Below are 131,999 nucleotides of genomic sequence, written 5' to 3'. Positions count from 1 at the left end.
AGATCATCCAGACCCTTCTTTTCTGAAGCTTTGGCACGGATGACAGTTTATTGCCCTCATTATAGGTCAGGCGGGGAGACCCTGATTCTAAGAGGAGAACCAGTCAATGCAGCCCAGAGGCCCCATGTTAAGCCCTGGGGAGGGGCCGGCAGCCAGCTTGGGACAATCCACAAAGCAGAGGGGTGGTGGGCGAGCAGAGGGCCGAGTGCTCCTGCCTGGTGTCCAGTGCCCAGCTCAGAGGGGCAGGTGGGTGCTCCAGCCTCTAGGAAGGGGCCATCACTTCCCTTTCGGGCCCAGCTGAGGCCCAAAGCGGGGACAAGAAGGAGGCCTTTGTCTCCTCTGCTGAACAGCACGGAGGCAGCTTTCATGAGGCCAGGCTGGTGCAGGCAGAGGGGGCACAGAGGAGGACCGCTGGGGGGGGGCGTGTCTGAGCCTGTGCCTTCCCACCCGCAGATGCGCTGCTGTGGCGTCACTGACTACACAGACTGGTACCCAGTGCTGGGGGAGAACACGGTGCCCGACCGCTGCTGCATGGAGAACTCCCAGGGCTGCGGGCGCAACACCACCACCCTCCTGTGGACAACGGTGAGGCCGGAAGCTGCTTCCCCAGGTCCCCCTCCCAGAAGCCTGCGTGGGGGACACCTGCAGGGGAGGGTCGCCTGGGACAGGAAGGAATTGGGATGAGGGATGCACAGGACTGAAGCCAAAAGGTGGCCAGGGGGAGGGCTGGACCCGCAGTTGGGAGTGTCAGAGGGTGGGGTCCGCAGCTGTGCAGTGGGGCCCTGTAAGTGGATCGCTGGGTGGACTGGGGAGGGCGGGGCTTGCTCAAAAGTCAGAGCAGCTGAGGGTTAGAGAGGGGCAGGAGGAAAGAGCAAGGACAAGGGACGGAAGGGGATGTGAATCGGGGGGTGGGCGGGAAGGGCACTCACAGTCCTGTGGGTGCCTTAACCTGTGGTCCTTGCTCCCTAGGGCTGCTATGAAAAGGTGAAGACGTGGTTTGATGACAATAAGCACGTGCTTGGCACGGTGGGGATGTGCATCCTTATCATGCAGGTAAGAGGGCTGTTCGGCGCCTCGCAGCTCCCTGGCTGCACCTGAGCCAGAGGCAGAAACAAAGCACATGTGCACATGCACTAAATAGCTGACCTCGGAGCCTGAAGCCCGTGTGCTGTCCTGCTCTGCTCTGTCCCGAGGCCTTCTGTCCCAATGCCTGTCCCAACCCAGTAGGGCACTGCTTCCTGGGCATCCGTTCCGAGCCTGGGCCCAGCTTCGCACGGATCCATGTGGGTTTGCTACTTCACAGGGACACTTACCCTGGGAATGACTGAACCCAGGTCCTCAGGTAACTGTGAGCATAGGCTCACACTCTGTGGGTGTCCATCTGGCCTCGGCACCTGGTAGATATAGATGAGCCGGGCAGGTTGCTTAGCGTCTGTGCCTTAATTTCCACGTCAGTGTAATGAGCATGATCATCATGCCACTTCTTAGCATTAAGTGAGCCCCATCCATGTAACAGGGCATAGAGCAGTACCAGGCAGCGAGGATGTGCTCAGTAGGTGTTAGCTGTTCCTAGTGAGCATTCAGTGGGCAGCCGCACTTTGCAAGCCCTAGCATAGACGGTAGAGGGGGACCAGGAGGAGGTCCCTGCCTACCTTCCTAAAGATGAGGCCAGCATTGCTGGTGGGGAGCAAGAGTCCCCTGACCTTTCTGGGGATGAGCATTTCCCGACCCCCTCCTTGGTCCATTTATGTATGGCTCCAACCTGGGGTGAGCAGGGGTCTTCAGTGCCTGATTCCCCCTGGAGCACTTGAACTTGACTGGCTGATCCACAGGAAGATGGCTGGCATCCTGCATCTTTCTTGCCCTAATCTCTTGGGTCTGGGGGACGGGGGGGGGTCTGATTGTGTCTCACTCATTCAAGAGCTTTCAAGCTCAGCAGACAAGCCCGCAGTCACTTGTGCAGAGCTCTGACCTGAGCTGTGCACACAGGGGCAAGATGCTATTCAGTACTGAGAAAGGGCCACCTCTTGGCTGACTGTGCTCAGGCCCAAACTAGAGCGTCACCAGCCAGCATCTCCTCCAGTTACACCCAAACCCTGAGTCCTGTAGAGCCAAGAGAGTCATTCAGTGTCTCCTGGCCCTTGCTTTGTGCCGTGTGCCCACAGCACACTACCTGTGGTGACCGTGAGGCCCCAGGCTGGCTTCCTCCTGCGCTGCTCTGGGCCACCACCCCCTTCAGGATTCAGGAGTTGAGGGAACACAGAGGAGCGTTAATGTCGTAAGCACATCAGTGGTGAACATCATGTCCTGTGTTTCAGCACCAAATGGAGGGGCACGGCTTGGGTTTCTAACGTTCCTGTCGCCTTCCCACCGCCACCTCAGTTGCCTGGTAGCTACCACTTCGGGCCGGGTCCTTCGTGCTTTCGGTCCTCACAACAAAGCCCTGAAATAGGCAGACTCGTGAGCCTCAGAGAGGTTTATGATTTTCTGTACAAACAGCTCCGAGGGGCTGAGCTCATCTGTGTGTGACCTTCTCTGCCGCCATTGTCTCCCACCTGCCAGCAGTTTTCCAGCACACAAATGGGTGTCTCCGCTTGCCCTGGGGCTTCCAGTCAAGGCCCTCCCCCCATGTCTTTCAGATCCTGGGCATGGCCTTCTCCATGACCCTCTTCCAGCACATCCACCGGACTGGTAAAAAGTACGACGCCTGAGTGGGCTGGCCGGGAGCACCCGGCCCCCATGCCGACACTGTGCCAGGGAAGAAGATTTGAGCTTTGTGTTGCCTGCCCGCGCTCCCCAGACTGCTGACCCCTGCACCCGACCGCCAGCCCACCCCGCCTCAGCCGCTTCGGTGGGTGGAGGGCCGGGGAGGAGGCGGCATGGAGGACGAGCACAGAGACCCTGGGTGCTGGGGGCGCCTGGGTTCCTGCATCTGTGTATTTGCCAAAGAAGACAGGGGGGCCCAGGCTCATCGTCCGGAAACCCCCCAGCACTGATGCATTTCTGCCCCTGCCCTTCCTCTCCCTGACACTATGTCCCCACGTGGGTGGGGCGCAGAGTGCTCCCTCCCGGTGGAGAGACTGCCCACGGAGCCGCAGGTGTCCACAGCCCCCCGTGGGAGAGCTGGCGGGGGCAGGGGTCTGATTGCCTCTGGGCAAGGCCCCCCAGGAGCATCTTGCCCAGGCTTTTTATACCTTACAGTGTAACTTTTTTTATTTTATTTTACTCTGATTATGATTATTCAGGAATATTATCTTTCAGATAAGTTTAGGGTTAGCTTTCTGATTTATAACTTTTTACCACGTTGATTTCTGTAATGGTTTGATTTTTTTTTTTTCTGAGGGTGGGGGACAGGTGGGAAGAGAGGATGTCTGTCAGGTTTCAATCAGGACAAACCACTGTGCAGCGCTCAGGAGTCTCCGGGGAGATGCGCCAGGCCTGTGCTCAGGACGCATTGAGTGGGAGGCTGTGGGGGCCTGGCGTCGGTGTGCAGGAGCCTGGAGGAAGCGTGTGCAGCGGAAAGGCACAGAGCACCGTGGAGAGGGGCCCCCTGCCCAGAGCTGGCTCCAGCGGCCGAAGAGGTTGGGGGGCCATGGGGGGCCAGTGAAGTGCTTTGCCAGGAACGTGGCCAGGGCTATTGTGGGTCCTTATACTTCACCGCTGAGCAGTCGGTCTTTTTCCCCATCCGTCCATCCGTCCTTCCTCCTGCCCTCTGCTGGCACCGGAGGCGGCTCCCCCTTCTACCCCATGCGGGCGTGTTCCCGCCACAGGTTTTGCAAACCCCAGTTACTTTCACAGACATTCCTGCTAGAAACTCTCGGACAAATACCTCTTTAGTTCAGATGCTGCTCACTTTCTCACATTGCTTCTGGAAGGGGAAGCATTCCTTACGTTTTGCTGCTCAGACAGTGGTGGAGGTCCCGTGACCATCAGGAGAGGAAGGTGGAGCTGGTGCCCGTGATCATTCCAGCCGCGTTCACTGGGCTGCACATTCCCTGCTGAGAGGGAGGGGAAGATGGCCGGGGCGTCCCAGGACCTTCATCCCCTTCCTCAGGGTTCATGGGTGGTGGGGTGGTGGCAGGTGTGTCCTCCGTGGCCCTGAGGAGAAGACGGGGAGCTCAGACTGGATCTTGCTAACCAGCCCCAGGAAGAAACAGCCGAGTCATGGTGTAGTAGCTGAACAGGAGGGGTGGCGTATCTGCAGCAGGGGGCCCTCAGGACTTAAGCTGGTCTGAGTGAGTGTTTTTGCGGTTAAAAAACTAAAGCCACGAATTCATGGGACTGAGCTTACAAAGGCTTTCCACTGGCCGGCTAGGATCTGGTGCACTTCTCAGACCTGGCCTCACGTGGGGCAGCTGCCTTTTTCCTGCACCGTTTGGCTCGGTACCTTGATTTCCCACCAGGCCCATGTCTCCCCTCCAGCCTCCACTTTTCTCCAAAAGCTGAGACCTGGCCACCCAGCCAGCACCTCCTACGCCCGCCTAAGTAAAATACTGGTGGGACTTTTGTAGGAGTATGGGACTTTTGGTGTCAGGATTCATGATTTGCGGCGGTGAGGAGTGGGGAGTAGGGTGGTCTCAGTGAGTCAGGCAGAGTAAAGGCCACGCCCCTATGACAGAAGCAGAGATGCCCGTGGCAAAGCTGGGAAGGTGGGTCCTTGTGTGGACAAAGGGGCCAGCCCGTGCTTGAGCAAAACTGCCTTCCTGGGTTCTCTGGTGCCATCTTCCCGGTGGGGGGCTTCAGCTGCGTCTCTGGGGACTCCCAGCTGCAGAGCACAGAGCAGTCATGCTACCGCGTCACTGTGGAGAGACGCTCAGCCAATGTGCTGGAGTCACACAGTGGGACTGGGTGTGTAACGACCTTGGGGGGGTGGAGGAGGCTTGTTCATGCCTATCAATGCAATTTCAGTTTTCAGATCAGCAAAAACCCAACACTTTGCGGGGAGGTGCAGCCTCCCTGGCAGTCTGATGTTTCTGGAGCTTCAGGGGTGTCCCGGCCCTGGGCCCCCCACCGCAGTCCCCCTATCCCCACCAGCGCCCTCTCACCTGTCTATCCATGGAGACTTGTCTGCAGCCCCTCAGACCGCCTTCCTGCCTCACCCTGTGCTTGGCCGCTTAGGCATTCACTCAAGTCTCCCCTGGGGAAGGCACGAGGGATGGGGGTGCTCTTCCAGACTCCCCTGCCTTTCCTGCAGGGTGGATCCCACACATGGAAGGTCATGCCACCCGGTGTCTGTGGCAGCCCAGTGTCTTCTCCATTTCTGCCAGCTGTGATCCCACTGGGGCAGCACTAACTGGATGAGCTCCCTCACGTGCGGCTTCCCTCAGCACAATCGGAGTCCCTTTGGTCAGGTCCGATGCAGTTTCCAGATGGGACTTAGAAGGTCAGGTTCTGTAGACAGCTTCAAGGGGGCACCGCTGAGACCTGGCCTTTCTCTGCAGCCATCTTGCAGAGGTGGTGGGCAAGCAGGGACTGACAACCACCCTTGGGGGGCTGCAGGAGGTGTTGGGGGATGCCACCCAGGCCCGCACTGGAGCACTGTTGCCCCCTCCCCCCCAACCAGCATGGGCCAGCATCTTGGCCTCGCTCTCTAGAAAGGTTGCTGCCCCACCCAGACCCTCATGCAGATGTTCTGGTTTGACTTAGACCCAGGTGGCTGTTGCTCCTTTGCTTTGGTGGCCAAAAAGCAGTCCAAGGTGGATGGAAATGGCTGTTCCCTCCTCTGCGGCCCCCTGCCCACCCACACCGGTGGAGGTGCTAACTAGCAGGGACCTGGCGTAGGACAGGAGCTGGGGGCCAGGTGCCTGAGTCCCCCCTTTGTCCCTCTGCCCTTCCACGCCCAGCCTCTTTTGGTCCCGGTCTCCACTCTCGCTCCTCTGCTCCTCTGCACCTCAGCGAGGCAGGGGTCCCGGCGGGTCCCGGCCTCGCTGCCCTGAACGGGCACCTGAGGACTGGAGCCAGGGACTCATGGGCACACCCCGCCCACCCCCGGGAGCGCAGGAGAGCAGGATAGCACGCTTGTTGGTTTTAAATGCACTTTTCTGCTTGTGATGCGTATCTGTGCGTTTCCTTCATCCTGGTCCTGGCTTTATCGAACACCATGTTTTTAGCATGTTTTTAAATAAAAACTGATAATGTGTCAAAAGCACAAACAGGTTGTCTTTTCATGGTTTGTGTTCACTCAGCCATGACTTCTTGTGGCGGTTGTGTGAGGGATGCAGGACAGATCAGGCATTTGTCCCCGCACACCCCCGCGGCTAGGACTTCATCTCTCCTCCTCTGGCCCAGGTCCCAGGTCTGCCGCATGGACGGGCACAGTCCCCTCTGGAGGTCCCTTTGCCCAGTGACTGGATGCAGGCCTGGTCGGGGGCTAGTCCAGAGGCCAAGCACGCAGGTCCCAAGTGGGCAGTCTTGTGGGAAGGTCTAGAGTGTGTTGGAGGAGGGGCAGGGAGTAAGTCATTCATGGCTTCCTGTAGGGGCGGGGCTTAGGTACAGTCTCTCCCAGATTTCCGGATGTTCTTGAGGTTCATTTGGGCCTGATATCTCTTCCAGGAGTGAGGGGACCTCGCAACATGGCTTGGGCCAGCCTTTGCTCTCAGGGTGGCTCTGAGACAGCCTTAAAGAGGGCACAGGAACACCAAGTCAGGATGAGAGGTCAGGGGGAAGAGAGGGGGCACTTACCACTACGTGAGCCCACGACACTGGCCCCCTGGCCATAGTGGTCTCCCAGTGTCTGAGGCTGGGGCTCTGGTTTGTGGAGTTCGGCTCCCGGTGTCTGTGGCTGCCATAGTCGTGGTGATAAGTTGCTGGTGAGGAACACAGAGGTCATCCTTGTCTGGAACCATGTCTATGTGGACGTTACTGCAGGTGTTCTGGGCTGGGATGGGGATGAAAGGTGAATGTGCCACGGGGGCCCAGAGCAGGAGGGGACATCTCCTTCCTCCTCAAGGCAGTGGCCAGGTTGGCTGGGGGTTGCCCCAGAACATCAAGCATTAGGACCCCATCCTGCAGCTGCTGTGTCCCAAAGCCCCCAGAGGTTTGCTGAGGATTGACTCTCCATCAAAGGTCCAGAATGCAGTCCCTTAAGGAGATTTATTAGAAGGGACCCTGAGGCCGTGGAGTCAGGGGTTAGTCATGAACTAGGGGCGGTGATCCTCCAACATCCTGTGAGGACCAACCAAGTCAGAGGTGTGTGGGTGTAAGGCATTTCTTCTATGCTGGTGGTGGTTTTGGCTCCTGCCTTCCAGCCTGTGGACACCCACGGGGAAGCTGGCCAGGTCCCTGTGCTGTCTGCTTCTGGGGGGCAGAGTGAAGTCTACTGGATCACAAGACAATGGGGTGTGCTGACCGCTCAGCACTGGGCTCCAGTCAAATGAACTTAAGCCATGGAAGGCAGACTGCCCTGACTGGGCAGGAGAGGAGGCGTTCTTATCGGGACAGGGCTGGGCATTGTTTCTCCCGGCATCTAATGACTAGGCTACAGCCTACTGGGATGGGTGCTAGGCTCCTCAACCCATGAGAGGGGGTGAATGAGATGACCCTGGGGGCCCTGTGTGCTGTGGTGGGAGAGCTGCCTCTCCATCTGCACTCAGCAAACACACGAGGAAGATGGCTTGGTAGCAGCAGCACAGCCAGCTTGGTACCTACATAAGAGCTCCTTCAAATTGGCCATGACCAGGGCTTCCAGAGACAAGATGTTCATCCACCCAAAGACTTAGTAGGTACTAACTTGTATAAGCACTTAGAGCATATAGTGAAGGACCCAGACCAGCTCCTGTGCTTACAGAGACACAAGTCCGATGGGGACCACAGAAGAGCAAACAGGATTGCAACTTGGTGCCATGATTGTGTTATTCACGGGGGCGGGGGTGTGTGTGTGTGATGGGGGGCGATGTTACTGCTGAGAGTTAAAGACAGGAGTTAACCTGGCAGGGATTGGGAGGTAAGCCCCGGTGATGTCACTGGAGCCGGCGCACAGAGCAAGCGCAAAGGGGGTGTCTGGAGAAAGCAGCAGCCACTAGATCACAAGGTACTAAGCCAGGTTAGAGCTTGAACTTGAAGCCAAGAGCAGTGGGAGCCCGCTGACAGGCTTGAAGCCATGTGTGGCTGCTCCGATCTGCCTATGGGAAGGATCATATGGAGAGTGTAAGGTGGGACAGGGTGGGATGCAGGGGCATCAAGGAGGGGCTGCATCAGTGACTTAAGTGAGAGATGAGTGAGCTTGCAGGGAAGTGTAGTGGGAGAGAGAAAAACACTAGATCTGAGAGACACCCAGGGAAATGGAAAGACTTGGTGATTAACTAGATTTACTAGTTTTACTGGGGTGGGGGATAAAGGGAGGGGTGCGTTCTTGTCACTCATCCAACATGACGTTCCTTGCCCTGAACGGGTAGATGACTAATTGCACCAAATGGAGGGTGAGTGTATTTTCCAGGTTCAGTGTGCGTGTGCAGGCAGACAACCGGTGTGATATAATTAAGTCTCTCCTTTTGTTTGCATTCAGCTTCACAGCTTGCAAAATGCTTTCCACATACATTATCTGGCTTCCTCCAGACCTCAACTATTTTATCGGCTGTCATGATGCTTCAACTTTCAGTGTTAGAGATGTGCCATGTCTGGATGAATTGCATTGGTTTGGGAGCTGGAGGGTCTGAATTAAATACTCATTCTGCATGTGATACCCCTGTGGCTCACCCTGGGTAGTCACTGAACGGGCCTCGCCTTCAGCATCCGCAAGATGAGGACAATATCGATTTTACAGATTTGCTGCAGGGATGAAATAAAACCATGCATGTAAAGACCTCCAGCTTGTTCCTAGAGCAGGGTAAATGCTTAGCAAGAAATTGGTCAAATCTGGGTTCTCAGGAATCCCCCAACTAGAGGTGGAACCCCAAGGAAGCACATCCTCCTGGTTGAAAGCTAGGGGCACAGGAGAGTAATCTGGAAAGGGGAGTCCGTATTCAGGGGGTGGCAGTTAGCCGTGGGACAGAGATGTCTGGGAGCTCGGTGGCAGGCTTCCCCCATGCCTCTGTTTCATGCCGGTAGCAGCACTCAGTGCTCCACAGAAACAAGAGGGAAGTCAGATTAAATGAATGTCGTTTTGGACACAAAAATATTGGCATTGCAATGGTCCCTTCTAACGCATTCAGCAAAGATGAGGAAGCTATTGATTTAGCCATCTCGTTTTTGCTGAGTTTAATGACAGCTGTGGAGATGGACTATTGTGTCTCCCTAAGCTAACAAAAAGCATAACAACACTCCACAGGGCATGCTTGGAAGCCGCCTCTCTGAAGCTGCCTGCTGGAATTGCCCCTTTGTGGCCCTATGGACTGCCAGGCGGCTGAGAGCCAGCTGGGGCAGCCTCCTGGTGTCCCCTTATTCAGAGGAGAGCGGGGAGCCGGCAGAGCCGGGCCACACTGTGGTCTGTGGCTAGGTCTGCTGGGTTGAGCCTGTTGGTCAGAGAATTTCCTTCCGGTGGCTGCAGAGTTGTGAGATCTAGCCTTAGCCCAGCATTCAGAATAGGGTTGATTCAGCATGCAGACAAGGCAAGCCCATGTTCTGTCATTTAACGGCACTGGGAAGCTCCTTGCCCTTGCCCTGACCTGTCCCCACTGAATTCCTGTGACCCTGACATAGTCTCAATATGTTTCTTCTCCCTGGAAAGGGACACCAGTTCCTGAAAAGGCTCCGCCTTATTTACAGCTTGGCAACTGAGAGACATGTTGAATTTGATCTCCTCCCCAGGTTGGAGTTCTCGAACCTCCAATTAGAGCTGCATGAGCCACCTTCCATATTTTCAAAGGCTGGTGGAAATTGCCCATGACCTCTTCAAAAGTGCCCAGGCTGACGGGAACTTGCAGCCCTGTTGGCTGTGGGCAGCCTGCGCATGTCCTCAGTGCAGTGATGCTCTTTGCACCTTGCCAATGGGAAGGGCTGGACTGAAGCTTTGCTCACTGCCCTCTTCACCCCTGGCCTGGTCCCAAGGATCCCGCTGGGTCCCTCGCTGCAGCCTCTCCTTTGTACCCAGTCCTCGCTCAACAGGGTTTCATCCCAGGACAAAAGTCGGGGGAAAAGGGAAGTAGGAGCTTCTCACATACTTGTTTTTAAGAAGAAGGTAAGTGGAATGATACAGGCTTTTGGAGCCTGTGTTTCCTCCACCCCCACCACCAGCCTCTCTATTCTCAGCTGGGAAGATGGAGCAGGAAGTCGGGTCCCAGCTCCAAGCAGCCCACCTGGTGGCAACACGACAGCCGGGCACTGGGGCTGACACAGGGCAGTGGCAGCCGACAGGCCAGCTGGCAGCCACCGAGGACAGCTTCACACAGCAGCTTGGTGCTGCCCACTTCCCTGAGGCCCCTACTGGCCACCAGAGCCATATATTTTTTAAAAAAATTTAATGTTTATTTATTTTGGGAGAGAGAGTGAGCAGGAGAGGGGCAGAGAGAGAGAAAGAATCCCAAGCAGGATCCGTGCTGTCAATGTAGAGCCCGATGAGGGCCTTGAACCCACCAACATGAGATCATGACCTGAGCCAAAACCAAGAGTTGGATGCTTAACCGACTGAGCCATCTAGGTCCCCGCCTCCAGAGCCATTTTGGACAGCAGTGCCGCTCACCCACGGTGCTCCTGTGTGCAGCAGGGAGGAGCCCAGAGCGGGCGCTCATCCCTCCCAGGCCCATTTGTGTGCTTGTGTACATGTGTACACATGTTGACACTCATAATGATGGTGGAGGTGAGGTGTCTGGGTCCAACAAGATAGGAGACCTTGGATGGGCCCAAATGGTGCATTTCCCAACATCCAAGCCTTCAGAGGGCTGCTACTGTGATTGTTGGGTGAGTGATCTTGCCAAAGGGGCGAAGGAGACACACGAGGAGCTGGCCAGGGCTGCAGACTCCGTATCTTAGATAGCAAGTGAGCAGGCCCCTTCTAGGTTCTCTTCAGGTAAGGGGCTCACTTCCAGTGTGCCTCCCCAGCCCACCCCACTTTCGCCATCTTGGCATCCCCAGAGTCCAGCTTTCCCAGGTACTGTCCAGGCTCACTCCCTTACCCACCTCAAGCTCTCTAGACAGAATAGTGAATGAAATCGAATGAGTAAATGCATCCATTCAGCTCCACGCTGGGCAACCTGATGACTTCAGCTCCTTCAATGATAAGACTGAAGTCTTTCTGCATTTGGATGAAAACGTATCCCACTCTGGATTTGCAGATGGACAGATGAGCGAGATGGTCTGGGGGTCTGGGTAGCCGTAGGGGAGTGTGTCTTAGCTTCCAACACTCAACTGGGAGCCTGAGGGCCAGCCGGTGGGGGGGGCACTCGCCCCTGACTTCTCACCACCCCCCCGTGTCTGCAGCAGCCAGCACGGGGTGACGCCCGCAGCAAGATCACTGACGGAGCCTGCCGTGCATCGTGCGGAGTGGTGCAGGGATACTGGCTGACGAAGGGCGGAATTTAAGAGGAATACGATTCAAGCTCCCTTGTTTGAGCCTGGCTCTCACTTGCAGCCAGGAACCAGTGGCACACGTGCAGGCGAGGTCAGTTCAAACAGAGGAAAGGTGGGAGCTGATAAAAGAAGTGTCATCCATGGGTTTCCTTACAGGGCCCCTCCTTCCTCCCCTTCTCCCCATGACTAATGTCTGCTTCCACATGTTGACACACATCTGGTGAGCTACCTGGGATTTCCCTGCAGAGGAGGAAAAAAGCAACAGAAGGTAGTACTAGATACAATTCCTTTATTATCACGCCGCCCAGCGTGTGAGGCCAGGCTGGCGCTGAGGCCAGTGAAGGAGAAGGCATGTTTACAACCAGAGCAATTTCTCTATACGTGGAGGTTAGGGCACCTTCTCGGTTTCTAGAATACTGTGACGACCCATACCCACGGGCCGGCTGGTTCCAGAAGCCCATTTGGCCTCGCTAATACTGGGCTGCCCGGAATGCCCAGGGGCACTTGCCCAGGGTGGCTCACGGGCATAAGCAGGAGAGGAAGGGGGTGCATGGGAGGCTGGAGAACAGAGTACAGACAGGGCAGGGCACAGTGCTAAACTAGAAAGTGGGGCAGCCGAGAATGGAGCTGAACTCTCCCAAGGCACACAGAGTGGTGGGAAAACAGGGCTGGGAGCCTGATCTGTTCCCTTCTGGAAAGAGGACCCGGTCACCTAGCCTCCCGGCCAAGATAGCGGCCCCACACAGAGGGCACGTTCCTGGCCAGCTGGCCAGCACAAGGGGCTTCGGGACCCTGGGGGCATGTGGCACACACAGGAAGGTGGCAGAGTGTCTGTCCTCTGTGGCGTGGTCTAGAGCAGTGGTTCTCAAAGGGTGGTTCCAGGACCGGCAGCACCAACAGCACCTGGGAGCTTGTTACACCGCGGGTCCTCGACCTCGCCCCTGCAGATGTGGAGCTCAGCGGGTGAACGTCGGCAGTCTGTTGGAAAGCCCTCCAGAGGACCGGATGCACCCTCAAGTTTGAGAACGTCTGGTTCAGACACATCACCAGCATCCTCAGCAATGTGAGCACCTCACGGCAGGGACATAAAATACGGGTTCTGTCCTTTGCTAGTCAACCGCCTTCCCCTTCTCCCCTTCTCTCCCCAGCCCCAAAGTGGCCAGAAGTAGCAAACATTTCCAAGGCAGAAAGGGGGCGGTGGGTGGTGATGACAGTGTTTCAATTCACCTCCTCCACCTCCAAACCCGGGCATGGACCAGAATGACAGATCCCAAGACCCAAACTGGCTGTGGGGCATGAGTCCTGGGGGCTCATCACTCTCATCCCTCACCCCTCCTAGTGCTGCTCTGGTCTCTCCAGGTCTCAGTGCCCAGGGAGAGCGGCCTGATGAGATTCTAGGTGCCCCCTCCCCAAGAGAGGGACCACACTGCGCCAGCCCAGAGCCCCGCATCGGCCACACATGGGAGGGAAAGGTAGCAGGAGGGGGTTAACCTCACCACCTGGGGCACCTCCTCCCTGCCCAGGGCAGCTCTGAGTGCATGAACCTTGGCCTCCCAGCACAGGGCAGGAAGAGGCGTGTCCCGTGCCCGCGCCAGCTCTCCATGCCCCCATGTGTGATCGCGTGGGCACCAAATTCCCCACCCTGTTTGTGGATTCTGATTGCACAGGTCTGGTCTGCCCTCACCTGGTGTTGGCATTGGCAACCTAGGTGACAGGCTGGCCACTCCCCTGAGCGATGGTCCTGCCTGCTGCCTGAGCCACTCCACTGGGAGGGCCTGGCCGTCAGTCTGAAGGCAGCCACACTTCTCTGCAGATTGCAAATGTGCAGGGCGCGCCGGGCCGGGGACAGATAGACTGTGCCATCCAGTCTGGGAGGGGGCTCCCGCTGCGGCTGTTAGTGTCCCCGAGGGATGTGATGTTCCTGCATGGCAGCCTGATGGCTTGCTGCAGGGATGGGGAACCGTGGGATGCTGAGAGACGGGGCTCCCAGCCTGGACCGCCCTCCCCCCTTCCACCCGGTGGGGGTGGCACGTTGACAGCCATTGCTGATTGGCCAATCTCTTAACTTCTCCCAGCCTTAATTTCGTCATCTGCAGCATGGGGAGACTAGTACCTTTCTGCTGGGATCCCTGGGAGAGAAAGCACTTATGTGACTAACACTAAGCAAACAGTAGGCCTTCAGTAACCACGAGGCCCTGGATGCTCCCCACCGTGGAGAGGCTGGAGGGGCCCGTGGGGTGGGGGAAAGCTGGCTGGAGAGGTAGGGAGAAGATACGGGTGGTCACAAACATTTTAAACAAGCCTTCATCTCCTCGCCAAACGCTGACTTTCATTCCTGCCTCCCACAACACAGGCCATCCGGAGAGTGGGGGACATGCCGTCCCCTGGGGCGTCCACCCCAGTGCGCTGTGGAGGGACGGCCGAGGCTGTGGGGGCTTGGGCTGTGCACATCCCAGCATCTGCCATGTCCCGACCTCTGCAAAACACTGGCTTCTTCTCTGGGTCCCAGTGTGCAGGGACCTTTTGCTCACACAGGACTGATGACAGCTTTCAAGTCACGGCCTTCTCTCTCTCTCTCTCCAAGCAGTGTTTCAGAAGGAGCCGTCCTGGGCACAGATCTGCATCCTCTCAGGTGGGGTGGGCATATCTCACTGGGCACGGCATCCTTGGCTCTGGACTCCAGCCTTTTGTGTGCCCTGAGCGGGAGCCTGCCGTATCCTGGGCCTCAGGAAGTTCCCTCTAACCCTCTCCCCTCCCAGGCTGTGAGCGCGAACAAGCAGGTCACCATTCCCTGCGGGTCCCTCCGCAGCTTGGTCCATCCACTCTCCAGCTGCCATCTGGGTGGGCTGGTGCCCAGCGTGGAATCACTCGCCCTCAGCCAGGACGGCCTAACCCACCTCGGGGTGGGGGGCGGGGGTGGACAAGGTGTGCAAGCAATCCCGCCCACCCGCTGTCCCCGTCTCCACAAGCCCAGCTGGCCTCAATAGAGTACAGGGACTCCACCAGGGGCTGACCTGTCCCACAGGACACAGCACCGCCCCGGGCATGGCCGCCTGCCCAGGAGGAATGCTCTCAGCCCTCATGTGGTGACACCTGGCAGCCTGATGTCCGGCCCAGCACACAGCTTGTGAGTCCGTCATTCTTGAGTCCCAGGAAGCTGGAAGGCAGCAAAGCTAGTCACAGCGCTCTTTCCTCCAGCCTTGGTGCGTCTGGGATTGCTGGGGAGCTGGTCTCCTGCTACTGAATTGGTATTGGCAACCCCAGGGCCCTGAGGGCAGAGGAGAGAAGCCCCAGGAGGATCCCCGGAGTAGGGAAGGCAGTCTGCCCCGGGAAGCTGGCCGTCCCTCTGCTCGTGTGGGGACTCCCTGCTCTGAGTATGCACGGTTTCCATCCAGTTGAGGGCTGGGTTTGGGGACAGCAGTGAGCTGTGTATGGGAGGGAGAACCCCTTCACCCAGTTCACCCCAGGTCACCAAGAGCTGTGCTCCTCAGACTGGGGCCTACAATGAGTTGGGAGGCAAGGTGTGACATTTCTTGGCCTTGATCTTAGCAACAAGGGGCCACTCCCTCATGGCGGGATGTAAGAGGGTCCCCAGCCCGGGAAGCATGGCAGCCGGAAGGTGGGAAGCCAGGTGTGGGGTTCTCTCACTATGTTACTCACTTGTAAGAGCTATTTGAAGGGGGGAGGATCTCCATGGCTGTCTTACAAGTTGACACCTGTTCTTTGGAAAACTGCCAGCATTTATATTCTGCATTTCCTAGGATTTTTTTTGTTCTGTTCTCCCTTAGTATTTAAGAAAGTTCTTCCTGAAAATTCCCTGCCTGATTCAGAGACACCAAGAGAGAACCAAAAGAAGCCACTATATTCACTCTGGGAAGCAAGAGTGAGGGCTCCTGGAGGCAGCATGGTGGTGGCCATATGTGGCCGGGGATTCTGGGCCCAGGAAGAATGGGGTTCTGGGCACAGCATCCCTCTACTCAGAGCCATACTTTCTCAGTGGCTTCAACTCCGCAGGGTCTGATTTGGCCTACTCAGGAAGTATTTTTACTCCCACCAACATGAAGAGCTGGAGATCATTTTAAAAATCTGGCATTCCTGAGACTCAGGCCCTAGAGGGGAGACCTCTGAGGGTCATTTACTGCAGCCTGGGCCTCAAGGCCATGGTTTCCTGGGGAACCTCTCCCAGGGAAGGTTTCTAGGGTGGGCACGGGGTCCGGGTGCAACACGTGCTGGTGTGGTTACCTTACCTGGCTTTCTCTCTGCCCTGGCTTCCCTACCAGCCTGCTGCTGCCCCACACTAGCTCCGGGGCCTTACCTCAGATCTCCTCCTGCCGGGCCCTGTGGGAAGGAGCTGGGCCAGCAGGCACTCCCAGGTGAGGTGGTGTGGGGGAAGACAAATCAAAGAGCTGGATCTTCTAGAGACAGAGCCAACCCTGACTGTCCCCTCCTCACCCCCGTAAACACTTCCCCATGGGCAGAGAAAAACACAGCAAGCAAAGACAAGAGGATGGGTGCTCAGCACCAGTGGGGAGATCACGTGCCCAGTGCAGCCATCCCGGGGGGTAGGGGGCTGGAGCTTTAAGACCTTCATTCTTGGTTCCGGAGCTAGGAGAGAGCCGAGGGCCTGTCTCCCTCCTGTCGTCCATGGGATCCCCAGGCCTGGTGAGGGGTGCTAGCTGTCGTTTCCAGGCAGGATGGGTGCCCCCTGCCTGGGTGGGAACCACAGGAGCCATGGTCTTGGGCACTTGGTGGATCCGAAGGGGCTGGGCACAGAGTAGGGGGAGTTTCTGGGAGTTTCTACGCAAGGTGGTGCTGACTCTGCAGGCCTGCAAGATGGGATTTTGGCACCTGTCCTTGTGAGGGGCAGTCGGAGGGGGACGCAGTCGGCCATCAGTAAAAATGCAGCTGGAGCCTCCGGTGCAAGCAACAGGTGAGCACCATCCCGCAGATCTGCCAGGGGGAGAGAGCAGAGGGGCAAAGAGAAATCAGGACCCCACCAAGCTGCTCTCCCCACAGTGCCTGGAGCAGGCTACTCACTCATGGGCACTCACAAAGGGAGCTGGATAAAGGGCAGATTCCAACTCAGGAGGTCTGGGGCGGGACCCGAGATTCTGTACTTCCAACCAGCAATGCACAGTGGTTCTAGCTCTCCAAAGATGGCCCGATTTCCTCAGATCCTGAGGCGAAGTAGTTACACTCCCTCATTGCTGCCTGTCTGCATCTCACTGCTCTGACTCCAGAGTAAAACCAAGGTTCATAGTCGATTCACTGGCTGATGTACAGAAGCCATTGGGGAAACTAAGGCTCTGAAAGGAACACCCAGAGCTGTCCCCAACTCATCCTGTAAGTCAGCTTGGAGTGCGGCATTAGACCCAGTCCCTAGGAGCCTAAGAGCCTGTGTCACATCCATGAGCTGACCAAGAACTCGGAGCAGGGCAGTATTGCGAAATCGCTGTCCCCCTAGGGCACCTCACTTTTCCAATCTCTAAATTGCAGGATGAGATGTGGATGTTAGACCCAGGAGGCCCAGGACTGCAATCCTGCCATGGTCATGACGCCATTGGATCCCGACTCCCCAGCCACAGAGGGGGTGCTGCCAGGGCAGCCCCATAAATGTCCTGTGGCACCTGGGCGAAGGCGGATTTCCCCAAACACAGGGAACAATGCGCCATTGTTCCCAAACTTCTCCAATAGCTGCCATTGACCTGATCTTGCCAGAGCCCATCTGGATGCACCCGGAGCTCTGGCCAGTGGGAGGAGGTCAGGCTGATGAAGATGCCCATGGGGCTAGCAGGCATTTAGTTTCTCTGCAAGGCTAGCTGGCTTGAGGTGGCAGAGGACAAGCCCTTCTTCTCCCCGCTTCCTCCCTCCTTCCACCCCTGCGTGGGAGGACGGCGGAACCCTGTGACTGCAGCTTTCAGACTTGGTACCGAGAGCAGTGCCAATCTACTTCCTGACTCAGTGCCACAAGCCAAAGGCCGCTTGAGAGGTTATCTTGTCTCCCACTGGCTCTGAGCAGGTGCCATCACAGCCTTTCCAGCCACGTGTCATGCAGCATGCCCTCTTCCCCATCCCTACGTCATGGTTTGATGGCTAACATGTGGGGCTATCTTGATCTCTCTGATTCTTGCTGGGGGACAGGCGGGGAGGCCAGATAGGAAGAGTTGGGCCAGCACAGACTTGCGGCCACATCTACAGTGGACAGTTCGTGCTGGGGAATTGGGAGAAGGGAGCTTCCCCAAACTACACTTTTGTATGTGTATTCCCACCAGGTGCCTCCCAGGGAAGGCATGGTGCATGTACCAAGGCACACCGCACACACACCCCCACCCTGACACACACAGAGGGGCCAAAGATGTGCTCGCTTTGGCAGCACACATACTTAAACAGGGGGGGGGGGCAAGGATGCACTCATCAGCATGTCTGCACAGGTATGCACACACATGCACACACACGTGCACACAAAGCTCCTTGATTCATGCAGGGGAGCAGTGAATGCTATCAGATCCCTGAGTGAGCACCAGCATCTCCTTCCTGATGGAGGACATGGAGGACTCAGCAACCACTGCTTTGTGTGGCCAGCACAGGCGGAGCAGAGCAAACACGTGGCAATGAGTGCAGGAGCAGGAGATGGCAGAGGATGCGTGGGGACGGCTGCGGGGCCCAGCCTGCCTGGCTCCTGGCTGCGTCGTGCACAGCGCCCTCTTCTGGCAGCCTGCCTAGGTACAGCATTTGCCACGTAGGGGGCTGTTTATAACGGAGGTGGCATGCTTTCAGCTGCTTTTGAGGTTTTGGGGCCAGCACCCTATTGTCATCAAGAGCATCAAGGAAGGGCTACGAAGCTGATCCAATGTGATCTTTCAGTTTCCCTTTTAATGACCTGCAGATCCCAATATCGGCTGTCTTGGGAGTTTTCTGGGCTCTGCAATGTTTCCTATAGGATGGGAATGTTGGGATAGGAGTGGGGTAGCTTCTATTGAGGCTGTGTGATCCTGGGCACAGATATAGCCTTCTCTGAGCCTCAAATGTCTCTCTAGTAATAGGAAAACCTCTAGTCTGTTCACTGCTTGGTAGCCTTCCCTGGAGAGAGTCTTTAAAAACCAGGATGACAGGACCAACATCATGGTTGCCAGCCCCTCCTGCACCCAGAGCCTTTGAGAAGCCAGCTCATAGCTCCCCAGAGCCCTCAGGATAAAGCCCGCCCTCCAGTGCAGCAGGCCAGGGCTCTGCAGATTCAGTTCTCTCACCCTGTCACTCTTTCCCTCTTGCTTCTTCCCGTCAAACTCCTTTAAGATTTAATTATATGTCACTTCCTCCAGGAAGCCTTCCATGACTGCCCATGACAGGTTAGGGCCTCCTATACGCTCCCCCAACCCAGGTCTCACACTTGCACAGTGCCTCTGATGGCATGTGATCTGTGTGCCTCCAGCCTCGAGTGAAAGCCTCCTGGGAGAAGGGACCACATCCTGCCCAGCAGTGTGGCCCCAGCACTGGCCATGACACCTGGCAAATAGCAGCTCTCGTTACAAAGCTAACAACGGATGCTCACCCGTCAGCCTCTCTGCCTGGTCTCTGGGTGGGAGACTCCCAGAGTCTGCGTGTGAGCAGGGCAGTAGGAAAAGGGGGCAGAGCCATCACGTCCTTCCTAGATAGAACTTTCTCTGCCAGAGTTACCTAGGGTGGAATGCCTCTAGAGTCCACCTAAAAGGGGAAGCTGGTGTGCAGCAAAGAGCCCTGGGGTGGGGGTCATGGCTGGCTCTGCCATGTGACTGTTAGCAAGTGACCACGTCGCCGGGCTTGGGGTCTTCAGGGGCATGTGAACAGGGTGGGCCCAGTGTTCTCCACCCTCCCCATACCACGTACACGTGAACCACCTGGAGGGCTTGACAAAACAGCCAAGCACAGCCCTCATCCCATCTATCTGAGCCTGAATCTGTGGTGTGGGGCCTGAGCAAGGGTACTTCTCAAATCTGATTGTCCTGTGCAGCTGGGGCTGACAGCACTGGCCGAGATCACCAGTAAGTTCCTTCCAGAATGAAGAGTCTGTGATTTGGAGGTGACTCAAGACCCCAGTTATCCCTGTTCAGTCTCAAAATCCAAAGCAGTGATGGCCACATGCCCACGTGGGCAGAGGGGCCCCTCAGGTTCTTGCTGAAAGGAACAGCTGCACACAGCAGCGGAGAAGGGACCTGAAGCCCATCACATGCGGGACTCCCCCACTCCAGGGTCCCTGCCAGCCCCACCTCTGCCTCGACCTGCAGCCACAGACAGCTTCCTGCTCTGTAGGGGCCGCTGCTGGGAGATTCCAATTGTTAGCAAGTTCTCCAGCCTGTGTCCTTGTAAATTCTACCTGTTGTTCCTGTCTGTCCTCTGGTGCCTCCCAGGAACTTGCCCCCCACCTGCCTTTGGGAGGCTAAGGACTGTGATGGAGCCATCCTCTCTCTGGCCCTTGACCTCTTCCACACCTGACTTCCAGGGGCCCCGTGCTCTTGCTGCTCACGTGGGCCAGTGCTCTCAGGGAACTTCCCAAGTATGCTGCTGCCTGGCTGCCGGCCCCCGGCAATGTGATTTACTTGTCCTGGGGTGCATCCTGGGCCTCGGGCAGTTTTAAAGCTCCCCAGGTGGCCCCCATGTGCAGCCAAGGTTGAGGCTCACTGCTGTGGAGGCTCTGTGGAGTTCCTCTCCCCCTGCCCCCACCCGCTGCAATCTAAGCATATCGGCCCTGGTCCACACACACATCCATGGGGCAATAGGCGGCACGTGGGGTTTGCTATGTTCATCACACTTTGTGCGTGGTGTTTGCAATGTGCACAAATATGCTGTAACGTTCGGCACGGAGTCACACCAAGGCAGGGCTCTTACCAAAACTCATGGAGCCTTCGAGCCCCCAGTCCTGCTTCAACCACAGCAACTCCACCTCATGTTAGTTTAACACTGCAGGCTCCTATGTGAGATTCTCAGGGGCTATAGAATTCTGCCCCTTAAAGGAAGGCTCAACAATGCCCAGCTCCTCCGTTCTAGAGGAAAGGAAACCAAGGCTCCGGGAGGGAACATGACGTCCTCAGAATCACATAAGAAGGGGAGAGGTCCTCTGACTTCATAGCAAGGTCTCCTCCAGTCCTGGGGACCAGGCAAACATGAGACCACCACCTTGGCCTTTTATCTCCTGAGTCTTGGGAGTCGCTGAAGGGCCAGGCTGGGCATGTGTGGGGAAGGCACTTGGTGCCTGCTCCAGTGGAGGGTGAACTGTGAGCTTAGGGTGTGAAGCCCTTCAAGGCTAGTGGCCAACCAGGACTTGGGCAGCTTAGTTCCAGCATTGGCCAGCAGAGGGAGCTGTAACCGAGGCTTGGCTGCAGCAGGCCCGACTTCATCGGGAGGGAGGGGAGAATCCGGGCTACGGGAGGGGGTCCACAGTGGTGGCCAGGTGAAGCTCTCTCTGAGGGACACCTGGCGCAATTCCACAGAGAGCTGTGGAGGACCGAGACTTCCCGGTCGGGGATTTGGATGAGGAGGAAGCCTGCAGGCACTCTGCCCAACAACATGGCCTCCCGGCAGTACTTCCACAGGGTACGTGTCTCACCTTGAGCTTGGCACTGTTTCACCTTGGGGCACTGGCAGACCCACTCCCTGCCCTAGGCCCCACTGCCCCTTTCTTCAGCTGCCATGGGCTCCCAAGGCCGGGGAGGCCAGGAAGAAATGGATGGAGAGTGTGGCCCTGGCCTGGTCCATGTCTGTGCACAGCAGGCCCCCTCAGCACCTGACGGAGACAGCAGGTTTCTGGAAACTTCAGTCGATGCAGGAGCTGGAGCCCAGAGCGGCCCCTTCCTCAGCTCCCACGGGGTATGGAGGACAGAAGGCCTGCCCTGGGGACGTGCAAAAGAGGGGCTGTTTAATGCCACCTGAGGCTCCTGGCCTGCATGTGGTGGAGATGACGGGGGAGCTGCTCCGGCCAGAAAACGAGGGCTCTTTTGAGAGACAATGTGCCCACGTGGAAACAATAAAAATAAGGATGGGTACCATTTATTAAACACCTGCTATCTGCTCAGCAATGAGCCAAGTGATTTACATATATATTGCTAATCCTCTCACCAAACTAGGTATAATTAGCCCCATTTTACAAACAAGTAACTGAGGCTTAGAGATGAAACAACCAGCCCGAATGAACCACATTTGGTGGATGGGGAAGCTGCGTGCAGGGCTGTAACTGCTCTAAGTCGCACAGGAGCAGAGGGGGGGCTGGAACTGGGTCCCCTGAGGTCCCAGCCTCTCACTCCTTCCCTTGTCAGTGCGAGCGGCCCTGGGGGTGAGAAGGGTGGGGCCGCCCTGAGGTCCCTCTAGAAGCAGAGTGCCAGGCAAGGTGGGTGTGCAGGGCTCTTGCCCCCTGTATCTGCCCCAGCCCGAGAATGCCCTCCTGACTCCTCTGTATGGACCTTTGACAGAGCAAATCTGAGAGTCACACTAACTTCCTGGGTGGCAGACGGGGAGGGGTGGTGCGGTGAAACAGAGCAAAAGGCATGGCTCAGAGAGCTGGGTGTACACGGGGAGCGCATATCCACAGGCACACACACACGGGAATAAGTACTTGTACATGCACACACATATACACACATGCACAAGGACACCTAGATGCACGTACGTGCATACAACCCCATGTACACGTAGATGCATGCAAGTAACCCATGTGCACACACAGAGGGTGCATGCACATACCTGAGCCCACACACTCCTCTCAGGTCTCTTACAAGTTCAAGTTGTCCCCTGGGCCCCCAGGCATTTTCTTTCATCTTTTCTGGGAAAGAGAGTGACCATGTGATTCACCTCTGGGTGCCAAGGGCAAGTGGGGAGAAGAGTAGGGGAAGAGAGGTGAGGGCGGGGCATGGGTGTGCAGAGGGTCAGTGATTTGTGATCTCTGCCAATGGGAGAGGGGTACAGAGCTCTTCCAGACAACCTCCTCTGCGCTCCAACTCACCTGCAGACAGGCCACCCCGATGCCCACTGCCCCCATGAGCAGCAGGTGGTCAGCCAGGAACTGTTCCAGTTTGCTGATGCAGCCTCCCTGTAAGGTAAGGGTAGGTTCTAGGTTACCCATGCAAGTGGCCCGGAAGTAGGCGGGGCTGCGGGGGAGGGGCTGGCTGGTGCTGCCTCCGCCCCGCTGAGGGCAGGCCAGAGGCTAAAAGGGCCTGGTCCAGCCTTTCAACTGCCCACAGGCTTCTTGGGTGACCCAGGGGCATGCCATGATGTCCCAGAACCTCCCAGCAGCAGCTGCTTCTCCCCAGCACTTCGTGGAGGCCACTGAAGGCCCTGTGTGGTCTCACGGCCAAAGAGTAAACGTGTTCTGTTCCCCCTCACCCTCCGCCCCTTTGCCTGAGCCCCCCATTTGAGGGGGAGGGCCCTCTGCATGCCTCAGCTGGAGCTTGGGTGCTCACCTCCACCTTGTAGATGTTGGAGGGATGGGCCCGCTGGCCACAACGGGCCACCACCGTCTTGCAGCAGCTGTCGGGCACCCGGCGGCCCTCGGCCTCCTGAGACAGAATGTACGCGCTGTGGTGCCAGTCAGCGGAGCTGTTACTTCCACAGCACTTGAACTAGAGGGGCAGAAGGAGGCCAGAGGTGAAGAGTCCGCGGGGGTTTCCTCGGGCTCCTCCATGTCAGGGCTGCAGGATTCGTTATTCAAATACTAACTCAAGCACAAACAGGGATTTGTTCTCCCGGTGATGTTTCCCTTTGCCTATTTGAGCAGGGAGCTGGCCTTTTGGGGGCCCCTCTCTCCAGACAGTGCAGAAGCTGGCTGCAAGACACCTGCTGGCTTCCTTCTAGCCATGTGAGTCCTTTAAGGAGAGTATCCTGATGGCAGGGAGAGGCTCTGAGAAGATGGGGAGGTAGATGGAGGTGGGTCCCTGTATACCCCAGGGAGAGCCCAACCCACGTGGGGGTGTTTTCCTGGTCACTCGGGGAGGAGGGGACACCAGGGACAGGGACCGGCCTTGCCAGAGGTTCCTGGACCCTCATTCAGACCCTGAAGCCTCAGAGCCCACAGACCTGCAGGGAGGGACACAGAGAGTGTCCCCGAGCCACAGAGCAGGCAGATCAGTGTCAACCAGGGGGCAGAGTCGGCACTGGGTAAGACCTAGGTCTTCTGTGCCACTCCAGAGCAGGAAAGCGCCAGCCCAGGTCTCTGGTGATGCAGACACAACAGGACATTGGTTCTCTCTTGCCCTTCTGAGTTGAGGGACTGAGAATCGAAGTCCCCACGTGAGCCACACAGCCAGCTGTTTTGAGGCTGTCTCTGGTGTGTGCAGGTGCAGGCCGGGTGGGAGGTACGTTCAGTACAGTTAGCAGGTGTTTGTTAGGCACCTACTATGTGCCAGGAGTGACTGGACTCACACATGAGTAATACAGTTCCTGGTTTTCTGAAGCTTCTCAGTGACTACAGCTTAGTAGGGGACACATCAGGAGCTGTGCGTAGCTCAGAAGAGGAAAGGGCTAGAGGAAGAGTCCTACAAGGAATAGGAGGCGGCAGGAGGTGGGCAGAACAGAAAAGCATGTGGAGCCAGGAACAACATGGTGTGCGCTAAGTAATATGTAAGATTATACTGCTGTGTGTCCCCAGACAGTTTATCCAGCCTCTCTGGGCTTCAGTTTTGTCATGTGTAAATGGGGCTAATGAAACACCTCCACACTGTGCTGTGTGAAGATGCAGTTCTGTGAAGCCCTGAGAAGCGAGCCTGGCAGGGGTGAGCAGTCAGTGACACCTCTATTGCTATGGTTGTTTTATGACTAGGCATGTGGGTCTACATGTCATTTACATACTAGGGTGCAGCCCGCACCCCTGATACTGGCCTTGGCCTGAAGCCACTGCCTTCTCAGGGCTGTTTCCTCATGTCTAAAATGCAGGCCTGGGCCCAAGGTCCCTCATGCCCCTCTGGTTCTAGCTGTTGCTGGCACATGTGAGGTTGTGCCCACACGCTCAGGTGCCCATGGAGGAGGCCAGGGGCAGTGACAGACACTGGCTCCCAGCTGTGCGCTTCCTCATGCTGTTCCCTACTTTGACTGTTCCTCCCATCCTCTCTACCTAGGCAAACCCAGTGCCTCCTTCCTGCTCCCCCCAGTTGGCCTCCCCAGCCCTGTTCTCCCAGCCTAGCACTGACTGTGTATTGGGCTCCCCAGGAAAGGCCCCGAGGGCAGGGACTCAGGCTCAGTGCCCAAAAATGCAGACTGAGCTACGGGATGACCAGCAGGGTGTGTGTGGGCTAAGTGTGTGGGCGTGCATGTGGATGTGTGTACTAATGTGTACATGAGCGCTCTAGGCCACTATCACAGAGGACAAGAGACTCCTCCGTGCAGAACCTACTGGGAGCTGAGCCGTCCTGGGGAGACAGGGAAGGTGCCTCCCCAGCTGACCTAAGACGTTAACGTCTGCTCCGCTCGCTGGCCTGGGATTCCTGGCAGAGGGACCAAGGCCTCAGGCCGAGGATGGGTCTGTAGATACAGGATGGAGCAGAGATCACAGGCTAAGGTGAGGGTCAGGTGGGGGCGGAGAGAAGGGGGACCAGAGTGGGCAGGTGGAGCGCCCTCAAATTTTCAGACGTGAAACCATCAGGATCCTGGAGTCACACAACAGAACTCTCTGCAGTGATGGAAATGCCTTATATCTGTGCTGTGCAATTTGGCGGCACTATCAATCTATGGCTACTGGGCACTGGAATGTGGCTAGTGACTGAGGAACTGAATTTTATGTTAAATTTAACTAGCTGCACATGGCTAGCGGCTACCATATTGCACAGCACAGGTCTGGGGTCCATCTGTCCCTGCCCTACTTCTGGCAGGACCACGGCCCTCATTGAAGGGGTCTGCTGAGCCTCTTCTTAGAAAGGAGAGACCCCCTTTCTGTCCCCGGCGTTCTGCCCCACCGCTCACAACTGGGAAGTTGTCGCAGCGGTCTGCCTGACATAGCTCTGCCTGTGACAGTTCACCCATACGGGACCTCAGCTGTCAGCTCCCAGAGGAGGGGGTGGGCAGCCCCGCTGATGGAAGGAGCCCAGATCCTGGCCAGGAGAGGAGTCCTTCTCCCGATGTAGTCAGCTTCCTGCCCACAGGAGCTCAGGGCTGGGGCCTGGAGGAGGTAGTCAAGGCGGCCATGGTGGGGCCAGGGCACAGGAAGAGGAAGGAAAGGGCCAGGATTTGACTCATCCTTTTCATGGTGGTGGGACTTCTGCAAACGTGATGGTACTGAATGGTCAGCACGCCCAATGAGGCTTCATTTTGGATGCAAATGAAGCTCAGAGAAGGTAAGTAACCTGTCCGGGGTCACCCAGACAGGAAGGGACGAGTTGGAATTTGAACCCATGTCTGCATGGCTTTCAAGCCCACGAGGCAGGTGCTTACATCCTGCTGGAGACGGTCTACTGAGGTCGTGATGTCCACGGCTCCGGGCTGCCCGTAGTTCTCCACCAGCGTCCGGGCCAAGTGCTGCTTCAGTTCATCACTGAGCTGGAGAGAGTGGGGAGGGAAGGTGGCATCAGCAGAACCACTCACCTGGATCTCATTCTCCACGCCCGCTCCAAAGCCAGGCCTGCTAATCTAGAGCACCTCAGACTCTGAATGATGTGAGGGCGGAGGTTTCCCAGTGTCATGGGAGCATCGTAGGAGACAGCTCAGAACACAGAGTTCACGGAGAGATGTTGTAAAAGCTGGGGCCCCAACGTACGGCCAGACAAGTGATGGACAGAGCTGAGAGGCCCGCTGGCGAGGGGACGGCTCAAAGCTGGTGCGAAGGCAAGGAGGCTGGGCCCAGGGGGTGCTTTCAAATATCTTTTTTCACTTTGATAATGAGGTGACATTCAAAATATTTACAGTTGTTATCTGGTGGGCACCCGTTGTACGGTACTGCCTGAAAACAACCAGGGCAGGCTTCGGTCTCACCCTGGTCATGACCTTGAACTCCTGGTTCACAGCACCTGGTGGGAAGGGACCCGACTGGCTACTTTCTCCTTGTCTGCTGAAGGCAGGCGAGGCCTTCCTAGTCCAGCAGGTAGCCCTGGCCCCTGCCTTTCTCCTTGGATGCCCACCTGCTAGATTCATCCTCTCTCTCTGCTTAGGAGGGGAGAGAGACCACCCTACCTCCCATGGGGCACCCCCACTCCCCAGCCCTGACACCGAGTAAGTCAGCATCAACAGGGCAGAGAATTGCCAGAAGCTGGACAAGAAGTAGGACCCAGGTGCGCTGAGGACTGTTGGGGTCGGGGACATGAGACTGCCCGGTCACTGCCTTAGCTCCCCCATGCCTCTTCACCCCGCCCCATGCTGCGGCCTCCAGGGAGGCCCGTGGGAAATGCAGGAGGGGGATCTACTCACCCTCTGGTAGTACATGTGGGCCAGGACCCCCGCCACCAGCTCCACGAGGAAGATCACCAGCAACAGACAGAAATACTAGGAGCAAGGAGGAAGGTGGTCACCACCGGGATCAGGCCTGGGTAGGCACATGGTGCTCCGGGTCAAAAGTCTTCCCAAAGCAGTAGGGGACGTGGGGCGACCTGCCAGGGACCCCATCACCCACCTGTACTATTTTCCTCCTCTTCCCAGGAGCTCTGAGCATGCTTGCCTCTCCCAGCTGCTGGCATGGAGTTCCCCACCCACCCACTGGGCTCTTGTCAGCACATCAATCCATCCGCCCATCTGATACTTATTAAATACCTACTACATGCCAGGTATTGTAAATAAGACGGCTACTGCCCTCAGAATTGTTGGTGGTGGGGGCATAGATGATAAGTAAGTGATTATAATGCTGTGTTACAAATGTTTCTATGCAGCAAGCCCTAGGTGGGGGGAGGGCAGTCAGAGAAGGCTTCCTGGAGGAGGGGATGCCAGAGTGGCACCTCGAAGGATGGGCTGCCAGGTAAAGAAGGCAGGAAGCACATTCCAGGCAGAGGGAAGAGCAATGTACAAAGCTTGGGGAGTACAGACAGTGTGGGGCATCCGAGTTCTGAGAGCGGAGCGAGCGGAAGAGGCTGGAAGTGTAGGGGTGGCTGGGCAGCGACCAAGGCTCAGGAAATAGCAAAGGCAGGGCCCTGTGAAAGGCACTGGTGTGTTTTCCAGGCTGTCACGGCCCTGCAGGGGGTTCTAAATTCCTGTCAGCACTACTGCCTGGACGCCTCCAGACTCAGGGCCGCTCTGCATGCTTCACAGCCTGCTGGCTGGGTTCCTAGTGGTGCTCTCTCGGCTGTGACCTCCCGCCCGGTTTTAGTCAGGAGGCTCTGGGACACTGCTCCATCCTGGTGTGTTCCTGTGGGGGCCTGCAGGTCAGAAATGCATGTCAGACCCACGTGGCCAGGAGGGCACAGGGAGGGAGAGAGGAAGCAGGCTCTAGGCAGGGAAGAGGGAGTGGGGAGAAGAGGCAGAGCAGTGGGGTGCTGCTGCCTGAAATCAGCCCTCTCTGGGGAAACCTAGCCCCTCCCCAGGAGCAATGGTTGGTGCTGCCTCCCCCCACTCCCCACCCAGGTACCGCCCATTGACCTGGCTGTGGTCATTTGGGTCACTGGATTCCAAGGATGCTCAGCCTATGCCTGAGCTCTGAAACTCCAGGGCCCATCAGCAGGGGAAGGGATGTAGCAGGACTGCATGGGAATGGGAAGAAGACGGGCACAGGGGCGCAGGACAGGGGGCCGTCAGGCCAGTTCAGAGCAGATGTGTCTCTGAGGCCTTGCCTGACTCTCTCCCAGAGCCCAGCATGGGGCCTGGGATGGGCACAACTTAAGAAACAAAGGGGTTGAAGATACTCCTTTTCATGAAGATCATGAAGAACATTCCATCCAAGGGATAGACTTCCTTTTGAGTTATATGAACTGTGCACCTACCCCACAACCATCGTATTGAGCCCATGGTCTGCCAGGCTCAGAGCTGCCCACCATCAGGAATGAGGGGAGCTTCCCAGTCTCTGAATAATGGTGGCTGCCCTCATCATCTGTGGAGCCCAAGTACAAACGGAAGTTCCTGGTTCAACCTTCCCCACCTACCCCAGGCTCAAGGCTGTAGAAGGAAAGGCCTCTGGCCTGCAGGCCCATGCTCAGCCCAACCCTGCCAGGCCCAGGCGCCCCCGGCCACCCCTGGATGAGGATGCACAGACGGCTGGCTGTGGTGGCGTCCACGTGGGGGACACAGCAGCCTCGTTGCCCTGTGCAGGCTCTGAATGGAGACGCAGGCTGTCTGCGCGCTCCCAGGCACCCAGGAGTGGGTCTGGAAGGGGGGAAGGGGGTCGCAGATCGCAGGATGCCACATTCCCTGGGCATCACTGACTTTATGCCATGGGGAGGGGTTTGGCGCTCCAGTGCTCGGACTAGAGAAGGTGTGTGATGGTATCCAGGTGAGCCAAGGCAGAAGGCCAGCAAGAGGTCTGTGGGTGGCCCTCTGCTTGCTGAGCCTCTGAGATCTGGGGTCTGGAAACCTGAAGATCAGTGGCAGATGTCAGCTGACTCAAGTTTGAGTCAGGCTCTGCCCATTTCCAGGCTCTGGATGGCAGCCACAGGTGCCTGGTGTAAATTACAAAAATCTGCTCCAACGAGAAAATGTGGCTGAATTCTGAGCTTTCTCAGGACCTGCACAAGATGCAGCATCCAGGACCATATGCAGGGGCCATGCCTGTGGGACTGAGCCTGTGGGAGGGGATAATGACATCAGGGTGGTCCTGCCCATCCTGAGAGGCTGAAAGGATCCAAAGGGAGGGGATGAAGCTTCACAATGGTCTGAGCTGCTTCCCGCTCCCAGAGCCTGTGTGTGACAGCATGGGGTAAGCCAGACTTGTCTGCCAGCAGCAGGTGCTGTGGCCTGGGCCGGCCCCTCTTGACAGCCCACAGCAGCTTTGCAGACATCCTGACTCGGCCGCCCTTCCTACTCTCTCCAAACTGACCCCTGATACCCTGAGATCTGCTCTCCTCCTGCCACACAGGACCCTGCATGCGGTGACTGCTAGCTGGTTGATCCCAGGCTCCCTGGTGCACCATGTGCCTCTGTGGTGTGGCAGGAGGACGTGCCGGAGCCTGTGACTGAACAGGACATGGTCCCCGGGCGGCTGGGAGGCCGGCACCTTGGTGTCCTGGCACCTTCCCTCTGTGGGGGTGGGAGAGGCTCCTCTCTGGATCGCCAATCACCAGGGGCTGTCAACCTTGAGTCACGCGGGCTCGTAGTCATGCAGACTTGGCAGTATCATGCTGCTCCCCCTGGAATGCCACTGCCACCGTTGCTATTGACGCTGGGCTGGGAGGAGGGATGATGGGAAGGGAGAGAAACTGAACCACATCCCCGATGTAATGACAGCCTGAATTAGTACACACCAGCTCCTCAAAACTATTTGGAGGCATCAGACAGGCTCCCCAACCTGACGGAGTTGTCAGGAGTGGGGAGAGCGCTGCTTCCCACCCAGGACCTCCAGCTGTTCAGAGGCCCTTGGGAGGGAAGTGAGGGCCAGGCGGGAGTTTGGGAGACCGAAGGAGGGGTGCCAGGGAGCAGACCAGCTGGGTGCTCAGGGGGTAGGGGTACAGCTTCGGTGGCAGGAGGGCTGCAGGTATGTGACCCACCTGCGCAGCAGCGGTCCTGAATCAGAGCTCCAAAGCGACAGTCCCCCAGGGAAAGTGGGCAAAAGGCCATGCTCGCCGGGATCCCCTGGAACCCAGGGGCCTGGCAGCCCTGCCTCTGGCCAGTGGGGCCAGGCTGGTGGAGCTGCCACCGGACACACGCGCCTCACCTCTGCCGCTCCACCTTTTTCTTACCAAGCCTTCCTGATGTCCATCCCAGAACTCCTCCGGCACTGGCTAGCTGGCCGCCAATCTGCAAAGCCCTCCTTCCGTTCCTGTCCACAGTTCCCTAAGCACCGCCCAAGCCTTCCGGCCTCCGTGTATTTGCCCTCAGTGTTCCCCTGCCTGGAATTCCAGTGCCTGCCTGTCTTTCCATCACCCAGCTCGATCATGGCCTCCACTGGGGGAGGGCCAGAGTGGGCACTAAGCCCCCCAGTCCACATGCCTACAGCGTTCCATCTGCCTCCATCTTCCGACACAGCTTTCTGCGCAGCTCCTTCTCCTCGACCAGACTCAGAGCTGCCCCTGTGCGCCCCCCTCTGCCCGCACACTGCTCCTCACGGGCTGGCTGAGCGACAGATCCGCACCCACTGCTCTGCAGAGGTTGTTCTTGACTCAGATGTTGTGACCCTGTCTCCCCAGAACGACTGTGATTTTCGGGGGAACAGGGACCACATATCAGGTTCTTCTGGCTCTTCCTCAGTGCCTGGTATGGTGCTGGGTCTCGAGGCATGCTTGGTGAACACCCCATATTGAGATGTGAGTGCACGTCTTAATCAGCATGCCATGAGGTGGAGGGAACTGGCTGGAGCTGGCAGTCCAGGCCAGGGGACAGGGCTTAATCTTTGATGCGTGGGTGGCAGGAATTATTACTGTAGTTTAATTTATACCACTGGTTTCCAATCTAGCATGATTGGGGGACATTTGGCAATGTCTGGAGACATTTTATTGTCACAACAGGGATAAGGAATGTTACTGGCATCTTGCGGGTAGGGGCCAAGATGCTGCTGAACATCCTATAGTGCCCAAGCCAGGCTGACTGGCAAAGGATGATCCGGGCTAGCACTGGGTGTTATATGGAAACCAACTTGACGATAAGCTATATTTGAAAAAAAATTTTTAAAAAATGTCACTAGTGCCAAGGTTGAGATACTGATTTGCACATATAACTTCAGAATCTGAGGCTGCTGCTAGGACTTGATTTGCATCTGATTTCTCTTATGCACTATAGGAGACATGGAAAGGAAGATCTGAGGAAGGCTGTCTAGTTCCTGAGCAGCCTAGAACTGAACACAGACAGAAACATGAGAGGCGGAGACCCTGTACCTGCCTCTGAGGGAAGCTGTGGCAGGGAGCTGCTCACCCGGACTCCAGGGGGGTCAGTGAAGCCTACAGGACTTGGGGCCAGCAGCTATGATGGGGATCCTATGGGCTCAGGTGTATCCTGTGATAGTGAACCTCTTGGTTCTTGATAATACGCTGTTTCCTGAACTCTGGCCTGAGTAGGGGTGTGTTGCCATTACCTGTAGGAAACATGAAAACTGTCCTATTTGAATAGAAAGCCAGGATTTCCTGGGTCCTGGCCTATGCCTGCCCAGTTCCTTCTCAAGAGAGCAAAAATATACTTTGTTTATAGTGGGAGCAGTGGAAAAGTATCCCTTCCACAAAAGGGGGGGGGTTGGAGAAGAAATTAGCCCTTCCATGGCAGAAGCAGTGCCTCACTCACCAGAGTGGCCCAAGGGGCACACCGTGGGTGCTCCGTGACAGTAGTGGCCGAGGTGTGCCGGCTCTCCCCAGGTGCTGGCCCCTCTGTGAGCATGTCTCATAACAGTTCCAAACCCCATCGGAGACGAGCAGAGCATTACTCATTATGGTGCCATGTGAGCACCAGCGTTAGCCTCATCCTAACCCCCAGGCACGTACATGGAGAGGCAAAGTCGTTTGTGGTCACACGGCAAGGCACGGCTGAGTCCAGCAACCAGACCCTGTGCACTTACTTGCTAGGTGCTCTCGTCCACACGACACAGCGGGTGGGCTTCCTGAGAGCGCGTGGGTGGCTACAGTCAGGTGGATCCCAGCCTCATCTGATCCCTGATCCCAAGTCTAGTAGATCCCCCGGTGTGTGTGTGTGTGTGTGTGCGTGCGCGCGCACACACAGTACCCTACACATGATCGAAGTTTACACCTCCCTGCCTTTGCCCTCCATGCCCCTGGAACTCACTGCTCTGACTGTGTCTGTGCTGCACAGCTGTTAGCCATCAAATCTCAGCTTAGGGGAGGCCTCCTCAAGGCCCTCCCTGTGCCAGAAGTTCCTGACCATGACCTCATTGCTGACACCCTTCTTTCTGAACCTCTGTCGGACTCCCAGGTCTCATGATCATCCTGCTCCCCAGGACCCTGTGTCCTTTGGTCCTCATTTGCCCTGCTGCTCTGACCTGTAGCTCATTCTGTCTTCACAGTCCCTGGGCACCTTGGAGTGAACTGGACCCTCCCAGCGCTAACTCCTCCCTGACCTCCAGCCCCACTTTGGTTCTTGTGACTGGCTGGCTCTTGCACTCAGGGCTGTCCCTAGTTCTTCCAGAAGCAGCTACTGAGTCTTGGTCTGTTAGAAACTGGGAATAAGACTTTTAAAGAAAGTTTTTGTAGCCTCTACCCCCAGAGCCCCCCCATAAGAACTATGCCATTGCAAAATATGCCAAAGGAAACCCCAAACATAGAATAAACGAGTTTGGTAAGCAAAGAATGGAACCCAAACATTCATCTTCCCTCTGTACCATCTACAGAAGTTTTTTCCCCCTTTAATACTTTAATGGTACAGTTTGAACTGGAACCAAAGTTGGATATTTTTTAGAACTATAGATCCAAAATGAAGCTGGAACAGCACAGTACTCTCTGAACCAAACCAATACTTTGTTTAATGAGAGGTTCTGCAGGAGCTATGCGGAAATTCGTCGCATTGTGACATGAAGGGGATTAATTAGAAATTGCATCTTCAGATGGACTAATACTGCATGGGGGCAAGCTGAGCCCCAGCTAAGTTTCTGAGGCAGATTCTCTGGTGCATCATGGGCCCAGGTAACTCGGGACTGGCCGGTCCATCCTTGCAGTAAGTTTTAAGAACTTTCTACGACCGGACTTTCAGAATTCCTCATTGGGCTGACTCTGCCACAAAAGAATTCTCCCTGAAGCTGTCCTCTGCTGCCCCCTCCGCTATTCAGAACAATCAGAGATGGAAACCAGGTCATAGTTGGAAAACTAAGAAGGCTTGGTGTTTAGGAGAGTGAGGATGTGCTGGGGTGAGGGGTGGGGGCAGAGGCACCTGCCTATTCTCCAAGCAGTATAGCAGAAGAGGAGAGGAGACTCCGGCGTGAAGTGGCAGGGAGAGGGGAGTCTGGGTGGCTCAGTCAGTTGAGAGTCTGAATCTTGATTTCAGCTCAGGTCATGATCCCAGGGACGTGGGACTGAGCCCCGTGTCAGGCTCCATGCTGAGTGTGGAGCCTGCTTAGGATTTCTCTCCCTCTCCCTCCCTTCCTCCCTCCCTCCCTCCCTCCCTCCCTCTCTCTCTCTCTCTCTCTCCTCCCTCTCTCTCTCTCTCTCTCTCTCTCTCTCTCTCTCTCTCTTCTCTCCTCTCTCTCTTCTCTGTTTCTCTCTCTAAAATTAAAAGAAAAAAAGTTGCAGGGAGAAGCATGCAGCCTGAGGTCCCAGCTTGGCCGTGTGCTGTAGGAGGGTCAGGGAGCTGTGAACAGTGAAGGCCAAACAGGAAATGATGGAGCCAGCTGTTTAAGCGGCAATGACCTCAGGGTACATTATTTTCTGGCAATTAACCACTGGCTGGAGGTGGTCAGGACTCAGAGGTGCAGCTGCCAGACTGTTATTGCAGAGAAGAGAGGATGTGGGCTTGAGAGCCTCAAGTTATTCCTGTAACAAGATGTCACTGTTGGAAGGATGAAGGTGACCTCTACCCCAGGGGAGCCCCAGCCCAGGGCTCACAGCCCCGACCAGCTGGCACTCCACCTGGGCATGCTCTACAGGCTGTGCAGAGGATGCTAGTATGTGTTCTGACAGAAGTTGGAAGTTAATGTTCAGTTCCAGCCCTGGGGACTGGGAGCAGAGAAGTGGACCAGGGCTGGGGTGGAGATAGCTGATCGAACCAGTGATGGAAGGGTGGAGGACAGCGGGGCCTGGGGAGGCAGGAGGCATTCAAGGGACACATCAAGAGAATGCAGCTGAGGCGGTCCAAAGTCCAAGCCAAAGTGCTGGGGCCCAAAGATCACATGGCGGGGGAGGGGGGGGGGCCGGTCAGGAGAACAGAACTTGGAGCTACAAGCCAAAGACTGCACTCCACTGGATCTCAAACTAGGGCTGCTACCAGTTCAGGCCGATGGCTAAGACAGCAGGTCCCAGAATGGCAGCCTGCTGGCTGGCAGGAGGAGGGCCAGACTCCTCTCCGGGGCCACAGCCCGGGGATGCTGCTGCCTGAGGGACTTGGGCATGAGGGACATGCCCGACTGCTGCTTTTCCCTGGAAGCACCTAGACGTCCCTGTTGATGTCTTCTCCCAGGCTGTGGGAGAAACATGGTGCAGCCCGAAGGTGAATGAGACGGGGCATGGGGCCAGGGTAGGACCAGGAGGCGCCTGGGGGCAGAGTTCCCGTTGGTGGGAAGTTGAAGACAAGGTCGGTGATGGGGAAGAAGGGAAGGCTGAGCAGGAGACCCCTACCAAGCCTGGAAGTTAGGAAAAGTCCTGGGGCTCGGAGAGGTCAGAGGCTCTGACCAGACAGAAACAGGAACTGAAGCCCAAGGGTTCTTGGTCTTTCGATACAGGTGTCCCATGTCCCTCACGAGACTCCAAGCCAAGAACTAGTGTCTTCCCTTCTTATGCTGTCTCATGCCCAGCAGAAATTTTGGGAACGTGCTAGTGCTAGAAATGCTTGCTGAGGTCAATGGCAGCCCCATCAATGGCAGCCCCATCAATGGAGAAGGAGTTACAGAAAATTGCAGAGCAGGAGGTGGTGGGAACTAAGTGGCTGTGAAACCCGCCCCGTCTAGAAAGTTTGCTGCTACAGGTAGGCAGTGGCCATTTAAATTCACGGTAGCCTGAGAAAGGTCCATCTTGAGCCCAGAGTGGTGCTGGTCAGAGCAAATTGCTGTCATACACGGTGCCCTGGCCTGGGAATCTGGGTCCAGCTTGCCTCTGTGACAAGATGCTGTGTGACCCTGGGCGAATCACTCACCCTCTCTGGGCGGGCCTTCTGCATCAAGTGTGGGGCTCAGATGGGGAAAATGTCTTGGTGCTGCAGTTTCATTACTACAGCATCGGGACCTTGTCTCCTCTGTCCTGGCCTCCTGTTTCCCTGCAGGCACGGCTTCAGGGACAACCCTGGCTTCTCCCCTCCTTACGCCCTGTCCTATCTGCTGAGGGGCCTTCCTCCTTCACTCTGGGGCCAGCTGCCTTCAGGACGCCACAGGCTCTGCTTTCCACCATGCGGTGAGTTCAGGGAGGCCGTTCTCGGGCATGCATGCCTGTCTCAACCAGGGCTGAAGGGCATACTCCGATCACCTTCGGCAGCCGTGAGGATGACCTTCTGCTGCCATCTCGCTGCCTCCTGGGCCTTATTTTTCAACAGGTTGTAAACTCCCCCCAGCCCTCAGTGTGATGTGAGGGGAAACGGAGCAGGGCACCGAACATCACCGTGGAGGTGCTAACCTCCTGGGAGGAGCACGTCTAGACAGCCAGCCAGTCACCACTCCTGTCCACGTCCCAGAGACGCAGGGAGGCTGCGGCGCTGAGGCGTGCCCCTACCGCCAAGATGGGGACAGGGTGTGGATCAGAAAGCTCGCCTCACTGGTGGGAAGGAGGTGGCTCCTGGGGGGTGGGGGGGGACGAACCTCAGCAGAACAGGACAGTACTGACTGCCCGCAACAGCCTCAGCCGCTCCCTGGACCGGGCCTCAGGAGGAGGTTTCCACTTGGGATCAGTTTTCATCGGCGGCCAGCCCACTTCCAGACCCCTTACAGGTGTGTGCTTGTGGAGTAAGACTCATTTTTAACACCAGTGGGAGGGAGAGGTCACTGGGAAGGCAGAAACATCAGCATGTAGGCACGGCCTTCCAAAGGGAGTTGGGAGGGGCTACCTGGGGTTCAGATCACCCGTGCCCGCAGCCATCACGGCACACGCAGACCATGCCTCCTTAGGTGAGAGGGGCTCTCTAGCCTGTCTCCTGTTATGTGGCTCAACTCAGAATCTAAGGAAAGGAAGCAGGAACCGAATGATGGGGAGGCCGTGATCCTGAGCTTCTCCTGGGTTTGGGGTGCAAACACATGTTGTTTAGCAACCATCCTGTCCTCCTACAAGAGAAGCACACAGATGTATACGCACGCACACACCCATGCATGGATATACACACTCTCTGAGCCTTGCTCAGGCCACAGCAGGGGGTGGGGACACAGAGAGCCCCCACTCTGGGGTGATCATCTACCCACACATAACTGAGTTGTTCTCCAAACAGGCCAAAACATTTTCTTTGGTGCACGAACAGAGCTGCTTTCTGCCATACTGCCTGCGCCTTGAAGCTTGACCTTCACTTTTGAGTGGATCAAATGACAGGCAGCTAGGTAACTGACCCCAGATCTTGAAATGCTTCCCTTTTCACTGGGAATGCAAACCATAGGTCCTGGATCACAAGAGTGATGAATGCCCATTTCTTGTGTTGGAAGCATCCATAAGGGGGGGTGCAAGGCTGGCCTGGGACAGCAAACAGGGCTCTGGACCAAGACTTGGGTGTTGACTGGGCTTTGCTAGTTCCTGGCCACGTGGCCTTAGGCAAGTCTCTTTGTCTCTTTGGCTAAGGTGATAGGTGGAGGGCTCATGTCTAAGACACCTGGCAGTCCCTTCTGCACAGCTCCTGAATTAAGCAAGGCCGCTGAGAAGGAGGCTGATGGGAAAGACTTGAGGGGAAGTGGGGCCACATTCCATCAGGCAGCTGGGGTTGTCTGGCACACAGCAGGCCTTTCCTAAATGAGCCCAGCAGGACCCAGCTGGGAGAGGAAGGGCCCAGGCTGACTGTATAGGTCTCCTGAGCAGCCCTCTTGCCTCAAGGCAGACACTTGAGGGTTATCTGCATCCTGCTTCCTCAAGAGCCTTGGCGAGAGTCATATTGTCCATTTCCTGCCTCCACTGCACCAGACCATACAGGATCAGAAACGGCACTCTCGTTCTGATGGAGAGGAGCTGGGGTTCTCAAAGCCCTGGCTGCAGGATCTGTTCTTTTGAAGTATTTGGACACTTTGACTCAAGGGTCAAAGTGTTACCAAACGTATGAGGCTATGGCCATTCTGGCTGGGCGGCTGATGGAACACTGAGGGTAATGTGAGGCTGAGAAATGGGCAATGGGGGCTCACAGTCAACATCGCCCCCCTGCTCTGCCCACCACCCCCACCCGGGCACTGGGGTCCTTCCTGAATCCCCAGCTTCTATCGAGGAAGAAGTTGTAGGGACCCTGGGAGTCATGGCCCTAAAAATAGCTCCATTTATTTAGATTCCTTCTCAGAGGAGCTTGGTCATGGTGATGGTGATGTAAATGATAATTATAGCCACATTTTATGATTTTTACATAATGTGGTGACTTGCTTCCCAAGCCTCAGAATGCTCCCTCCTCATACCTTACCCCCAGATAAAGAAAGGGATAGGAGTAGCCAGGGGTGGCCAAGTGACTTCCCCAAGTCCCAGAGTAAGTTAGACAGGCTACACTACAACTTGCTTTTGAACCATAGTCCTTGGTTCCAGACCCTACAGCCCGGTTAGCCAGCTCTGAACATGCCTGATGGAAGGACTGCAAGCTGGGGTCTCCTCATTTTTAATAACTGGTTCTAGCATTTCTTACTCTTTTTTTAGTTTTAAAAATATTTTTTATTTATTTTTGAGAGACAGAGAGAGACAGTGCGAGCAGGGGAGGGTCAGAGAGAGAGGGAGATACAGAATCTGAAGCAGGTTCCAGGCTCTGAGCTGTCAGCACAGAGCCTGACATGGGGCTTGAACCCACGAACTGTGAGATCATGACCTGAGCCGAAGCTGGACACTCAACCAACTGAGCCACCCAGGTGCCCCTCTTACTTTTTAATCCATCCCCTAAATGTAAAAGAGCCCCTGACCAACACCCAGTTTAGCCTGAGCTATCCATCATAATCTTCCTGTGGCTTAAGATATAGAAGTTTTCAGAGCCCATATTCAAAATTCTAAAAATACCCCTTTCTTTTGATGAGGGCAGCATCCGTCCCGGCCACCGGCCTTAGGCTGAGCTGGCCTGAATTAGCTGGCTCCCTCATGTAGCCTTCACTGAAACAGAAGATCTGGTGTGAATAATTTAAACCCCATTCCCTTTCCCTTCTACAGATTCCCCACACCACGTCGGGCAGCATCTCAGCACCGCAAAGATGTGCTATTCCTGTCCCTGATGAGCGCTGCCTTCTTGGGAAAGTGACTCTAGGGGCTGCAGAGGTGCCAGGAGGAAGGGCTTGCACCAGGATGTATGCGCATCATATGAGTCGGACCGCCCCGCTCCAGGCGGTTCTTGGGGACCGTTTGATGTCCGGCCTCACCCTCCTCCTGGTCCAGGCTGGACGCACATCATTCAGATGCCTGGTCTTTCATCTTTCTCTTTTCTCTTTGGGGACCACTTTGTGTAGAGCTAGGCTCACTGTATTTCTCCTTTGGAGTTTCCTTCGGCCTTTAGCTAATGAAAGATTTTGAAAGGAAGTTAGACAAGGAGGCGAAAAAATGAAATGAGAGCAGCAAGGAGCCTCCAGGAGTCACAGAACACTTTTAAACTGCTTTAACCATGTCGCTTGCCTCCGAATGGGGGCCTGGGGTTGAGAAATTCCTGCGTGTCTCAGCCACCTTCTTGGTTAAGTAGTCAAGTGCTCTGTAATTCAGGGGTGGACAAGCCAGTATGTGAGTCACTCAGAATCACTGCTTTGCCTGTGTTCTGTCCTTGGGACAGTCTGTCTTTGGTTCTTTCAGTGGGGGTGGGGATGAGGGAAAAGCAAAGGGAGAGGATTCCAGGCTTTGAGGTTTGCTGTTTGTTAGCGTGTTGCGCTTACACCCCTGGACCTCCAGGCTGGTGCTGTGTCCGGTTAGGATGGTGGACCACAGAGGCCAGAGGTGTTGTATCAATTCTGTTGGGATGGAAGGGAGAGCAGGCAAGGAGGGTAAGTTGGGGCTGAGAAGGAGCGCATCTAGCACCAGGCCTCTGTCCCCAGCCCTGCCTCAAGGCCCAGGGGCATGAGAAGGCCTCTAGCTTGTTGACACTGTGAAGCTCAGAAGGGCAAGCCAAGAGGTAGACATGCACCATCCTGCAGGCAAGCCCGAGGTCCTGGCCTTCCAGAAGTCCCCACATCTTCCCCGCACAACCCTGGGTATGCAGCTTGGCTCCCCCCAGGCAGGCTCAGACTGGAGGCTAGAGACATCAATTTTCTTAATGGCTCAGTCTAGAGGGTTGGGCAGGCCTTGCTAATGGATGGAATAAGACAGGAGTGAAGAAGAGGGGCCTGTGGTGTGTGGCTCACAGATCAGAATGCTGCCAGTTACTGACTCTTAGGTTTTCCTTCTGGTCTTGGAGAATGCCAAGGGGAAGAGCTCTTATAATTGGGCCTGTCTCCAAAGAAGCCAATAAAGCTTACTATCCCCCATTAATGCCCACACTACACTCACTAGCCTAGTGTCTTTAGACACCAGAACCTCTGGATAGAGTGTTTGACCCCATGTCCTTCAAGTTCCCCTCTACCTGGGGCGTCCTCTGACACACACTGCTATCTCCATACTATAATGAGAGCAGGGAGCTTCTAGGCCCCCCTCAACTCCTGCCACTCCCTGGTCTCCTGCCCTAGTATTCTGGCTGGGCCCCATGGGGAGCTCCCTCCTATACCCACCCAGGTCTCTGAGAACAGCTGCTATGCGCTGACATCCACAGACAGAACGGCGTGTCCCTCTACCCACATTACCTCCTGTGCCTCTGCCTCCCATCCTGCTCGGCCTCCCCATGATGTGCATTCTTGGTGGCAGTTCTAACAGACTGGACTTCACACTTCAGCTCCAGCACTTACTCGCTCCACATCTCCAGGGCCAGCCTGCTCATCTGCATGGCGGGGTGAACACTGCCTGGATGGGAGCACTGGCCCCGGAGCCAGACCTAGCTGCTCACTAGAGCTATGGTCTCCAGCATATTGTTTAACCCCTCCATGGCCCAGTTTCCTCACCTATAAGATGCACACCATAAACATAAACACCTCATTGGGCTGGGTGAGGACTGAGCGAGCTAAATGCACCAGTGTTTAGAAGTACAGAAAGTTCACGAGCACTGTGACTTTGCAGGGTAGCTGTTATAATGACAGAAGGAGGTGCCCATTGTGTTATAATTGTCCTCTGGGTAAAATGCAAGGGCCTGTCTCCCAGGGCTGCAGGGGAACAATGGTCTTAGGAGCTCCTATGGAACCAACACAGATGGCTTCAAGTGAGAAGGAAGGTCCCCACATGAGGGCCTCTGCCCTCCTTCCTGGGCTGCAGAGGTGAGTCCTGTTTCTTCCACAACAAGATTAGCTGGTGTTAGGAAGGTGCAGCCAGTGATGACACAGCCCAGCAGCCTGCCTCCATGGGCCAGAGGGCTCAGCCTGAAGTCGGGGGTTGATCTGAAGGCTCCATGTCCTAAAGGACCAGGGCTGAGCAGAGCAAAGGTGGACTGCCTGAGAATGGAAGGATCAGGATCCCTCTGGGCCCAGTGGCACTGGTCCCCATAAGGGCTGGCACCTCCTCCTGGGCCAGTGCTCCCATCCAGGAGGTCATGCCCAGTGTCTTCACGGAGTTAATGCTGATCTGATCAAGGGTGTCTGGAGGCTTATGAGGACTCGTGCTAGGCCATGTGAGGGATGGCCGGAAGATGTGGGGCTGGCTCAGGGTGCACCTGTCCCACTGTGTGAAGGACAGCTCATGTCACAGCTCATGCTCTGGTGACTGGTCCCCTGCAGGACTTCACCCCACCGGTGTGCCACCATCCACGTGACCTGCACCTTGGCTCCAGGATGTCCCTCAGAGCAGAGTTAAAGACTCTTTCTAGGCAGGGGAGGGCCATCCTGCGGAGCCTGTACACAGGCGCTTTTGTGTCCAAAGCTGAAAAACTAGGTCACCACTGGTGAGAGTGGCTTCAGGGGACGGCCCCTCCACTGCCTCCTGCTCCCTTGGTTGGATGCGCAAGGGGACAGAGAAGCGGGGTGGGGAGAGCACAGCCCTCGGAGGCTTCTTCCTGCGACCTGATTCTATGCGGGCTCAACCTGATTTCTCACTAAGCCTCAGATGAGATCTGCCTCTGGCCCTTTCCTGCTAAGTCCACGTGTTCTGTAGCCTTCCCTGCTCCTGCTGGGCTCGGTCCTCAGGAGAGTAAAAGTGGGGAGATGTCACCCAGGCACCAGGGAGCCTGCCCTGGCAAAGGGTCCTTGAGAACAAGGGGTTGGATCTGGCTTCTGCCCCTGCCAGTCCTGCCCTGGTTTCCCCGACACGAGGAACCGATGGATAGTCTTCCCCGCATCAAGGAGCCCGTGCTGCCCCCAGCACCACCTGTGACATCCTCTTTCCCAAACAATCAAACCTGCATCTGACCAAGCTTCTAGATTCAGCTGCTTGGAGAACACGTTAAACAAAGTCACAAGGATATAATCAGAGTTCCAGACTGGGAGAAAGCATAGGAAAGATGATCTGGTTCCTTCAACAAATAAATTGTAAGGGGGGAGAGAGAGGGAGAGAGAGAGACAGAGAGAGAGAGAGAGAGAGAGAGAGAGAGAGAGAGAGAGTGAGAGAGTGAGAGAGATAGGTGATAATGCTCAGAAACTGAAAGAGACTCAGGAGACAAATTGCCCAACCTTAATCTTTTAAAAAAAGTATTTTTGAGAGAGAGAGAGAGAGAGAGGGAGCAGGGCAGGGGCAGACAAAGATGGAGACAGAGGATCCAAACAGGGTCTGTGTTGACAACAGAGACTCTGATGTGGGGCTTGAACCTGCAAACCGTTAGATCATGACCTGAGCAGAAGTCAGATGCTTAACCGACTGAGCCACCCCGGTGCCCCAGCCCAATCATAATCTCAGTACATGGTCCGAATTTAGGTTTTGGTTCAAACAAAGTAGAAAAAAAAAAAAAAAAAAAGAACAGTTTCTGAGTCAACTGGGGAAATTTGGAACTGCCTGGTTATTTCACACATTAAGGAATGACTAATAGTTGTTTTTGGGTGTGACAGAGGTATTGTCATGTTTTCTAAAGAAGGACCCCTCAGTTCTAGGGGGATGCAGTGAAATACGACAGATGACAAGGTGTCTGGCAGCCGAGTTGGGCGGGGAGGCAGGAAGTAGGGAGGAAACAAATGAAACAGGAGAAGATAGTTGTTGAGGCTGGGTGATGGGACAGGGGCTTCATTATCCCATTATTCTCGTTTCTGCATATCTTTGAGAAGCAGCGTATCATGAAATCTGGAAGGAGGAGGAGGGGGAGGGAGGAAAGGCAGAAAGGAGGGGAAGAAGCAGCAGCAGCACCAAGACTGGCTTAGGTGCTAAGAGCCTGGGGACTTCCGCCAACACCAGACCGGAGGGAGAGCCACCATCTCTCTCCGCTTCCAGGGGCCTCTACCGCGTGGGTGTGGGGGGAGGGGGGTTCTCAGAATAGGAGCCCGATGGCGGGACGGGGTGGGGGCTGGGCACTCACTGTGGAGAGGCAGCTCCTGTCCTCCCGGATGATAGCGCAGAAGCCCAGGAAGCCCGTCACCATGACAAGGGCGCCTGCGAAGATGAGGATGTAGGCAGAAGCGGCGAAGGTGCTGGAGGCCAGGACGCTGAGGTAGCCGCTCTTCTCCACCAGGGTCCAGACGCCCACGGCCATGACGGCAGCCCCGCCCACCTGCAGGAAAGCCCACATCAGGGCAGGTGGCCGCCGTGGGCTCCACAGCTGCCATCTCATTGAGTCCTTCGAAGAGCTTGAGAGAATAATTTGGTTACCCATTTCACAGATGAGGCAATTGTGGGGCCGAGAGGTTAAGAGACTCATCCGCGGTCACACACCTAAGCAAGTTGCAGGAATAGATTTTGAATCCTGACTTCCAATTTTGTACTTCTTACCACAATGACCACTGTGTCCCCATCAGATGTGGGGGAGATGGCTGTAATTATGGGACAACCAATGTGTCTGGGTCCCTTCACTTCCCCGACTCCCAGCTGCCCCGTGTCCTTCCTCCTTCAGTGCCCCTTGGGCTTGTCCACGTTTTCCCAGGAGGGCACTTTCCCATGCGCCCCATGTCAGCCTTACATGTGCCCATGGAGCTTCTCATCTCATTTCTTCTCATCTACAGGTGACAAAACCGGGGCCCACAGAGGAAAGGTCAGTTGCCGGAGGCCCCGCCTCTGTTTAGGGGCAGGGGTAGGACAGAGCTCAGAGTCCCAGGCTGATGACAGTCATTGTGCCTCCACCACTGAATGGATGCATTCTCCACAAGCTGGGGTTGGTCTAAACCAGCAGGACTGGGTGATATTTCTTCTTTGCTAACTGTCCCATTCCCTTCTGGCCCAGAGAAGGGTACAGGGACAGGACACTGCTGACTGGCAGGTCAGGCGGATGCTTCCCTAGGAAGGGTACCTGGGAAATACAGCTGCAATGGCTCTCTCACTGGGTTCTTTCTGCGCAGAGGCTGAATAACCCTTTCTGTGATTTGTATGCTCAGCAGAAGCATGTGTGTGCACATATGTCTCCAGGGTACCAGACTGGGTGGCATTAGGGTATTGGTGGGGGGACAAGGCCCCTGGGACCTCTGACCATCTCTGCTTTCTGCTCCTGGGAAGGCAGATCTGCCTGGCCCCTAGTCTCCCTGCCTCATTTAACAGTGCATTCTCTTTCTCAGATGGGTGGGGAGTCAAAAGCTAGACAAGGCCCAATGGCTCGGTCCATGCCCGCTCGTCCTGCAAGGTGCTGGCATCTGCCCCAGGGCGGCTCTGCAGGACCCACCCCGCCACTTCACAGTGCCCGTTCTCGGGAGCCACAGATGTCAGCCGAGCAAATGGCAGGTGGTTCTCGACAATCAGCATGCAGGAGGCACGTACACCACTCTGCTGACCATCTTCCCCTCTGAGCTCTGCAACAGTTTGGTGAGGATTGGGCGGCAGAGGGGGGGGGCACATATGATCTCTGTTTTACGGATGAAGACACTGAGGCTTGGAGAGAACAAGAACGTACTCAAGATAATACCACTGGAACATTCCAGAACTGAGACTCAAACCCAGGTCTTCTGAGGGCGAGTCTGGGACTCTGTCCTTAGATTGCACAGACTGGGCTGGGCCTTGCTGCACTATATTCACTTTGTTTTTTAAATATGCCCGTTTTCTTCCAAGTGCCATTTTCTCCTCCTCAGCACCTCGAGGAGGTAAGAGAGACAGGTAGAAGAACATCACACAGCTGTGCTACTCCAGATGGAATGGGAGAGGCGAACGTGCCCCATTTCCTTAATTCCACAATGCACAGCCCTACCCACCCCCATTTTAACATCCCAACAATGGAGATGCAGCTTATGATTAATGGTGTCTTATGATTATGCTTGGCAGCACTTATTCTCAGTGGTACAGAAAACAACGGTGTGCCTCACAACTGATGGTATCTTAGATCCAGAGAAATCCTGGACTACAATAGGTTTTTAAATTCTCTGCGTGTGTAGGCTATCTTCGGTCCGTACAACCTCCATGGCTAATGAATTTCCTGAGTCTGGGTCAATAGAGGGTGTCAAGTGAGGGTGTCCAGCAAAATATCCTGCACGTATTCTTTCTGCCCCTACGGCCTGAAAGGCCTGGGTGAGGGTCCCAGCTTTGCATAACTAGCTGTGTGACTGAGAGACAGTCCCTTAACCTCTCTGGGCCGGAGTTTCTTCATATCTCTAGTAAGGGGGGTGTATAAGACTAGTGGTTTCTAGTCTATAACCACCAAAGACTCCTTTGATTACTTTTTCCTGTGGATCTTACATTTTGAAGGATTTTGCCTACCAAATATGGTGCATTAAGTAATAATTCATTTCTCATTTTTTATTAATCAAAGGCACATGATTAGTGCCAGGAAGAGATTCTGAGCAGCATGAAATAGTCAATGTGACCACTTTGCATTGATCTTTTAATGGGTGTAGTCTCTTTATAGAAATATACACACTATCCATTATCCATTAGGCTTGCCAACCCCACAGGCTGAGAATCAGATTTGAGACCACACATCTGGGCACCTTTGGGCTTGACTAGGGACACGTTATCTGTTGGGGGACATGGAACCCACTGAAAATCTAATAAAAAGCTTTGGGCACTTTGGCCAGAGAAATGGTAATCCATGTAAAATAACATATTCAGGTTTGGGGGCTGATGTCTAATCTTTCAGCAGGCTACGAGACAGTCTCTAAGACCTCCTCTACCTGCCTCCACACCCAGATAAGGTGGCATTTCTCAGCCTTGCTGCACAATCACTTGGGAGTTCCACAAAACCAAAGTCACACTCCAGGCCAAATGTAATCTCTGGGAGTGGGATCCAGGCATGAACATTTTATTAATTTCCCAGTTGGTTGGGGGAGAAGCACCTTGTAGGTGTCCTGTCCCTCTCCCCCAGTAGATGGCGCTGTGCTGAATTCCACGAATACACGCTTCCTGGAAGCTTTGGGCCCCACCCCTGGGCGTAGCTGCCTGGAGAGCTCTTGACATTTGTTCCGGACTTGAACTCCATCCTCTTCCCTATCTGTGTGAGGGTGTTTGCTTCGGTAGAAGCTTTGGGGGTGAAGGTGGGGTGGTGAGGGGCAGAGTTTTCAATCAGAAAGGATTAAAGTCCTATTATGAAAAAATGAAAAAAAAAAACCCAAAAAACAGGAGGAGGAGTGGGGGGCTCTAAGAAATGCAGCCCTGGGAGAGGAGCAGTATCGAGCCCACTAATGGAGGGTTGCTCTCTTCCAGAGCTCTTCTTGCCAGTCACAGAAAGGGCTGGAATCCTGCAAAGCAGGGAGAGCCCACAAGTGAGCTAGGGTGGCAGCAGGGTCACCAGCCATAAGGAAGGGTCTGGAAGCCATCTGAAGGGACCCACTGCCTTGATTAAGGTCTGGAAAACAAATTCGTACTCGTTCTGAGGTCCAGAAGAAATAAGAATGTGATTCTGAGTCAGTGGGGACACTAACCACCTCCCCACCCCCAGAGGTGTCACGTTGGTGGAGAAGTTAGTGTCTGCAGGGATTTGCCAACAGGAACAAGAAGGTTTCAAGTCCTCCAGGGTGTCTCCTTCTTGGGGCTTGGTCAGCTCTTGAGAAAATAATCTTGCATCCGGACAGAAAAGTAAAAGTTGCTAAATGCTCGAGTAGGTCACCAGAGGGGATTGGGAAGTCAGCAGACCTGGGCTCCAGCCTTGGATTTGCCCCTGACTAACCATGTGACCGTGTACAAGACATTTCACTTGACTAAGCCTCAGTTTCCTCATCTGTAAAATGGCACCGCTGGATGAGAATGTCTCTGAGGTCTCTTCCATGTGGATACAATGTCCCTGTTGGTACCAGAGCACAGCCTTCTGCCAATACTCCTCCAGCAAGATGCTTCTGGACCAGTGGCTCATGGCTTTCACTCAAGCCCTGGGGAGACTGCCTAGATCAGCAGGAAGAGCAGTGGAAGGGGAACAGAGAGGACTGTCTGGCGGGCAGGGAGAGGTGTGACCCCAATGAGCTATTTCAACAGCAATTTGCATAGAGTTGATTCAACAGTATTGGACTCTTTACAAAAAACTGTGGAATATTAAATATTTTTCAAAACCAAAGCCTGTAGCGGATTAGCCAGAAAACCCTGCAGAGGGCGAAGCCTTCTTGCCAATGAGGACACCTGTAGTCCAGGAGGGGCAAGGCAGGTCACCCATGCCTTGTAATTTTAGGAACTTCCTATTTGTAGAAAAGAAACATTGCCAAGAAGTTGCTCAGGTCATCACATGCACAGAAGGATTAGCCTGAGCAACCACACATGGCTGGGCCCTGACAGACATCAGGCGGAGAGTTTAAAAGTAACTGCGGGATTATCTTTGCCAGTACTGTGCTGGCATCTGGGGGGGGGGGGCCGGTGGGGTGGAGCAGGGGCCAGGACCGCTAGGGTCCCCCAGGCAGGAGAGTTTTCTGTCTTCAGTGAGAGAGAAGCCATGGCACACGGAGGCAGGAAACACACGGGTGGCCTGCAGTTCATTTCTGTAAGTGTCTGCTGGGCGCCTCCTGGGTGCCCAGCCCCACGCTGGACTGGACAGGGTTTTGAGCTGAATGTGCGTTCACCCATGTAGAACTGACACCCGCCTTCTCCGCTCTTTCTGCCCTGGTTAGTCTCATCAACGCACCCCCGCCCCCAGGCTGGAACCGCCCCCACCCCCCCACACCCTGGGTCTCTGTGGACTCCTCTCTCTCCTCCCAGGGAAGCCACATGCCAGTCCCCAGCTGTTCTCCCACCCAGCTCCCTGGCTTTGGCTCCCTACCTCCCCACCCATGTATCATCAGCCTCCAGGCCCCTGCTCAACCCAGAGGCAAGTGTGTCATGATTCCAGGGTTGATCCACCAAGAGACCCTGCTGAAAAACTGCCCCCGGCTCCCTAGCACCCAGCACACCAAGCCCAAATTGCAGCATGGGCTCAAAGCCCTTCAGGATCTGGCCTCAGCCTGATTAAGGACCTGACCAACACCGCCAGCACCAGGCAGGCATCTCTCCCAGATCACCCCACATTCCTGTGGCCTCAGTGTCAGTTCTGAGTTGAATCTTCAAGGGTAGGCTTGTCCTGCTAAATGTCACTTTCTACGTCGATCCATTCTTTTCTTGGCTCTGTGGTTTTAAATCCCTTAGTAAAATAAATCAGAGCACTACTTTCCCTCCTTCCCCAAGCCAATCTACCTTTATGACAAGAGCAGAGATCATGGGAGGTATTCGGGGCTGGAGCTGGGAGAGGACCTAAGACTACCTGTTCCTCCTTCAAACCCAGCTCAGAATCTGCCCCACCCCGTCCTGCATCCTGTGCTCCCTGCGGCTACCACACCTTGTACAGGCTTCTGGAGTGACATGTATCACAGCGTCTTTGTTGTGTTCACCATTTGGTCTCGTCTTAGTATCCCCAGCAGAGTGTGGTAGTGCCTGGTAAGTCACTGGGGAAGGAGGAGGCAGAGGGAGGAAGGGAAGGACAGACAGAAGAATCAAGTCTACTCCCTTTTATATTCTGGATGAAGAAACAAGGGCCCACAGTAAGGTGACTTTCCAAGGTCTTGTAACTAGCCGGGGGCCAAGTGGGGGCTAGAACTCAAGAACCTTATTGGCCAGTTTAGTGGCCATTTTACCAGCGAGGCTTCTGATCCACACAGGCCCAAAGCAAGCCACATTACTCAGGGCTGTCACCACAGGCTTCCTCCATGACTGGTCTCACCCACAATAGCCCTGTGCAGGCCAAATGTGCATCCCCGTCAAGTATGAGCAGACCCTGACAGCACAGAGAGGCAGGGATGCCCTCAACTGCATGGGGGTCCTGTGGAAAGGGAGCAGGAAAAGAACCAGCCATGGGACTCCCTCACCTCTCCCGTCACAGATGACATGTCCAGAGAAGCAGGCAAAGGCCTGTACAATGGGATGATGATGTGGAGATAAAGGGCTTTCTACCCTCGGCAGGAAAGCAAGCAGATACTCTTCTTTTCGAGGCCTTCCATGGGGGTCCTAGAGAGATGTCCTGAAGTCACCTCACTCCCTTCCCCGGGCCGGGGCACAAGTCTTCCACCATCTCTGCCTCCTGTGTTGGTCCATGTCCCCCCCCAGGGGATCCCTGGAGGCCAAGTCTCACTGGTCCCCAAGGGGAGTACTGAGGCCTCACACAAGACCCCGGGGCGGCACAGAGCCTCAGGGAGCAGCAGCTCTTCCCTGGTCTCCTGAAGCCTGGCATAGCTCCGGGGAGGCTGGGAAGGTTTTGATTATTAACACAGTCAAGCAGCTAATTAAAATAATAAATTAGGGAACAACATTGCAGGGATGATGGGAACTATAAGGAGATAGGAGGGAAGAAAAGCATTTTCTAGGCATCATGTAGGGAAGCCTGGATCACATTTTCTTTTTAGGGATCAGGGAAGAGGCATAAAAGTGTTGGCATTTTTGATTCCTGACCCAGAGCTATATCCAAGGGGGCCTCCTCTGCCCAGTGAGATGGTCCTGATCAAATGCAAGGGGGAAGGGGGTGGAGTCAGGGATGGGGTGATGCTGGAGGGTGGGGGGGGGATCAGGTGTGGGTTGAGTGCTGCAGGCCAGGGGGCCAGAGGCGGAGTGCAGCTCAAGCACAGGAGGTGGGTGTCTACTGTGGCACTTCTAAAGTCTTACTTATATCTCCACCTTCTGCATGCCTGTTCATCATTGTACATCCCAATTCAGGGGCTACCTTAAACCCTGAGGACCTTTGGGGTCCCCCTTGCATTTGATCAGGACCATCTCACTGGGCAGAGGAGGCCCCCTTGGATATAGCTCTGGGTCAGGAATCAAATATCAAAAATCAGAGCAGCAGGTCTCAGGCTGTGATTATTGGTCAGTGGTTTCTGCAGATGGGAAGAGCACTGGACTTTGAGTCAGAAAACCCAGAACTGACATAGGATTCTGCCAACCACGTGAGCCTTATTTCTCCTCTACAAAATGGGGATGGGGACGTTAAAGAGCAGCTGTGAGAATCAGTGCAGAGTGTAAACTGATTCACAACCTTCAAACTGTGCAACTGTGGCACAGTCGATTGGGAGGCGGGGAAACTGGGTTTAAAGTCTCATGGAGACCCCCAGGCCTGGCTTGTGGCCACTGGCAGCTGCGTCCTGCCCACGCCAGGGTGGAGGTGGGGGCCTCTGGAGCCACCCTACTGCTCTGAGTTTTGAAACTTTGAAATACATTTGGTGGAGTATACCTTGCACTACAAAACAAAACAAAACGAAATGACACAACGCAGAAGAGAAAACAGAGTGCGCTGCACACAGTAAAGGTAAGCTTGGCTCTATGAACAATTCTTCACGTAGGCATTTCTTAGGCTCCTGTCTATTTCTTTATTTTTTCCATAATATTTTATTATCAAATTGTTTTCCATACAACACCCCAATGCTCTTCCCCTTAAGTGCCCTCCACCATCACCACCACCTCTTTTCCCCCCTCCCCCTTCCCCCTCAACCTTCAGTTCATTCTCAGCATTCAATAGTCTCTCAAGTTTTGCGTCCCTCTCTCTCCCCAACTCTCTCTCCCTCCTCCGCTCCCCCTGGTTCTCCGTTAGGTTTCTCCTGTTCTCCTGTTAGACCTATGAGGGCTCCTATCTATTTCTTACACGGATCATGATCCGCAAAGTCTTAAAGCCGGTGCTACGGACAGAGAAAGCTCTAAATGATGAGGCATGTCCCTGAGTCTCCTCAAATAGCTACATATACGAGCTGAGCACCACGTGTGTGTCAGAAACTGTGCTATTTCTCCAAAGATTAATCTTTAATTCTTACAGGGCTTGACACTCCCACTAAAGATCTGGAAAAAGGTGAGGCTTGGTTAGATTAACTGATTTGCCTAACGGTTTAGTCTGCTTAGGCTACCATGATAAAATACATAGCTGGGCGGCTTAACGCACAGAAATGCATTTCTGTCTCTCGCGGTTCAGGAGACGGGAAGCCCAGGCTAAGGGGCTGCCTGATTCAGCGTCGGTGAGGACCTCCTGCCCTGCTTACAGATAGCTGCCTCCTCATATGGCCTTTCCCCCCGTGCATGCTTATAAAGAGAGATCTCCCTCTCTTCCTCTACTCGTAAGGCCACCTATCCTATCGGATTAGGACCCCCACCCTTCTGATCCCATTTAACCTTGGTGACCTCCTAACGGCCCTATTTTCAAATATAGTGACATTGGAATTTGGGACTTCAACATATGAATTCTCAGGGGTCACAATTCAGTCCATAGCAACTAATGTCCCATGGCAAATCAATAAGATCTGAAGGTGAACCCAAACTTGAGCCCAAGTCTTCCCAGGATGCTCTGTCATCTCACTAATCCACAGATGCCCCAAAGACGGAGTAGGAGAGTGCAGGACTCGGAGCTGGTGGCTGCGCACATGGGTTTAGGGGCGAATGAGAGCTGGGCGCCAGCTCCAGGTCTTGGGGCAAACTGCTCCCCGCTCTGCAAAGTGGGGCTCTACTAGAGGTGTTCAGGGCTGCAGGGGTACTAGGAAGATCACGCAGAATGACGCTTCCACAGAGGAAGCCTCCACAGTAAGTACCATGCATGCTAGGGACTCCGTCACTGATGTATTCCAAGCCCCTTGCACAGTACTTGATAAACACTGCAGGTGGAGTTTTCGACTGTTGTTATTATTGGCCAAAATGCCTGGGTGTCACCATTAGAAGACTTTGGGCAAGATTCTGAACTGGGTGAGCCTGCTCCCTGCCCAAGGACAATGGTGATACCAACCATCACGGTTGATTGGGGGATCGCATGAGATAATCCAAGGAATGTCTTTATCCAGCAGTGCCTCACAAAGGCTAGACATCATAAACCACCACACAGAAGGCTTCCTGATCCTCGCTGTGCTGGATGTGGACAGTGTGGCAAGGTGATGTACGGGGAAGCAACACTGTTCTGGGGGGGAGAGGAAGTTTGAGTGGTCACCCCAATCATACCTGCAAGGACAGCCTGTTGCTGGTCTGGGCCCGCTCTCTGTCTGCATGGTGGTGCTGGTGTTAGCAGGGGGCTTGGCAGACAGCAGACTGGCCACTCTCTGAAGACCTTCCCTGCGTCTTAGAGTCTAAGAGGAAGGCATAAGAGGTGGGAGTGGTGGCCAGTGTAGACAATGGCATTGTTAGGTGTCTTAGAAGACAGGTTTGGGTGTGGGGCCGGCTGCTGGGCTCTGGGGTATGTTGTGGGGGGAATCCTTCTCTCGAGGGACAGGGCCCTCCCTACACGGCCCCCTCCCTAGGGAATTCTGGTAAATTCCCAGGGACTTTTTGCACTGCAAAATGTGGACATTGTGCTCTGCTGTGGGAGGAGATGGGCCAGCAGTCTGTCCCGTGTCTACTTCTGAGGACATCATAGTGGGTCCATGGGATGATGCCAGCATGCTCCTGGGCTGGAGACTGAGGCCTGGATATCCCTTAACTGACCATCTGTCATAAGGCAAATGAGGCCTGGCTGAATGGGTCCCCAGGAAGCTGGTCCATGTCCAGCCAGGCCCCCAGGCAAGGGTATTTTTAACCCAAAGTAGGGAGATCTATATGGGGGAAGCTCCCCCTCACTGGTAGCTGCTCTGGTAACACGCTCGCTGCCCATCTGCCTGTGCTGCCACCCCCACGTCCCTCTCCCTGCCACTCCCAAAGGAATGCAAGCACCAACACACAGACTCTGAGTCCTCTCAGGCTGGAGAGGACCCTGAGGGTGGTCACAGGCAGGACACGCAATGGTCAGGGCCCTCCCAAAGATACTCCAGGCTGAGCACCCCACGGTAGCCTTCTGGCCCCTCCAGCTACTGCCCTCTCTCCTCTCTGGGTGCTCGGCAGGTGTTGTCTACACGGAGTGCCCACTTCCTCCTCCCCACCCCTGCCCAACTACTCTCCTGTGAGTACTCTCACCACTCCCACCAGTAAACTCTGTGTGGTCAAACCCAATGGCCACTTCCCAGGCCTTAAAATACTTGATGTGTCCTCTCCCTTTAACACGGCCCAGCCCTCCCAGTCTCCCGCTTCTGTGATACTGTCTCAGTTTTCCTCCCACGTCTCTGACAGCCCCTCCTCCACCTTCCCTGGGGGAACCACTGGTATCTCCTTGCCTGAGGCTCTCTGAAAGTCCTACATCTCAGGAGCTCCCTTAGTCAGGGCAGACGGGGCCCCTGTTGAGCCTAGACCCACTGGGACATTCTACCTCTCATTCGTGCCTCTCTTCTCAGCCTCCATGCTGTCTTTGGGGTTCTCGCCTATGTCTGGCTGCAGCCACCAGTCGGGTGGGAATGATCCAGACCCATCAGCCAACTTCCCACAGGGCACCTCTGCTCAGATGTCTCCTGGCAACACAGACTCACCATGCCTACATCTGACCTGGCCATCTGACGCCCAACGGCTTGTCTTTTTAGTCTACCGCTGCAGTGAAGAGCCTCACCATGTCCCCAAGGGTTACACGTTTTCTTCCTCTCAGCCAGTTCATGGCCTAACTTTGCCTCCCAAATCCCTTGACGCTCTGCAAATATTTGATCCCCACTGTCACTCCCATACTGCAGGTCACCACTATCTCCCATCCTGATCAGGGCAAAGTCTAGAGGCAGTCTCAACATGGCCAGCCCTGGGTGATAGTATTATGGGTTGAATTGTGTCCCCCCAAAAGGTTTGGTGAAGTCCTATCTCTGGCACCTATGAATGCAACCTTATTTGGAAATAGGATCTTTGCAAATCAAGTTATGATGAGGTCTTTAGAGTGGGCCTTTATCTGATAGGAGCAGGGTCCTTCTAAGGAGAAGAAAGTGCTGGGGGCACATGGGTGGCTCAGTCAGTTGAGCGTCCGACTTTGGCTCATGTCATGATCTCACGGTTCGTGGGTTCGAGCCCTGCATGGGCTCTGTGCTGACAGCTCAGAGCCTGGAGCCTGCTTGCTTCAGATCCTGTGTCTCTTTCTCTCTCTGCCCCTCCCCTGTTCATGTTCTCTCTCTCTCAAAAGTAAATAAATGTAAACCAAAAAAAATTTTAACGTGCCACGTAAAGACATAGACACACAGAAGAACAGTATGGGACGGCAGAGGCAGAGACCATAATCAGGACATTGCAAGCCTACGAATGCCAAAAATTGCAGGTCACCACTAGAATTTCTGAAGGCAAGATTCTACCCAGAGTCTCAGAAGGAGTGTGGCCCTGATGACACTTTGATGTTGGACTCCAGCCTCCAGAGCTGTGAGAGAATACAGTTATGTTGTTTCAAACTACCCAGTTTATGATTCCCTGTTACAGCATCCCTATGGACCTAATGGCATGATCCATGGGTAATCTTTATTTTCTTATTTACACTTTTCAGTATTTTAGGGATTATCAGTAGTGGAGACATAGACCTTTTATGATCCGGAAAAACAGACTTATTCTTTTAAAAAATCGTCACTCAGAGAGAATCCTAAGCACTCTATTGTATTTATCTCTGAGAATCAAAAGTATCTACACCCACACAGCTTACTGATCACATCAGTGTGGCTTTATTATTCCACTGTCTTCCTCAATATAGCTTTACTATTCCAGGAAACTCTTGCTATGGAAGATAAAAGTTGCAAATAAAATAAGTTTATTGTTCATTTCAGGAACTTTGCAAAAGCATTTAAACAAACATCAAACTGTTCAACTTTTAAACAGATAGTATCAAATGACTGTCTACTCTTCAAGGCTCTCCCAAACCCTGGCTTGCTGTGCCCACCAATCCTAAATTCCTGTTGTGTCATGATCCTTCAGCATTTTAATGCCCTCACTGCCCCATCCTAGGCAGTTTCATTAATTTTTTTTTTAGTGTTTGTTCATTTTGGAGAGGATGAGAGAGAGTCAGGGAGGGGCAGAGAGAAAGGGAGACACAGAATCCAAAACAGGATCCAGGCTCTGAGCTGTCAGTACAGAGCCCGATGCGAGGCTCGAACTCATGAACCGTGAGATCATGACCTGAGCTGAAGTCAGATGCTTAACCGACTGAACCACCCAAGTGCCCCAATAGTTTCATTACTCCTAATAAAAGACCTTGAAAACATAGATAAAACCTATCTCTGCATTTCCCTTTCTGAGATGTTTCTGAGGGAGAACATCGCTTCCCAGGGTAGGAAGGAAACTTGGCTGTTTTATTAGCAGGTTGATTTCATGGTATTTTCAGAATTTCTGCACCTAACATACTCAAAATATTACATTTATTGACTTCCCTCTGTATCCAGAGACTGAGCTAAGCCCTTAACTGAGGCATCTGCTAAATGACCTGTTAAAAGGTAAACTGAGGCATATTAAACATTTTAAACGTTTCTTTGAGCAGAAGTTGCTTCCAATCGGGCAGCAACCAATCTAACAGACAGAAAGGAGTTCTGAAAAACCATACAAAAGGCAAGACTTCTATACGCAGAAGGGAGCAGGAACAAGGATGTCACAGTAGGCAAAAGTGCAGGCTGGCTATTGCAAGGTCACTTTCCTTCCGGGGAAGGCAGGTTTCTATCAGGCAGATTACCTAACTAGTGCTCATCAGGCAATTCCTGACTGGCTGGTTTAAGATGACACTTCTGGGAGAGCCGCGACCGTAATTAAGTCTCGGTTTGGTGACATGATGGCTTAGCCTAAGTGCCTCCATTTGGGGCCTGTTGTCTTGTTTTCAACAATCCCTACGTGGCTGGAAACGATTCCCGTTTTGTAGCTGGGGAAGAGGCTCGCAGACATGAAGTGGCTGCCCGATTAACGGAGCGGAGCCCAGCAAAGCCTGCTTAGCCTGCTAAGCACCCTTCTGCCTCTCTGGATTTTGTGAGATTGTAATACAAAATACGCACACTCCGGTGGCTGGCTACTTGGGGGAACGGATGGTCTTCTGCTCCCAGTTGCTCCGATAATTTCATCAAGTGGACAGACCTCACTCCTCCTGAAAGACCTCAGGGGGCAGGCTTCTTGAGATGAGTCGCTACAGATGCCAGTCCTGACACACCAGCCCCAACACACCAGCCCCGGGCCTGAAGTTAACCAGGAAAGGCAAATGGGCTTCGGGGGAAAACAAACAATTGTTTTAGGCAGGCCCATTTCCCATAAGGTGCAACACGTTAGCTGCGGAGAGAGCCGGACCCTCGCACAGCGGCTGGAACACGCACTCCATGTTGTGCTCAGGCATCCTCTATTCGGATGCCATGTGGTAGGACTCCAAGCCAACCTGCATCCCAGATTCTTTTCTTCCCCCTCAGTAGTGAATGTACATGTTTGCTTTCGAGTAGGCAGAATTTGCCCATGGGTGGTCTTTGATTTGGAAGGAATCAACCAGAGTGGTGACTCACTAAAAAACAAAGGTGGCCTGACTCACTCTGCTGGGGAAGGGGATGTGTGTGCAACATTTCACTTACCCAGAAGAAGAAATTAAAGACGAAGAGTAAATACTTCAGGTAGACAAGCAGCCAGTCGTCCTGCTCGGCCTTGTAATGGGCCATGGTTGCTGGGCCTGCAAAGAAGACACATATGTTGGGGGGTCCAGACCATGGGGAGACACTGTATTCTTCCCAGCACCGGGGCCCCTGACTAGCCTGTTGGGCCGGATGGGTCTGAGGCTGTGGGTATATAACCTGGAGAAAGATGAGGGAAATCCATAGGCTATCGGCTGCACAACAGAGTGAACCAAGCAGAATTTTCTAGACCCTTGGATCTTGGTGTTGCCCTTTTGACCTAAGTCTAACCTATAGGTCTTCCTACAGACTTTGCACTGACCTTGTTGTGTGTTCTGATTCTCTTCCCCTGTCTCATTAGAGCTGCAGGACACAAATTTACCTGTCCTACACACACATGCGCACACACACACACACTCACGCACACTTGCATGCGTGCGTGGCCCCAGAGTCTGGCACTCTGCATGACTTGAGCAGGATCCCTTTGTGCACAGGTGAGGCATGAGCCCCAAATCAGACAGTCCAGGCTGGAAAGAACATCAGCACCCTGACTTCCCCCATGAGGAAGCAGGTCAGCAGGCCTGCTTGTTTGGCAGGAAGACAAGAGCTGCAGAGTCGGACTCCCTGGGATCAAACCCAGGTCTGTCACAAGATACATGAGACTTTGGGCGAGTCATTCAACCGCTCATTCCTCAGTGTCCTCTCCTGTAACTGAGATAATCATAATACCTACACCACAGGCTGGTTTGGAAGATGAAATGTGATAATCTATGTGAGGTGTTTAGCATAGTCCTCGGCACACAGCAGGCGCTCCATAAATGCTAGCTATTGTTAGTATATGCAGCAGGGAATGGAACCCAGGACTCCAGCCCCCAAATTCCTAGCTTTTGCCCTGGAACCATGCTCCCTCTGCATGTCCTACTGCCCACTGAGGGACTCTCTGGGTACCATGACGTTAGTGGGGTGACAAACGTACAGGAGCTTCACTGTGCCTGGTAATTCCACTTGCTTCCCAGTAAGTCTGGACCACTGCCTCTGTAGTTTCCTCTTCTCAGCCCCGTTTCCCTCTGGCACCCTGCCCCCATGCTCTAACACACACAGAGCAGCTGCTCTTTAAGAAACCAGCCCCCTCGAGGGGACCTTTCTTATCCAAGAGCCACAAGCAATGGGGCACTGGTTTTGCACATTTCCATTCTTTCTCCCTCGTTCTCCATCTCCAGTCGGGCCCTCCCTGCACCACTCTGCTCCTGTTCCCTGGCCGGTGCTGGGCTGGGCCCACATCAGTCCTCTTAAGCTATCGCCCTGCCTTTCCTTCCAAGCCCATGGACTCCCAAGACAGGGAGAGGAAGAGAGAAAGGAAAAGGTGGCTGCCTTCTTTGGGATTTCTATTTGCAGAACCTGAAGAAGGTAATTTAAGTCTTCTGGTTAAAAAAGGACAAAACCCATTTTTCTCTGATTTTGGCTCATTGGCAGTGTGGTGGACAAAAATACAGAAGGAGAAAAAAAGGAAGCCTACAAAAAAAAGTGTGAAAAATGGTGATAGATGGGGTCAGCAGGGCCACGGGAATAGGAGCTATTACACGGTCATTCTGCAGGTGGCCCCGACAATGGCACCTCTGGGCCACTGTGGGCCATTAGTAAATGGACAGTTTGTGTAAGGCCTGGCCTCGCCTGTCTGCATCTCTCTTCCCAACCAGGACCCACAGAGCCAGGCTACAGACCCCTCTCTAGACCTGACCAAGCGTCGGGACCTGCAAACCAAGGGACCAGCACCCTCTAAAGGAAAACTGTATTTTTAAAAAAGGAGTTGAGGCAGAAGACAGGATTTAACAAAAAGAAATACAATTTCTAGTGGTAAATGTTCCGCCATTAGTGGTAGAGAAGACGTAACTGAAATATCACAGTCAGGGGGGAAAAAAAGCCTGTGGGCTCATTAACTCAACCTTCTGTGGAGGGAATGAGGAAATCAACACTCTCTAAAGTGACATGACTATTTGGTGGTAACAGTTTCCTATCCCCTCCTCAGCCTTCTTCTCCCACCGCATCCCCACTTTTTGGAGGGCCTTGTGCTGGGCCCTAAAGAAGTGGCTTCCCAGCTTAGACTCAGATGCTTGGATTTGAAAGCTAGCCTTGTCATTTATTGGCTGTGTGACCTTGGGTAAGTTAATTAACCTCTGTGAGCAGCTAACATTGATTTAGCATTTGTTATGTGCTAGGCATGGAACTAAGTGTTTTATACGTGTTATCTTGTTCCATCTTTCCAATAGCCCTAGGAAGTAGGGTAATTCTCATTTTTGAAAGGTAAGGAAACACAAGTTAAATAACCAGTCCAAAGTGAAGCAGGAATTAAGTGGCAAAGCAAGGAGAGGATGAGAAGCATGTGACTGAGCCCAAGCTCTTACCCACTATGCAGTGCTCCTGGGACTCAGGCTGCCAGGGGAGGGAACAAAGGAGATATGGCTTGTTTCCTTAATACTTGTTCTCCCCGTCTGCCTTCGGGCCAGAATCCCTGAGTTTCTCTGAGCACTGGCCACCTGGAGCTGATGACATTTCCTAGCATCCCTTCCTGCTAGATGCAGCCAGGACTGACTGCTGGTAAATGGCGTGGAAGTGGTGGACTCGATTTCTTAGAGGTATCATTTTTGGGGTGTATGTTACAGGTGCATTTGGAACAAAAAAGGAGGGTGCAGAACTCTGTATGTGTTAATTAGGCCAAGTCTGCTAACAGCACTTTTCACATCTATCTCTTTACAGATTTTGTGTCTGCTGGTTCTCTGGTCTTTGAATAGATGTAGTACAGACCCTCACTGTGACCACGAATTTGTCTATCCTTCGATTCTGTCCATTTTTGTGACGTGCATTTTGCAACTGTTTAATGGCGTGCATACATACTTGGAGTTGTGATATCATCCTGGTAGACCGATCCTGTTGTCATTAATAAATGTTGGTCCTTATCTCTAATGCCCAGAAATATTCTTAAAGTGAAGAGGGGGCATGCCTCCCTCCAGCCTTTCCTTCTTCCTGTTGGTTGTAATCCTGACGGACTGACTGCAGCTCATGTAGCCATTTCAAGCCATGAGTTGGAAAGGGCGATGGGTTTAAAAAAGCCTGGGTCTCAGACGGTTTGGGAGCTGTACAACCTTCCTCAGGGAAACAAGCGCGTACAAGTTTCCCTTCTTTTCGATGCACAATGCTCCTTTACCCTAGGCCCTCTTCTAGCTGCTTCTCTAGAAGCTGATTCCCTTCTCATTTGAAAATAACTACCTGAGTCTCCATTTCCTCCCCTCCCCTGGATCCCTAACCCACTCTTATCCAGCACTGATGCCTCTCTGGCAGAGGTGAATCCTCTGCCTGCACACGGCACTGTGGCCCACTCCCTCCCCTTGGCTTCTGAGACCCTCACTCCTCTGTTCTCCAGTCCTTTCCCTTGCATGGCAGTCTCCGGCATGGCTTCTTCTTCCTCCTCCTCCCTAGGGTTGTCTCCCCTTTCCCTCCCCCTGTGCTACCTTTTAATTGTACGCACTACCTGCCTGTAGGTGTCTATCTGATGCTTACCTTTGCTGCTGCTGCTGGTCTGGTTGATACCTCGCCATTTCCTTCTTCGTTTCAGCACTAACTTCTTAACTGGTCTCCGGGTGTGTCATCGGCCCCAGCCCCTCGGCCCTTGAGATGTAAGCCTCATGAAGGACGGCCTCACTGAACACTCGCCTGTGGCTCTGCGTCAGCTTCAGGACACTGACTGCGCTAAACTCAACTGTCTGGTGGCCCAGGACAGGTGGGCAGGGCTGGTGAGGCAACTGCCCTCCTGGAGCATGGACACTCCCAGCCCACCTGCCACAGGGTTCTGGATGGGATTCCTGGCAGACAGACAGCTGCCTTGATGGACACCCATCTCTGGGACCTAGTTTTCCTCAGCCTCCCCGGTGGTTAGCAGGTAACACATGGGGGCAGTGGCAGGGGGTGGGGTGGGGGTGGGAATGGCCGCGGCAGCCTCCGGAGAGAAGAAAAGCAAACACGTGCCACTTGATCTGCCAGGATGGAGGCTGCGGGGCTTCAAAGCCTCCAAGGCCATGTTCACTGAGCTCTGAGGGGCAGCTGAGGATTTGTGGGAAACAGCTCATCTTCCCAAGTGGGCTTTATTTCTGTCTAGAGGATGGGGAGTTGGACGTTCTGAGCCAGTGGCAGGAGGTGTCCCTCAGGGGCCAAAGACAGTGGAGGCAGGCAAGGCAGAGGCACCTTGCCCTTCCAGAGGTGGTAGTCACTGTTTGCCATGGGGTCCTGGACTGGCCTGAGCACAAAGAAGAGGTGACCGTGCCTCCTGGAGCCCTGCTTCATCCATGCTGATTTCTTCTCTGGCCTCTTTCAAGACCCGCTGCCCCTCCCTCTGGCCTTGGATCCACTGTGCCATGCATCTGGAGTCCCAGCTCCTTGCTGCCCACCAACAACCCCCTAGCTCAGAGGAGTTCCCCCCGCACCCCGAAGATGGCCATCTCCACCTTCCCAGCCTTAGCCCAGTGCCCAGCAACAGTAGCAACTGGTTTGAGTCTTTATCAGTGCCTTTTTAAAAAATGTTTTATTATTTCTTTTTAAGAGTAAGAAAGAGCACAAGCACAGGAGGGGCCAAGAGAGAGGGAGACACAGAATCTGAAGCAGGCTCCAGGCTCTGAGCTGTCAGCATAGACCTTGACGCGGGCTAGAACCCACAAACCGTGAGATCATGACCTGAGCCAAGTCAGATGCTTAACTGACTGAGCCAGCCAGGTGCTCTTTTTCAGTGCCTTTTTAGTCTTCTAACAAGCTGACCGGTTGGGCTCTGGTGCATCGGCTACCTCTGCTGAGACCGAGCAGCTTCTCCTGCCTCTGTCCCCTCCTTGCTGTCTGCACTTGGGCGGGTTACGTCCCCTCTCCAGCTGTCTGTTTTCCCATCCACATGGCAGGCACATATCAGAGTTATCTGAGGGTAACTAATGACCCAATGTGCCCACGACTGAGTGAGGGATTTTTCAGAATACCATACTTTTAGTGCTAAACCCGGACCATCCCCAGCAAGGCAGGATGGCGGGTCACCTTACTCCCGGATGCCGTTGCTGGTCTGAGGGCCACGTTGGATCAGTGTTCTTTAAAGCCCCTACCAGTTCTGGAAGTCCATACCCCTGCACTGACTATCCTTTGCATCTGAATAGACATAGCTGGGTGGGTGCAGGTGGAGCTGGTGTGGGCACGCCCTCTCACACAAAATCCGCATTTAGGATGCTGTTCCCGATGAGATGTCAGAGATTTCCCAGACAGCCTGGTAATGCAGCTTCAGGGTGCCTGTCTCTCCAGGCCCAGGCTCTGAGTGCAAAACAAAGCTGGCATTCAAGGGCAGCCAGAGGCCTGGGGGCTGCTAATAGCACAGGCAGGACCCACGCCACAGGATTCTCAGAAAAGCAACCACAAATGCCTTGATGGTGAAATGACAGATTTGGGGGACTTTCATCAGGCAAGATGTGTAATGTCCTGCGCTGTGAGAACTGGGGATTATTATCTCTTCTACTGCCAGCCCCCCAAGTGAATGAGTCTCAAAGGGCAGAGAGGATAAGGGATATGCACAAAGAGCCTAGTGGGCTGGCCAGATGTGTGGGAAACTCGCACTGGGCAGGGCAAGGCTCAGGCAGGGTGAGCACCCAGAAGCAGAGTGGATCCCCCTGGGCAGTGGGTGGGGGGAAGAGCCAAGTCCTTTTTTTTAAATTCCTCTGGGTGCACGCTAGAAGTCCAATGCGCTATCCATTGCGCCAAGTCCTTTTATAAAAAATAATTTATTTATTTTTTATTATTTTTTGCATTTATTTATTTTTTAAATAGTTTATTGTCAAATTGGTTTCCATATAACACCCAGTGCTTCTCCCCACAAGTGTCCCCCCATGACTATTACTCTCTTCCCTCCCTCCCCCTCTCCCTTCAGCCCTCGGTTCGTTTTCAGTATTCAATAGTCTTTCATGTCCGCGTCGGGCTCTGTGCTGACAGCTCAGAGCCTGGAGCCTGCTTCTGGTTCTGTGTCTCCTTCTCTCTCTGCCCCTACCCCGCTCATGCTGTCTCTCTCTGTATCAAAAATAAATAAAAGATTTAAAAAAATCAATAGTCTCTCATGGTTTGTGTCCCTCTCTCTCCCCAACTCTCTTTCCCCCTTCCCCTCCCTATGGCCCTCTGTTAGGTTTCTCCTGTTAGACCTATGAGTGCAAACATATGGTATCTGTCCTTCTCTGCCTGACTTATTTCGCTTAGCATGACACCCTCAAGGTCCATCCACTTTGCTACAAAGAGCCATGTCCCTTAATGGTGATGGGCAGCAGTGGGTATGAAGTGCTTGGGGGCAGACTGTATACATCCCAGGTAAGTATGGAGAGACAGTCAGTCCCTGGGCCAGCTGCATCCTTCAATCATTGAAAAAAATGAGTCCCTACTATGTGCCAGGAGCCATACTCAGAATCACTGGAGTTAGTCCTTAGGGAGCCACAGTAATGGCGGGGGTGGGGCACAGGCATGTGGATTACCTCTACACTCTGAGGGTGGCACAGAGGAAGTGGCAGCAATTCTGCCACAATGGGATGGGGAGGGCATTTAATCTGGTCCTTGAGGACCAGTAGGGTCACTGTTGGCAGAAAGGGAAGGAAGGCTGATCCAGCAGAGGGGATGCAAGGCCTGGAGGTGTAGCTGGGCACTGTGGCTGCAGAAAAGCCTAGCAAATCTGGTTAGGGGCCTGGGGACAATCTTGCTGGCCACACTTAGCTGTGACTTTTCCTCTCTTTCTACACTCTCTACTCCCGGGATCTCACCGACCTCTTCTCTGCTCCCATTCATGAAAGCTCGGGTTTGGGGGTGCCTTGACTCTTCATTTCCTAAGGGGCGAGCACCTCATATCTGAGGTGAGGCAAGGGACTCCTGGGGAGCTTAGTGATTCTAAAATAAAAACAAAACAAACAAAAAATAAATAAAAAATAAAAAAAATAAAAAAATGAAAACAAAACAAGTGTTTGTTTGCTATGGAAAAACCAGACCCTACCCCTTCCATTAAGTAAGTGCTGGTTTCCACTTCTGGGTTCTTGGCCAACAAGCGGCCATGCCTACGTGACAGGCAAAAACAGTTGGAAAGGAAAAAAACAATCTAAGTGGTTGAATTTATAACTTAATGTGGGCTCCTAATAAAAGCTGGTTGCAGCCCTGCATAGCGTGATTCCTTCCCCTGCATAGACAGCTTTGTCCTTCTTTGTCTTTTCCTTCTCTCTTAAAATTTCCACTTAGCCTGACCCGTTCCTGGTGGGTGGACAGTTCCTCTAAAACAGTCAGAAGCCCGACCTTCTGAATGGGTCAGCTGAAAAATGCAAGGATTCCCGGGGCGAAGCGTGGGGAGAGGACGGGGGCAGGGGGTGATCACACTGTGGCCAAAGTCACAGTGCAGATAAGTGGCGGGGCAGGGACCTGGTCTCATATCTTCATGACCAACAACAAGATTTTGATTGGCTGTATAATAATAATAATATTCTAAATGCTAAACATGCGCTAGACAACTGAGCACATGGTGAGCATTTACTACTTAAAATTTACTACTTAAAACTATCCTATGATGGTGTTACTACCCCTTTTCCAGCAGAGGAAACCAAGGTACAGAACTGGGAAGCAGAGAGACATGGGCAGAGTAGGTGCAGATGTTTTACTTTTATCTGGGTGGTTCTAGTTCTGGCTTCTGGTTACTTCCCTCAGCTTCACGGCCTCTGGTGGAAGCTAAGAATGAGGGAAGCTTCCCTGGGGCCACGACCCCAGGCAGGGGCCACAGGGAGAGGTGGTGGGGCCAGTGTTCCTAGGTCAGGAGAAGCATGGTGGCTGGCACTACCAAGATACCAAACTGCTCAGGGGAACTCTGGCCACCCTCTTCTCCCTGGCCCTCTGTCTCCTTGACTTCAAGGCTGGGGGTCTAGCAGCTGCAAGTTCTACCACGAGGCCTGGCCTGGCCTGGCGCCTCCAGGCCACTACTGGCTATTTCTTTTATATCACCATATTTGTTGTGTGCAGGTAAATGAATGTGGGCAACTTTTCTGGACCAAACTTAAGGTTTGATTGCTAACTATAGCGCCATGTGGATGGTGCTGTAGGCGGAACCTGAATTAAAATCCTAGCACTAAGAAGTCTTAGTCTTTATGCTCTGAGAGAGATGTTTTCCTAAGTACACAGTTATTTTTTACTCATTTGCAAGCCAACATGTATTATATGGATCACTCAGGGCTCCACTCATAACCTGAGGCATGTGGTTTGGCTTTTTCCTTGTTCTCCATGCTTATACATAATCTGAGTTTTTGGACTCTGCCTGTAGAGGGTATCACCCTTTGCTTTGTGTTTCCTGCGTCTTTTTGTAAACTGCAGTGTGACCCACGAAATGAGGACTTCCCTAGAGCTTCCGACAAGAGTCAATGAGCAAATAAAAATAGTACTAGTTAGCAGTTTAGAAGACTGCGGGTGAATACCGGCTGTTATCTACGGAAGTGTGACTCTGGGCCTCCACTTCCTCTTCTGTAAAGTGGATCTGATGCTAGTCCAGCTTTGTCTCCCTTGCAGGATGGCTGTGAGGTCCAACTGGAAGGAGAATTCACAAGAATTGTGTGCACTGTAATTATGCAACCTCAGTGCCACACAAGAGCAAAGGAACTGTTATAATCAACTCCCTGAGAGCTCCTCAATGAAGGACAGTGTGTAGGTAAAACCCTATAGAAGACATCAGCCAGGACAATGTATCTGACAGCTGGAGACAGAGTCTCACGGCTTCTGCCCCTAAGTCCATCTGCCTGCTACATTCTCTATGGACGTATAGAGGAATCAGTTTGGGATTATACATGGGAAGAACACTCGTAGTTGTAGGGGACCTTTCCAAAGGTTATCCTGGAAATAGTCCGGTGACATCAGATCAGTTCCCTGGGTTTCTACTTGCCAAGTAACTCTGAACTTACAAAAATATCCTGGGACACAAACTGGGACATTATTTTTCCTCGCCTTCTCTTTTTTTATCATTCACCAACATCTTACTTTCTAAGCTCTGTTTTACCCAGTGTGTCCCTAAAATGCAATTTTTATATAAGATCCTGCTGGATGGACTGGCCAAAGGTCAATGCTCCTACACTGACCACTTGAAAATTTCAGTTTGAAAGTTATGACAAAAGTCACTTTAGAGAAGCCTTTCTTAGAATGCAGATACAGTTAAATATTATTACTTATTTGTATTTGAGTGTGAATTTGTTTTATCACATGATTTCCTATTTTTCTAAACTTTTAAAATTAAAGTTTAACAAATATACAGTAGGGACACCTGGGTGGCTCAGTTGGTTGAGCATCCGGCTTCAGCTCAGGTCATGGTCTCGCAGTTTGTGAGTTTGAGTCCCGCGTCGGGCTCTATGCTGACAGCTCGGAGCCTGGAGCCTGTCTTTGGATTCTGTGTGTCTCTCTCTGACCCTCCCCTGCTCATGCTGTCTCTCTCTCTCTCTCTCAAAAATAAATAAAACATTAAAAAATTAAAAAAACAAAACAAAACAAATATACAGTAAAGTGCAGAGATCTTAGTTGTACAGCTTTTTGATCTTTTTCAAGGTGCATACATGCATTGAAGGCTATGTATTTCCCTATGAGTACTGCTTTGGCTCCTTTCTGCACATTTACACTAGTGGCATTTTCACTATAAAATAAAAATATTTATTTTGAGAGAGAGAGAGCGTGCGAGCGTGTGCATGAGATGGGGAGAGGCAGAAAGAGAGGGAGAGAGAGAATCCCAAGCAGTCTCTGTGCTGTCAGCACAGAGCCCAGGGTGGGACTTGAACTTACATACTATGAGATCATGACCTGAGCTGAAATCAAGAGCGAGACGCTTGAGAAAGAGGATCTCTTTTGCACTGCTGGGGGAATGCAAACTGCTACAGCCACTCCGGAAAACAGTATGGAGGTTCCTCAAAAAACTAAAAATAGGACTACTTTATGACCCAGCAATTGTACTACTAGGTATTTATCCAAGGAATACGCCTGTGCTATTTCAAAGCAACACATGCACCCCAATGTTTATAGCAGCACTATCAACAATAGCCAAAATACGGAAAGAGTCCAAATGTCCATCGACGGATGAATGGATAAAGAAGATGTGGTATATAAATATACAAGGGAGTATTACTCAGCAATCAAAAAGAACGAAATCTTGCCATTTGCAACTACATGGATGGAATCAGAGGGTATCATGCTAAGTGAAATTAGCCAGTCAGTAGACAAATATCATATGACTTTGCTCATATGAGGAATTTAAGATACAAAACAGATGAACTTAAGGGAAGGGAGGCAAAAATAATATAAAATCAGGGAGGGGGACAAAAACATAAGAGACTCTTAAATATGGAGAACAAACAGAGGGTTACTGGAGGGGTTGTGGGGTGGAAATGGGCTAAATGGACAAGGGGCATTAAGGAATCTACTCCTGAAAACACTGTTGCACTATATGCTAAGTAACTTGGCTGTAAATCTGTAAAAAATTAACTTAAAAAATAATGAAATAATAAAACAAAATATTTTTTTAAAAACAAGAGTCAGACTAGCTTAACCAAACGAATGACTCAGGTGCTCTGGTATGGTCACTATTCATTTCAAAGCATTTTCTAATTCCCACTGCAACTTCTTTTTTGTTTCAAGGTTATGTGTGTGTTGTTTGATTTCAAAGCATTTGGGGAATATTTGAGTTGTCTTTCTCTTATTGATTTCTGGCTTGACTCTACTGTGGCTGGAGAACATGTGCTGTGTGATTGCAGTCTTCTGAAATTGGTTGAGACCTGCTTTATGGCCCAGAAAACAGATTCTTTCAGCGGGTGTTAAAGGTGCACTGGAAAGACTGTGTATTCTCCAGTCCTGTTAATCATGTGCCTAAAATAAGAAATCGTGTTGTTAAATAAATAAAAGAGAGGGAAGGCAAGCGTTACAGTAACCGCCTCACTGCATGGCAATGCGCCGCAAAACGACTGCCCCCAGTGGGGTGGGAGGGGCCTCAAAGGCAGGGCCCCAGCCCGGTGGGGGGCTATGGGAGGGGCTCCATGGGGCAGCACTGACAGGGCCTCTGCCATCAAAACAGAACTAATGAGGTCATTAAGCCCAGAAGGTGACAATGTGCCCTGACTCATTCCTCTCTTTTCACTACGACCCCCACCCCCACTCCTCTGACTTAAGGAGGACTAGGCTTGTACCTACTAGTCCCACTTCTGTTTCTAGTTTGCTCTGTGACCTTGAGCCTCAGTTTCTCTCATCTGTAAAACTGGTATAACTATCTCACTCACTCATTTGGGTAAAGATGCCACTCTACTCCAAGACTTACTGCTGGCATGGTAATTTCCGACCACTTCTGATCACCTAAGGCCCATAATAATATGTGCTGATTACAATAACACTGGCTAACAGTGATCTCGTGCCATGAGTTGGGGTTAGTTCTAAGCCCTTTGTAGGCATTATCTCTTTTACTCCTCACAATTGCCCTGTAAGTGAGTCATTCCCACCTTATGGATGAGGAGAAGGAGACTGAGGTCATAGAGCTTGCCCTGGGCTATACTGTTAGTAAAGAGGGAGTGGGATTTGGAGTCAGGCAGTCTGGCCTCAGAGTGGACTCTTCTCAGAGGGACCACATGCTCTGGTCTGCCCGCACAATACCAGTTTCTTTGGTACAGCCCTGGTTTACACCTGTTGTCTAGGCATGACTGTTATTAGTGCCCCATTTCATGTAGAAAATACCCTGGTTTGGATGTCCAAACCTGGTGCTGCACCGCCGTCTCATTGCTTGCCAACAATATTCAATATTCCTCAAGCCTCCAAAGTTTTCTGCCCCTAACCTCTCCACGTGGTGTAGGGTTCTCCAACCCACTACATGCTCTTCTTAACTCACCAGAACTCGGGCATTTCCCTTAGCTACATTATTTGCTAAAATGTGAGCTCAGTTCTATACCCAAACACCCACCGTGACACCTGACATGCGGTGTCACTAGATGTTGAACGAACGGATGAACAGATGCACTGAAGAGCCATGGGAAAGCTCCGGACTCTTTGAGAGTCATACAAATGTTTCTCACACAGTTCCCCAGGACACATAAGTCAAAGATGATGAAAAAGAGAGAAGCAAAACTCACTTCTGTGGCCTGAACCTACACGGATGTGGGGGAATCCGTGTGAGGATGGTTGAGCACAGGGCCTCCTGGGGAGGCCTGCACAAGCCAGTCCAGGGAGCTTCTGTATCTCCAGGGCTTGCTGGCCTGCTTTTTAATAATTTATTTATTTTATTTTATTTTTAGGGAGAGGGAGAGAGGGAGAGAATCGCAAGCAGGTTCCATTCTCAGTGTGGAGCGGACCCAGGGCATGATCCCTGAGCTGAAATCAATCAGCTGCTCAAATGATTGAGCCATCCAGGTGCCCCCTTTACATCATGCCCTCTTTCCCCTGTCTTTAAGCTCCAGCGTCAGGTGAGAAACACAGAGCTATGCCCAGAATATGCCAAGGTAGAAAATCACCCAAAGGAGGCTCAGAGACAGGCCAGCCCCTGCTGATGGGAAATGCCTGGTGCATAGTCAGGAGCTTGCTTGTGGAGACAGACCTCACCCAAAACGGTAGCAGGAGGGGTAGCGTTGACAGGTTTTGAAAGCGAGCGTGCAGTTAGCCCCTTCTCCAAACAGCATATCCTCTTTTCCTTGCCTTCCCTCCAACCCTTCAAGACTGCTATACAGCAGAGGCCGGGAGGGCCCAGCCCTGGAGGCCCACCAGAAGGACCCCACAGGGGGCTTCCTTCCTTCTTCCTGTACAATGCTCCCCAGCAGGGCAGCAGGGCGCCAGACCTGAAAGGCACTCATTACATAAACAAGTGTCCAATCCAAGGGAGGCCAGCCATTCTGCCTGTGTTCCAGAAACACAGATTTCCTGGTCATGGAGACCAGGTGTTTCAGGGCCTGGAAAAGCCACCTCTGGCCCCAGCCCCTCCTAGAGTCCCGGCCAGGAATCAGAAGCCCCATCCCCCCACAGCGTCAGCCCCTCATCTGGGCCAGGTCTCTCATTTAACTGTCTCATGTGTTATCGCCTCTACTTTATAACTGAGGGTGCTGAGCCACTCCTGGTAGACCCAGGGACCCATCGCTGGTATCGAAGTCAAGACCTCTCAGGTCTGGGCTTTCATCCAGCTTTGAGGAAAGAAAAAAAATTCACCTCCAGCCAGAGTCGATTTCTCTGTCCAAGCTTGGTACGTGGAGCACTGAGACACCTCCTGAGAAGCCTCTAGTAGCAAGGATGAAGGTTCAGAGAAGGCCCACTCAGGGTGAGCTCAGGATCTGTAGGGTAAAGAGCAAGGGCAGGAGGAAGGCCTCAGAGCCCAGGCTGTTGGGGTTCAGAGGCATGACAAAGATAGGGCAGCCCCATGGCTCATCTCCAGTAGGAGCTGTACACATCGGAGACCCCGTGAGACGTTGTACAGCTCCCCCTGGAGTTGTGCACTGCATGGCATGGTCTAGGCGCTGTGTGCAGCTGCCGGGAATCGGGCAGGACACGGTCTAGGTGGGTGTGTGCAGCCACCCCGGAATTGTGTGGGGCAAGGTCGAGGTGGGTGTATGCAGCCGCCCCAGAATTGTGTGGGGTATGGCCAAGGTGAGTGTGCACAGCTGCCTTGGCAAGCACCCGGCTGCTCATTTCTTCCTCCCTTGTCTCATCCCTTGCCAAGACTTGGTGCCTTAGGTGGAATCTTGACTTTTATTGGAAGTTTGCAAATAGGGACTGGGTAGCACAATATGTAATGGGTGAGCAGATAAGATAGCTGTGTGTCTGGGGCACCTGGGTGGCTCAGGTCATTAAGCAACCAACCTTGGCTCAGGTCATGATCTCCCAGCTTGTGAGTTCAAGCCCCATGTCAGGCTCTGTGCTGACAGCTCAGAGCCTGGAGCTTGCTTTCAATTGTCTTCCTCTCTCTCTCTCTCTGTCCCTCCCCCCACTCATTCTCTCTCTCTCTCTTGCTCTCGCTCTTGCTCTCAAAAATAAAACATTAAAAAATTTAAAAAACAGATAGGTGTGTTTCTAAGGGGTGGGCAGACATCGGGGGCTGGTACAACTGACACCCCTCATCCCATGTACCTTAGTAAACATATAAGCCTCAACTTTGATTGCAAGTAGATATCCCCCTCTCTTCTGGAGGACTGAAAGTAGATGAAAACTGATTGCAGACAAACCAAGGCTGCTAGTAGTTTCTCAAAAGTTGTTCTCCCCTCCTCCCATTACAATGGAGTCACAGGTGGGTACGTGGCCACCTAACTAGCAACCACATTTCCCAGACCTCCCAGTGGCTAGCTCTGGCTGAGTAATAGTCCTTGGCAATGGAATGTGAGTGGAAGTGCCACTTCCAGGCTTGTCCCTGCACATCTCCACAATCTGTCCCGAGAACAGGACAGCAGATGTACCTGAAACCTAGCTTCCACCACACAGATAAGGACAGCACCCAAGAGCACTGCATCTCTAATTTCCGGACACATTAGAATCAAGTGGAGGCATTCATAGTCACCAGTAGCTCGGCTCCAGCCTCAGAGTTTCTGACCCGGTAGGCCCAGGTGGTGCTGGGGAATTTGCATTTCTAACAAGTTTCTGGGGGATACTAATGCTGCTGGTCTGGGGACTGCCCTGGACATCACACACTGCCCTTGGGGATGGTAGAGAAACAAGCGAGCAGGAACCTGGATGCATGTATGTCTGCATGGAGCACATAAGCTCATCTGCCCTGGTCTGTTACAAGAAAGAAAAAGAAGCTTCTTTGTCCTGTGGGTCTCTAACTGAATCATATCTCCTGGAGTCGGAGTCTTCTCTGCATACTGTCCCACTCAAACAGAAGATGAAAACAGGTCCCACTATAGCTCTCTAAGAGCAACAGGTTGGTCCTCACCCAGACTGGTGCACAGAGCCAGGATACAGCCACAGGTGGGAGGCTCCCAAGCCCTATCTGGTTGCCACACATGCTACCTCCCAAGTCCCACCTTTCCCTGCATCCTGTCTCCTCGGGTTATTGCCAGACCCTTCTCCTCCTCACCACCAAGGCCTGAAGCTTCATTTCCCTGTCGGTCTGGCCACGCCTACTGCTCCACTCTACCCAAAGTCACTTCTTTTGTTTTTTTAAGTTTTATTTATTTATTTATTTAGAGGGAGAGAGAGAATCCTAAGCAAGCTCCACACCGTCAGCTAGAGCCTAACACAGGGCTCAAACTCACAAACTGTGAGATCATGACCTGAGCTGAAATCAAGAGTCAGATGCTTAACCGACTGAGCCACCCAGGCTCCCCGTGTCTCTCCTTTTCAACCCTACTTACACCCAGCTCCACCTATGTCTCACAAGCTGATGACTCTCAGGAGCCTGCTGGGTGCTAGGCTCACTCATGTGGCTACCGGTCCCTGACTACCAGCCTGTCTAAAACGAAGTCAGGATGTCCCCCACCAACCCAGCCATCCTGCATCCCTAAGCGTAGTGACACTCCTATCCTCCCACTGCTCAGCGCACTACCTTCAGGATTATGTCCCACCCACTTCTCCTTCTTTTTCAGAGTCACTGCCTCCTGCCCCAACACCTACTACTTCACCAAGCTGTCCCCCTTCTGCAGGCTCCTCCATCGACTCCTAGAAATCCTCTCGTTCTGATCTTCTGTTACCGCCCTGCCACAGGCCTACCCCTCATCTACTGTTGTGATCAGGCTGGTGGTTCACATATCTGTGCTCTCTTCTGAGATTAACTAATTAATTAGTCTATTTGTTCACTGAACATTCGAGGCCTTGCTATGTGATGGAATGGGCCATTGATCAAAGAACTCACACCTGGGGAGACAGTCACATTAGCATCATTCAACACTATGCATGGAGTTCAGAGAGAAAAAAGTGTGTCCAGGTGTGCAGAGGAGGAACTACTGGCGAGAGTTCAAGGACAAGTGGGAATTCGGCAAGTGGGAATTCGGCCAGGCTCAAGCTTCTGGACTTTATTATGAAAGCAATGGGCACCACCAGACCCTCTGGTCCAGGGAACGACAGAATTAGAGTCACTACTTACAAGGTTAGATTACATAAGCCCAAATGGTTTAGCAGGTTATAAACCAGATCTGAGGGTTGGGGAGAAGCATTCCTTTAAATGAATTTTTTAAATCCCCCATAGAGCCCAGGCATCTGAAGGAAGAACCAAGCCTGTGTCTGGTTGATTTGCAGTGGTTCTGTAAGGCTGTGGTTCAAAGGATGTTGTCTAGAACAGTCAAGGGTGGGCCAGCCCAGCCCCCCATCAGTCCAAGGCAGCTGGGCCAGGTTGCCTAACTGCACCAGGCTAGCAGAGCAGAGGAGCTGATGGTGAAAAGCAAAACCCTAAACCCAATGAGGAAAATCACGGCCTCTCTCCACAAAGAGCACAGGGTTTTAATTTTGACACATTAGGTCTCAGAAACACCTTCAAAAGAGAAAAACGCATTGCCTAACATACTTACAGCTCCCTCTAAAAACCAGCTTAATTATAATGAAGAATACAGTCTATAATTTTTCCCACACTCTGAGATGGATCTATATTATAATTTCCCCAGTCTTCGTGAATGAATGGATTGTAGGATTTCCACCCGTTAAGAACTGCTCTTTTCATCACCCACATGGAGACTCGTGCTTGAGGCTCTGTCCAGGTGAGGGCTGCTTGGTCATCACCCCCCAGGGGAAGGCTGACACTTGGCATGAGGGGGATTTGGTTGGGGGAGTGTGTTTCTGGAGCTCAGGAGAGGGCAGGCATGAAGGGCAGTCCTCTCTTCCCACAACTCCCAAACAAAGGAGGAACTGCCAAAGGGATTCTAGGAATGTCTGCAGATGGTATTTATGGAAGTGGGGGACAAGCAGAGGTGTGGGGGGGGGGAGAGGGGGGTGCAGTTAATTCAGGATTTCCCTCACTACTCGCCAGCACCTTGGACAGTGCCTCAGTTTCTTTATAACCAAGTTGGTGTTTTACTTTGTGTGTAGAACCTAACATATAAAATAGATAAGGTGTAGCTTCTCTGGCTGAAGGGATGTGCTGTCCCCGCCGCCACCTTCAAGCCCATTTGAACAGTGTCTCCCCCTCCTCTACTCTCCCTGAAGCTGGAACCATGAGGAAAACCAGCCCTAGCACTCTAGGAGATCAAGAGGCGGGCATTAGCTTTTTTGTTCTTTAATTTCATATTGTTTCCCACACTCGACCCCAGTTAAAATAAGCAAGGGGAGAGCTGCTGGGGCCTACATTATAGAAATCTACTTCCTATATCATAGACTTACAGGTTATTTTTAGAACTGAAAGTGACCTCTGAGATTATCTGAGAAACCCTTCATTTTATCGATGGTTCGTTCATCTTCTGCTGACCCACACCTGGCCCCAATTCTATCCCATTTTTTCCCTTTTTTATTGTGGAAAAGTACACGGAACAGAAAATTTACCATTATAGCCATTTTAAAGTGTACAACTCAGCAACATTAAGGGCATCCACCACTATCTAGTTCAGGACTTTTCATCACTCCAAATGGAAAACTTGTACCCATTAAGCAGCTACCCTTACTCCCCTTCCCCCCACCTTCTGGAAACCTCTAATGAGCTTCTCTAGGGATTTGCCTACTCTGAGTACTTCAGATTAACGGGATCATACAACATGTGATTTTCTGTGTCTGGCTTCTCTCACTTTGTGTAATGTCTTCAAGGTTCATCCATGCTCTAGCACATCTTAGTACTTTATTCTTTGTTACAGCTGAATAATACTCAGTTGTATGTACAGATCACCTTTTGCTTATCCATTCATCTGCCAACTATCATTTGGGGTGTTTCCACCTTTTGGCTATAGTGAATAGAGCCAGTACAAACATTCATGTGCATGTTTTTGTTTGGACACCTGTTTTCAATTTATCTGGGCAATGCCTAGGCATGCAATTGCTGGGTCACATGTTTAGCTTATGGAGGCATTGCTGAATTTTCATCCACAGCCCCCATATCATTTTTCCAATATGGCATCTGTCCTGGGCAAATGGGCCCAAGCCTCCTGGGGAATGGCAGCAGCCCTGTACGTGGCCATGTGGTTTGCTATTTCTGTCCTCTCCAGGCTTTAGCTCACTGTTTGCTTGCACAGATGATGGGAATAATAATAATTATAATAATGATAACATAATTATTATAGTACTTCTCACAATAACCAAGAGGCAGACAATGTTAGGATTCCCATTTCACAGATGGAAATTCAAAAACTCACAGCCTTGTCTGGAATAAGTCTACCTGTCATCCACAACCTGTGCTGCCCTAGAGGAGCCTTCCCTCCCCCACTTCTATCAGCCTGCAGACAGTCTGGAGATACCTCCTACCAGCCTCCTGGTGCCTGCCTCCTAGGAGCATGCCCTAGTCTGGCTCCTGCCAGGCCATTTCGTGCACTGGGCTGCCTTCCAGTTTCTGCCACTGCATCTGATTAGTGCCCAGCCCCTAGCTGCTGATGAGAACACCTGTGTCCAGGAGGCTTCTGGTACAGCTGAGAAGCCTCTCAGCTAGGGCCCCAGGGACACTGGGGCATGATGACTGATCCTAGCTTCTTCTTCCTCCTCTGCAAGGCAGCTCCCCACATGTGTGAATGCACACTGCCCATGACAGCTTTCCAGACCCTGTATACAGCCCAGGAAACTGAGCCTGGGCTGGCCTTTGGAAGCTGCACCTGGGCCTCAGGGTCTGAGGCCATGTGACAAGGGCCAGGCCAAGAGGCTGCCAACTATAGACAGACCCAGGGCAGGAGGCCAGCCAGTGCCGACCTCTCTGCTGAGTTCTGCTCTGCCGCCTCAGGCACAGAGTTGGGATGGAAGCAGCAGGTCTTCCTTGTCACCCCACCATCTACCCACAGGTGGCCCAATCAACAGCCAGGTGCAGGGGCCTGAAAGAAACTGGAGAAGGCCAGAGGGCTGGGTGGCCATGACGCTGAGAGCAGAGGGAGAAACCTCCAAACATCCACAGTCCCCAGTGAGCCAGACAGAAGCAGGAGACGCTCTGGGCCCCGCGGGCCTCCCAAGCTTGGATTTAGGGCTCAGAATGCAGCTGGAGACCTAGCGAGCATCTGTTCCTAGGGACCAGGATGTGCTTTCTTTATTTTGTGTGTGTGTGTGTGTGTGTGTGTGTGTGTGTGTGTGTGAGGGTAAAAGGGGTATAAGACTCAAAGCAGTCTAGAGGATGTGGGAGGCATTTCAGGCCCCAAATCAATGAGGACCCTGGCTCTCAGACTCAACAAGGACTCCCAGCAGTCTTTACTCAGGGGACCAGGTTCTCATGTGCCGGCTCCCTCTGCTGACCCCGCCCCCAGGGTGGGATCCCCAGCTGAATGCAAATTGCCCCAAACAGCCTCTTCCCTACCCGGCAGCAGCCACTCCTCACTTAATCAGAGTCTCTGAGAGCTGGCTGGGAAACGACACTGGCAGGAGCCCACTGAGGATACCTGTGAGCTTCGGGGAGGAGGGTTCTTGTGGGGTAGCTTATGCGTGATCCTGAGTGCAGGAAGGGGGCTTTTCTCCCCTCCACCATCCCTGGTGGTAGGAGGAGGGGGCTGGGGAGTAAAGGTGGATGTGAGCGTGGTTCCCTGATGCTTTCTATGCCTGTCACATGTATGGAGGGAAAATTATGTCACTTTTACCAGCTGTGTAAACTTGGGGAGGTCACCCTATGTATCTGAGCCAGTTTCTTCCCCTGTCCTATGGAGACAAGCAGGCAAGGACTCCAGAAAGAGTGACCTGGAAGGCCAGTCAGCACTGGTTGAGTGTGCAGCCTGCTTCCTCACGATCCTGCCACCATAGTGGCCACATCAAGGGGAAGAGGATAGTGCGAATGCCCTGTGCTCTGACAGGGATCAGCCAAGCTGGAGGAGACCTGCTCTGGGCTGGACGGAGGGGGACCCCTGAAGAAGCCTTCATTATGGTGCACATTACTTTGCGCTTACGTACATTCACCACCTGCTTATTAAGAATCAGAGAGGCACAGGGGCACCTGGGTGGCTCAGTCGGTTAAGCCTCCGACTTCGGCTCAGGTCAGATCTCACGTTCATGGGTTCGAGCCCCGTGTCAGGCTCTGTGCTGACGGCTAGCTCAGAGCCTGGAGCCTGCTTCCAGTTCTGTGTCTCCTTCTCTCTCTGACCCTCCCCCTCTCATGCTCTGTCTCTCCTGTATCAAAAATTAATTAAAAAAAACATTAAAAACAAAAAAAAGAATCAGAGAGGCACAGACACTCCTTTCCAGGCAGCAGGAAATGGGGGGAAGAAGCCTGAATGACATCAAAATGTGTCCCATTTCCCAGAGAGTAGGATTTGTACAATTTCTCATTTGCTTTCAAAATAGGGTCTGTCTTGTATCTGGAGCAGGATAACATGGCTTAGCAGTATAAGCTTAAAAGACCTTCCAAGGAGTTCTAAGTTGGAGGCCCTTGAAATTATATTAAAGTTTTTTTTTAACATTTATATGCTGGGATTCCATAGGTTTTAGCAGATCCCTAAAGAGGTTTAGGACTTCCCCTAACAGAAAGGTGAAGATTCCTATTTGGGGTAGTTATAGACAAGGCCTAGATTATCAACTCCCAAGAGAAAGGGTTGTGTTAGGCACATGATTAGGGGGCCCAGGGACCCCTGGGAAGCCAGAAGAGGCAGGGCTGGGGCTGGGATCCAGATTTCCAGACCCTGGTTCAGCTTGCTTTCTACCCCACCACACAGACTGATAGAACCGTGTGCTTATGTATATAAGGGTGAGGGAGAGAACATTTACGCATCCAAATTTAAATTCCAATTTTCACTTTGGGATTTGGATGTAAATCTGTTAGATCTTAAGTCCAGAAAGTGACGTAATTTATTGAAGAGAGTGTAGAAGCCGCTAAGCTCCCTGATAAATAAACCATGTTTTCTTTACCTCAGGTCTGTGAAAACATATTTTCTAGGGACTTAGAAACCCCCTTGGAAAGTATTTGAATCTTCTCCCTGGAGGAGAGCCAAACACACAGATTTGTGTCTTTTTAAAGAGATTTGACCTTTCTGGGCAAAGAAATAATGCACTCGCATGGCAACTAACCAACAACCCCCACACTGTTACCCTAATTCTTTCCAAAAATGAAGGAAGAACTTTAGTTCCATGAGTTGTAGAGGGAGGATGTTATAGAAACGGACTTGGCATCAGAACACCTTAGATATTGCCCACATTGGCTCCCTAACCATGCTCTAATTACATCATCACCATGAGCATCACTACCCGAGGTTTGGAAAGCTGCCTGCAGGTCCCAGGACCAGAAGACGGAGAAGGAATCAGTCTGCTCCCATCTGTAGGCCAGAGAGACCCAGAAGGTAGATGTCGTATCTCCATTCTCCCTGAGTAGGTCTGGGAAGAGCTGGCCCCCAAGGGCCGATCTCTGGTCCTCGGCCCAGTGCCTGGGCTTCGGGAGGGCTTGCAGGCCCCTGGTGCTGTCCATGGCCATGAGCTCCCACTGCCTCTGGTTGTTACCAAGCCTGTTAATACTAAGACACCGGGAACTAATGAGCCTATGGTGCTTCGGAAGCGTGAAGAGCTCTAAAAGGATGCCTCATTATTATTGATGGTGATGATAATGTGTGGTATGTAATATTTATACACCACTTTGGCTGCTGACTTCCAAAGTGAGGAGGGAAGAATTTAAAGACCCAGCCAGCTCTGTGGGTAGCAACCGCATTCTTGACAACTCAAACAGAATTTTTACCAAAGGGTCCGTGTGCTTCGGGTCCTTGAATTCTTTTTAAGATGGCAATCAGCAATCCAACCTTTGGAAGGTGTGGGCTCACTTCCTGCCAAGGATGTACAGGACACTGGGCAAGAATGAGGAGAGTGGGGAATAACTGCTTTCTGTGTGCACAATTTCATCCAATTTAGACTTATTGAAATGCTGCATTGTGCCCAATCACATGCCAGCTCTCCTACCTCCCCACCATCACCAATTTTGAGGCCAGATCTCCCTGGGTTTGAATTGCAGCTCTGCCATCTGTTAGCTGTAGGATTTGGGGAAGGTCTTTAATTTATGTGTGCCTCAATGCTCATGACTGTAAAATGGGGAGAATATCACTGACTTTGTAAGTCTGTGATGATTCTAGGAGATAATATATGTTAAAACATCACACAATGCCTGGCACATAGTAGGCCATCAATAAGTCGTAAATCCTATTGCACTCATAAATGTACCCCCACACTACATTGTTCGAGGGCCAGCACCTTAGCAGAGTACCCTGTTGGAATCCCTAGAGGGAGCAGTTGGGATAAGAGAATTCATCCATCAGTTATGGGGTGAAGGTCGGCAACGTTCCTACTTCTTAGGCACGTATATGTTTATTTAAATTATTTCAAGAAGGATGCCTGGGTGGCTCAGTCGGTTGGGCATCTGACTTTGGCTTAGGTCATGATCTCACTGCTAGTTTGAGCCCCACATCAGGCTCTGTGCTGACAGCGTGGAGCCTGGAATCCACTTTGAGCTCTGCATCTCCCTCTCTCTGTGCCCCTCCCCTGTTCACTCTCTGTCTCTCTGTCTCTCTCAAATATAAATAAACATTTAAGAAAATTTAAAGATTATTTCAAAATAGTTCAGAAGTGTGCTTAATCCCCTGAGTTTACCAAGTGGGAAGCTTATGTATAAGATACTAAAAGACAATCATATGTAGTAATGAAAAAGAGAGCTTAAGCCTACAATTATTGTTAAAGATAACTTTCCTAAAAGACAGATTCATGATTGTTGTTGTTAGTGGTGTTATTCGGGTCAAGTTCCGGTTCCTGCAGCTCACTTCACCTTCCGGGGCCTCAGTTGTGAGTAAAAGAGCAATTCCAGTCATTTATAGCCTTAGATTTCAACGTGAAGACTCGGAGGCCTTGCGCTCCCTCGTCAGCCTTCCCCTTTCCCCCTGAGCTCTCCACCCAATGCCCTTGTGACCTGAGGTCTGCTTGGCTGGGCAGGTTCAGGTTTGAAAGGCCAAGCCTTCAAGTTCTCAAACTCGAGGTGCAACAGACTGGCCTGGAAGCCTCATTAAAACACGTATCTCTGGGCCCACCCCCGGCAGATTCAGAGCTGGCAGGTCAGAGTCTACACTGGATTTTGAGGTTCTAACAAGCCAGGAGATATTGATTCTGTGGAACTTCACTTTGAGAACAATTGTCTCAGGGCCGTGCTTTTCAACCTTAGCTGCACTAGAATCACCTAAGGAGTTTGTAAAAATCCCGCTTCCCAGGCTGCAGCCCAGGTGAATGAAAGCGGCGTCTCAGAGACAGTGGTTCAGAGGCTAGGCCTTCCTCTAGGCCCTGTGCCCCCGTTCAGTGCTCTGGGGTCCCTGAACTGTCCATAAGCTCAGGTGGGTGGACTGGGGCTCGCAAAGCATTTGTTAGAAGACTATTAGTTAGTAAGTGTCCCAGGCTCTGCAGTCCACATGGTCTCTGCTGCATATTCCTCTTTGTTTTCTTTTTTTTGTTTCAGCCTTTTAAATGTATAATCTTAGCCTACAGGTCATACAGAACAGTTTGTAGATCCCTGGAGAGCAGGGAGTCTTGCAACTATCAAATTTGATCATGGAAATTGCTACTTAAAATTAACATTATTTGGACAATACATGAACATCAAGGTAGAAGGTGGACCAACTTAAAGGCATTCAAGGTACAATGTAAATGTGGCTTCTGTGCCATCTATAAATACTCCTTCCAATAGGTCTTTATATATTTAAAAAAAGGTGGGGGGCGCCTGGGGGACTCAGTCGGTTAAGTGTCCGGCTTCAGCTCAGGTCATGATCTCACGTTCGTGGGTTCAAGCCCCTCATCAGGCTCTGTGCTGACAGCTCAGAGCCTGGAGCCTGCTTCAGATTCTGTGTCTCCCTCTCTCACTGACTCTCCCCTGCTCGCACTGTCTCTCAAAAATAAATAAAAGGCATTAAAAATTTTTTTTAAACAAAGGTGTAAAAAACTCCCTTTTCAGTTCATGGTACCAGTACTCGCTTCGAACTTGAGGTTTCCAGCAGAGTGAAAAGCCCAGAGCTATCTGCTGAGCCATCAGGAAGTGTGAATTGCTTTCTGAGTATTTCATTCTGTTCCAGCACTTCTAGTCTTGAATTCCTGTCTCCCTGCCTCACCTCTCTCCCCACAGAGAGTGGGATTTATTTCTTCTGGAAGGGCTGGCTTCCCTAAACCCTCTCTCTGTGCAGCCACCCAAAGAGCAACTCATCCTTTGGTAACTAAGCCACACCTTTCCCCATCACAAACCATCTGCGGGGCTCAGCTATGAAAATGGTCACACCTGGAACAATTAGCCAGTACCTTTGAACAGACTTAGAACTCCCAGAAGCTTTTTGCTTTCCAGAGTGTTCAAACCGTCAGGCAAAATGGACTATGCTCACCTCTACTCCTGTCCTTTGTTCTTTTCTCTTGAGCCTCTCAAACACAGTAGAACCTGCGAGTGAAAGACCCAAGCTGTTTTAAAAATGTAAATAATTATAGGAGAAGGATGGAGACCTGGACAAGGAAATGGAAGCCTTTGCTGTTTTCCAAAGATAGAAATGACCAACTGGAATTTGAGGGCACCTGAACGGCCCACTCATCTGAAGCATTTGTTCTGCCCCAAGTGGACCACCGTCTAAAAATGCGACCCAAATGGAAGGCCAAGGGTTGAAGCCCGGGCTGGCTCCACAAGCAGGCAACTGTGCAGACTCACAGAACGACCTTGCACTCTGTTTAACGCGCTGCTGTTGGCATCTTGGAATTTTTAATGATTTTAATCTTTGAGCTTGTGTTTTGTAAGTGAAGCCCTATGGGATGGTGGGCATGAATGTGAGCAGAAAGACATGCAGAGTGTGTGTGTCCACTGTTCTTTGCGGTTCTCATTTGATTCATGATGTCCCATGTGAGAAGGGAGAGGATTCATTTTCAGAAAGACCAAGAAGCTGTACTGTCTAGTTAACAACAGGTTTACAACCTATTGGAAATATGTCCGAACCTGCTCTTTGCCCCCCCCCCCCACTGGAGGTGAGTCCCAAACCCTTTGACACCTCACTTTCTGGTTTTTCTTCCCCTCTCCATTTCCTGGGCTTATTTTTCACAGGCTTTGCAACGAGCATGTGCTAAAGACCTGAAGTGGCTGCATCACTTCAAGGAATGTACATTTGGTCCAATCAGAGTACTTTTTGCCTTATATGGGCATAGGCAATGTCAAGGTAAGGCTGTAACCTCTGTAGTGCTCAGCGAATGAGGAACCAGGGGAGGGGCTTGCATGCTAGGAGATAAAGTATCTGCTGGTAACTGCCCCCAGTGTGCCTGTCCATCAGACACCTGCTCCTGTAAGAATATTGACTAAAGCCTCACTTCACTGTGCTCCAAGTCTTGGCGTCCCTCCTTTAATTGGGTCAGTGGCCTATTTCTCACACCCATGAGCACAGAAATCCAGGGGTCCTTCAGGTGAGGAGTTCAAGGAGCCTCAAAGTGAGCGCAAGAAAAGGTGTTTGGTTTTTGAAAGAACAAGTGGTTGCAGATAGCCCAGGGAGGTCAGGCTCTCTGCCGAAACCAGAGCTGGGTTCAAATGCAGAAGGCGAGCGATGCCTTGTAAGAAACACCAAAAGCCAAGAACCCTATGATACCTTGTCCTTTTCTACTTGTGGTCCTTTCTGCATCAGTTACCTACTTGCACTGAAAAGGATGAACCAAAGGGAAGAAAAGCCCATGCCTACTGCTTTTCCTTTCAACCTTTCCTTTCCCCTTAGGTTGGAAGTACAGTGTGACACTGTGTTGACAGGATGTGCCTGAATCAGGGCGCCTGGGTGGCTCAGTCCATTAAGCATCAGACTTCGGCTCAAGTCGTGATCTCACAGTTGGTGGGTTTGTCAGCTGTGCTGACAGCTCAGAGCCTGAAGCTTGCTTCTGGTTCTGTCTCTCTCTCTCTCTGTCCCTTCCCCACTCGAGCTCTGTTTTTCTCTCTTTCTCAAAAAAAAAAAAAAAATAAACATTAAAAAGTTTTTTTAAAAATGTGCGTGTATCAAGAAGTGAAATAAAGACAGTTGAGGTAATTTTGTGCATCACTTCCAGTGTTCCAAGAAGAACAAAATGTGAGCTACGAAATTTGAATTGTGTGATTTTGGTGATTCTACATAGGAGTTAAATGCTCACATACCTGCATTTAAAACTGGCATTGCACAATATAAAGAAGAATAGCAAAATTCATGCTAATCATTTAAACTTCTAATTTTTCTTTACTTGGAATGCCAGTAAGTAGCAAACAAAACCCACCATGACTGGTCAAGAAAGAGACCATGGCGGGGGGTGGGGGGGGGCGGCTGGGTGGCTCAGTAAGCCGAGTATCCCACTTCGGCTCAGGTCATGATCTCATGGTTCGTGGGTTCGAGCCCCGCATTGGGCTCTGTGCCAACCGCTAGCTCAGGGCCTGGAGCCTGCTTCAGATTCTATGTTTCTTCCTCTCTCTCTGCCCCTCCCCTGCTCATGCTCTGCCTCTGTCTCTCAAGAATAAATGTTAAAAAAAAATTAAAAAAAAAGAAAGAGACTATTGAAGACAGGAAAATGCTTTACATTTTAGCACTTTCAGTGGCACCTTTTCCTGCTTTTTGACCCAGGGGTCCATATTTTCATTTTGCGCTGGGTCCCCCAAATTATGTAGCCAGCCCTGGTTGCGGGACTTCTCTCTGAGCACACAGTCTTAGTGATGACTGATAAGCTCCCTCCAGAAAGAATTGTTCTGTGGACATTTACTGAACTCGTACTGTTTCCTCAGCTTCGTGCTAGTTGCCAGAAATAAAAAGTCAATAAAGATAATTTCTATCCTTGAGCAGTGGTAAGGAATATTAATTATGAAATATAGGACACTGTTGTCCAAGTGTCAGAACCCCAGTACTTGTCTGTAGAAGGGGGCTCTGAGAGAGAAATGTTTTAATATTTTAAACAATATTTTAAGAGCACTTATGGAAACATGGACCTTGACCATTGAAAAAGCTTCAGAGGCTAGCTACCACATCTGCATGATCAAAAGGGTTAATGGAAAACTTCTCATCATTTTACAATCTGTCCCAAACCTCAGACAAACTGGACAACACCAGCCCAATCTTGTTCTTAGTTCTTTTCTGAACCTTTAAGCATACTGGACTTTGTTGGTTAAATGGTCTAGGCTGATCTTTTAAAACTGTAAATGACATAAGAAGAAAAGGAGACACTGCCTAGTGAAATCACTATCAATTTGATGGTCTTGATTAATTGTTTCCGATGGAGAAACACATTTCTATTTATACTGAAGTTTGGCTCACATGAATCTATCAGAAGTGAGCTCCCTGTTCAAAAAAGAACCTGTGAGTCAGAACACAGGTGAGAAAAACTGCAGGTTCTTGCCTGCTGCCATCAAAGAGGGTCAGGGAACTCTATTTCAAAACTAACTACTTCAAACCAGATCAGGGAACGTCAGAGCAATTTCCTTTAACATTTCCTGAGCCTCTGTAATACCCTCAATTCTTGAATTCTTGGCATTTTACAGTAAAACTCCTTAAGCCTTTAAGAAGGACTTGATAGGTACACAGGGCAGTGAGGTGGGAGGGAGCCACTGAAAATCCAGCTACATTCTGCCTGCAGTCATGTGTGGGGAGTGGAATGGCCCAGTGGGGAAGGCGCCCAGAGGAGAAATTGGGGCTTGACTGGCCCAGCATGTGGGGGCCTTCCCCCAATGCCCTGCATGCAAGATCAGAACTTGAAAGCATGGGGCAGCAGTCACCACCTGTGGACCCCCTGGTCAGCAAGACTAGAGTCTGGGCAGCCCACACACTCTGTGTACCTCTACGAACTTGAGTTTCCAGGCCTAACTCAGCCATCCGTACCCAGGCCAGCCAGGAGTTCGAGATCCTTTCTTTGGTGAGCAGATGAGAAAACTGAACCTCAGTGAGGTCACACAACACAGGGAGGGTCACCCAGGAGGAAGAGGCAGGGCCCAGATTCCAGGCTGGAGTGTCTGACCCAGAGCTGGGCTCTCTGCCCTCCACCGCCCCCCTCTCTCACACTGGTTTTCGTGCAATTCCCTGAACTCCAGCTGTGGCTGGAGTGAGCACCAAGCAGTTTGCACTCCGCTGTTTCTCCTCTCTTCCCCAGGGTGACTTTAATCTCCTCAACAACTAGATGCTTGGAGGTTAGGTATTGGCAGACCTGGAGGCTCATAATAGGCGCCAGGTGAATATGTGCATATTGATAAGCCCTCTCCTCACAGGGCAGCAGACAGCACACCCCCTTGTAGTACAAACCCCATGAACCCAGAGGCCCACAGGAGTCAGTCAGAGCAGGGACGTCTACAAGAAGCAAGGTCAGTGGTCCGAAGGAATTAACAGGGGGTTCTCTTCTGGATTCCATCTCCTCCCTCCACTTCTCTCTGTAGTCTCCCTCAACTACCCTCCCAAAACAACCCAACAAAACAGCCGAACGTCCTTCTCCATCAATGAGTGTGCTATTAACACATACTACTGCTACGATATATACTATTATATACTATATGTACTATGACTATTACATACTATTTTTAGTACTGTATGTATTAGACTATTATACTATATGTTACTATTATATACTATATATTACTATAGTAATAAATATACTATCTACTACATATATAATAGTAATAGTACTATAGTATTTAATATATACTAATAGTATATACTATAATATGTAATATAATTACATAACATATTAATATACAATATACAGCACATATTATATATTATATATATAACATTACTTGTTATATAATACTACTCCCATGGGAATTGATAAAGGTTGTGGTAAACATGGATTCTATCCCCAACACCCAGGCACAGTGCTGGACCTGGGAGTCAGCAATACCATCTGCAAACGCATCTACAGGAAGAGACAACGGGAGAGGCTGTTTTACACGGGGCTGAGAGGGCTGCTGTAAGTACAGGTCGGGGAGCACCGTCATGTCGCCATCGTCTAGGGTCAGGAATCACTGAGGGAGAGGGCTCCGTCCACTGCCAACTACTCAAGACAAACCACGCTGCATGGACATCTGCTGGGCAGGAGGCACATCTGGGCAGCCTGCCTGGGAGGACAGTGACAGACACAGTCACCCTGAACAGGCAGCTCTCAGATATCAGAGTGTGGTTGGGGCTCGTGGGTGGCTCAATCAGTTAAGCATCCGATTTCAGCTCAGGTCATGATCTCACGTTCGTGGGTTTGAGCCCCGTGTCGGGCTCTGTGCTAACAGCTCAGAGCCTGGAGCCTGCTTTGGATTCTGTGTCTCCTTCTCTCTCTGCCCTCCCCCACTCATGCTCTGTCTCTGTCTGTCTCAATCATAAATAAACATTAAAAATAAAAAATAAAAAAAATATCCGAGTGTGGCTTATCCCCTCTGCAGTAGTACTCGGTGCTGCCCCCTGCTCATCTTACACATGGTTCAGCGTTCCCACGTGCCCCCTGTTGCCATATTGTGTGCAAAATCATTTTCATATTAACCTTGTCCAAGAAGTCAGGAAATGGAGCCGGCTGCAAAACAAACAGCCTTCCCTGGCTGGGCAGAAATGACGTGTGGGAGCGGAGTGTCTGAACCGGGTGTGCACGGCTTCCAGACGCACTACTATCATCTCAGGCTGGAGTTGCAAAGGCGCCCAGGAGTCTTCCACCACAATGGTTTTCCAGTTTTATTTTAGTGGGAGGGCCCTTTCTTCAAAGGAAATCCTACCTGGAAGGCAGTCCATAACTCAGATTAATCCCCAGCTGTTGCAGTGAGGAACCCATGGCCCTGCTCATGGGCTCGCTCCTCTCCCAAAAGCTCCAGGAAGCACAATATTAAAAGTAGGTTGTCATTCCTCACTTATTAAGTTATTTGCTCACTGGCAGAACGTTTTGTGAGTACCTACTATGTTCTGAGTGCTGGTGAGCTAGCAGGGAAGAGGACAGGGGAAGCCCCTGCTTTCCAGAATCTCCCAGGGTGGCTGGATGCAGCAGAGCTAAGTTCAGAGGACAAAAGTGCCATGAAGGACTAGGGCAATGTGACTGTGGGGCAGGAGGAAGTTACTTTAGATGGGGGGTTCGGGAAAGGTCTGGCTGAGGAACTGAAACCTGAGTTGATGGCAGAACAAGAATCTGGAAAGATGCCCTGATTTTGACCAATGAGGAAGCAGACCCAAAGAGGTGAAGTGTCTTTCCCCAGGTCACCCATCAAGTCAGAAGCCCAAGCCAGTACTTGACCCTGGGTTTCCAGGGCTCTCTCCTTTCACAGTGATTACTAAATAGCCAGTGCATGCAAATAAGGCTCTGTGACAGGGGACATCCAACTGCCCACAAATGTCAACCATGCCCTGGTGTTCAGGGCCCTCTGTCATGACTCTTGGCCCTGTCTCAGCCCTCCTCAGCCAGTCAGAGCCTGCAAGCCCTGTGCCCGAGCAGACAGCACCACACAGTTGACATTCCAGACCCATGACCTTGATTGGGAAAGCTTCCTCCTCTCCTATCTCCCCGGCTCCAAACTGTGGAAAGCACTCCTTACTGCTTCTGTTGTTGGCAAGATGGTAGCTCACCTGGCGGAAGGTTATCTGGAAAGTCAAGCTGCTGGACAGTGAAATGACTTAAAAACCAGCCAAGCCAGCTTTCTTCTTATAGAAGGCATTCACACAAACCTCTGGCACCACACACAGGTCTGTAGGTATCTCACACACCAAGAGTCCAAAGCCAGGCTCCAGGCACAGGGACCTATGATGCTGAGCATCATGGGAAGCAGGAGGCAGATGGTTCCCTTTCCTACCCCCAGCCAAACAGTTCCAGTCAGAGTGCTCCCCAAGTCTCGGAGTGTTTGCCCAGCATTCTCGTAACCTAAAGCTGTCCCAACACTTGCGCAGGCATTAGCAGACGTGAGCCTCCAGTCACCTCTGGAGGTAGGAGGGATAGCAGTTATCAGTCCCATTTTGCACACAAAGCAACTAAGCCCGGAAGCAACCTGTGCAGAGATTGTTGCTGGTGATGTGGTAACAACCACTGAACTCTGATGCAAACCCAGGGCTCTAGACCCCAAAGGTAACTACCATCAAGCTGCTCACAAATTAAACACAGATTATCCCCCTCATTCTCTTTTCCGCCCTTCCATCTATACCTTATGCCTTGGACTGTACTTTGGAGTCTTCCTAGAAGCTGCCTCTTCTCTCAGAGCCACCCCTGCCTCATAATGTGTGCCCACCTGCTGGAGAGATCTAGAGCAATGCAGACCCAAGTTGAGATGCTCTCCTGCCCAAGCAGACTGACCGCTCCTCCTTTTCATATTTTCCAGCCAGTTCACACTTGTCAACACTGCACACATCACTGGTGAAAACAATGCACCTTGGAACGATCCACATCTTCCATCGTCCCATACCAAACCAGCCAACTGCACCTGCAGGAGTGGTCGGGCAAACACAGGTGACAGGGCCTGCAGAGCTATGCCCCCACAAATACGCAGCTGCGCCCTCATGGGACTCATGGACAATCTGCTGCACACACAGACCTGTGCATGCATAAGACACACCAGTTGCCAGCATTTAGCAAACTCTGTTTTGCACAGGGTACGGAGCCAAGCTCCATACAATCCCAGCTATGATTATTCTGGACCAGTCACCCCGGACTTTTTGCATAAAAGCCAGCTACCAGAATTCAGCTGGACAAAGAGAATGACATTTTGAGGAGACACAGACATGCACTGAGCACGCTGGGCGGCACAAGACACGCAGTAGCTCAGAGCTCCCTCCCAGGGCCCTAAGTGCAGAAAGGCACACTGGACAGTATGGTTAGAGACATAAACGCTGCGGCCAGGCAGACCCCAGTGCGTGCACGTGCCCATTCCAAGGCGCCCTGCCCCCACCCGCATCCAGAGTCCGCTCACCCCCGCCAGCCCAGGCCCTGCCACCTTCCTGCTCAGAACGGGGGTGGGGACGCGGGTAGGGAGGTGGGGGCGCCTCCTCCCCGCGGGGCTGGGGCGGGTCTGCGGGGGCCCCCCTGGTCCCCGCGCGTCCCCCCACCCCACCCCACCCCACCCCACCCCACCCCAAGCCCCGCGCGCTTCTCCGCCGCCCCAGCACTTACCCGGCCTCCCGCAGCGGGGCTCCTCACGCAGCGTCGGGACCGGAGGCGCAGAGGCGCTAGCTGGGCACCCCCGCCGCGCTTCGGGCCCTCCCACCCGGAGAGGGTCAGGGTGCGGGCAGCTCGGCTCCGGCCCAGCACCCCGGGCACTTCCTGCCGGCCCGCCCCGCCCCGCTTCCTGAGCGCCCACCCTCCCGGCTCGCCCCACTCCGATTCCCAGGCTCCGTTCCTCCCAGCCCGGCTGGCCTCGCCCAGAAGCCCTGAGCTGGGCCGCGTCTTTGTTTCCGAGTTGGCCAGTCTTCAATTCGGAGCTCAGAGCCAATTAAGTGGGAGTTAGGGGCAGCTGTGTGGTTGCCAGGGGATCCTCGCGGGGAGAGGAGGGGTGGCTCACAAACCTCCAGTCTGCTCGCACTTCCCCTTCCTGGGGCCTCTCTCTGGTCTTGCTTTCCCCTAGGTTGTCCACGGCTCAGGTTCTGGGAGAAGTTGGCCTGTGGGTGGGGGCTCCCAGGGACTCTAGGCACAAGTCCTTCTGATCGCAAAGAGCCGCCCCTCTCCCTCGGCAGATCTCCTGTGCGTAAGGCAGACTCCCATCACTGCCCTGTCCCGGTGAGAGTCCTGTGGCTTTAGGCTTTATGTTTCCTGGGCCCAGGGAGAATCGAGACCTCTTCCTAGACTGGAGAAAAGAGGAAGGATGGACACAGAGCTCTGGCTGGGCCCTGGCTGGGCCCTGGCTGAGAACAGGTGCGAAGCTGCCTCTAACTGGCTCTGTTTTTGGCCGTGGAGCATATATTATTTCTCAAAGCTACAAAGGCCCATCCTTATTCAACTAACGTGCTTCTGGAACTTGACTGCTGCAGGCAAGGTTACCCATTTACCAGGGTGCTAGGTCAGGGAAGACATTGGAGGCAGGGATTGCTGAGGGAGGCATGGCAGTGGAGAAACACCAGCAGAGCGGACGATGGCCACCCTCTGAAATGGGGGTGAATGCAGAAGATGCAGTGGATGGGGGTTCTACAGAGCTTGCTGTGTGTGGTGTAGATGGAGGAGTAGAAAGGGATCCAAAGAAGGACCATGGTGTTGCTGTGAGTGTGGATGTCTGAGAGCAGACTTTGGGTGAAGTGAACTGAGTGAAGACAAGATGGAGGGAGTTTGGACAGTGTGAAGAGGGCTTGCCTGAGGACAGAGCCCAGGTGGATGCTGGAAAAGGAGCCAGAGAAAGAAACTGATGCCATCCAGGAGGGTCAGCGCTGTGCAGGACACCCAGAGCCAGGAGAAGAGAGCATGTTCCATAGGAGTCTATGCTCCAGGGACACCAAAGGGAGGGTGCCCAAGAAATCAGGTTTAGACTTAGAAATGAGGAGATCTTTGGGAGACTTCTGAGAGGTTCATTTCAGTAGTGGGGATTGTAAACCAGATTGCCCCTCCTTGGGGGCATCTAGTCCAATCAGTTAATGCAGGGATACAAAGGCAAATCCGCTTGCTTTCATACTGGAGGACCCTAAAGGGCTATTCCAGCTCCAGGCTCCCCAAGGCATCAGTTGAGGCCTCTGTGGAAACTACATCTCAGTTCAAGTTCATTCTCAGTCAAGTCTCATTTTCTCACTGTAAGGTTTAATAGATGGAGGCAGAGATGGGAGGACAAAGAGACCACGTTATGGAGTCAAGAAGGCCTTTATTGGGATCTGCAATTCCCGGGCAAGGTTCCGTGACTCTGGAGCGGGGAGTCAGGGAAGTCGCGCTTGATATGGGAGAGCAAGGTCTTTTATGGGTGCAGAAGTTCCAGGTTTGAGCTTAGGTGGGCTGATAGCCACGTAGGGTCTTCTTTGGACAGTGGCAGAATTCAATTGGTTGTTCGCTTCGGTGGGGAGGGGGATGCTGGAATTCCATGGTGAGGCATTCCAGTTTGAGACAGTCCAGCTTGAGAGTGGGGGCCGTCAGTCCTGGTGGCGCCTGGATCTGTTATCTGGCCTGCAATAAAATGGCCACTGGTGCTTTCCAAATGGCTCGGGTCATCCCAGGTTTGCAAGTGGGGGTTGTCAGTGTTCACAGCTTTCCACATCAAAGTGGCCGCTCAGTTGCTTTCCCATGGCAACTCTTACACTCACTTTCTTACAGGTATTCCCAAGATTACCTCCCTATAGACCTCCTGCCCACAGATCTCCATCTCCAGGCAGAGCCTATTTTCCAGAAATCCAACCTGAGGTGTAGGGTCAGAGAGAAAGGGAGAGTGAAGAATAGGGAGTAAAGACAGAGGACATGAACATCTGGTACCAGCATCAGGGAGGGAAGGTGGAGAAATGTGGCAGCAGAGAGACCTCGCAAACACAGATGATGATGGCCTCTCCTTCTGAACTTCTTCCAAGACCTCTAATGAAGCAGACCTCTCATGAAGACCTTCACCTCTAATGAAGCTGTTTCAAGAGACAGAGATCATCAGAAAAGAGTCAGGGAAGGTGGTGATAAAGGAAAAGAATGAAATGGGGGTGGGATAGGAGAGCTCTTCATAGTACAAATGGGTTTTCCAAAGCCAGGCAGAGAAGGCAAGTGGGGAACAGGATTAAGGAGAGAGAATACTGTCAGTGGGGTAAGGGTGAAGGGAGCTGCGTGTTCCCAGTGTTAGTAACATTAAACCAGTAATTCAGAAAGAGAGGGCTGGAAAGTGTTCTGGAGGGACCTTGTAGCAATATGAGAGGGCGAGTGATAAATGAGACTCTGGACCAGGATATCCCCTCTCCAGCACTATTCCCAGGAACATTAAACATCTAGAGCAGAGAACCCATAGAAATATGATATGCAATTTAAAATTTCCCAATAGCCACATTTAAAAATATAAAAAGAAGAATCAGGTGAAATTAATTTTAATGATACAACTTTATTGAACACAATATATCTAAAGTATGTTCATTTCAACATGCATCCATATAAAAATTATTAATGGGATATCTTGCATCTTGTTCCTGTGAAGTCTTCCAACTCTGGTGTGTATATTAAACTCCGAGCACATTTGAGTTTAGATGCTACGTTTTTATTGGAAATACTTGATCTGCATTTAGAGTTCATAAGGTTTATGGTGGAAGAGGTAGTTACAAATCTCAGTTGCTTCGTATGTACTTAGGCTCTTCAATAACCAAGTTGAATGGTCAGGTTTAAAACTTAAGTTTAATTAAGATTAATTGAAATAAGACATTTCGCCTTTCTACTGCATTTAGCACGTCTCAAGTGCTGAACAGCTGCACGTGGCTAGTGGCTACTACCACACAGGTCTAGAATCTGAACTCCTGGACTTTTTGTTTTGTTTTGTCCTCACTTTCTTTGAAGGAAGGGCCCCTGCCCCCATCACTGCTCCAACTAACAAGATCCCCCTCTGTTCCATTTTATTTCACAGAACACACTTGAAGACGATGAAGAAGAAGGTTGAGAATCTAATGTCTGTGAGAAGGGAACTGGAGCATTGGCTTGGGCTAGATGAGGATGGAAGAGAACGGGACACAGGTTGGAAGTCTTCTGTTCTGTTACTCTGTTCGTAGGAAGAGCATTGTGGTTTCTTTGCCCAGAAATCGAAGTGAGAGTGGAGGAGACAGCTCTTGTTGTTATGGTCTCCCCTTTCAGTGGTTTCTCTTCAGCTCTGAGCACTGGCCAGGTCCCGAAAGCTCAGTGTGGCTGCTAAGTTTGGCCCTCGTTTTTTGCATCTGCAAAATGTGAAGAGCAATCTCTTATTTTGGAAAAAAAAATGGGAAGGACTGTGGAAACCTAAGTATAAATCTACAGTGAGGGGGGAGCTTTAGTCCCAGACTTGGAGACCCGTGCTTCTCCTCCAGCTCTGTATGTAGCACATGCTCTGCCCCTGGCTGGGTGCCAGGAGCTCCTGCTTTGACCCTGCCTTACATCCGATAGAGTGACCCAACATGGGAAGTTGGAATAGAGAGCTTGTAGACTTTCTGAGATGTGTAAAAATAATATTAGTAACACTTAGACTTCTTTGCTCTAACATGGCCTCTACCCGAGTGTGTGGGTGGCTCAGTCAGTTGATTTTGGTTCAGGTCATGATCTCATGGTTTGTGAGTTCAAGCCCCATGTCAGCTCTGTGCTGATAGCATGGAGACTTCTTGGGCTTCTCTCTCTCCCTCTCTCTCTGCCCCTCCCCCACTCCCTCACTCACTCTGGCTCTAAATAAATAAATAAATTAAAAAAATTTTTGAATGGCCAAGAGGAGCCTGGGTGGCTCAGTGTCTGAAGCGTCCGACTTCAGCTCAGGTCGTGATCTCACAGCTCGTGGGTTCAAACCCTGCATTGGGCTCCGTCCTGACAGCTCAGAGTCTAGAGCCTGCTTCAGATTCTATGTCTTCCTCTCTGCCCCTCCCCTGCTCACACTCTGTTTGTCTGTCTATCTGTTTGTCTCTCTCAAAAATAATGAAACAGTAAAAAATTTTTTTAAAATGGCCTTTACCTATTACTTGGAGTTACAGGTAGGTCTTGTAGGATCCCCTCCAGGCCAACACAAGGCCTGATATCCTGCCTATTCCACCACAGCATCTATATCCATTCCTAGTCATAACATTTCTATAGTTATTCCTATAACTAGAGCTAGAAGAGAGTCACAGAAAATACTTTGTGTGGGTGTGGATATACACATATACAACATACACATGCGCACACACACACACCCTGCACCACAGAGTAGGATCTGGTATCAGTGGTGTCTTTAGGATGTGTGGCACATTAGCTTAGTGTAGCATCCAGGTTGTACCGTCATGGGTCAGGAAACATAAAACTTGGATTTCTCCATCCCCTGAGCACAAGCCTATCTTTCAAAACAATCTCCAGTCACCACCTAGGAAGGCTGCACAGAAACGAAGGAACCCTTGACAGCCTCGGCTCCTGCCTCCCTGACGTTCCCCAGCTTGGTTGAGTGAAGCTGCCAGGCTGGGCCACTGTGGCCCGGACAAGAACTCTTCGTACGGACTCTGAGTCACTCCCAGGAAAAACAGCTATGTTCTTGGAGGTAGAAAAACCCAGGTAGAGGTTATACCCGTCTGCATACACATCCCACAGTGTGTCTGACTCAGTCTGTTTACCCTTTAAATCTTTGAAATGGGGGAGAAACTCTTCCCGAGATTCTTTCTACCCTCTTAGAGAGTGGAGACTGGCTTCAGTTTCATCATCCATGCGAAAAATAGAGCTGCGTGGTGTTTGGTCAGCACCTTTCCTTTTCCAGAAGGAATAGCAAATGCTCAGATGTCACATATTGATCAGTTTAGATTAGCCTGAATTCAGCCTACAGGACTATGAACGTGGTGACTTAGCCTACTCATTTTTGCAGTTATATCTGTTGTTTAATAGGAGGTAGTAGAGAAATGACTGTGGAATTGAACTGTACAAGCTTGTTCCCACAAGAGAGATGTTATACCAGGTGTAGGAGTTTTTAAACTGTTGTGAGGTATAGTAATGACATCAAGAACATTAGTTGCACTAATTGGTGCTTGAAATAATTATTGATCTTCAATAATGTCATTGAAATAATTGCTTAGATGTCCAATTGCTTGAAATGCTCTCTTGACATTCTATGTGAAGGACTTTACAGCTTGGTTCTCTCTCAGGAAAACATTATTTCAGGCAAAACATAGAAAACCACATCTAGGATACAGAAAACATAAGTACAGACAGCTGAGCAAATATATAAATAACATGCAAAATGACACTTAAATATTTACATAGTCCTCTCTCAGCTTCCTGAAGTTTTCTAGAGACTGCTTCTATAACTGGGGCATAGGCTTTCCAGGTGTCCAAGGTCACATACATACTATGGAGGAAGAGAAGCCTTTGGATAAATGTGGTGAATTTTCCTGGAGGGCCTGTGTTGAAATTTATTTTGGGGGAATAACGGATGAGGTTTTTAATAGTTTCAAAAGTGTAACATCTGCATATGCTTGTTGTAGAAAAATTTGATCAATATAAAATATCCATAGATATTTTATAAAGACCATAAAATCATCTGGAATTGCAGCCATCAGCAATAATCACCATATTATTTTGGTAAATGCCATTTCAATTGTGTGTGTGTGTGCGTGTGTGTGTGTGCGTGTTTGTAACCAGATTTACTTTGTTTCAGAATATATTCCAGTCATCTTTTTATGTCAGTGGATTTATTACATTAGTTTTTATATATAAAGTATGGACAAACCACAGTCTGTTTAACCAGTCTCCTACTCCCTATTGATGAATATTTGGGATGTTTTCAATAAATAAAAATATTTCTTATGTGGTTATGAAAACTTTTATCACATATATTTTTGTGTATGTATTCAGCTATTTCTTCATGGTAAGTTACTAGAAATAGCAGAAAATGCCATCTTTTTTAGATCTTGCAAATAGACACACACATACAGAAGTGTATACACAAATATATATAATGAAATGCATGGAAAAAGTTGGTAGAATATGTTTCAGATGTAAATACAGTCATTGCCTTCTGAGAGAGGCCTGAGGTTGGGGTTGTATATAAAAAGGAATTTGATCAAAACTATAGTGTTCATTTTTCACAGGTAGAAAATATTGTATAACTTAAACTTAGTTAAAAGTAACAACAAAAACAAAATGGCAAGATAAAGTAGTTATAAGTTGACAAGCACACATCATTGGAAATAAAACTCTTTTTTTTCTGCTGAAAAAATATTTAAAGGAAAGAATAGAAATAAGATATATAAATTGCAAACTGCTAAAAGAAAAAATAAAACGGAAACACCACGCCTAACATTTGGATTAATCCAACAAAAGTAAGGAATAAAAAGGAAGAATAGAAACAACAAGAAAGTACAGTAGGGGCACCTGCGGCTCAGTCAGTTGAGTGTCCAACTCTTGATTTTGACTCATGAGGTCGAGCCCGGTGGGGTGGAGTCCACACTCAGCGCTGAGCCTGCTTAAGATTTTATCTCTCTCTGTCTCTCTCTCCTCCTGACCCTCTCCCTTGCTCTCAAATTAAAAAAATATATATAGTGAGTAAAAAGTACAAGTATATGGACATAATAAGTTCAGATACTACAATGCTCACAATTTCATGTGATTTGGTTTAAGTCTCCATTAAAAGGTAGCAACTCTCACAATGGGTAACAAAACAAAATTCAGTTAAATATTGTTTAAAAGGGACACATAAAAAAAAGAAGAAACAGAAAATTGCAAAATAAAGGGATGGAAAAGATGTGTTAACTAAGGAAATGCTGACACCAAGAAACAGATATGCCAGTTAACAAAGTGAAATAGAATTCGAAGTCAAAAGAATTAATGGTCCTAGAAGAGGCTTTTTGCACTCATGAAGTTTAGTGTAGTCTCAAAATGTATAAACAAAATGAAAGCTCAAGTAGACAAAAAATTAACCAATGATTTAGAACTATACTGTCCAATTCAGTAGCTATTAGCCATATAGTATAGACAGGAGCCACTAGGTTACTGAACATATAAAATATGGCTAGTTCAAACTGAGATGTACTATCAGTGTTTACACATATCAGATTTCAAAGATTTGCTATGAAAATGTAAATATTTCATTAATTTTTAAAAATATTGTGTTGAAAAGATCATATTGTAGATATATTGAGTTCAACAAAATCTATTACAAGTAATCTCACCAGTTCCTTTAAATTTATTTTGATGTGGCGGCTAGAAAATTTAAAATAACACACGTGGAACACCTTGAACAGCACTGAAGAGGACTTGGATAATATAATTAATAAATATGAACTGTTAGATAAATAAAGGTGCACTTTGACTTATCAGAGATTATATAATCTTTTCCAAAATTCATGCAATATTTATAAATTAATCGATTACCTAGCCACATGAAGATCTCAAAAATATCTAAAAACTAGTTCTTACACAGGCTGATATCTGACCACAATGCTTTTTCAACCCCTTTGGAAATCCCTGGTGCCTATTCCAGGAAGGAGATTCATTTTTATTTTTATTTTTATTTTTTTAAGGTTTATTTTTGAGAGAGAGAGAGAGAGACAGAGACAGAGCATGAGCAGGGGAGGGGCAGAGAGAGAGGGAGACACTAAATCTGAAGCAGGCTCTAGGCTCTGAGCTGTCAGCAGAGTCCAACTCGGGGCCAAACCCGTGAACCACGGGATCATGACCTGAACCGAAGTTGGACGCTTAACCAACTGAGCCACCCAGGCGTCCCTCCCTGGTGCCTATTCCAAATGCTGTTGCCCTCCCCAGTTACTGTAGGGAGATGTCTGTGCAGGGTGGGGTGTGTGGGTGCAGGGCCCTGATAGTGGGGAATCTCCATCCCTCTCAGGAGCCTGTGACTACTGGCCCCAGCCCACAAGATTTGTTGAATCGGAACTCCCCTTTAGAGAGCAGGGATGACAGCTTCACTGTGGAGGGAAGTGCCCTATCTGCAAACTGCTCCCTGTTTATGGATGACTGGGAGGATGGGTGTGAACTGGCCCCCTGTTCTGAATTATTCAACCAATAACACTGAGGAAGGTAGCAGGCACTCTCCTCTTCACGGGTCTGATCACCCTGACCTTGAGTAGTTTATTCTATTTATATTCGGCTTGAGAGTGGGTTTGCTTTTTCTTATTATTTCTTCATCAGTCCAATTCTATCATTTAAAAAAAGGGCCTTCAGTATTTCTGGTCTGCAGGTAGTACCCTCTCTTGATTTCCAGCAACATTATAGATCTATTCCTTTTTCAAAATATCATTTGAGTAGGTGGAGCTGTAGAAACAGGTATCTGGTCTGTCTGATGTCTTGATTCCATCGCAGGAGGTCAATTTTTGTGTATTTGTCTTATAACCAGTCACCCTACTAATAGCATCTTTCATATTAAAATAAACATCAAGAAGAATGCAGAATGTGGAGAAAAGAGAACACTTGTGCACTGTTGGTGGGAATGTAAACTGGCACAGCCACTATGGAAAACAGTTTGGAGGTTTCTCAAAAAATTAAAAAAGTAAAAATAAAACTACTGCCAATTTCACCTCTTGGCACTTATCCAAAGAAGAAGAAAACAGTAACTCAAAAAAATATATGCACCAAATATATGCACCCTCATGTTCATTGCAGCATTATTTACAATAGTCAAGATATGGAAACAACATGAGTCACCGAGACTTCCAGGGAGAGGAAGCAATTCCCAAAGGTTATAAAAGGAGTGAGATCCTGTGTGACATCCAGACCAAAAAGTTGCATGTTCCTTCCTGTCTGGTGCCCTGGCTCCTGAGTCCTTGATTTGAGGTGATGGCTCTGAGGGTTATCTGTTTGCACTTGGGGTCACAGAGCATGGAGGGCATGGGACTGGGAGGGATGGATAAGGGGATAAGAGAGTGAGTCCCTGAGCATATATTTGTTTGAAAATAGGTGGGAGAGAAGCATGAGGTGGGGGAGCAATGGAAGCGTGTCAACCTCCATGGCGGCCCTTGGCCATCTTAAAGCTTCAATAGAGAGGCTTTCTCTGACCCTCATGATCTAAATGAAAATCCCTCCCTTACTTTCTCTGCTCTTTTCTATGACACTCTTATTACAAATTGTAGCTGTCTATTTCTTTGTGTGTTTTGTTGTTCAATGTCTGTCCAGCCATTAGACTATAACGTTCATAAAGGCAGGGAACATATTTGGCTATCTGTTAGCTCCAGGGCTCAGCAGTGCCTGTGTATAGCGGGCATGCAATAAATATTTGATGAGAGAATGAATATTGTTTTTTAAGCTTTTATGACTCAGTTTGGACAATGATATTAACCAAAATAGCACTGACCATTGAATAGCTCCAACATGCCTCCAAGTACTCATCATTAAGTGCCTGTTTAACCCAAATATAAATTATATAAATGATTTTTTGGATCACCCATGTTTTTTTCCTTAAGCACTGGAGCAGAGATAAGCAAGGGATTAATGTATTTTCCAACGGACCTGACTTAATTAAAGGTACAAGGTTATTTTAGGTTTTATTATTCCACATATTTACTTTACTGCATAATTAATGATCCGGTCCTAGACGTACTGCTTTGTAGTTTGTCTTACTTTTATGTAGAAAATGGTGCTCAAGGGGTTTTTATTTTGCTCCTTTGATAGGAGTATGTAAAGGTTGGGTCTTTGAGAATCATAAGGGACTAAAAAGCTGGACCTACTAGGCACAACTTCAGAGGATGCTGTTTATATTGTAGTTTAGGTGAAAGGTGCCCTTGGCATTGGGTGCAGCCCACACAGCTGCAGGGAGAGCCCCAGCTTTAGGATTTGATGGGGCATGTGCCCCAGAGTGCTGGCATCTCCTGACTGTTCACCCCCCTCTTCTTATTCCTACTCCCTTTCTGTTCTTTCCACAGCATCCAGAATGACCTGTTCAAAACTTAAGTGAGACCATGGCATTGTGTAGTTAAAACTGTCCAGTGACATCTTATTATATTGAGAACAAAACCAAAATCTCTCTCTTTGGCTTAACTAAGGAGCCCTATAGGATCTGCCCTTGGCCTGCATGTCCTACCTTGTCACCTTTCTCTCCCCCTTGCTCCCTGAGCTCAGGCCCCAGTGGCCTCCTCTCTTTTCCTCATTTAGCCAAGTGTTCCCCCCTCACCCCCCCACCCCAGTCAGCAGCTTTGCACCTGTTGTGTCCTCTGTGTGGACAGCTCTCCCCCCAGATCCTCACTCTCTATTTCTTACTGTCACTGTGGTCTCAGCTTAAATGTCAATCTCTGGAGAGCGCGTCCATGACCCCAGTTCTGAGGCATACCCCCAGTCACTCTCCATATCATCTCTCTGTGTTGTTTTCTGCAGAAATCAGCACTATCTGATAGCTGATATTTTCTTGTGTCTCTCCACTTAGTTCCTTCTGCTCTGGCTGCCCCACTAGAACACAAGCGCTGTGAACATTGGGTCTCTATCTTTGTTGTTTTTTGCCATATATCTAGTGCTTGGTCTGTGGGAAGTGCTCTGGAAATGTTAAGTGAGTGCATGAACATCTACAGGCAGGCTCATTGGGGTGGCTTCCTGGCCTGGCCTGCTGACTGCCAGGAAGAGGCTGCCTACCAGCCTGAAAACCAACCAAAGCCTGCTGCACTGGGAAAGGCAAATGGCCTAGAAGTTTAGAGGCCCAAGTTCTAGTCTCTCTCCTTATTATTGCCCTTCACCTCTCTCTTGGGTTCTCAGTTTCCTCATCTGTCCTGGGAGGGCATTGGACGGGGGCCCTGAGGTCACCTCCTGGTAGTCTTTGTGACTCAGGCGTGCTACCCGGCAAGCACACAGTCAGAGGCCAGCTCCTCAGGAGCAGAGGTCTTGGGGCAGCTGCCGTCACAATACCCCCATGCTCCACTGGGGCTGTGACAAGCTTTCCACTGGCTCCTGATGTGGGGGGGGGGGCATGCCTGACTCTTTTGTACCTAAAACTGAGAATAAAATAGAAAGCAATACTTCTTTTTTTTAATGGTTATTTATTTTTTAGAGAGAGACAGACAGACAGATAGACAGAGTGTGAGCAGAGGAGGGGCAGAGAGAGAGGAGAGACTCAGATTCCAAAGCAGGTTCCAGGCTCTGTGGGGCTCAAACTCATGAATCATGAGATCATGACCTGAGCTGAAGTTGGACACCTAACTGATGGAGCCACCCAGGTGGACCTACAAAGCAATACATCTGCAGTCAATGGGTGGCACTGGGGAAAGGGTACAGGCCCCCATGGGGCTGGATTTCATCCTGCCTCCTTAATGACCTTGAACATTTTCCTCATTTCCCTGAGCTGTAGAGCAAATAGCCGTAGGGCAAATAGAAAGGCTTATACCCTGATTGAAGGTTTGCAGTGAGGATTACATGAGGTAACGTAGGTGAAACTGAAGAGGCCAGCTCCCTTCCTGTTATCTTTGAAAGCTTGAGTGTGTTCACAGGAATGGCCCCGTGCCTGCGTTACGGATGTCCTCACGGAGGCCAGTAGGAGCTGCAGGCTGCAGCAAAGGTGTGAGATGGCTTAGCTTGGTAAAAGAAAACCAAAACGTACCCCCCAAAAAACAACCAAGAAAATCCCACCTCATTTGTGAGAAAATCAAAATAGCTTGTTTACTTTGCACCAGAACTTCTGGTGCAGGAGCCTACAGACAGGGCTGTGCAGAGCTGGAAAAGAGAGAAGTGTTGATCACTCTTTCCCGGGCAAGCCACATTTGCATTCCTCGAGAGTGTTGATTACAGTGTTCCAAGAAAATGAATTTGCTTGGTGGGCTGGCCTACTGCAGCCCAGACACACACCACTTGCAGTTTTTGTTTGCGTGTGGAGGTAGAGAGCTGCTGTTTGGTGAGCTTCTCCATGCCAGAGACCGGGCTGCTTATCTTGCAGGCCCAACCACCTTCTGTCTCCCCTGCTTTCCTCTTTTCTAGAAGGCTGGGATCCTAAACCTCAACATCCCTGTACCCTACAGAAGGCCATGCCACACAGTTCCGGCCAGTAATGTGTAAGTGCAAATTTGTTGGTGAGGCCATCTCTTCTTAATTAAAAAAGACAAAGTTTCTTGAAGAGAAGGCCCTTCATCTCTTTCTCACTTCTCTCTGCCTCTTGCTTGTGCTGTGGATGAGATGCTCGAAGGCGCAGCAGCCATCTTGCAGTTGTGGGGCAAAGCTGAGGATGGAAGCCACAGAGCCAAGGCTAGCCCTTCATGACTACATTTTGTCTCTCATTGGGAACACTGTCAATACGGTAGGACACACCTTTTTTTAAGTCCCATTAGGAAAGATAAAATGCTGTTAATGAAACTACAATGTGCTTGTAAAGCACATCCAGATTCCCAAGATGTTAATATGTGAAAGGCAATAAAAAGTGGGTCTTAAAATCGATGAGATTTGAACAGGTGTCTGAGCCCTGGCAGGTCCGCCTCTAGACTTACGTGAGAACAACAGACTCCTCCTTTTTAAGGTATGGTTGTCAGACTTTCTGCTCCTTCTGGCAAAACATATTCCCATGGACTCCTCACAATTTCCTCCTGAGATGGGTATGAATACCTCTATTTTACTAACGAGGAACCTAAGGCACAGAAGGGCAGGATGGTAGAGCGCAGAATCGCACACATTGGAAGTGAGAGCTGAGCCCACTCAGAGGCCTCCAAGTGCACTTGGCCCCGCAACTGACCTGCTCCATTGCTTTTCCTGCTGTCTAAGAGGGCTCTGTGGTGCAGCTAAGAGGGATGATGGGCATCTCTGCAGCTACGCCCTTGCCCGCCTCCGCTGCTCCGGAGGCCACCACCCTGTCACTCACCAGGACATGAAACTTGTGCCCGGGAGCTGGGAGCTCAGTGGCCTCTGCTGCAGGCTTCTCCATCGCTGGGGCAATTTGTCTTCTTGTCCTGTTTCTCCCTTTTCTTCTCTTGTGTCCTTCCCCATCCCCTCTGGAACAAGAACACAAGACTGGAGAAAACCTGACGTCCCTATGGAAGAACTGCATATTCATGCTCTCTGGGGCTCACTGCTGATTTCCTGGGTGCCCACAGACTTCTAGGGCACTGGCCAAGAGGCTGCAAGAAGTTTGCAGAAGCAGACTCTTTGATCAAGAGCCTCTTGCAAATCAGCCCATCAGCTTTCCTTTGCCTTAGAATCTGGCCTTTGAGGACGGCCTCCTGGAGACCAAGGGATGAGGGAATGAGGAGAGCTTTGGGCTCTCGTCCAGACATCCAGATGTCACAGATAAGCAGTGTTTGTGCCTGTAGCTTAAGGAAGAGTTCCCTCCTAACTCTGATTTTTGCTTCCTGAAGAAAAAAGGAGGAGAAGCAATGGTTGAATGGGTGTTAGTGTTAAGTAAGAAAGAACTGGCTTCACCAGGTGTCTGTTGTCTGGTTGGGGAAAGCCGTTGAGAACAGTAGGGGCAGATGAAATGGGGTATCGGTCAAACGAGCCCATTAGAATGGTAATTTTTAGTATGTAGTTTAAGGAATCACTTGAAATGCCTAAGAAGCACGGTAAGAGAATTGCTCCCTTGGGAGTGACTCATGTGAAAGGGTCCCATGCAGAAGTGGGTAGCCTGCGCCATAGCCATCCAGGGGTGGGGAGGAGAGCCATCCGTTCCGCCCAGTGGGGGGCCATTCCTGCTAGCCTTTCCTTTTCTCCTTTTTCTCTCTTGGGGCTGGAAGAAAGGGGGGGGCGGAGGGAGGTGGGTTTGGCACCATGGCCTCTGGCTCCCAGCAGATGCAGGAGAGAAGTGGAAAAGTCCCATGGAGATTTTCTTCTCCAGCTCGAGGGAAACACATGCAAATAATCTTCTGAGAAATGCCATTGAGAGCAGTGGCCTGCACAGCCCCCCCTCGCCCCCAAGGCCTGCTGGCTGGAGAGGTGACCTTGAAAACCTTTTTTTCTGTACAACCAAAACTTCAGTCCAGCTCCACCCTGGCCTGGCACTGCAAACCACCTAGTTCCCATAAGAAATATTATTAAGGGCCTGTGTACCTCACAGGCAGTCTTAGATTGCAAACATATGTCCAAACTGCTGACTTCGTGTAAATGAATCACATCCCTAAGTCTGTATTGGAGGGTGGGGTTTTGTGTGGGGAGTGGTGAGGACTTGCTATTTGAACGTGTGCCAAGCTGCATGGAACTTCTGGCTTCCGAATGGGTTAGGGCTGAAGGAGGTTTCCTCCGGAAGTCAGCCTTATGGTAATTCTTTCCCTTTGTTCTTTTTGCAAGTGAGATGTCCGCGCACATTCATCGGACCGTGTGGAACTATTGGTTCTTTCCCTCTTACTCATCTCTGAGGGGCCTCTTGCTCTGCTTGCATATCCACAGCCCAGCTAGGGGCTGGCTTCCTGCGCACCGGATTTGTTGAGTGCCCGCTGGCACAGTCTTTGAAAATTAAACTTTTTATTTTGAGCTAACTGTAGCTTCCCATGCAGTTGTAGGAATTCATTCAGTGATTCCATACAATAGCGCCACCAGATTGTTGACAGCGGTACATAACATTTTGAACATTTCCATTACAAGATCCCGGATATTGCCATTTTATAGGCACACCCACACCCCTCTCTTGCGTTGCACACCTCCCTTCCCCTTGGCAACCGCTAACCTGTTCTTCATTTCTGTAATTTGGTCATTTCAAGAAAGCTAGGTAAGTGGAATCAATCATACAGTGTGTAACCCTCTGGAGTTGGATTTTTTTTTTTTTTTTTTTTTTTGGTCTTACCTTGCCTAATCTTCTGGAGTTGTGTTGTTATGTGTCCGAGTTGTATGTATCAAGGGTTCTTTCTTGTGTTGCTGAGTAGTATGCTATGGTGTAGCTACACATCACTTATTGGGTGACACCTGGGTGCTTCCACATTTTGGCTATTGCAAATAAAGCTGCTATGAACAGTTGTGCACAGGTTTTTGTGTGAACATAAATTTTCATTTCTCTAGGATAATTGCCCAGGGCTGCAAATGCTGGGTCATATGGTAGTTGCATATTTAATTTCTTTAAAAATAAACCTGCTAAACTATTTTCCAGAGTGGTTGCACCATTTTTAAAATTTTTTAAAAATTTAAATACAAGTTAGTTAACATATGGCATAATAATGATTTCAGGAATAGAATTTAGTGATTCATCCTTTATTTATAACACCCAGTGCTCATCCCAACAAGTGTCCTCCTTAGAGCCCATAGCCCATTTAGCCCATCCCCCACCCAACACCTCCAGGAATCCTCAGTTTGTTCTCTGTATTTAAGAGTCTCTTATGTTTTGTCCCCCTCCTGTTTGTATATTATTTTTGCTTCTCTTCCCTTATGTTCATCTGTTTCATATCTTAAATTCCATATATGAGTGAAATTGTATGATGCCTGTCTTTTCTCAGATTGATTTATTTCGTTTGGCATAATACATTCTAGTTTCAACCACGTTGCAAATGGCAAGATTTCACTCTTTTTCATCACCAAGCAATACTTTATCTATTCATCAGTTGATGGGCATTTGGTGTCTTTCCACACTTTGGCTATGGCTGATAGTGCTGCTTTAAACATTGGGGTGCCTATACCCCTTTGAATCAGTATTTTTCTATCCTTTGGATAAATATCTAGTAGTGCAGTTGCTGGGTTGTAGGGTAGTTCTATTTTCAATATTTTGAGGAGCCTCCAAACTTTTCTAGAAAGGCTGCACCTGTTTATATTCCCACCAACAATGCAAAAAAGTTCCTCCTTCTCCAGTGGTTGCACCATTTTATCTGTGGACCAGCAATGCATGAATGGCCATTTCTCTAATCCTTACCTGCACCAGATGTGGCCACTACTTTTCATTGTAGTCATTCTGATAAGGGTGTATGCTATCTTAATGCGACTTCAATCTGCATCTCCCTAATCCCTAGTGCTGTTGCATGCTTTTCCATGTGCTTACTGCTATCCATACATCCTCTTTGCTGAAATGTTTGTTTGCATCTTTTGTCTCTTTCCCAATAGGGCTATTTGTTTTTTTACTGTTGAGCTTTGAGAGTTCTTATATGTAGTAGATACTAGCTCTTTGTCAGATATGTGGTTTACAAATATTTTCTCCCATTTGAGAGTTGTGTTTTTCATCCTCTTGATGGGGTCTTTTTCAGAACAAAAATTTTAAATCTTGACAACGTCCAATTTATCAATTTTCCTTTGAGGATCATGGGGTCCTTGGCCCCTGGTTTGGGGTCGAGCCTAAGCACTTTTTCCCCTAACTCGAGATCTCAAAGATTTCTCCTGCACTCTTTTCTAAAAGGTTTATAGTTTTACATTTCAGTCTGTAATATATTTTGAGTTAATTTTTACATGCTGGGTAGGGCTTAGAGCAAACTTGTTTTTTTCCCTCCTATAAATGTCCAATTGCTCTAGCATCATTTGTTAAGAAGGCAATCTTTCCTCTATTGAAGTGCTTTTGTGCATTTGTCAAAAATCACGGGGGTGTCCTTGTGCCGGACTACTTCTGTGTTCTCCTTTCTGTTCCAGTGATCTATGTATCTATCCCTTCCCCAATACCATACAGTCTTGATTACTCTGGCTACCTATTATGATATAACGTCTTGAATTGAGTAAACTGATCCCTCCCCCTTTCTTCTTCCATTTCAAATATTCTAGAGTTTTTCATCTTTTTAAAATAATTTTAAAATAATCTTGTTTACATCTATAGAAATCTTGCTGGAGTTTTTATTGTAATTATTTTAAACCTGTATATAATTTGAGTGATAATTATCATTTTTACTGTGTTGAGTCTTCCAAACTGTGCAAGTAGTGAGTCTCTTCATTTATTTAGATCTTTGCTTTATTTTAAAAGTGTTTTATTGCTTTCAGCATGCAAGTCCTGTACATACATATTTTGTTATATTTAAACCCATATGTTTACCATTTTTGAGTGATTGTAGATGTTAATGTATTTTCAATTTTAGCGTCTATGTGTCATCGCTAGTATATAAAAATTTAATAGATTTTTTGTGTGTTTATTGTGTATCTTCCAACATTGCCCAACACATTTATTAATTCTAGTAGTTTTTGTAGATTTCTTGGAATTTTCTACGTAGAAAATCCTGTAGTATGCAATAGGGAGAGTTTTATTTTCTCCTTTCCAGCCGGTATGCCTTTTTCCTCTCTTTTAAAAATTTCGGGGTTCTTGGGTGGCTCATTTGGGTAAGCATCCGGCTTCAGCTCATGTTATAATCTTATGGTTCGTGGTTCGAGCCCTGCATCAGGCTCTGTGCTGACATCTAGCTCAGAGCCTGTAGCCTATTTCAAATTCTGTGTCTCCCTCTCTCTCTGACCCTCCCCTGATTGTGCTGTCTCTGTCTCTCAAGAAATAAATAAAAAACATAAAAAGTTTTGGAATAAAAATGTGTTAAAATCCACAAAATATGCAACATACTGTCTTAATCATTTTTGAGTCTACAGTTCATACTGTTGTATAGCCACACCACCAGCCATCCCCAGAACTTTTCTTTCTGTAAAGCTGAAACTCTATGCTGATTAAATCATAACTCCCATTGTCCTGGCAACCACTATTCTCCTTTCTCTCTTTATGGTGATGACCATGTTTAAATGGAATTATACTGTAGTTGTTCTTTTTGTATGTGGTTGTCTTATTTCACTTAGCATAGTATCTTCACTCATGTTGTAGTATCTGCCGGTTTTCCTTCCTTTCTAATGCTGATACATTTTAATGCTAATAATATTCCATTGTATGTTTATACCACATTTTGCTTATCTATTCACCTGTTGATGGACACTTGGGTTGCTTCCGCTTTTAGCTATTGTGAACACTGTAGCTATGAACATGGGTGTACAAATATCTCTTTGAGACCTGCTTTTTTTAAAAAAATTTTTAATGTTTATTTATTCTTTTTTTTATTTAAAAATTTTATTTTTTTTTACTTTATAAAGTTTCATATTTTTTTAACATATGCAATTATTTTCCATCATTTACAATACAGTAGTTGCAATGAGACTCCAAACAGAAAAGCAAAGTAAAAAATCAAAACACCAACTTCTGTTTCATGTAATTAGACTTATACAGAAATTAGAAGGTTAAGTAACAACTAGTTAATCACCTAATTACACAGCTCTCTGAAGTGGCAATCGTTATATAGCAGCTTATCTATGATACATTCAAGATAAATGATACAATATATTACTTGTTCATAGGCTACAACACAGCCTGCTTACTACCTTTCCTTAAATTCCACCTCTATACTACAATATGCTTGAGGTCCATGAGACCTGCTTTTTAATTATTGTGAGAACTGCCCAGCTAGCCCAGTCGGTAGAGCATGAGACTCTTAATTCTTGTGGATTATACCTAGAGGTAGAATTGCTGTGTCATATGCTAGCTTGATTTTAAATTTTTTGAGGAAGCTCTGTACAGTTTCCACAGGGGCTGCACCATTTTACATTCCCAACAACAGTACACAAGGGTTCCAATTTGTGCACATGCTCGTCAACGCTTGTTTTTCTGTTTTCTTGGTGGCACCCATCCTAATGGGTGCGAGGTGGTATCTCAGTGTAGTTTTGACCTTCATTTCCATAGTGACTAGTGATGTTAGCACCTTTTCATGTGCTTATTGGCAATCTGTGTGTCTTCTTTGGAGAAACGTCTACCCAAGTCTTCAGCCTATTTTTGCCTTTAGTTTCTTTTTGTTGTTAAGTTTTAGGAGTTCTGTATGTATTTTGGATATTCACCCCTTGTCAGATGTATGATTTACAAATATTTCCCCATTCTGTTGGTTATAGTTTTACCATGTGGATAGTGTCTTTTGATGCACAAATTTTAAAAAATTTCATGAGGTCCAATTTGCCTATTTTTGTCTTTTGTTACCTGTGCCTTTGCTGTCGCATCTGAGAAATCATTGCCAAGTCCATTGTGAAGCTTTGATCTGATGTTTTCTTCTAAGAGTTTCACTGGTTTAGGTTTTACATTTAAGTCCTTGATGTATTTTGAGTTATTATTTTTTTTATGTGGTGTGAGGTAAGGGTGCAACTTCATTCTTTTATTTTTTTGTTCTTGAATAGAACCTCCAGTATTATGATGAATAGGAGGAGTGAGAGAGGGTGTCCTTACTTATCCTGCTTTCAGGGAGAAGTATGCAGTGTTTCACAACTCAGTATATTTTTGTAGATGATTTTAACAGATTTATGAAATTTCCGCCTCAATTACTAAGCACCATTGGCGCCCTGCAGGCTCTGTGATAGCTTCTTTCAAACCTTCCTGGGGGGTAGTACCACCTTCCACTGAGAAACATCTGTTTCCATGATTCACTCTCAGCAGCTAGGTCCATTCTTACTTTGTCATATCTCAAGGAAGGAGAAGAGCATGGCTGTTGAGTAGACAGCCAATAGTGTCAGACATTGGAGGGGAAGAAGCATCTTCAAGTGGAACCAGAAGCATTGTAATTGGATCCAAAGGAGCCCTGACATCTCTCCCAGGGCCTCTAAATCTAGCGGGACTTAGTTTTTCTGCCATCAGTTGCCTCCAAGGTAGCAAACGGGGGGCCTGACTTATTACCAACTCTGACCATATGATGAGACCCTGCAAGTGGAGGGACACTTGTTCTTAAATGTGCTTACTTCTTTTTCTCTTTAGGATCTTGTTCTAATAGTAAAACAACTTAGGCCAGAAGGGACTTTAGAGATCATGAAAATTATTTTATAGATGAAGACAGTGAAGCCCACAATGGGGAAGTAATTTGCTCAAGGTGAGCCAGTAAGTGACCAAGCCAGGACAAGCTCACCTGAGCACTGCATATGGTGCTCCCAATCACCAGCTTTTCTCTTATTTCTTATCTCTCAGTGATATCTAATATCACTGATAATAAGTGGTATTGCTTACTATGAGACACAATGTGCTAATTGACAGATCATTTTTTATTTTAATTGCTATAACGATTTTATGAAATAGATACTTTTATTGCACCCATTTTGTAAGATCAGGAAATTGAGGCTTAGAAAGATTAAAGAAGGTGCCCAGGGCCTGATTCTACCTTCAGCATGATTAGCTACTACACCATACCACTTCCCCAGGAAGATAAGCCTTTCTTGCCTTTTGCTGTCATTTATTCTGGATGGATTAGGAAGACATTCTCCAAAGGCCAGGAAGTTCCTCTTAGGTGGTTGCCCACAATGTTGGTGTCTCCCTACCAGTTGGAGGAAATGTAGAGGGAAGATGAATAAATTTATTCTAGTTTTCTGTGACTGAGAAGGGGTAAGAGATGAAAAGCATGATTCAGCCATATTATTTTGCTTTTTCTAAAAAGAAAACTCCTCATTAAAACAACACTGTAACTATTAGGCTATGTCTTAATTATAACCTAGGGTTTACAATTCTTAAGAAAAGATATGATTAGGACAAAATTAAAATATGGCAGTGAGTATAAGTTATCCCACTCAAGTACTGTTTTCAATTACTCCTTATTTAAGCTTGGCTTTCTTTACTCTTTTATATTTTCACAGTGATTCCAGGATTTTCTCTGTAAAGCGATTTTGCCTGTGCAAGGCTTCTACACAGGCACAGGCTGGATCCCAAACCAGCCCTTGGCAACTTTGGTGAAGCCACAGCCTGAAGGAGGCAATTCCCTGGGCAGTTCTGTTCTGCCTGTGTTGAGAGTTAGTCATGACTAACCTCTCTGTTCTCTTGTCTGCTTGTCCATCTATCCATCCATCTATCCATCCACTCATCTATCTGTCCATCCATCCATCCATCCATCCACTCATCTATCTGTCCATCCATCCATCCATCCATCCACTCATCTATCTGTCCATCCATCCATCCATCCATCCACTCATCTATCTGTCCATCCATCCATCCATCCATCCATCCATCCATCCATCCATCCTTCCATCCATCCACTCATCTATCCATCCACGAAACTATTCATTTATTCCAGATTTATTAAATGCCTACTTATAATGAGACCTTACTATGTTTTACATGTCCCACAGTGTTCAACTAAAAGTTCATGTGGCCTGCCTAGTTTCTTGATTATGCATTTTTCCTTCCAATATAGTATAAGCCCTTCAAGCAGAGACAAGAGTCTTATTGCTCTTTCTGTGCCAAGGGCCTAACAGAAAAAGGTATTCAATCAATGATTGTAGAATCATATTTTCTATCCAATAGTGCCTGCCTTCTCTTCTAGCCTTCCTAAACAGATATTTGTTCCTCTTTTATGTTTCATGTCATTTAAAATACACAGAGACAATAATTTCATCAGAGTCTGAAATATATAAGAGAGAAAAATAAGCCAGGAAAGTGTCGGTAGGAATAATCAGAGAGTGTCACCATTATGACTGTGGTAACATGGTTGTTATTAAAACAACACCGTTAACTCATCCCAGCCCCTGAGGGAAGTCTGATTGCTTCATTATATGTGTAATCTTTATCACCCTTTGGGTGTCTTTTCTTTTTGGTATTCCACATATGGATCTGCTATCTCTCCTGCCTAAGAGATGGGGAAACTGACCCCCAGAATGGCCTAGGGGTTTGAGCCATCTCCTGTGGGAGGTCAGAAACTGAGATGTAAAGATAAAACTGTCATTTTTAGATTTTAATAGTTTCAGTCAAACCCAGACATCTTCACTATCATATCGTATTTACTGTTATGAGCTCTCATTAAGTGCCAATAACTTTATATGCTAATATCCTTTCCCCCAATCTTTCTTTTGATAAAATTTCAAACCCACAAAGAGTAGTAAGAATGTACAGTGAAACATCAAGCTTCACTGATTGCTTTAATTCTTACACCTACTTTCTTATACCTAGTTTCACATTTTTGCTTTATTTCTTCCCTCCTTTCCTCTCCCTCCCTCCCTCTTTCTCTATTTTTGAATCACTTGAGTTACACGCAGACATTGTGACACTTCACTCCTAAATATTCCAGCATATCTCTTCTCAGAACAAGAGCCTTTCTCTACATTCCAAAAATAAACTTATTGCACTGAGGAAATTTAATATTAAAACAATTCCATTATCTATTATATAGTCATTATTCAAATTTTTCTGATTTTCCTAATAGTAATGCTGTCTCCCTCCCTCCCTTCTCTCCTTCCTTTCCTCCGTTTTTCCTTCCTTCCAACGCCTAAAACAGGATCACACATTGCATTTATATTTCATACTTTGTTTTTCTCCTTTAATCTAGAATACTTCCTCAGCCTTTCCCCCTCTTTCATGCCATTGACAGTTTTGAAGAATCCAAGCTAGTTATTTTGCAAAATGTTCCTCAGTTTTGGGTTTGTTTGATGTTTCCTCATGGAAAAACTTGGGGGTATATGTTGTTAGCAAAAATGATTATGTAAGTGATGCTGTGTGCTTCTCAGCAAGTCACATCAGGGGGCACAAAATGTCACTTTGTCTTGTCATTGGTGATGTTGTGATCACTTGGTTAAGATAGTATTCACACGATTTCTATACAGTGGAGATACCATTTTCCTTTGTAATTCATAAATAATCTGTAGGGTAATATTTCAAGGTTGTGTGAATATCCCCTATCCTTCTTTCATCCAATGGTTTTAGTATTCATGAATGATAGATAATTGTACATACCTTATCATATCACATAATACATATCACATAATAACCCTGTGAGGGAGATACTATTACCCATATTTTTTACAATGTGGAAACGGAGTCTCAGAGAGATAAAGAAACTTGCTCGAGTCCCCACAGCTAGTTAGGGACAGAGCTGAGCTTTCCACTTGGTCTGTCTTGGTCTCTACTCTCACTACTTACGATACCACACTGTCTGGAGGGAGAGATCTCATCTCTTTTGCTCCTGGCAAGACAAGAAAAAGATCACATAAAACACAATTTGTTTCAACTTGAGTCTCTTCCGTCTTATTCCCTAGGCACTTTTTTTTCATGCTGAAGTCGGATACCTCTCAATTCACCTTTTGCTATTACCTGTGGTAAATAAATTACGTTTTTGTCCAATGGTCCCTAGACTATGGGGTTCTGCTTTGGTTGATCCCAGGGTGTCCAGGATCTTGAATGTTGGCCAGCACCTCATGGTATGGATTCAGCTACATAGGGCAGTGGTCCATTCAGTTGTGACAAAGACCCTGCAGAAATCCACAGAGAACATTACAGTGAACTTCTCTCCAGGGTGTTTCATAAAGGGGGTTTTGTGGGGTCTTGGAGATAGAAGCAGGGAATAAATTTTTCTATCAGTGCTAAGTTAGCTAGTTAAGAATTGGGGTCAAAAATTGTAACATATTCAAATAGAAGAGATCACCTAGCCCAATTCCCTTGTCTTTTATAAGTGGAGAAACTCAGCCTTGGAATAAAGAGTAGACTGCCCAAGGTCATAGCTGGCAATCCACAGATCCATGGCTGGAGTGAAGAACAAAGTTACAAAGCTAAGGTTACGCTCTTGCCTCACCCTTGGCCTGGGGCCACCAAACCAACCAGCTTGCCCTTGATCTTTCTGCTGCCCTTTCCCATCTGTTCCCCTCTTGGATTTGTTCTTTGGAAGGTGTTTGCCCATACTCTCCTTCCTTCCTTGGTTTGTCCATTTGTAACCAAGGTTTATTATTCCCCTGCTGTGTGCCAGATCCCTGGGCACAGGACTACAAAGTGAAAAGAGACAGTGCAAGCCTCGAAGGTCACAGTTTAGGTAGGGGAGGAAATACAACCCAACATGCTATTATGCACCGGATTATTATTATGTACTCTATTATGTACTCTAATATTATTGGGAGTACTCTATTATGTGCTAGAGTAACACTGCTCATCTGCTGCTCTTGGGACCCCGAAAAGGGAGGGGTGCCTTGAGATGATGTGGGTGCTGGGTGGGGGGCAGGGACGGAGGAGTTTGCTGGGGAAGGTAGGAGCTCCAAGGGAAAGGGAAGAAAGTGTGGGAAAGAATGGAAGGGCAAGGCAGAGCTTCATCGATGTGTGATTCTGGAAGTCACCTAGAAACACACCTTATCACAGACTCAGTAGTAATTGGGTGTGGGTGGCTGGGGTGGCTGTAAATGCCCCCCTACCCCAAACCTGCCACCAGTCATTGGCTAGGCTGGCTCCATTCAAGGGTTTAGACAAGAGATCAGCTGGGAGTCCTCCAAGGCTGCCTAGTGTCCTTGGGCCATTTGTGTTGTGGGCATGCGGGAGGGAGCCGGGGAAGGGAGGGATGAGGCCTCGAAGGAGCAGGGACACAGCAGCCCTGAGGGCGCTAATTGCAGCCCCAGCTGCACCAGGCCCTGTGATCTTCTGCTTGCTGCTCAGTACACTGCATAATGGACACTTAGTTATGGAATCTCAGCTAAGCCTGGATCTCATTCCACACAAGGGAATAATCACATCACAAGCTGGGAGGAAGGAATTTGCTGTGCTGATTAGACCAAGGCCTACGTAGGCAGGGGGAAAGTTCTGCCTGCTTTTTTTCTGCTCCAGCCGCTGACCAGCTGCATAATTCTGGCCAATTAGGAAGCAGCTGCATACCTATCAGCAAGTTGATGTAATGACTTCATATAGCATGGCCTTGGGCGGTGCTGGATCTCTCTGAGGGGGGAGCCCTTCTTCCCATAACAATAGTCAGCGGAAACTGGCATTTTACTTTGTCAGGATGCTTTAAATTCTTCACATGGGCTACCTATTTAATCCACACAGTAACCCAAAAAGTCAGGTGTTACTAAGGTGCCCCTTTTGCACAGGAAGAAACCAAAGCTCAGAGAGGGTAGGTAACTTGTCCAAGGCCACACAGCTAATAAATGGTGCAATTAGGACTGGGTCAGGTAGCATGAGTCCTGAGCCCACACCCATGCCCACTCAGCCACATTGTTTCTTAGTTCCAGGAAGCTGTGCTTCAGCGAGGAGTTCCGGTGCCTGTTACACTGTGCAGTTGTGTTGTTCCTTCATTTTGTTGTTGTTCATTAGCTGATGAGCTCCATGAAGCCAGGGAATGGCTGTTTTGTTCTCCACTGGGCCCCCAGAGCCTATAGTGTCCTTCGCCCACTGGAGAGGTCTAATACATATTTGGGGCTGACTGAGCAGCTATGGATCAGGCTATAAAGCCTATTTTATATTTTGCCGATTATACTAGCAGGAAAAGCCAATGAAGACAGGTCTTTCTTTGGATCTGGATTTCTCAGGATGTGAACTCTCTGGGATCTGTGGAGAGGGCTCTGGGGAGATTTACCAAAGCTGTTCTTTTCTTTTCTTTTTTTTCTTTTAATTTTTTTAATGTTTATATTTTTATTTTTGAGAGAGAAACAGAGCATGAGCAGGGGAACATGAACAGGGGAGGGGCAGAGAGAGGGAGACACAGAATCTGAAGCAGGATCCTCACTCTAAGCTGTCAGCACAGAGCCCGACGCGGGGCTCGAACTCACCCAATGTGAGATCATGACCTAAGCCAAAGTTGGACACTTAACTAAGCCACCCAAGACACCCCAGACCTGTTCCTTTCTTGTTCTTGCTCTCATTTCCTGTGGCACCCACTCATACTTTGATTGATATATTCGGCAGGTGTTTAATGCACATATTTATGACATGCCAGATACTGTCCCCGCAGAGCAGTGAATTAGACAGATAAAACGTCTGCCGCACATGGAGCTTGCAATCCAATGGAGCAGACAGACAATAAGCAATAAAGGAGTCACATAACAGCAGATGCACAATGGGACAGATGCTCAGGTAGGGGTATATGATGTGTCAGGAAGAGAGGAAGAGTTTTAGATAGGTGGCCAGGAAAAGCCTCACTGAGAAGGTGATGTTTGACAAAATACTGGAAGGAAGGAAGGAGACCCTGGCAAATACTGAAGGAAGGAGGTTTTCAGGCAGTAAGTGCAAATGTCCTGGGGCAAAATCTTGCTAGATGTTAGAGGAACGATGGGGAGGTCAGAGGTTAAAGGAACAATGAGTGAGAGGAAAGTAATGGGAGACAGTTCAAGAAACAACCACAGCCAGGCTGTGCAAGGTTGTCTAGGTCTAAGTAATGACCTTGGCCTTTATTCTGAGTGAGGCGGGAAACCACTGGAGGATTTGGGCAGATAAAGGACATATCTGACTTGCCTGTTATTCTGTAATGTTACCTCTATGTGTATCTATCTTTCCTCTATATCCCAAGGTTGGGATCGTGTGTATATTCGCAATGCAGAGCACAGTGCCTGGTATATGGCAGATGTTTCAGAACATTGCTACCAAATAAATAAACACATGAAAACATAATACAGAATGAAATAACCTAAATCAAGGTGCAAACAGAGGCCTAGGAGAAGGACTGATACATTTTGACTGAGGAAAGAGGGGATGTTTTATGGAGCAGATACCTTTTCATCTAGGTCCAGAAGAATGGGAGGCTTTTCCTAGGTTGAGAGAAAGGAAAAAGTATATTAGACTGAGCAGAGGACAGGAGCAAAGGTTTGGAGGCAGGAGCATGCCTGGCAAACTGAGAAAGTAGATGCTTCTGGAGCACAGGGTGAGAGGAGGCTCATGGCAGGACGGGAGGCCGGAATGAGACTTGGGCAAGATCCTGCAACGACTTGCGTGTCCAACTAACAGGCTTGGATTTTTTTTTTTTTAATGTTTTATTTTTGATAGACAGAGAGAGACAGTGTAAGTAGGGGAGGGTCAGAGAGAGAAAGGGAGACACAGAATCTGAAGACAGGCTCCAGGCTGTGAGCTGTCAGTACAGAGCCCGACGTGGGGCTCAAACCCACAAACCATGAGATCATGACCTGAGCTGAAGCCGGATGCTCTACCGACTGAGCCACCCAGATGCCCTAACAAGCTTGGATTTTGGACTGCGGGCAATGGGGAGCTGTTGCAGGAATTTACAGGTGTCCGTATCCATCTTGGAGGGTGGGATTCAGCCCATTAGGTTTTGACTGTTAACTACGTTGTGGCTCATAGCCAAAGCAGGCACAGGCCATGCCAAGAATGGTGTTGGGGCAGGCAGTGCCAACAATGTCGCACTATAGACTGCGCAGGCTAAAGGTGTAGAAATATTGTCATGTGCAGAAGGAAAGAGTCCGTCTGTAGGGCCCCCAGACATTGCACAGGTGTGTGCCATAGGACCAGCCACGATTTCACTATGGTCCAACTTAGGACCAGCCACGATTTCACTATGCTGCTGATCCACCCTGTTTGCCCTTAGGTAAGATCCATCAGCTACGAGGCTCCCGGGGTTATTTAATTTCTTCCCCTCTGCTGGAGGATGCTGTTGGGGTCTACCTGACCTGCTCTGCCTGGTGCACGGTGTGTTGCTCCACTGCTATCTAGTCCCAAAGCAAGGGGTCACTCATCACGATTTAGGCATTTCTTCTTAGAAGGAGGAGCTGAGGCTCTTACTTGTCACCCAGGAGGGGCATGCCAAGGTGCCATCTGATAGGTCAGGCATTTAACTATACCAGTCTCTAGCTATTGTGGCAGAGGTCCTGCTGTTGGTGGGGAAATGGCCTTCTGGGAAGCCCTTTTATTTTTATTTTTTAATTAAAAATTTTTTATGTTTATTTTTGAGAGAGAGAGAGAGAGAGAGAAAGAGTGAGTGAGTGTGGGAGGGCAGAGAGAGAGGGAGACACAGAATCTGAAGCAGGCTCCAGGCTCTCAGCTGTCAACACAGAGCTAGACACAGGGCTCCAACTAATAATGAACCTTCAGATCATGACCTGAGCCGCAGTTGGACGCTTAACCAACTGAGCCACCCAGGCACCCCTGGAAAGCCCTTTTAAAATAGATATGGAAGTCCAGTGGAGTTGAGAGTCATCAGCTATTCCTTTGAGGAAATGGGCTTGTACCCAGGCTGGAGGCCAAGGGTCTCCTTCCTACCCCGACTACAGGGTGTCCCACCCTGTCACTTTTCACCCCAACTAAGTTTCTCCAGGTTAACTGCAAAGATTCCTTGCTCCCCAGCTAGGGTCCCCATCAGTAACCATTCCTGGACAGCAAACTTAGGTTTCTTGAACTCACAAGACACAGGAGCAGAAGAGCACATAGCTTTCAAGGCTGGGAGGGAGGGAGCTGGGGCTGGGGCAGGAATGGTGTGGCTTGGAGAAGTCTAGTATCAAATTTCCAGGGAATTTGGGCAGAGGGGGAATAGAGGGAGCGACTTCTACCAGTAATTCCCAGTTTCCTTTCCATTGCATTGAGTGAAAGAAAACCAATCGTGCTCTGCTGAGAAACAGCTGGTTTGCCATAATGGAAGGGAGCTGGGCCCCAGAGACCTGATGAACCTGCCATGTGCAGAAAACCCAAGGGGGAGCAGAATTCTATGTGGAATGACATACTTGGATGAGTCCAATCAGAGTCCAGGTTGTCGACTGTGGCCCCCTTCACAGTGCAGTTAGTTAGGAGTAACCGCTTGCTCGGGGCCCCCTGGGAGCCCAGCTTTATTATGTAGAGCTGGCCTTTCCTTATTAGCTCCTTCCAGACCACTGGTAGAACTCTCATCAGACTATGGAAATTAGCTATAAGGGTTGGGGATGGATATAGCCAAGGGTGGGCATGTGAGTTGGATTGAGAATGGGTCTCTAACTGTACTCCAGACCCAGAAAAAAGGATTTTTTTGGTTTCTATTCTTCCATAAGGATTAATGGATGGCTGTCAAGATCTATTACAGGCTTTTAAAATGCTCATAACATTCGCTCTAAGAATTGGACATCTAGGAATATCTCCAAAGAAATTAGAGATACCACAAATATTTAAAATAAGAATATTTATTATCACAGTACCCTTTATAGTAGAGACAAACCATTAAAAATTGCTGTTTCAGAGATTGCTGGGTGACTCAGTCAGTTAGGTGGTCAATTCTTGATTTCCGGTCAATTCTTCATTTCCGCTGAAGTCGTGATCTCACCATTTGGTTTGTGGAATCAACCCCCAAATCAGGCTCTGCGCTGACAGTGCAGGGACTTGCCTGGGATTCTCTCTCTCCTTCTCTGTCTGCCTTTCCCCTTCTCGTGCTTTTTCTCTCTGTGAAAATAAATGGACATTAAAAAATAAAAACATTAAAAATTGCTATTTCAGAATACTTGCTGACATCAGAACATATTTCCAATTTTTAAAACTTTCAGAAATTATGAAATATTTTATACAGAAAATTACAACATATAAAACAAATATCTATACACACTCTAGCTGCATTTAACAAATGTTGACATTATGCCACATTTACTTAAGAACATTTTAAGAAATAAAAGTTTACAGATATAGTTGAAGCCTCTTAGACTCCTCCCTTTATTACTTCCCCATAGGTGACTCTTTTTCTGAAATTGGTACATACTTTCCCATCCGGAAATTGTGATTTTACTCTATATATCTCCATAAAAATACAAAGCATATGTTTTGTAATTTATAAAAATTGCAATATCCTACAATATGCAATTTCACTCACCACAATTGTTAAGATTTACCCATTTTGATGATACAGATGAGATGGTTTTTATTGCTCTAGGTAGTGTTCCAACTACACCAATATATTTAATCAACTGTTTTTATTGAATGATACCAGTTCCAAGAGTTATCTCTAAGGGGACATACCCATCTAACTACTTCCCAGTCAAGAAATAGCATTGCCTGTACCCCAGAAACTCTCCCTGCCCACTTCCAACAACTATGAGCTTTTGTTCTTCTCCAAAAGTAGCCACTCTCATACTAATCGTATCATCTGGTTTTTGAACATTATATAAAAGGAAGCCTGGTACTCTACATTCGCTAATCAGTTCATTTGTTAATTATGTGATTCGAATCTTCTCTTTTCTTACTGATGTTTTGGGTCTATTATCAGCTATTGAGAGAGATGTATCAAACACCGTGAGTGTGGATTTGTTGTAATTCTGTCAATTTTTGCCTTAAGTATTTTAAAGCTGTGTTATTGCATGTATATGGATTTAGAATTGTGGTAGCTTTCTGGTGAATTGATTCCTTTATAATTAAATAAATCTTTACCCAGTAATGTTTTTGCTGTAAAGTTTACTTTCTCTGCTATTATAATAACTATCCTACCTTTCATGTGCTTAGTAGTTCCATATATATTTTTTACTATTTTATTTACTTCCTTTCTGTGTACTCATATTTAAAGACTACTTGTAAGCAGTAGATAGTTGGATTTTAAAAATCCATTTTTACATCTTTAATACAATTGTATTTGCATTAACCTATTTATATTTAGTATTCTGCCCGTTTACATGTAAGGCAATTACTGAGATACTTGGGTTCTTATCTACCATTTACTATCTTTGCTTTCTATTTGACCGACCTGTTTTATATTCCTTTTTCTCTCCTTGTATACTATCTTTTTGAGTAAGTAAATATTGAGTACTTCATTTTTCCCCCCTCTATGAACTTGGTGGTTATGCATTCTTTTACTGTTCTTGTAGTAATTAGGCTAGAAATGTACATCTTTGACTTATAGTCAGAAACAGAAACAAAAACTATCATTCTCACCACATCCCTAATAATGCTAGACCTTATAGCATTTTATCTTCATTCACTCTTCTACCTTTTATATCATTGTCTTCATACATTTCAATTCTACATCTATGTTACACTCCATGTTAATATTATTTTGTTTCATAAAGTCAGTGTTTATTTATGTTTTCCTACATTTTTACCTTTCTGATATTCTTCTTTCCTTTATACATTTCTGTGTTTTCATCTGAGGTCATCTTTCTTTTACTTGAATAAACTCTTTTTAGATTTCTTTTAAGGCAGGCCCAATAGTAACAAATTCTCCGTCTTTATTTGTTGAAAAATGTCTCTATGTTGCCTTCAACTTTGAGAACTAGTTTTGGTGTGTGTGGATTTCTGGGGTAGCAGCTAACTTCATTTAAGCCCTTTCAGGCTAGCGTTCCACTGCTTGGTGGCTCGTCATCTCTGCGGGAGGTCAGATGTAGATCTTACTGTTACTCCTTTGAAGGTAATGTGTCTAACACTTACAAGATGTTTCCCTCTTTTGTTTTCAGCAGTTTCCTGCATTGCACCTAGGGATAGTTTTATTTATAGGATTCAAATATGTTCCTGAGCCTGTGAGTTGATATCCTTTATCAGTTCTTGGCCACTATGTTTTCAAAAACTATTTCTTTTTTTTTTTTCTCCACGGGACTACATTTTCATGGTTGTTAACTCTTCTGACCATAGCTCCTAGTATTTATCCTCTTTTATACATTTTCCATTTAAAAAGTTATCTTGTTTGGATGTTTTCTATTGATGTGTCTTTATGTTCATAATCTCAACCTTCTCTAAATTGCTGTTAAAAAGTCCATTGAGGGGGCGCCTGGGTGGCTCAGTCGGTTGGGCCTCCTACTTCGGCTCAGATCATGTCTCACGTTTGTGGGTTCGAGCCCCACGTCGGGCTCTGTGCTGACAGCTCAAAGCCTGGAGCCTGCTTCCAATTCTGGTCTCTCTCTCTCCCTGCCCCTCATGCTCATGCTCTGTCTCTCTCTGTCTCAAAAATAAATAAATTTTTAAAAAAGTCCACTGAGTTCTTCATGTCAGAGTTCATAATTTCAGATCTTGTATTTTTTAGTTCTAGAATTTCTATTTGATTCTATTAAAAAATAGATTCTCATGCTTAGGTGAAATTCTTTATCTTTTCATATATTTTCCCCATCTTCCTTTTGGTTTCCTTAAAGACACTCATCGTATTTGTTCTTTGTTGGTTAACTTCGGTATCTGGGTAACTGTGGGTCTGTTTCTCTCATTTGTTTTATTCATGGTTTCTGGTGCTATGCTGCTACTTTTTGGCAGGCTTTATAATTTTCCACTGAATTCTGGACTGTTACCTATGACACTGTTTAGAGACCCCAGAAGTTGTTACCAACAGGAGGAAGAAAGGGCGGAGTGGGAGCTGATCCACCCAGGGACTGGGCTGTCACCAGTCAAGGCGGTCGCTATGGTTTGGTTAGTCTGTGTGCCCCTGCTTTGCTCCTGGCCAAGGCTTCCAATTGAATCTATAGAATGTTCACTGGGGCCCTTTTCCCAAACTCTAATCTTTGTCTCTAGCACCGTGAAACTGCCAGAAATTCTCTGCCGGGAATTTTAGCCTCCTGCCCTGTGCAGTTATGGAATTTGGCACATGTATTGTGTGTGGCAAAAAAACAGACATATTTTTAGGGTGCTCAGGTCTCTAATTTTTGTCACTTAAACTGCATGAAACTTCTGAAGTAGTGACCTGCCACCTGGGAAAAATATTCTCGGCTTTTTCCTGTCCACAGAATTGACAAAGGCCCCTGGAGAAGCAGCAGCTGCGGGTCAGCCACTGCCGTCCCTGGAATTGTATCCTGTGTAGTCCTCACGGCCCACAGGCTCTATGATGCCTTTAAACAAGATGTTTGCATTTTATCTGCTGTTTTAATTGTACTCTGTGGGGCATCAGACTGCCACAGCTTTCCATCCCACCCCATAGTGAAAGTCCTCTAGGCCCCATTACTATAAACATGTTTCTGAATGCTACACATTTTGTTTTGAAAAATTATAGAGATAATTTGAGGTTTTGGGTGTTGTCATCTTCCTCCAGAGGGATGTAGGCTTGCTGCTGCTGGCTGTTAGCTAGTCTGGGGGTAGGTCACTTTGATTCCATCAGAAATCTACATGATTCAGAGCTGGGCTTCCCTGTCTTCATCATCAGAGTGTAGTCCTTTGGGGTACTCTGAATTCCTGGGGTGTTTACCGAGCCCCCTCCTTCCTAGTGGACTTAGGCTGAATTCTGGTTATACTGACCCCACAAGACTGCTGAAAGCTCATTCATTTTGCAGCCTCTCTGTTACTGCTTTTGCTTACAGACTAGCTATTGTTTTGAGGGGATAGAGAGGCCTCAAATTCGGGGTTCCTTGCTTCTGATTTCCTTTTTCAGATGATTGCACACAAAATTTCTCTGCCTTGATCATCATTCACAAGCCTTCAGATTTTGTTATATGCTGTCCAGCTTTTCTGGTTCCCAGTGGGAGAGTTGGTCCAAGCCCAACCCAATCAATCAGTAATGGAAATGCAACTCTCAGTGATTATATTTTTATATATAAAGTGAAAAAAAGCAATTTTCAAAATGGTATGTGCTGTATGGTGCGAACTTGGTTAAAAATAAAAGTAAATGATTAGGTGTGTATACGTATAGAAAGACCAGAGGGATATAGGTCATTAATGATGGTTCTCTCCAGATGATTGGTTGTTGGATGATTTTGTATTGTCTCTATGCTTTTATGTGTGTTCCAAATTTTCTATGATAAATGAGCTCTTTCATATTTAAAAAAATGCTATTTTAGAGAGAACAGCCAGAAAACAGTAGGCAGAAGAAGGAGAACACTAGAGGAAAAGATGACACCCCAGAATCATGGAGGAAGGAATGTGGGGCTCCAGAGAGATTGCAAGATAGCATTTCGAAGCTGAGAGGGACTTAGCTCATCTTACTTAAACCCTTTATTGTACAGGTGAGGAAACTGAGGCCCTTGAGGCAGCATGGCCTGCCGTCTATTTGGAGACAGCACTGGTCAGGAGCTGGGTTTGCCTGAGAGGTGCAAGCTCTTTCCAGAGGACCTTGTCAAATAAACATGGGCTGCTGAAGTGACAGGTGTCTCTCCCCGCTGACTGGGACCCCAGCCTGAAAGTTAGGAAGTCAGCTTGTTCAGCCGGACCTCCGCAGGCAGAGGAATCACCAAGGCTGGCTGTAGGTGGGAGGCTCTGTTAACTTTCCTGTGGCTTTGGTTTTGTTGGGGAGTGGTTAGCTTCATGGAGGACGGCCCTGTCCACAAGACACATTTCTGAGCTTCATATTCCGAAGCTTCCTGCATCTTCCCAGATCTCCCTGCCCCACATAATTCTCTGGCCTCTTGTATACCTTCTCTAGACTCCCACGGCCTTATTCTGGCTGTTCCCTGCTGAGTAGTGGAACTTCTGTCCTCAAATATATCTGTGTCCCTGCTCACCTGCTCCTTACCGAGAACCTTTTTCTCTCTCACCCTTATTCCACTTGCCCTTCCAGGTTTAGCTCCCATCATGAACTTCTGCAGCTAGTGGAGCCTGTGCCTCTCATTTGGAAAGGATTCTCTAGAATTTCTTTTGCTAATTGTCAGGTTTCCTTATTGTGAATGTTTCCAGAAGTTTCTGGAAGTTTCTGGAAGGCAGGGACCAATTCTCCAAACCCTGGCATCCTCCCGGGCACAAAAGGCAGTGTCTTGCATGAGGTGGGCACTCAGTAAATATTCGTGGAGCATCTAAAAGGAACTGATAAAGAATTTTGATGAACAGCCGGGAAAGGGGCAGGCAGTACAGAGCTCATTATTGGAACCTGGCAAAGGCTTTCTGCTGGCGTTTCTTTCTTCCCTTGATTCTGGTGTCGACTTCAGAAAGACCTGAGGACCCAGAGTCGGGAGGGGACAGATGAAAAGAGAAAAACGAGTTGTACTGTTTGAGGTAAAGATGATTTAAAGAGGAAACAATGTAATAGGGGTATAAGTCTGAAAAGGTGGGGGGCCCACCTGGAAAGGGATGTGCTCCTGTAGTTTGAGCACATTTTCTTGGGGGCAGAGGGGGCTGGCCTCATGAACAAAGAACTGGAATATGAATTTGGGCAGAGAAGAAACAGAATGTTAATTTTGGTATCAAATAATAATGATAAGCCAATGTGTTTGGGGGTTTGGGAGAGAGAAACTTCCAGTTCTTTTGCAGAGGGAACCTTACCAAGGGAACTATTTTATGATCTGAAGCCAAAGTCTCTTAGGTTTTTGATGGCTTCCATTAGGTACTTGAGCAGAGGCGTGTAATTGAATGGAGTCTTGGTATAAACCAAGGATGTCTGAATGAGAGACTTGAAGTTCATAAATTTTGGGGTATCTTCTTCGGAGCACTGAGGTTTGTTGGGGGAGAGGGTTTGTAGTCTGTCTATCATTTTAGAAGTAGCTGCTGGGGCGCCTGGGTGGCTCAGTCGGTTAAGCCTTCGGCTTCGGCTCAGGTTGGATCTCATGTTGGCGGGTTTGAGCCCCGCATCAGGCTCTGTGCTGACAGCTAGCTCAGAGCCTGGAGTCTGCATCCGGTTCTGTGTCTCCTTCGCTCTCTGCCCCTCTCCCTCTCATGCTCTGTGTCTCTCTGTATCAAAAATAAAACATTAAAAAAATTAAAAAAAATAGAAGTAGCTGCTGTAACGATCAAATGTCAGACTTTAGCACAAGAATGGAGCGAGAGAGGGAATATTGTCTACCTTGGCTGGGGGATTTGGGCAAATGTTCAGAGGGTAGGCTCAAAGGAGTTAACTTTCAGAAAACTAGTAATGCAACGTAAACTAATTCAAGGAATTTCTGGGGATGCAGAAGAGCATTCAGTTCTCATTGTATTTGCAAGCAAATGAGGTCCCTGTGGGTTTTGGAAGTAGCTTTTGGAGGGTACCCAAAGGGTTCCATTTAGGCAATATGTTTGAGGAGGGTCAGGGAAGATGCACCAAGGCAGGATGAACTTTACTTATCATAGAAGTAGCACAATCTAAAGGGGGCTGATGATTTGATCCCTGCTCAAATGATCCCAGCCACAGTGCTTGAATTTCACCATAAGGCATGCACTCCATTCTATCTCCCCCACCTGACTTGAGTAAGGTTTATAGAATCCCTTTTCCCATCACTTTACCTGGAAAGAGAAAAGGTAGGAACAGAAGATAAAAATTCCACCCACTTGACTTCTTTTTCTTTTGCCTCAAGAGCAACCTTGGGTGTGGTTTGTTTTCAGAGAGGCCTCATTTGTAGCTGCGTTTCTGGTTTCAAATCCCAGCTCTGCGGCTTACTAGCTGGGGGACTTGGGGCCAGTTACATGACCTCTCTGTGTTTCAATTTCCCCACCTATAAAGTGAAAATAAGAATAGTATCTACTTCACAGGGTTCGTGTGAGGATTAGAGGAGCTGGTGCATGTAAGACACTTACAACAGTTCCTGGGGCCCAGTGAGTGCTCGGGAAATGTTTCTGTCATGATTCCTACAAGCTCTGAGCATGGTGGCACCTGCTATTCCAAGGGACTTGCCCATCTTGCTCCCAGTCAGGTGTGAAGGAGCCCAGGGCTGAGGCTGTGAGAGGAGGCCAATGGTCCTCAACTGAAAAATGTCGTTGAAATGTCTCTTGGCCCTTATAATGGAAGAACTACTATGGGGACATGAGTTAAGTAGGCAGAAGAGGGAAGGAAAATCATACAAGCCAGTAGGTTATAGGATGAAGGAAACTGGACTAAGTAATTTTAGAAGAAGTTTCCTTAGAACAAAAGCTTGCACATCAAATTTGGCCATCAGTTAATGAGGGGGTTGTTGAACTTCTACCTCTCTTCATGGCTCATTCTATAACCCTGTGGTTAAGTTCTTGGCAGTGTTGGATGTTATAGAGGCAATGTTGCTTTAAAAGGGGGCATGAGCTGACTATGGCTAAGGCAAATGCTTCTGACAGCGCAACCCTTGGTTCTAGTTGTTGCTTGATGAGCAGCTGGTCCAAATGAGCAAATAAGTTGGGCTGTAACTCCAGGCCAGTCCAGTGCCACTGTTGGTGATTCCAGTGCTCTAGCCAGTCACCAGAACAGCTTGGAATGTCTGCTGAAATCTGCATCCTGTGGAGACCTTCGCCGGATCTTGTGGTTTCAAGCTCACAGTGTGAGTGTACACGTATAGTGGGTGTGGGGGTAGGTACTCTAATTGTCAAGTTTGAATAGATCTCCTTTGCCCCTCCCTTCACTGGGTCCTAACTTCCCCTTCCCTCTCCTGCCCATGCTCCTTTTTGTTTAGTTGCCCTGCTTGTTTCTCTTTCTGGAGGTGGCTGGTGCAGACCCAGTGAAGCAGTGTCTCTGGTGGCTTTTGTCTTCTCCAGGGGAAGAGTGGGTGAGGCTGGGCTCTTTGCTTGAAGAGGAAAGGATGAGGGTGTGCTGGGGAAACAGGTGATACAGAAATGGTGAAGTGGTATGGAAGATGGAGGAGTTAAATGTTAAGGGGTGGGTAGAAAATGTACCAAGATATTTTGAGGGCTAAATTTGTTCTGGAAGTTAAATGCATAGAATGTGATGAATCAGAACAAGAGCCACTTAAGACTTTTAAAGCCGTTGGGTTGCCCAGGCGATACACAGACGTTTTGTGGATGGATTGTTATTAGCAGTAAACATTTACATAGCACTTCACCTCCTCAAATATTCATCTGCAAACCCTGGAGTGTTAGTGATGGCCAGGAAACCAAGACCCAGAGAGGACAAGTGATTTGCTCAAGGTCACAAAGCTAGTTTGCTGCAGAGCTGACAAGAGATCCCAGGTCTCCATGCATCGTACTGCTACCTGCACGGGACTTTCAGTTTCCTTGGTTTATTTGCCTTTGAACACCTCGTGAGGAGTATCAAAGCTAATTGGTTACAGCCTTCAGATACAGAACCAGGGAGGTGGGAAGGGGAGTGATCCACACTGACCAACCAAGAGGCTGTACTTGATCTTTCAGCTTCAAAACCTCCTGCCTGGGTCCTCAACCCCTGAAGCCTCATGTTTTGCATTTGTCTGCTCATCTACCATTGTCATCTCTCTTGGAAAACGGCCCCACTGACCACCCAGTTGCTTGAGCAAGCTGGGTTTTCCCCTTTGCTCACTCCTCACCCACACTGTGTTTAATCAATCACCAAGACCTTTTGACTCCATGTGCTTAATATTTTTTGAATCTCCCCATTTCTCTCCATCCTCATTCTGGCCACCTGTCTATCATATCAGCCTACTAATTAGCCCCCTGCACACCCACTTCTTTATTCTTTTCTATCCATTCCCCTATTTCCCAAAACATTTTCAAGTCTTTCTCCTGCTGAAAACTGTGCCAAGGCTCCCAACAGCCTCAGGATAAAGCCCAGAAACCTTAATACAAAACCCCCGCTATCTCCCCATCTCTAGAGACTCATCTACTGCTTTGCTTCACCTTCTATCCCAGGTTCCAGAATAAACTTGTGTTCCCTGAGCTTGTTCCACCTGGGGTATTTTGGCAATAGAACCAGAAGGAGACAGACAAGAATCACAGAAATGCGTAAGGGGAAAGAGAGAGGAAGGCTTAGGACCTGAGTCTGTGCTGTACCAAACCATTTGCCCGCATTAAAGTACTGCCTTTGTGTGAGATATTCTCAACCTACAGAGCATTGCCCTCAGACTCGAAGGTGGGTAGGATCTATCAAAGCAAGACTGAAAACTCAAAGCCTTCTTCCTCCAGACAGTATGTCCTCATTGTGAGCAAAGCACAGTCATTCATAAGAGGCTTGATGTTTCTTATTAAGTGACAGTGAGCTAGTCACCTAAAGTAATGAGGTTGTGAGTCTTGGTTTCCTCCTTTGTGAAATGGGGATTACAGCTGTCCTACTGTGTAGATGTCTTTTTTCTTTGGCTGTACAGCACATAAAGTACCTTCTTGTTTTGGGGAGTCCTCTACTGTGTGAGCCTCTGTGGGAGGGAAGTTATGCCCCACACTGAGAAACTGAAAAAGCCGTATACTGTGGCAGAGAGGGAGAGATATGCTCCTGACCAGATGTTTGTACCTTGAGAATTATGTGAAGACTGAGGCACAGCTGAGAATCATTCCAGTAGAGGCAGTGGAGTAGCAATGACACTGACTGTGGAGGTGGCCTCAGAGGGTCCAGAGTACTCTTCATGCAACATGAACTTGGAGCCTTTCTTCTTGTCTTCTAGTCAATGCTAGGAGCTGACTGATTTTCTCTCAGTGAATTCCATTCATGTTCAGTAGGCCAGTCAGTTTCTGTGGATGGAACTGCGGTTTCACTCAAAACCTTACCTTCTTTGCTGCATGGCCACTGTAAAGCAGGACTATGGTTGGGACTTCCAAGAAGGTAGAGTTTATCTTAGTTGTTGGGGAGGTGGTGAGGGTATGAGTCTGGGATAATAGGGTCTACTGCACCCATGCTTTAAAAAAGGTTGAAGTTACAATGGTCAAAACCATATCAAATACCAGACATTTCATTGTGGGGATGAGATATTATGCATAAGCTTTGTAAAGGACAAGGAACATCTAAGACATTCTCCTCATCTTACCAATAGAGAGCCCTCCCACTCCTCCTCCACGATGTCTTAAATTTAGCTTAAAAACATAATTGTTCAAGAAAGATGGAGAAAGGCATAGGTCCATTTCGATAGACTGTTAGCACGGAGGAACAGACATTTATTTTCTGCACCCAGTCTCACAGGATGAAGAGTCCAGTTTTGGCAGCCTCTGGTGTCATTTTCTCTGGCTGGAAGGACACTCTCGTAAGCTGTGACTCCAAGCTTCCTCTGGCTATGGAAACCTTAGAAGTGCCTGCTCAAGTCTGGGCTTCACTTGAGGGGAACACCCCCCCAATTAGCCTGATCCCCAACCCTCCCTCCCCACTCTGCCCAGAGAGGGTCCCTGAGCTCACATCTGTTTGTTACGCTCCTTGGTTCTTAGAAAGCAGGCGCCAGGGCAGCAGGAGCCCAGGCTGTAGGCAATTTTTCACGTCAACTGGTCTGAGCTGGATGTGAAAGATGTGGCAGCTTCATTCCCCTGTTGCCCAAAAGCTGCTGTTTCCTCCACTTTGGAAAACACTCCAAAGCACAAGAGCCTGACACATGCCCCTGGGGACAGAAAGGATGTGCTATTGAGCCCCCACCATGGGACCCATCCCCCTTAACTGCCATCTCTGAGAAAGAGGCACTTGGAAGCCACAGTACTTAATTATAGCATTTAATTTTTTCCCCCTTATGTTTGAAAGAGCAAGTTGTCAGGCAGGCTATGTGAAAGCAGGGCCATTACCGTCCCGAAGAACTAAGTGCAATAATTGAGTGGGCCCAGACCAAGGCTGCTGCAGAGAGGAGTTTGCACGCTCTCTCTCTGCCTCTGTGGGGAAATACCACCAATTTATAGTCTGCTGCTGGGGTGGGTACTTGCTGAAGGCAACATGCTATCCCTCCTTTGTGCTTTCTCTTCCAGTTCTGGAGTCTTCGGGTTCTTTAGGGGCCAAGGGTCAGGTGGAGCTATGAGGAGCCAAGGTCTGAGCTGGGGCTCTGGAGCTATGGAGCAGCACGTGGCCAGCACTCCTTTTAGCTCCTGGGGTCATGGTTTCCTCACCTGTAAAATGAGGGAGGGAGGCTTAATTATTGCCAAGCTCATTTCTAACTAGCTTTTCTTTGGTGGCTCTATATTTCCCCCTCTATATTTCTGACACCTCAGAGGCTGGGCTGAGAGGTTCAGGGGTTTGGGCCAAAGTTATTCTCTTGATGATCATCCTTTTCAATGGGTAAAAGCTGCTGTCCCCTGTGGATCACTGGACAAAGGTCCCACTGCCTCAGGGGGAATGCCTCCCGAACTGCATGGGTTTGTCTTGGTAAGAAACAAGGAAAGCTGGAGGAGCAGGTCCCTGGTTGTCCTACCTGGAAATTAACTGACCACCTACTATTATCTCAAACCAGATTGATGGGAGGATTGGGCAAAGTCACACTGACCATGGATCTCAGACACCAGACCATCAAAATGCAAGGCAGCAAAGGAAGACAATTTGATGGCTTAAAAAAAGAAATAACAGCAGAAATAAAAACCCTAGAAGCTGTTCCAAAAAGATGTCATTTTAACCAAATAAGTTTATTTTATTGAATTTAAAGGAAGTTAATATGAAAGTTCATATGTTTCCTTCCAAGCAAAAAGCCAGATGATATGAAGCATGTTGTGGGTGCCAGACAGAGAGTAGATGTGAAGGGGAAGGAAGTCATGCCCATATTTGCCTGAGATCTGATAGCTCATCTTTTAAATTAATCCATCCTCTTGAATTGCATTAATCACCTCCACCCCTGACCCCCCACCTTCCTTGTTACCTTTATGTAGGCTGAAAAAAAGCTAAAGAAAAAGTGTTGCTTCTGTTGCCCATTTAACACCTGTTAGAGTGAATCAGACCGTGGACTTTTAGGGAAAGGTGTGCCTTTTGAGATTTTTCCAGTTCAGTCACCTCTTGTTGATGCTTGTAGCTCACTGTCCACCATCCCTGCCAAGGGGCAATGAGCTGAGGTCTGCTGTCCTCCACTTCTGCAAGCAGCCCCTTTCACCTCGGCCAGACAATCCTTCCTTGCAGAGAGTAGGAATCTGCCTCCCTGTCACATCCCTCTAAAGGTCACAGAACACCTTTGTCCATCCACTTGCTCCAGAAATCATACTCACTCTTCTTGTCTCATCTGGACATCAGGTTGTGTAATACTCCTCATAGGAGCCTTGAAAATCCATGCCCACCTCACCAGCCCCACGTTGGTGCAGATTTTTGGCATCTCTCACCAGAACCACGACAGTAGTCTTCTTCCCTCTGGGCTCTGGCCTTCACTGTTACCAGTGGTCCTTGGGCAGGATTATGGTGGAGAGAGAGCATGGGTTTTAAAATCAGGCAGAGACCTGTGTTTAAATCTGGGCTTTGCCACTTAGTTTTGTAGCCTCAGCCAAGTTAATTTTTCTATGTCTTATTTCTGGATCTATAAAATGAAAATAATATTGATTTCAGATTATTCTTATGGAGTTTGAATGGGATAATATTTTTTTAAATGCCCACTAGGAAGCCATAGGTAACTATCCAATAAATATTAGGTCTCTTTCCCTTACCCCGCTCCCCACCCTTTTGAAATTTGTCAAATGACATAGTTTTAAGTCACTTCATTACACTGGTTGACATCATCTAATCTTTCCAGTTTGGCACCAGAACTAGGCATGGTATAATGTACATGATGCAGGATAGAGCATTCATTCATCCTTTCACCCATCCACCTAATATTTCTGGAGCAACTGCTAGGGCTCAGGCACTCTAACATGCATGGAAAAACACAGAAACCCAAGACAAGGAGTTTATAGCTTCGTGGGGCAGGCAATCTAACATAACATCAGCCGTACTGGAAAGTGGTGAGCCCAGATGGTGTCCCAGAGACAAGGGAAGAGCTCCTCGCCAGGAACAAGGGTGGTGCAGGGAAGGCTCCTGGAGGTGGGGCTGTCTGGCTTTTGAGGGATGATATGAGTCAGAGAGACTTGAGGCCTGTAAGAATATCCAGTCCTGCAGGGCCGTGTGTCCCATGCCAAGGAGTTTAGATTTGATTTTAAAACCGGTGGGTGGCCTTAAACAGAGGACTGACATAGATTTTTGTTCTAGAAATATCCCTTTGCCTGCATGTCAGCGAATGGGTTGGGAGGATGGAAGACTGGATGCAGAGGAACAAGTTGGGAAGTCACAGCAATGGTTCAGCTTGACAAGGATAGGGCTCTGATCAAAGCAGTGACAGAGGCCATGGAGAGAGGGACCGATGTCAGAGAGGCCATGAAGGTGGAACTGCTTATTCTTGGTGACCATTTAAATGCGGGGCTTATGGAGAGAAAAGACTCAGAAAGACTCCAGAAGGCAGAGGCTTCTGAATCTGGGTGGTAAATGATATCATTCACCATGGTGAACGACTTGAGAGGTAGGATCAAAGAATCAGAGAAGGGTAAGACTGAGTGTGGGATTTCAAAGAATCAGAGAGGGGTAAGGCTGAGTGTGTGATTTGAGGAACACATCTATTTAATGGTTGGCAGGGGAGTGCAGACTGGAGAGGATTAAAACCATCAGTGAGTGGTGTCCCAGAGATCAAGGAAAGGTCAAGCTTCAAGAAGTAGAGGTATATAGTATTAAAGGCTGCAGAAAGATTAGGGCTGAAACATGTTAAATGATCATAGTCAAGGCCACCAGTGATAATGGCAAGAACCATTTCCCTGGACAGTCTGAGCCAACGGTTGTGTAGTAAATAGGGGTGAGCAAGTGTGGGAAATTTGTAGTCTACAAGAAGCTTGTCTCTCAGGGCATGGGGATGCACACAGGGGACTCACTCGGATGGGGCAGAGGCAGGAGGCTTGAGTATATCGATGCTCTTGGGGAGGAACCAGAAGAAATTAGAGTGAGCAGTTGCTTGCTGGCCGGCAGCAATGAGGAGGGGTAGAGAATGCTCATGGCAGGTTGTGTGGACATTAAAGGAGAATGAATTTTTACATAAGGTCAGAGGAGTCTGGTATGGGTAGTACAGTTTAAAGAATGGAGAAGCTTCCTTCATAGGCTGTGGTCCCAAAGAATGTGGCATCCTCAAGGTTCCAGAGAAATCTCCCAATTGAGGCAGAAGGCCCAGGTTGAAGGGGTCTTTGGACAAAGGCCTAACATAGCTGAGATGGTGGTGGTAGCAGAGGTGACAGGGATGTTCATGGTAGGCCCCACTACCAGATTAGGCTCCTGTTTTTCCTTTGGTTTCACTTTCCATCTTGAAGAAAGCAAAAGACAGCCCATCATTACTCCAGTTTGTTGAGATGTTTTTGGATTGCGATTCTGTTTTCCAACATATTGGCTGACCACAGAGTAAGACCTGCTCTCAT

General features: G+C 49.6%; 2 protein-coding genes across 6 annotated transcripts in view; one reads left to right on the top strand and one right to left on the bottom strand.

Annotated features, from left to right (window-relative positions):
• TSPAN9 (tetraspanin 9) overlaps window positions 1-6,152 on the top strand; it is a 193,634-nt gene extending 187,482 nt beyond the window's left edge. For both annotated transcript variants that reach the window (XM_029954674.1, XM_029954673.1), the window contains 3 exons: window positions 454-585; window positions 970-1,053; window positions 2,640-6,152. In XM_029954674.1, the coding sequence (XP_029810534.1) occupies window positions 454-585; window positions 970-1,053; window positions 2,640-2,711 (288 nt within the window). In that variant the 3' untranslated portion in view covers window positions 2,712-6,152. The remainder of the gene's footprint in view (window positions 1-453; window positions 586-969; window positions 1,054-2,639) is intronic.
• A 5,559-nt stretch (window positions 6,153-11,711) lies between these two features.
• Window positions 11,712-88,427, bottom strand: TSPAN11 (tetraspanin 11). Of its 4 annotated transcripts, none has more exons than XM_029955249.1 (9): window positions 88,289-88,427; window positions 69,392-69,513; window positions 56,126-56,220; window positions 42,748-42,939; window positions 26,797-26,871; window positions 25,828-25,932; window positions 22,869-23,027; window positions 22,412-22,498; window positions 11,712-16,392 (listed from the first exon to the last, which is right to left on the bottom strand). In XM_029955249.1, exons 3-9 carry the CDS (start codon window positions 56,207-56,209, stop codon window positions 16,333-16,335), a joined length of 762 nt encoding a protein of 253 aa, XP_029811109.1. In that variant the 5' UTR covers window positions 56,210-56,220; window positions 69,392-69,513; window positions 88,289-88,427; the 3' UTR covers window positions 11,712-16,332. The 4 variants fall into 4 exon arrangements, 3 of the variants coding, with proteins under 3 accessions (XP_029811109.1, XP_029811108.1, XP_029811110.1); XR_003914662.1 differs by lacking the exon at window positions 69,392-69,513 and adding an exon at window positions 22,153-22,231 and having other exon boundaries at window positions 16,375-16,392; XM_029955248.1 differs by lacking the exon at window positions 69,392-69,513.
• Between the last annotated feature and the right edge of the window lie 43,572 nt (window positions 88,428-131,999).

Source organism: Suricata suricatta, chromosome 10, assembly GCF_006229205.1.
Source record: "Suricata suricatta isolate VVHF042 chromosome 10, meerkat_22Aug2017_6uvM2_HiC, whole genome shotgun sequence".
NCBI lineage: Eukaryota > Metazoa > Chordata > Mammalia > Carnivora > Herpestidae > Suricata > Suricata suricatta.
This window is presented reverse-complemented; position numbering and strand designations above follow the sequence as displayed.

Bases quoted from the DNA above. Each gene is read 5' to 3' on its own strand.
- TSPAN11 (XM_029955249.1), bottom strand. From the start codon at position 56,209: ATGGCCCATTACAAGGCCGAGCAGGACGACTGGCTGCTTGTCTACCTG. The intron at 25,933-26,796 runs GTGAGTAGATCC...CACTCTCTCCAG, and splicing joins CCCACATGTACTACCAGAGG to CTCAGTGATGAACTGAAGCA. The intron at 23,028-25,827 runs GTAAGCACCTGC...CTGCCCCTCTAG, and splicing joins TAGACCGTCTCCAGCAGGAT to TTCAAGTGCTGTGGAAGTAA.